Genomic DNA, 142,148 nt, shown 5'->3' with positions numbered 1-142,148 from the left:
GCGCGCGCGCGCGCGCGCACGCGCGCCCGTGGACTGCACCGGCTCGCTTTCCTCTCCTGCTCTCCCTCGCGCTATGTGCTACTGGCGAACGTGCAAAAGATACCCAGGGTCTGCAGCCTGCGCGCGCTCTTGCCCAGAGCTGGGCACGTGGGGCCGTCACTCCACACCTCATGGACACGTGGCCATATGCAGTTTGTTGTGTCGCGTGTGCGACCATGTGGCTCCGTTGGTGTTTTTTTTTCTTTTGGAAAAAAGAAACGGGGCGGCGGGGAGGTTGTGGGCGCGCATGTGCATTATTGTACACACACGTGAGTAAGGGGTGTGCATGTGTAGGTTTTTAAAATTTAGGAAGTGTGTTTTGTTGTGTGTGTGCATGCGTGCATTCGTGTGTAGTATGAGCATTTTGTGTGTGTACATCTCGTGTACATGCGTGCATTTGTGTGTTTTAAGAGTGTGCACTTGTATGTTTGTGTGTTCATAGAGGGCGGTGTGGGCACGTGCAGGTGGGTGTGTTTAAGAGAGTGGTGCTACAATACATATGTAGTTATATATGTACAAGGGGGGTTTAAAATTCTAGCTTATTGTCTGGGTTGGCCTTGGGGTTAGCCTACCACCACTGCTATTATGTTGAGTAGAATTTCTGCCAGCTCATCTATGCTCATATCCTTAACTAGGATCTTGTTGGTGTTTGATTGATCTCTTTTAGCTACAAAAGCTAGATGATGCATCCCATACCTCTTGATTTGGGTGGACAACTTCTACATCTTTATCTTGTAGATTATCTACTAGGTCTATTGCCTTGCGGTAATATCACTCATGAAAGATGTAGTGTCTAGGCATGTAGAGATGATCATGAAGCCTCTTACTCTTGAAACCAATTAGAAACCGCTCAATGTGAGCGATAAATCATCTAGCCTTTCACAGGGACTACATCTTATATGGAGATACTTTGTTGTAGCAATGTGATCCCACATTGTCTCTCCTTTCTCTTATTTGAGGCTGTAGATCTGTGTAATGGGGTTCCATTTGTCTCCACTAGGTGAGAATCTTAAAATGAATATGTCTTAAGACCTCATAGCTTGCCTTTGCAAGTGGGTTGAAAGACCTAAACCACTGGCTTGATTTACCTTCAAGGCAAAGTCTAAATGAGTAGATCTTGGTGGGATCACTTCTTCCCACGGCTTTGCAAACTTGATCAAATGTCTCTAGGTATTAGATGGGATCTCCACTTCTATCAAATTTGGTCATCATCCTTGAGATGTGGATTGTCTTTGTTTTGCCCAATTATAAGCCTCTAGGTGATGTGTGTATCTATTTTGCCGAATTATGAGCCTCTATTTCAGGGTTTGGAAATTCTTATCTGTTCCACTGCCACGTGAACATGCAGAAGACATGTTCACGTGGCAGTGGAACAGATAAATAGTTGCACAAATCCCTCAATTTCAGGGTTTGGAAATTCTTGCCCCATGGGATTGGGTTATGCATTTTTAAATGGTGTTTGTTCTACGTGAGTTTGACTTTGAGGCTACAAGCTTGCTGTGTTGGCTGAGGACACATTATGTGAATGCCCCAACCTTGGGGTTTGAGGTAGTCCCAACCATTGGCTATTTTTACCCTTTTGATGTGTTCCCTAAAATCCTCGTTCAAATGAAAAACTAAAACTTGGTTCCGTGGTGAAGAAGCTTCTATCATTAGAAAGCCTTTGGACATCTTTTGGGTCCTTTGCTAATGATCCTCATCAGCAATGGACCAATGGGAAGAGAGCAATGTGTCTCCTCCAAAAGTAGGGAGCAACTAGGCCTGTCTTTCTCATTAATACAAATGTGGGGTTCAAAAAGTAGGGACTGACCTTTATAAATGGGGGGGGTGGGGAGGTAGGTAACTAAAAGTAGGGGGGCTTCATCATTTTCAGCCCCCATTAATCTCCTGGGTCCAAAAACCCTAAAAATGGGTTTTTTCAAAAAAAATAAAAATTGATTTTCCCTCCCTAAAACCCAAACCAAACCATATTATAAGACCTTTTTTCACCTCCATCTTCTCTCTCTACACTCCATTCTCCCCTCCAACATCACCCTATACTCCATTTCCCCAAAAACCAACAACTCAAATCTCCATAGCTCTCTCTCTCTCTCTCTCTCTCTCTCTCTCTCTCTCTCTCTCTCTACTGTGCGTAGTCCTGTAGCTTATTCATGCCTACAATAATCTCTCTCTCTCTCTCTCTCTCTCTCTCTCTCTCTCTCTCTCTCTCTCTCTCTCTCTCTCTCTCTCTCTCTCTCTCTCTATTGTGCGTAGTCCTCTAGCTTATTCACGTCTATAATAATCTCTCTCTCCCTCCGTCTCCTTGTCTCTCTCCCTCTTTCTCTCTCTACAGTGCTTAGACCTGAATCTTATTCAAGCCTCTCTCTCTCTCTCTCTCTCTCTCTCTCTCTCTCTCATTATCAAGCATAAGCAACCATGGAGGGTAGTGCATCTTCGTCAAGGAGAAGAGACATGTTAGAGTCTATGCTCTTGGTGCACGATGTGAGGGATGAGCATGATGCTTGGCTTGGGATGCAATTTCAAAAGGGAGATTGGGTCTATTTGCAACCCAGTGCCATTGGACCCCATTGAGTTCGACGTCGAGATGTGGTTGAGCACCATTGGAAGGGATGTCTACTAGATTTCAAGGACTCATGGGTTGGTGGCCCTTGTACAACATGTGTACTTAGTTCAACGTTAAGATGTGGTTGAGCACCATTGGAAGGGGCGTCTACTAGGTTTCAAAAGGACTCAAGGCGTGATGGACTGGTGGCCCTTGTACAACATGTGCACTTAGTTCAACGTTAAGATGTGGTTGAGCACCATTGGAAGGGGCATCTACTAGGTTTCAAAAGGACTCAAGGCGTGATGGACTGGTGGCCCTTATACAACATGTGTACTCAGTTCATTGCGGCTCCAATGGCACACTCCTCTTTTTTCTTGTAATAACTGTACGGATTTCTCTCTACTAGGTTTCAAAAGGACTCAAGGCGTGATGGACTGGTGGCCCTTATACAACATGTGTACTCAGTTCATTGCGGCTCCAATGGCACACTCCTCTTTTTTCTTGTAACTGTACGGATTTCTCTCTAGTAGGTTAATTTACATGGGCTCTTGTTTTCAACCTCATTTGATGGGTTTGTTTATTTCCAAATATTTTCCCTTCAAACCTCATTGAGGAGAAGCCCGTACGAAGCCTAACTAGGACATTCTATGTCATTCATGCTCATATTGGGGATGGAATACTCTCCAACATTGCCCCTTCTAACCTTGCTCGTTAGAAAGTTTTCTTCTACACACACAACTATGTAGTGCCCACACATGCCAACAGGTTTGGTAAACTTGAACAAATCCCCTCCCCTCCTCTCTCTAGCATTGAATGGCCAACGCCTGATGTTTGGACTACGATTTCTCTTAAGGCAAAGATGGTTAGTGATATACAAGCCTCTTTGAAGTACACCAAGGCCTCAAGATTAGTGGGTCTTACTTTGGCATGCCCTATGCATGTGTTTGCCCACATGTTTCAGGCCTTTGAGTGTACACAAACGCCCACCATGTACATGTGCAAGGTTGTGGGGGTGTTGAAGAGATGGTCAATTTACTTAGCGAAGGGTGGGACCTTGTGGAGGGGGAGCACAAAGGGGAGAATTTCAAGTGCAATGTAGTACAGTCCAGTGTCTCCTTTCGATTCTTGCGAGCACGTGCCACTTTGGGCATTTGATTTTGTTATGAGCAGTGGATGAGGAAGAAGGGAGCATGGATTCCCTTACAAGCTCAAGAGGAAGTTGTAGAGCCCATGGGAGTAGAGATTGTCTAAGTAAGCAAGCATTGGAGACTATTTAATGTTCGTGATCACCTATGCATCTTGGGACACGAGGGAATCAACAATGCTTGCTTTAAATTGCAAGGCACGAAGGTAAGGGTTGTTTGCTCTTTAAACAAATGTATTTGCTCATAACTATCGTAGCTAACTTACAATGAGGTGTGTTTTGATAGGTTGGAAGGCCGCTAGAAGCAAGCACCAAGGTGTCCTCGGATGATTGGGGATAGGATGATGTCACTTTGGCTCAAGTGACTGAAGCTGGAAGTGTCCATTTTGTAATCTCACTACTTTTTGGGCAGATGTTTTGTAATCTCACTCCATTTTGGAGTTGGTCTGTAATCTCACTCCATTACAGAGTTTTATAAATATATTTGAAAAAAAGTGGCAATCTAGATTTAACCTCATTAGCCTAGGATTAAGGAAAGCATGTGAGATTAGCCTAAAATTAGAATATGAAGAGAAAGAAAAGGCTTGTGTAATCTTGATTATCAAAAGGTATCGGTATCAAAAGTATGGTGTATGAGACCTATATACATGACCCCCATTTTTTTCACACTATCATAAGTGTTTTCCATGGGCCCATTATTCATATGAGACCATTCCACTTTGTTACAAACCATCCCCACACAAAAAGGTTTCATCCTCAAAACCATTGATATGTACAATTAGAATTCCCATGGATGGAGTATATGTCAATGGACTCATGTAAATCTTGAAGCTTATGCTTTCACCATGTATGGGATATCAAAATCATATGTATATGGTTGTAAACTGATCAATAAGCCTTCAAAACAAGCCATAACTTCTTTCCCATAATGGTAAAAGAACCTTGAGTACCTCCCAATCATCATGCATCCAATTCCCAAAGATATAGGGCTGTCCACAATAAATTTACAGTAATTTTCAGCAAGTTAATTCACTGTTCATGACCCTCGTTGGACTTCCAAAATGCATCTAACAACCCTTCTAATCCTTCCAATAATGTAGAGGCGGGTTGCCCCAAGAAGCTTCTTCCTTAGGTAGCCCTCGCCATTTGATCAAGTACTCCACTAATGTACGGTTATGCAGGACTCTTTCTCTTGTACCCAAAATTGCTTCCAGCACATAATCATTCCCTCCTCATCCTCTAGAGGCAATTCATCTTGCACAAATACCTCTGGCCCAAGGTAAGCTTTGAGATGTGATACATGGAACACATCATGAATCTTTTAGGTTAATGGAAGTGCCAATTGATAAGCAACTTCACCAACACGCCTCACCACCTTGTATGGCCCATAGTAGCGATGAGCTAGCTTGGTATTTGTCATGTCCCTTGAGAGAACCATATGTTGGCTTGGGAATCCTTAAGAATACCCAATCACCATCTATGAATTCCAATGGCCTCCCGATGAGCATTAGCATAATGCCTCATCCTTTCTTGAGCTTGCTTCATATTAGCTTTGCATTGTTGTAAGAGTGCATCCAACTTTTCCATCTCTTCTTTTGCATTAGGATTCATCCCTTCTTGCTTTTGAACCATCATTAGCATATTCACTTTGTACCCATAAAGTGTCTCAAAAGGTGACATGCCAATGCTCTCATGATGCGTGCTATTATGAGTAAACTCGGCAAGTGGCAACCACTCATTCCAAACACCTTGCATATCATGGCAATAGTGCCTTAAATAAGTTTCCACCCACTTGTTCACCCTCTTGGTTTGCCCGTCGATTTCTGGGTGATAGGCGGTGCTAGGTGTCAAAACAGTCCCCATGATCTCAAACAATGTCTTCCAAAATGAACTCATAAACTTCACATCTCAATCACTAACAATTTGTTGTGGCACTCTATGCAACTTGAACACATGATCTACAAACTGTTTTGCAACCATAAATGATGTAAATTTGACCTTGGAAGGAATAAAATGCGTCACTTTTGTATTTTTTAAGTTCAAAACTGAAATTTTTGTCCAAAAGGGGTACTTTTATCATCTCAAAATTTATAAAAGGGTGTAAATATAAAAATCAATAGATAATGGTTCATTCATTGACCCTTTAAATGCATGCATGTACTGTATGAATGCATTTAAGGGGTTATTTCAATAATCCCTTGAATGTATGCATATGCTATATGAATGCACATGCTACATGGGGTTTGTACACATCGACCATATCGAATCGAATAAGGTGTCACTTTTGTCATTTTGTGAGTTGCATCATCTATTTCTCTCCTCACTTTATGTCCACTTCTCTCATTAGACAACCAATATACTTTGAAAACAAGTTCAATGCTAATATGTGCATGCAATCATATACCAAATCAAGAGACACGTCAAAGCCATATAGATCATAAAGTCTCCACAAACTTGATCTACCTGAAAGACCTACCTCTTTTAGTATCTCTTCACATTCAGCTTGGGTGCTTGCTCGCTCTGCAAGAATTAAATGTTTGGACATCTCTTTGGTAGATCTTTTCATTGGAGCATATCTGAATTGATACTTGTTTTGATCATACAAGTACCACCCCAAGCCTGCACTGTCCAAAGTGGCTATTGCTTTGTCTCTACGACAAAAAGCTTGACCACCTTCTTTACATGATCCAATCTGGCATTGAGCTGGATGGTCTCCAGTCACCATCATTAGCATAGCACGAGCTTGGAATCTTTGGTTATAAAAGTGGTCATCTGCAAAGATAGATGACACAAGATAATTGAAGTGTAAGTCAATTCCCTGTATGAAGAGACTTTCCAACTCATCCATCAAAGGTTTCATAAAAACATGGAAAAGTTTGCTTGAGCTTCCAACAACTTTCCTGCAAAATTTAATGGAATAAATAACACAGGTATCACTCCAATCAAAGATTTCTTCCCACAATTGAGAACTTTGATCTCAGCCACACCACAATTTTTTTGGGTCGTCTTTGATACTTGGAAACCATCCCAATGTAATAATAAAGCAAAATTACATGGATCTCCCTGTCCATTCAAAAGAAGACACATTAGGGTGTAGTAGTATGTAGTGTAGTAGTATGTGACACATTAAGGTGTAGTAGTATGTAACACATTAAGGTGTAGTAGTATGTAACACACTTTAATACATATAATGCTAGAGAATATACATATAACAGAAGTCTTACCTTACAAAGTCTTTTGAGACCTTGTATTGGAGCTCGACAACCCTTACAAATAAACTTGTACATTTGCTCACTTTCATTCCAACCCTCTAGAAGTGCTTCTGATTTTAGTGAAGAAGGCCATGCTCGATAAGCTTGTTTACAATGGACATTATCACATATCAAGGGCAACTCAAAATATGATTGTGGATCCCAAAACTCTTTAACACTATTACACTTTGTACCATCCCAAAAATCATAAATTCTTTTCGAATCATTAGAGCTATTAGATACCAACCATCTCTCTTTATTTCGCCACATTTCCAACAAGTCATGGCACAAAGATCTACTTTTTGCAAGAAGCTTCAATTGTTCACCAATGGGAACATAATCAAAACATAACATATCCTTTCTAAGCTTGGCACACTTTGAATACTTCTCACTGCATGTTAAGAAATCATGCTTTAGTTTTTTCTTACCTCTTTCATTGTTATTGCATTGACATTCAAGAGTGTCGCCAATGTAGTTGTCTTCTTTACTTGGTGGATAGAGCTCAGCATCATGTATATAATTGTCTAATCCTTGGCATATTCTATATCGATTTGCATGAACCATACCAAGTGTCGAAAACATGGTATTTAACTGCTCCCAACATGTGGGAACACTTATGCCATCTAGATCTCCATCCCATGTTTCTGGCAACTGCACTAATAGTTTACTTAGGCTTGGTGTATTAATTTTATCTTTATCTGTCTATTCCTAGAACCACCCATATCTCCAAATAGAATCCTAAGATGTGAATGCCTGCACTTGTAATTACATTTACATCTCCGTAGACTATTATCTATTGTTGCCATCTAAAATGGAAATGTAGTATTATTATAAAAATACAACATATAACATCTCTCTCTCTCTCCCTCTCTCCCTCTCTCCCTCTCTCTCTCTCTCTCTCTCTCTCTCTCTCTCTCTCTCTCTCTCTCTCTCTCTCTACTTTGTTAAAGAAAGAATCTCACACAATGGTGTAAGCTAATCCCACACAATGATGTATATACATATTATATATATATTTTATACATATATACATGTATATATATATTATTTATATATGTATATATATATATAATTTAATATTATATGTATTAAATTATACATATTAATTATTATTCAAAATCTATTAATTAAAACACTAACTATACATATTATATATACATATATACATGTATATATATACATATATATGTGTGTATATATATATATATATATATATATTATATATATATACATATGTATAATGTATATAATATATATACATATATATATATATATATATATATATATATATATATATATATATATATATATATACATATTATATATATTATAATATTATTTAAATTAAAAAAATAATGAACTGCAGCTTACTTGGCCGGGCGCCGCGTTGCAGATCGAGGGCGGAAGATATGCTTAAAAAACATTTTAATTTAAGCATAAATGTAAAATTTATAAGATTTATCACTAAAATTCATTAGAGAATTCCAATTGCATTAAAGAGCCATTCAGTTGAATGCTTCTCATGCTTGAGAGGTTGAGAAGTGAGAAACATTTTGAGATTTAAAAAAAAGACCATAAACCACACTTTACCTCTTAATTTGCTTGATTCTTTGGTCAATGGAGAGGTCCCCCAACCAATCAATTGGTTTGGTATGTTGATGAAGACTCCAAGGAAGGTTGAAGAGAGAGAGAAGCTCCAATCTATTCAATTTGTAGAGGATTTTTAGAGGATAATAGAAAATAAGCTTATCTTAGAGTAATACCGGCATAGTTTAGTTCATAGATGAGAATACAAAAGAATGAGGGTCTATTTATAGGTGAGGAGGCCACTAACTGAGTCCAACTAAGTTCTAGAATTTTCCAACTTCAGTTTGGCTGAATTTGGACCAGATTTGGACCAGATTTGGACCATTTTGGCTCCCTTTTTTATTTGGTTTGATCTAGGAGAGAGGAGAGATAAAAATATCTTATTATTTTTTAGTTTAAAAATCCTCCACACATGTGAAATAGGCACCTCCTTGAAGGCCCCCCTTTTCTTTACCAAGGTGTCAAAAATGAATGATTACTCCAAAATAACTCATTTTTTTAGTAATATTTCATAATTTTTAACTAATAAATCTTGTACTCACTCAACTCTTCATCTAATGTGGATATTTACTCATTTTTGGGTATTTTCTTTTATTCATTGGATTTATCTCATCCCAACACTTGGATTGATCTTATTGGTCCATAGGAACCTTAATTGGATCATAATCTAAAATTTTTAAAAAATCTTGACCCTTAGGCTAAGGTCTTCTAAATCATTTTTAATTAATTCCAATTGCAGCTTGGAAAATTTATTTTGATTTTTTGTTTCAGGAAAACATATTTTTGATATTTGTAGAATTTATATGTCCAAAAATATCTCAATATTGATTTACCACTCTCTAGAAATTTTTATCTCACTAGGCAAAACAAGGAAAAAATAATACTTTCTTGTATTCAGAAACAGGGAATGATTACAGGGTAATGAAGTAAAGGCTTATTCAATATTCAGGCTGAGGAGGAATCTTACATTTAATGTTAATAATAAAGGCATCTTTCCTTAAATTTCTACACCACAATAATAAAGACATCTTTCCTCAAATTTCTACACCACAATAATAAAGGCATATTTTGTACTTTTTTGGAAAAGAGCATGTATTGGATTTTTTTAATACATGTAATTTTAGATAAGGGGTTGTGCACCCTCTCTCTTCTCTCTCTAGCTTGCCATTCCCCTCTCATTTCCATAATATTTTGAGTCGATGAATGCTCGTTAACGTGAATACCATTCATCAATACGTGAACACGTTCTACAATACCATACCTGCTTGAAAATCCACAACCCATAGAGAGAGGGGGAAGAGGGAGGGAGGGGGGGAGAAAGATATTTCACAATCGAACCCTCTACAATGAAGTTGCTTCTAGAGAGATTACAAAAGTCCCAAAATATTATAGGTCAACTGATAATCCATGCATTCAATTTTTTAAATTAGGGTAGGTTCTCCTACGAGACAAGGCATTGTAAAGCTCAAGGTTTGATAGGATGGGTTGGTGGATGAACATATTCTCATTTTATCTCAAGCCTAGCATATGCAAATAAATGAAGTACAAGCGCATGCAAGATATAACCTCTTCTTAAATTCTCTATCTACAAAATCTAGACACATACAACAAGGTTCGTCTTTCACATGCACATCATATTTTCCCACGTGTGCATCATCTCCATGCGATTTGATCTTGAAAACTTCATGCTTGTGCTCCCAGTCTCTGCACTTCTTCTACCACTGTAGCTTTCATTTTCAAAGCGGGCTTTTTTTGCCACTTCCTTTGATATCAATGTGCGGTACTTGAATCTTATGCCATTTTGCATGCCTAAGTCACCGGCCTATGTGTTAGTAGTGGACCCATATGGTGGTTCTTTGGAAGTTGTAGTTGTAAAGAACCTTGAAGCCCTACCGCTACTCGCGGTGGGGTGGGCATAACAGCTTCTTCTGCATTTTTGCTCTCCACCTAGTATCCACCTTCCCATAATGAATATACCTCCTCGTTTTGTGAGGTTAGTTCCTATAGCAAACTGGCCATATCTTGGGTGGTGGATTTGGCTTTGGGTCTATGTTGGTGTCCCACAATATAGCAATGAAGCACGTGGTCAGGGCAAAACCACATCCATTGTCTTATGAGACCATTAGGGTGCTTGTGAAGCCTTCAAAAGATGGTGTAGGCACACCCTTCATAGATCCTGCTATGTGTCTCCCACACCTCTTACCCCCACGAGGCGTTCTCTTGCATGTTACCTTGCTACTCTACCAATGCATGTCCTTTGGATTGCTTCATTCACCTTACGCTCAAAACATTGCACTTTGTGACTTCCATTGTTCTTTTTGGGGTACTTCTTGTATCATGCTCCTTAAAAATGATCTTCCGTGGCCTCCCATCATACTTGTGGTCTCGTACATGTGTGTTGTACTCTGGTTGATGCATGGCCTCATCATCAATATCAATGACCACAGTAGGGGGCGGCCGATCTCTTGTGGGTGTTCCTTCAGTTGCCTTCCTAAGTAACTGTTTGGACCACTTGGCTGGGCTTGTAGACAACCATTCTTTTAGTTTCTCCAAGCTTGGTCCGCTCCCTATGTGCTTTCCTTGAGAGTAAGAGATTGCCTTAGTGCTTTGCAAAATTACATTTGCCATATTGGTAATACATGGATCGTAAAGGGAAATCTTGCGTCTATATTCTTCCCTTGCAAGCCAACTTCCATGCTTGATTTTTGCTAGTTGATAGGAATTCCTCTTTTAACATTTAAATATTTATCTAAATTTTATCTTTGAATTTAATTAAAATACTCATTAATTTCAATATGCTAGAAATTTCTCTTTTCCCAATGATGGAATTCCAAATGTCATAGGAATTCCTCTTTTAACATTTAAATATTTCTTATAGATAAAATAAATTTATCTAAATTTTATCTTTGAATTTAATTAAAATACTCATTAATTCCAATATGCTAGGAATTTCTCTTTTCCCATCTCAATGATGGAATTCCAAATGTGATAGGAATTCCTCTTTTAACATTAAAAATGAATTACTAGAAATTCCTCTTTTGCTAATTACTATTTATGCATAAACATAAAAATCAAATTTTCCATGATTATAATGAGAATCATTCAATTAATCTAGGATGATTAATCCTAGAATATGGTAGGAAGTCCTCTTTTCATAATATAAATGAAAATGATTTATGTGTTTATTTCTCAGAAATTTCGCCATAGCTCCGCTGCTATTACTGATAATTCTCAATAAATTTGAAAGAATAAAGTTTAGTATTATTCATGTGACTAGAATAACCACTAATTGGATCATTATCCAATTATGGATTGATTCTTAATTTTACCATAAATTAAATAGCATAAAAGTATTAAAAGCCATTATTTTGGCCTTCAATTAGACAAGCAGAGAAATTACTTTTAGATTAGAGAAATGCTTCATGAGAAGCTTCATTTGAATTGAGAATAGGTCATAGGAATGACCATTCTTTGGGGGAGAGAGAGAGAAATGCTTAAAAACCATTATAAATTAAGCATAAATAAAAATTTATGTATTTCTTCATTACAATACATTAAAAAACTTCAATAGTATTCAAAAGCCATTCAAATTAATGCTTCTCAAGCTTGAGAGAGGTTGAGAAGAGAAACATTTGGAGATTTAAGAAAAAGAAGACAATAATCCATAATTTACCTCCTAAATTACTTGATTCTTTGATCACAATAGAGGCCCCTAGCCAATCAATTGGTTTGGTATGTTGTTGGAGTCACCAAGGAAGATTGAAGAGAGAGAGAGAAGCTCCAATCTCTTCAATTTGTAGAGGATTTTTAGAGGATAATAGAAAATATCATTATTTTAGTATAATACTGGCATAGTATAGTTCTCATATTTTTTTCACAAAGGGCTAAGGATCTATTTATAGGTGAGGGAGGCCTCTAACCAAGTCCAATTAGTTTCTAGAATTTTCCAGGTACAATTTGGCTGAATTTGGACAAGATTTGGACCTAGTTTGGCTCCCTTTTGATTTGGTTTGATAGATAAAAATATCACAATATTTTTTAGTTTAAAACTCCACCACACATGTGAAATAGGCACCTCCTTGAAGAGCCCTCCTTCTCCTTACCAAGGTGTCAAAATTGGATCATTATACCCAAAATATCTCATTTTTTTAGTAATACTCATAGTTTTTTACTAATAAACCTTGTCCTTAGTCAACTCTTCATCTTATGTGAGCATTTACTCATTTTTGGGGGGTTTTCTTTTATAACTTGGATTTATCTCCTCCCCACACTTGGATTGATCCAATTGGCCCATAGGAACCTTAATTCGAGCATAATTCAAAAAATTTAGAAAATCTGGACCCTTAGGCTAAGGTCCTTTTTACCTATTTTCAATTAATTCCAATTGCACATTGGAAAGTTCGTTTTGAATTTCTGTTTCAAGGGAAACCATTTTAGACACTAGGAGGATTTTTATATCCAAAAATATCTCAATTTTGGATTATCTCTCTCTAGATATTTTCTCTCTCTAGGTCAACAAGGTAAAACAGAATCTTTCTTTTATTTCAAAGAGGGGAATAATTACAAGATCAGAAGGGGAGGTTCTTACACCTGTACACCTTAAAAGCTGGAGGGAGGAATCTTACATCCTACCCCACTTAAAAAATGCGAGATGTCCTCATCTCGTAGGTGGAGTATGATCTCTTTCATCTTCTTCTTCTTCAATCACTTCCATCGTTACTGCCTCGGAAGTGGATGGCCGATTTGGGAACATCTCTCTTTGACTTCCCCTATTCTGAGGCGGAGGTCTTGCATTACTTTGGATTGAAACTGCGGGTTGGTTATAGGGGCTACCTCTGGGATTTCTTTGATTTTGGCGGAAAGAAACTTGATTATTCTGGAAGGAAGGAGCTGGAGTCTGGAATCTTGGTCCTTGATTATCTCACCCTAAAAACCTTGTTCCAAAAGGAGTTGGGCAATCCATGGGCAATCCATACTGCGATGTCCAAATCCTTGACAGTTATATAGCATTTCACTCCCTTGTTTAAGGGTGGAACTTCTGAAGTTTAATTCCAAGGGATTGAGTTCCGGGAAAAGGACATTTCTTCCATTTTGGAACTTCCCATATCCTGGGCTTGACCCTTATATCTCTTAGACGGTGGAAGGTTGGAATCACCTTCTGGAGCTAAAAATCTTATGAAAGGTGATGGTGCTGGCTTCACCGGGACCAAAGGCCTTGGCGAAATCCTTCGCCATCCACACTGCTTCAGCCATGGAAACTGGCTTGGCATTCTTCACTAGGATATTCAAAGGTTCGTTCAGTCCCCAAATGAACCTGGCCCCATCAACTGCTCCTTATCCAGCGGTGGTGAGTATTTGAGGAGGAGAGCGAACAGTTGGTGATATACTTCAATAGTTCTGCTCCCCTGGGTTAACTCTAAGAATTCGTTCATCTTTGTTTCAAAAAAAAGCCGGGAGGACAGAATCTCTTCCTTAAGTTAATTTTGAGATCATTCCATGTTTGAGTGTTTTGATCCACACGGTTTGTCTCGCAGTGGTTTCTCCATGCTACTCTGGTTGTTTCTACTATCTTCAGCCTTGCAAGAGCCATTTTGCTCTTCTCATTGTACCCGGTGACATCAAAGTACTCTCGATCCACTTCTCCACAGTCTCACCCAAGTTTTCCCCCTTCACCCTAAAAGGTCCAGGCTGCGAAGAGTTTTACGAACATCCAAGTCGAGCTCTTCCTCATCGAGTTGGGGGTTATCATTCCTACGACGACGACCTCGATCCATGATCCTATTAATACAAAAATTCTTGTTAAGTCCTTTTATTTACAATTCAAATCCGACTTTAGATCCAACTGATTCTGGGGTTCTTTAGATTGGTCAGCTCTCCACAGAATCATGGGATAAAGATCCCTTATATAGAACTCATTATCAGATATCAATTCATTCAGAACATATCATTCATATTCTTAACACAATAATGGTCCATCAGGCCAAAAATTCCATCTGAACATTCCTCCATGGAAGTTTCAGTTAAGCAAGTTCTCAATTTGTCATCCATTAACTTGATCCATTAACTTGATCCACCGGGTCAAGTGTTAACAGTAGCAATCCACTAATCTCATAGTGATTTGCTGAAGTCATTATCATCATTCCAGTTATGAACATCATCACAGGGACTCGTCCCATTTATCCTCATTGTGGCTTTGCTCAACTTATCGCTTTTCAACCAAAATTTAGGAATAATCATTTTTCAATCAGAATCCAAATCAACTCATCAGTTCTCAATCAGAGTTTTAAAATCATATCAACCACATTCAAATTCATCATCTGGATAGCATTTTTGCTTATAATTTCAAGGTCTTAGATTTACTCATATATACTGCCAGTAAAGAGCTGCAGTTATACCCTCGGTATATACGGGTAGTCACGGTCCTTGGAATTATAAGGTAAATACCATCATGTCTAGGCCTCAAGCAAGTTAGGGATTCCATACAATTGCGGTACTTCCATCTGAAGACCCACTTTCAATTTTATGAATCTTCATTCTGAATATCAATTTGTATGAATTTTATCACACAATTACAACCTTTTACTGTTACTTCTCAAGTTTTTTTTTCATTTTTGGCTTTTTAGTTGATCCACTTTAGTCAATTTGCTCTGATACCAGCTGAAAGATCCTTGCCCCCTCTGCGCAACGGCGGCCGGGGGTGCTAGCAGCGGAAGTAGCACTTCTTGCACGGTGCAGGGTCCCTCACTTGGGGCCTCGCCCATGGATATCCGGACAAGAGACTAATCCCTCAGTTCTTCCAAAACCGAACCCGAAAAAACTTCCCTCGCCCGGAAAGCACGGGCGATTCCTCCAGGATATTTTTGGCTCTAACGCAGTCAAGGTCATTTTATTGACCGAACTGATCCGACCAAACCTGTAAGTCGCTTGGTCAGATCGAGGAAGAAACTTGCACTTGGATCATAGAGATTAACGCTTTTTTTCCCATCGAGAGGCACAGCCATTGATTCTTTTCCATATAACAATTACTATCCGGGATTTACTTCATCTATCGTACTACAACAAAATTGAGTCTCATTTTACGGATCCATCAGTCCAGCCTAACCCCATCCAGTCCCATGGGTTAGCCAACCGCCCAACCACTGTAGTGATGGGATCCAATTAAGAATTTGGTTAGGTTTTGTCCCGGGTACCAAGGAAAAGAGTTCCTAGGCCCCCTAGCCGGCGGATATTCATGTAAATTTAACGCCAATCACACCACTTACACACCCAATATGAAATTACCTTTTTTTTCACAGATTTAGTTATCTTTAAAACAATCCTTTAATGAAACCATAGTGTCACCGATCATAATCCTCCAAAATATCCGGTTGAATCCTAATTTCCAATCATTCCGGTGTATCTATGGTATGTCATTTGACTTGCCCCAAGAACCTTCTCAACTCCTTCACACTTATCAGGATCGGAGCTTTTCGAATCACCTCCACCTTGGCCGGGTCCACAGGAATGCCTTCCTCAGATACTATGTGGCCAAGGAGCATAGCGCTTTGAACAACAAATGCACATTTTACGGGATTCGGGCTCAGTATGAAACCTCAACATTTTGATAAGCACATCTTCAGGTGCGTTAGGTGTCGGCATGATTTCCTAAAGACATTGAACTCATCAATGAACAACCACATGAAGCTTGTCAAATGCTAGGCAAAAATTTCCTGAATCATCGGTTGAAATGTTGCCAGAGCATTCTTGAGCCCAAAGGTCATTACATTGGATGCAAAGGCACCCTATTCGGTGATGAAGGCCATCTTTTCCCAATCTTTCGGTGCCATTTGGACCTGATTTTAGCCACTAAAGCCATCCAAAAATGAATACATCTCATGGCCGGCTAATGCATCCAGCAAGGAGTCTATGATGGAACGGCAAAGGGAAGGGGTCTGAGATTGTAGCGGCATTAAGCTTCATGTCATCCACACAGACCCTGATCTTTTGATTCTTCTTGGGGACGATCACAATCTAAGACAACTACATCGCCCAATCGGTTGAATATATGAATCCGACGTGCAGCAGTTTGTCCAGTTCCTCCTTGACCCATTATGCACAATTGGGATTCATCCAGTATCTTTATTGCCCAATGGGAACTGCATCCTCCCTCAGATTGATCCATCTGGTAGAATCGAGGATCAATCCCTTTCATCTTGGTGTAGCTCCATGCAAAAACATCCTTGAAGGATGTGAACAATACTCAAATCTCTTCCTGGGATGCAGCATCCAATTTGGCATTGATTTGGACAAACTTGGGATTGGCATCTATACCCAGATTTATGTCGATCAGCTCATCTTCCCTTACCAATTTGGATTGCTTCAAGTCCCTTTCAAAAGGCTTTCCCTTTCAAAGGCTTCAAGTCCCTTTCAAAGGCTTCAAGTCCCTTTCAAAGGCTTTCCCTACCACCATGATTTGTTGAAGACTCAATACACTGCCATCATTGGCTAAGCCTTCATAAAAATCTTCGGCCTTATCAAGAAATTCCCCTTTTCTCAGCGGATCTTGCTGATCCTTGCCAGCTTCATTCTTGTGTGATGACAGGTTGGTTAGTACCTCTTCATGATACCGACCACATTAACCTCTTCATGATACTGACCACATTAACCTCAAATAGGCTGATCAGATTTGCGTTCTACTAGAGATATTTCTCCTCTTCATCCAGGTCCAATCCTTCCAGCATGTTTACTCCATCGGCTACTTTCGACCGAGAAGGGTTCTCCACTTTTCTATGAGACTGAAAGCCTGATTTTCTTCTTTCCTCTCCAGATGGTTATTCTATCCGCATCCCAATCTTGCTTAATCCGTGTTGCCTGCCTAAGCCACGCTCTTTCTAGTAACATCAGGTAGGCACCTTTTATGTCCTCCATGTGCGGAGCACTACTACTGCGATTTGGAAAGTGAATCCAGAGACTTCGAGTGTGAGCCTGCGGATTAATCCGAAAGTGAATCCAGAGACTTTGAGTGTGAGCCTGCGGATTAATCCGAGTAGCTGGGACTTGCCATTGATCCACCATTTTACTGTAAACGCGACTAGATCCTAGTTTCTCAATCTGAGCATTCGGCATGTAATATCTGACAAAATGTTGACTCTTGATCCACCATCCAGAAGTACTTCTACTATGTCCACTGCGACCAGCTTGTCCTGGATCATTGGGATGGCTTCATCATAAATCGGGGGTTCCTTCTAAGGAGTTTCTGTCTTCTCAATGTGCATGGATTCTAGAGCTTGTGAGGGTGCCTCCCTCTCCTCTTGGGGCATCAGAAGGCGGCATACTAGCTGCTCTTTGAAGTTTGGCACCAACATATGGATCGGCTGCTGCTGCTGCTTCAAATCTTCCCACATATCATATGGCAACGTTTCTCCTTTTGTGAGCCTAATTCAGCTTTCCTCCTGCTTTGGTGCCTTGGCACCTTTCTCTGGCCTCGGTGTCTTCGCACCTTTCTGAGGGTTTTCCTCTTGGTCATGGGCGAGGGCACTTCTCCTCCCTAATCTGGGGTTTGTTGGACTGGATTTATCAGCTATATGGTGATTTTTGCTTCATGCTGACTGATCAACCTGGGACTTTTTGGCTCCTTCTTCTGCAACGCCTCTCAGGCCTACTGCTTCTCCACCCAATCGGACACCTCCGCTCACACCTTGTTCTGATCCTACCATGTTACAACCTTTTTCTTCTCTTTCTTATCTGAGTTTGGCTCTTTCCCTGCCTCCAAAGTCTCAGGTTTCATGGATCTGGTCACTGCCATGGCTGATGATTCCACGCCGCTTCTATGGTCAGCATGATTCCTTCTTGCTCTTCCAAAGCTTGGATTTCTACGGCATTCACTACCGTGGGCCTGATATTGAAGCCTGGGCTCCTTCCACCTTCTGCTTATGCTTCCTTGAGATCTCAGAGTCAGATTTTCATGACCTGGGGCATGACAATAGAAGCATGTGAAAGCAGGTCATTGAGCATCTGCCACATCCTTGGGAGGAAAATTCACGTGTGGGCGGAATGGTGGCCTTCGATATGGATCCTGTGGAGCCATCAGTGGGGTGGGTTGAACTGCAACCACCACTAGGGCTTAGATTACAGGTTGTTGAGGTGCTCTCCTCCCATTGTATCTGCAAGCCTCTGTGCTATGTGTGGTTGTTCTGCAAATGGCACACCAGAGCTCATTTAAGATGCATTCTTTGGTTCTATGTCCATGATTCCAACACCTCGAGCACCAAGTGTTTGATCGAACTTTGGGAGAGGATTTCGCTCCTTGACTATTGTCAACTGAGCCATGGCTAATGGCAACTCCTTGGCTATTTTTCCTGCCTTCTTTCTCTTTGACCTTATCTTGTGATCTTTCTCCTCCTCCAACAATTCCTCACTTGAAGTTGAGTGATCAAAATCATCATCCTCCACCTCCGAAGAGTCAAAAGTGGACCTTTTTGATGCAAGGGAGAAGGGAGCTCCAGCTCTTGCAAGCACACACACACACTCACACAAACCCTAGAAGAGAACACACAAGATGAGAGGCTAAAAATTCTTATTCTTCTTCTTCAATAAAAGAGGTCTACAAAAAGGAGATAAAGTGACTAACACACATACTAGAGAATATACAAGCGGTCCATAATGTGAACACACTAAAGTGAAGTGGGTAAGTGTGGACTAGTCAGTGTAGTCCAACTGTATAATCTCTAGTGAAGATATGTTGGTTCCAGCTACCAAACCCACCAATGATGTAAATGTCGAATGGTCACGCATGCGCCTTGTGAGTGTCAAGTCATGTTAGCTTCACATCTCAACACTCCCCCTCAAGCTCAACTCCAAATCGTGAACTCCAAGCATATGCCAAAATCTGCAGAGCTTCTCAGCTCCCAAGGCCTTCGTGAAGATGTTAGCAACTTGATCCTCTGTGCTGACGTAGGCCAAGTCGATGTCACCTACCAAGGCTCTCTCCTTGATAAAGTGTTGTGTACCTCAATGTGTTTCATCCACGCATGGAAAACTGGGTTCCTGGCCAACTGTATACTGCTAATATTGTCACAATATATGACAACCTTTCTCTCCACATGCAACCCCAAATTAGCCAAGTAGCTTGCATAACCAAGCTACCTCACATGTTGCCACTGTAACTCCTCTGTACTTGACAAGGCAACTGTGGGCTGCTTCTTGCTGCTCCATGTCATAGCAGCACTCCCCAATGAAAACATAAATCCACTGGTAGATCTCTTGAGAGATGCTACGTGCCCAATCTGCATCTGTGTACCTATATAGCTCCAATGGTACATCTGCTGCATAAAACATGCAAAATCAACAGTGGCCCTCAAATACTGAAGTTAGAATGTTAGAAACCCAGCTCTAAGGGCTCCAACCAGACTTGCTACTATCCTCTTAGCTCCTGCTAACTCACTTAACCCTTCAAAACCCTCCCTGTGTCGCACACTGTCAAGATGTGGTTTGCATGGAACCTGCATAAACTGGCTCTCTAAGCCAACAGTGTAACTCAAATTTGTCCTACAGATCATGACATAGATCAAACTCCCCAGAATCTTCCTATAAATAGTGGGATCATCCAACACATAACCTGCATTCGTTGAGCTTGCCATTTTGATCTAATGGCACCGAGATTGGCTTACAACCAGCCATCCCATACTTGGACAACATGTCCAATACATACTATCTCTATGACAGCCAAATACCATCTTGTATGCGAATGACCTCAATACTCAAAAAGTAGCACAGATCTCCCAAATCCTTCATGTCAAACTTACTTTTGAGAGGACTTTTCACATGCTCAATCTCTTCCAAGTTGTCACCCCCAACAACAAGATCATCTACATAGATGGTGATGATCACAATACCCTTATCACTCTTGCGCACATACAAAGAGTGATCTGCATCTGCCATATGAAACCAATAGTGACAAGGTACTCGGCAATCTTGTCATGCCATGCTCATGGAGCTTGCTTCTTCAGCCCATAACAAGGCCTTACAAAGCTTACATACATACTTTGGGTGACTTGTATCCTTAAAACCAAGTGGCTGATCCACATACACTTCTTCTTGCGACTCTCCATGCAAAAACGTATTTTTTACATCCATCTGATATAGAATCCAGCCTTTTTTAGCTGCAGCCACCACAATCACAGCTCTCGTAGTTGCCATCTTTGCAACCAGGACAAACGTCTCCTCAAAATCAATCCCATGTGTCTATGCCTATCCTTTGGCTACCAATCTAGCCTTGTACCTACTTATGCTACCATCACTGTTATGTTTCACCTTATACACCCACTTACATCCAATAGCTTTCTTGCCTTCAGGCAATGGCACCAAATCCCAAGTCTCATTTCCATACAATGCATCCATCTCCTCATCCATAGCTTTCTCCCAATACACATTTCCGATAGCCTCATCAAAACATGTGGGCTCTACAACTTGCATAACTTTTTCCATGTAAGCATAGTGATGTGCCACATAATCATTGTCACAAGTCAACCTTTGCATAGGGTTTTTGACTCTTCCAAATCTTCATCACTTTGCATTCATGGCTTCCAAAGTCTTCTTTACACCAGGTGTCCTCATTTGCTAGAAACCCAAGCTCCTCATCAAGGCTCATCTCTGAGCCACTAGAATCTCCATCAACAACAAGAAAATGCCCTACAGAAATATCAGGTATACCAAGGGGCTCAACCACTTTCTCTTTGCCTTTATGTGATATACCAACTACATTTTCAGTAATGGTATTGTGGTGCAGCCTGCCACTCCATGGTCTATCAACAGAACCACTGTATGAGGACTCTCCTGGTCCACTCGATGACTGTGATTGCTGATTTGCATTTTGTGCAGTCACATTTCCACTTACATTATCCCCAACATCATCTTTTTCAGTAGCATACTAGCTACTCATCTCATCAACTACAACATCCATGCTTACCCTCAATTCATGTATAGTAGGATTATAACATATATATCCCTTTTGTTAAGGGAATACCCAATAAACACACATTTATCTGCCTTTGGATCCAGCTTAGTATGCAACCCATCTGGCACATGCACATATGCAATACATCCAAAAACTTTCAAGTGAGACGAATCAGATTTCTTGCCATTGAATTTCTCCTCTCGTGTTACATCATGTATGGCTATAGTAGGAGTACTGCTCATGATATAAACTGTTGTAGAAACAACTTCAGCCCATGATATAAACTGTTGTAGAAACAACTTCAGCCCAATAGCTATGCGGCATATTCTTCTCTGTCACATCAATGCTCATGCTATCTCTACAATGTGCCTATTTTCCGCTCAGCAACTCCATTTTGCTGCGAAGTGTATCTATATGTAAATTATCTTTGAATGCCATTCTTCCACCAAGAAATCAGAGAACTCATTGGAGAAGTACTCTCCCCCTCCATCTGACCTTTGGCATTTCACATGCTTCTCTATCTGCTTGTCAGACATCACTCTGAAATTCTGAAAATGAGTGAAAACTTCACTCTTCTCCTTCATGAAATACACCCACACTTTCCTCATGTGGTCATCAATGAATGTTACATAATACCTGCAACCACCCATGGACGTAGCTTTTGCAAGACCCCATACATCTGAATGCACAACATCTAGTACATTCTTGCTCACATTTCTGTCATGTGGAAATACATGCTTTGTTTGCTTTCCAAATTGACATGCTTCACATACTTTTTGCATACTTTTTGCATACCTTCAACCTTAGACTTAGGCAGCCCTGTCACAATTTTTTGAGTCTGTAGACTTCATTCTTTGCACATTTACATGCCCAATTCTCTTATGCCAAATGTCTGTATCTGCAACAACTCTTGAACCATTTGTAAACATTGCAGCATTCACTTCAAGCATATTTATATTCAATGTAAACATTCTGCCCACTTTGTTACCTTTTGCAACCAACTTGCACTTGTCTTTAAAGTCTTCTACATAATAACCATTAGGGTTAAACCGCACCTATAAACCTTGCTCAATCATCTGGCCAACAGAAACCATATTCTTTGTATTGTTCAAAACATGAAGTACATCTGCAAAAGGTACGTCACCTTACCATCTTGCATAGACAATGGCGTATCTCCATGGGCAACCATGGGCAATCGGATGAGCAGTGTCATCCCCTATTTCAACAAAACCTGGTCTTCAAGACTCTTCATTTCCTTGAACCACTCACCACCATGACTTGCCATGTGGTTTGAAGCACCTGAATCAACATACCATACATCATCCTTACATGTTGCTACATCATTTCTAGACACAACATTAACTACATGTTACAAAACAAACAATCTCTCATTATCCTCATTATTTCTACTAGAAGATGCATAGTTATTTTGCTGCACTTTTTCATTTCGCATGTCATTTTGCTTCTTATAGCAGTCTACCTGCACATGTCCAAGCTTACCACAATAAAAAAAGCCTCATGTATCATTATGCTGCCTTTGCCACAATTACCACACCTGCCTCTAAACTGGCCTCTTCCACCTGTGTGTTGTTGTTGCAAATCTTGGGACTGTTGTTGTTGCTAACCATAATTATGATTACCTATTCGGCCACCACCACCTTGGCCACAGCCTCGGCCTCTACCTCGTCCTCTACTTGTACTTGTGTAGAAGGCCTATTGCTTCGAACTGCCTTTGTTTTGTGAAGACTGGTCTTCACCCAAACTTTTTTCTTCAATGATCAGCATTGACACCAAATCTGTAAAGTTGGGATTATTCTCCCGAGTCTGAATAGACATATTGAATGCCTTATATTATGGCCCAAGACCACGTAGACATACTTCCACCTTATCATCATCATCAACAGAAACACCAATAGATGTACGGGATTCCACAATGCCTTAATCTTCAAGGCATAATCATTCATAGACATATTTTTCTTCTCCATAGTATGAAGCTCATTCTTCAACTGAATATTTCGTGCCTTGGTGTTAGTTTCATACAATTTCACCAAGGTGTCTCATGCCTCCTTGGGTGACTTAGTAATGCCCAATCATAGTGTCATGTATGCTAATAGAAAGCCAATACAAGACTTTCCTTACTCCTTGATTCCAATCCTTGTATTATTTTACATCTGCAAATAGTTGGATTAATCTTCGGTATCTCTGGTGCCTCCTCATGTTCACCTTTAATGTAGTCCCAATAGCCTTTTCCCATCAAGAAATTTGTTAATTTAAACCTCCAAGAATGGAAGTTGTTCTTGTCAAGCTTCTCTGCAACAATCTGGTTAATTTCATTATTTGACATCTTGTCTGCAACACAAACTCTTGTTTGACCTACACAAATTATTATATTCTCTGCAGTGGTATTATACTGCACCCAAACTATCACAACCAGTGACCTCAATTTGCATACATACGCCCAATGGCAATTGTAAGACCTCTTTGAAGTACACACAGTGTCTGCATAACCAATTACCCTTCTTTGCAATTCCAAAAGCAGAAATCTACAAAGAATCAAAACTTACCCATAGTGCATATGCAAACACCTGGAATTGAAAAACGGAGGTCAAGACGCGCCTGAAACGCGTTTTTGGGCCAAGTTTCCCTGCAGCCCCGCTCCCACAAAGAAATATCCTCAATCAGAGTTCGTTTGCCTCCCAAGAGCTCCCGCGAGACAAGGGTGTAGTAGCCAACACAAAGGGGGAAGAGTAGATGAATGTTATATGCACATTATGTGTACATATACTAGGAGGCTAACCCACATTAGGCTTGTGAGCATGGGATCATGGGAACAAGCTCTAGTGGAGCATGGGTTAGGACTAACCTTAAGGGTTAAGGTTAGGGTCAGGCATCCAAGGGTCACACATGGGAGATGGAGATGGGAGATGGAGAGTCAAGAGTCACTTAAGGCTAATAGGGGCATGGGGCACTCTCAAAGGAGGCTTAGGCTATGGTCTCTTGATGTTATCTTGAGGCTAGGTTATGTTATGTTCTCTTGTGTAGAGGATCATAACTACTTACCTACCATTTCACACTATAGCTACATATGCTGATGGATTGGAGTTATACCCCTTGATGGTATGGGACATCAAGGTAAAGGTATGATGTACTTCATTATAATTCATGTGTGCATCCCTTGGGCTTAGGGGTGGTCGGGTGGATGAGTTTATGCCTGATTTATGCATGCTTATGCATAATAATTATCTAGAGAGATCTTAGGGTTTTAACAGTGGTATCAGAGCAATCTCTAGTTAATTGTTGTTATTTTTTCTTTCTTATTATAATTTTTGGTATTTTTTGAAGTAAATTTTAATATTTACTAAATAAAAATATTATTTTGTTGATTTGTGACCTGAAAATTGCTACCCCTTATTGTGGTAGTTCGATGATGTATAAGTATTCATCTTCCCTGGGATAGCGTCTTAATATGTCATCCTTACCACATCTATAAAGATTTATGGAAATAACTTGGCAAGGTGCACTCTCTTTCAGAAACTTTCTTGCTAAATCTTTCCTTAGTTCCTTTCCTTTTGGAAAACCATTAGCTAAAAAGTTAACAATTTTCTCGCTCCATTTTGGAATAGCCTCAACCCCTTGAATAGTGTAGCATCCGGTAACTCATCATCAACTCCGATTGGTGATTCACCATTAGGTATGCGAGATAGATGATCCACCATAACATGTTTCTTGTTAGGCCTCACAACCACTATAAAATCAAACTCAAGAAGAATCAACAACCACCTTGTGATCCTTCCCATGGAGCATGGTTTGTTTACCACATACAACAAGGCTTAATGATCAATATAGAAAATAAATTGTTAGCAAGAAGGTAATGTTGAAATTTCTTTATAGCATAAACCATTGCTAACCCTTCATGCTCAATGGTGGTGTAATTGACTTAAGGTAATGTTGAAATTTCTTTACAGCATAAACTTTTGTGGACACTATATGCCCAATAATAACTCCGTGTTTCACCAAAAATTGGCATTTATAATGGTTCAAGGATATGCAACAAAATTGACACCTCTCAAAAAAAACACCCTTCTGGCACGCTAGGTGCTCTTTCCAAGATGAATAAATGTACAAAGCATCCAAGAAAGCTTTGAGAAACTTTGTTAGGAAATCCTTAAAAGCAATATTCATAAGTCTTTATAATGTGGCTGGTGCATTGGTTAGACCGAATGGCATAACTCTATAAGCATACACACCATCCTCAGTGACAAAAGTTGTTTTGGCTTGGTCCTTAGGTGCAATTGAAATTTGATTATAGCTTGAATATCCATCCAAAAAGCTATAATCCTCCTTGCCCACAACTCCTTCAAGCACATGTTTAGAATAATGAAAGTGGTAGTGATTCTTACACATGGCAACATTCACTTTCTTGAGATCAACACACACTCTAAGTTTTCCATTATTCTTAGGCACAACCACAATGGGTGAGACCCATTCTGAGTGTTTATCTCATGGATAAATCCACACTCAATGAATTTATCAATCTCTTCCTTAACAATGCTTGCATATTTGGGATTAATTGGATAGAATCGCTGTTGGACTGGTTTAGCATCATCGAATACCATGGGAATAGTGTGTTGTACCACCTCTATGGAAACTCCCTTCATATCATAGTATGTCCATGCAAATAAATCCCTATACTTCTTGAGGAGAGCTACCAGTTCAGCCTCCTCATCCTTATTCAAGTCTTGGCTATATGTAGACAGGCTTAGGATCTTCTCTTGGTTCATCAGCCAAGTATACTTCCTCGATCTCTATAGGCCATCATAGACTCCTCCACTCTCACTTGCAGGTTATATTTGGCATTATCAAACACTAACTTGAATTCCCCTATGGTGTATGACTTGTAATGCTCAGGTGGACTCATTTTCCTTTCCTTCATCAACAAGTGCTTTAGCTATAGCCTTAGCCTCTCATTACTTATGTGCCAGTTCACGATTTTGTTTCCCTCTAGGCTAAGCGAATTAATTTTGGTTCATCAAAGACTCCTACCTTAGCTATATTAATGGGGGTGACCTACAATACTTGACCTTTTGTAACTCCTCTCCCCAATCGTCTATAAACTTTCGATGTAAGTCTACTCCACCCATGTACTGGAGGGTAGTAGTTGTTCTTTCTTGCACCCTGCTAAGATGATTTACTGGAGAGGGTTTACGTCTCCACCATCTTCGAAGATGCTCCTTCTGAATAACTTCATCCCTTTCTTCTCGGAGCTACTCCATGTAGTTTTTTTATGTTCTCAGTTGTGTTTTTCTTGTGGTAACTAAGGAGCTTGTGTCACTTTTTATCTCTGTCTAGACTCCTCACACCACTATTGTTGCTTAAGATTGAGTCATCCCATGTGGACTCAAGTTCACTATAACCAATCCCCTCAGCATCATTTGTAGATCATGTATCATTTGTAGGGACACAACCTTAGGAAGCTCCTCACCACCATTAGGTGTAACCCATGTAGATCCTCTAGCTCCCTAGCTAACGATTGTAGCCATCATATGTATCCAATTTAGATCATCTTTAGGCTCAATACCTTGTTTTTAGCATCTTTGTAGGATGGGTCCTTCCCTACATCGGTCTCTTCTCTGCAAGTATAGCAATATTGCAAAGGGGTCAAATGGATGGTAGTATCAGATCTCTAGTCGAATAATCCACCACTACCCATTAGATGTACGTGATAAGTTACGAGGTCTACTCTAAGGACTAAGTCATCAAATTGTAGGTAGACATGGTTTTTGGACCAATCATGGACTAATTTAGCTTCATGTATAAATGGTCTTCCATAAGAATTGGGTTAAATGGAAAAGTCCATCACAATGAACGTATGCCTCACCTAATGTTTCAACACCTTAATCTTAAGGTTGCATAACATTCCCATTAGTTTGGTAACGGTACCATCAGGCATTTTAACCACAATATCTGAGACTTCAAGGCCTTTTTTTTCCTGCACCACCATTAAGGACTCCCATTACTATGATGCCCTTGGCAATGAGATTGGTAGTAATGTGTTGGATTCATCACCTTCAAAGTATCTTTTTTTTCCTGCACCACCATTAAGGACTCCCATTACTGTGATGCCCTTGGCAATGAGATTGGTAGTAATGTGTTGGATTCATCACCTTCAAAGTATTGACCTAATTTATTCAATTAAATTTTGACCATTGATTTGGCACTCATCCTCTACTTGGGTTCTTGGATTTTCTATGGCTTGAGTCAGCAAAATTCCAAAGTAGGGTTAACTCTTGTCGGTTTCTGCAAAATGGTGGTAATCCTATGTTGAGTTCTTCATTTAAAAGAGATTTCAATGCTCTAAAGAGTTTGGGATCTCCGCACAAGCGCGTAGTCATCATGGTCTTTGTTTCAAAAGCCATGAACTCCAACAATTTAGGGATGTTCAAGGGAGTACCCATCGTCACCTCTCTCCCATATGAGGGTGTTGGTGATATTGAAATTTCCACCTCTTGAATAGGTTCAGGGCTATCATACTCAAACATTCTCCTAAAAATTTGAGAATTCGTGCTTGGGATAGGTGAGTTCTCACTGACCTCAAGGATGACACTAGGTATATCCAAGGATTTATGGGTTACTATCCGCTTTAGGTTATTTGGATCCACAGTGTCAGAGATTTTTACTTGTTTTAGTCTTGGTTCTAACTCCTCTTGAGTATGTGTTACCATATCCCTAAGCTCATGAGTTGTTCCAATTCTTTTACACAAGGTTGTTAGGGTATGAACCAAGTTTCTATTTGTTTAGTTTCTTGAGGGAATGCATCCCTTCCTTTTTGGTCTCCTTAGTTTTTGTTTGAGTGTCTCTAGTTTACTCAGAACCTGTGTGTGTGTCCACTGAATCGGAATCCTCATCAATATCATTGATGTAGATTGGTTTGTCAGGTGTTCCCAAGTTTAATTGTTCTGTTTTCTTTGTTTTTTCCCCTTTTATGGATTTTTTTGCTCTATGGCCCCTCTTCTTTTTAGATCTCGCTACTAAAGAAGCCTGGTTTCTAGTTTCTTTTCCACAATAGGTGTGTTTTGAGCCATAAGTCTCGTTATTGCATTCACAGATGGGTTAGGATTTCTCAAAATTGATCTCTGATTTTGACCACCCACTCCAATCATGTTGAAAGGTGTGATGGTAGGACCATTCTATTGATTTACAACCACCACTTTCATTTGGCAATATTTGATCCAATGATCTATGCCACAATGATTAAAAGTTACAAGTGGCATGCTGGAAGATGCAACTTGGGTGATTGGTTGGTTTCTGATGGGACACCCAGAGACTCGGTGTGGTCCCTAACAATCATAGCATTGAAGAGGCATTCTCTTGATAGTAGAGTTGATGTCTTGACCTCTTCCTACTGCGGCTAGTTGGTATACTGGTTTGACTCCACCTCTTGCATTGACTACATAGTAGTCTAGATAAAGGTCAGTGACATGTGGGGCACTGTCTAATTCAACCTCATATTCTTGACACTCAAAAGGTTCCTCGAAACATATTTGATGGTGTGATCCTCGGGGGTGGAAGTTGATGTCCCAAAATGAGTGGAGGTAATTACACACTTTGTGCATTGTAAATCCCCCTTGCAAACAATAGGTTATGGTGCCATTTTCTCAGCATTGGATTGAGGTGTTACAGTAGGCATTATGGCTTGTGGTGGTTGTGTTGGAGCGGGTAAAGCTAATTGTTGAGGTTTGGAAGCATTAGTGAGGGCTTGCAAACATGTGCGGCACTGTGAAGCCTCATGACCATGTTGAGATATGTGGTACCAAAGAGCACAAGGAAGAGGTAGGGAGTGAGTCACATGAACAAGAGAAGAAGCATGCACAATAGAAAAAAAGAATATACTAAGGGTCTAATATCAAAGGTTGATTTGTATGGTCACTTGTAAAAGGTTAAGTCAATGGTCAAAAGGTGACGCATGGAAAGCACAAGATTGCACATGTAGTGTGAGCATTAATAAACACATGGTTGGAACTAGGGTGCACAAAAAGCATGGATTGGAGTCCTTCCCAAGACTATAAATATGGGTGTATGGAACTTGATTATTGCAATGACGTTATGTGATTTTGAGAACTTGCTTTGAGTACTTGTTCCTTGCATCCTTATTAGTAGTTACTCCTTGTTAATTATCTAATCATGGATATGCTTAATTTTGATCCTCCATAGCCTTGGCCTAGATCCACATTTTTTTATTGACCATAACGTCCACAAAAAGCACAATTTTCATTATAGCGTACCCTTAGGACTGGACACTCACTAGTTGAATATCCTTGTCGACGGCATATTGAGCACCATTGAAGCTCTCTCCTTGGGTACATATGTATGTTTTCTGGATCTTTATTGGCCTTCATTCCCTCTTGGAGTGCTTTCATGAAATATGTGAAATTGATCTCCGCTAAAGTGTTACCTTTAGCCAGGGGTTTAACTGTAGAAGTGCTATGTCTTGCAACTCTGGAAGCAAAAAATTTAGAATCTGATGCTTTAGCTCCCTTGACCATCAGATTATCTTCTAGTTGGATGGAATTTGTCGTGACTTCATCCCATGTAGTGATCCCTCTAATGACTAAGCCATTATAGACCTCTTCAAGGTTAAGCCCATGGATGAATCTATCTAATTATTGATTATTTAAATAACGCTCATACAGAAGAACAATCTCCTAAGAGCGATGAAGTTCAAGCATTTCTCAACCCTGAGAGTTCTATACCAATCCCCAGCCTTACCGTCTAATGTTAAACTAAAGGCATTGGTCTTGGAAATCTCATTTCATTCTCCTAGGGCCTCACACACTTGATAATATACCTCCAAATGTCTCCTAGGATCACCATCTCCAGTGAATTTATGAGTTAGCTTAGCTATCTGGGGCAGCCTTTCCATGGCTATGTCGACCACCCATAACAAGCGCTATGCTCTCCAATACCGCTCTTCCTAGGGCGGCTTGTGCAAAAGCAATCGAGTCTATAGGTAGAGGTGGTGCTGGCATAACAGGAGCAATGATAGGAGCAGGTAGATACAACATGTGGCACTGCATAAGGATGTATTGGTCTAAACCCTGGTGAGGGTAAATGTGCTATATAAGGTATGTGTCCTACTACTACTGGTACCCCAATAGGTGCTTTAGTCATGTGGGCATTAAGTGCAGCAGCCAATCTCATAGGCAGGAGTTGGTAGCATACTCACTCTAGGGAAGGGATGTTTCATGGGTGCACTAGAATGAGATGTGACCCCTCTAGGAATGGTAATACTAGATATGATGGGCATAGGGGGTCCATGTGTGAATTGGTGGTGGCTACCATGGTAATCGTGGTGGGCATGTGGCGGCTCAAAGGTAATTCTGCATCAAACATAGGTGCCATAGTTAGTGGTGTGGTGCTTACCCACTAGATGAGGCAGTGTACTAGCACTATCTTGGGTGGGGGCAACTCTAGGATCTAAGAAGGTGAAGCTCATGCTAGTATTCTTTTAAGTTCCTAAATGGCCTTGTGGGTTAGAAGATGTGGGTTGCTATATCGTATAGCTGAGTGATATTACAAAAGTAGGATCCGCTTGGCTCATAGGAGGTGTTACCATTTTGCTCATATTGGGAATTCTTACTTTGGATATCCTGCCTTACGCGCCATAGGTCTTTGGATCCTTTCATGTTTAATGATCCTATATATGCAATTGCAGATACCCTAAAATCGTTCCTCCTCTGTTGTGGCCCCATATATTAATTGGACAATCCCTTCCCAACTAACACCATCAGCTTGGCATGTGGTGAAATCCACTAGAGTCTCTATTGATGCATCATACTCCGAATCATTTGTGAGAAGCCGTTGATCGAAGATTTGCAAGCATAGCTCTTTCCCTAAGGTAGATGTAATGTTATTGCTTGTGTCGAGACTGTCGATCACTAACACTCCTAGATTGGGACTCATTTTGGGCATACTGAGCTGTTTGGGTTGTTAATCATTGTTGTGAAACTTATAAATTATCTTCTTATCTTGCTCTAGCAGCCTCTGCCCTCTACTACCTGCACTTCTTCTAATGTTCTACCGTCAAGCATAAGCACTTGTCCATGGGGTGGCTCGATAGTCATAGTTGCAACAAGTGCAATAGGAGTTGTATGGAGAGGGATATCAACGTGAATGCTCCCTGCTTTTAAACGATGACACTACCCTAGGTGTTGAGTTTACCTCAACTCCTTCATCATGTGGGCTATATATAGTAAGATTTGGTTTACAGGTAGCGTATGAGGATGAACCTCTGAGGTAGCCAGCTACGTGGTCAAAAAGATTTGTAGCTAGCTTGACTAGTCAGGCTTGGTTAGGGTTCTCACTTCTTGGGACTAGGGATCCTTCCATTGACTCGAAATCTGACAATGTATCACTGGCTCCTTGTGTAGGTCCTTGTACAATGCGAAATTGGGTTCCGACCAAAGGTCTTGAGCCTAGTGTAGGCTAGTACACACTTAGCTCAATAGATGCACTATCATCTAAATAGGCCTCTAATACACGCCAAATTGTAGGTGCATGTGAATATGGGGTGTTGGAAGGTCCTATAGATGCCTTGGAAAAGTTTGAGAATTTTTTAAATTTTGGTTTTTTTAAAAGAATTTTTTTGGATTACCCAAAGTTTTTCCAAAACACGTCTTTTGTGTTTCTTAACTTGTCTAGCACCAATAAAAGTATATTATTTTCATGTCAGTCAAGCGCTATAGGTGCTGGCTCCCATAGTTAAGGAAGCTCCTTAACTATGTAAGATACAAATTTTTAGGATGTTACATAAGTTGCGTCAATACGATCACAAGCCTAAAACATGTACTACCCACTCCGGTTAACATTATTTTTCAAGTGTGGCTATGCTTCTTGTAACATTCTTTTTGCAACCGCACAAAGCGCTTAATGATAAAAGAGATATGGGATGACCGAGCTTACGGCTTGTGTAATACTAGTCATAGGAAAGAGATATGGGATGACCGAGCTTACGGCTTGTGTAATACCAGTCATAGGAAAGAGATATGGGATGACCGAGCTTACGGCTTGTGTAATACCAGTCATAGGAAAGAGATGTACGTAGAGCTAGGAAGCTAGTTTTGGGTCCTCAATTGTAAATAGGTGGCCGACCATTGTAAAATGAGAGCTCTTGTATATAAGGCAATTTATGGAATATGAAAAGGGACAATCCCATTAGTCTCATTTGAGTTTGCATCTCTCTCTCTCTCTCTCTCTCTCTCTCTTGCTTGTGGATACATGCTTGTATTGTTGATGCTTGCATGTTTGATTGTGGTTATGTATGCTTGTAGGGATGGTGATGATCTAGCTTCTCCTCTCCTCTCCTCTCCCATCTCTTGTCTCTCTACCAAGGTCCCTCTTACATGCATGTGGGATGATAAAAGAGATATGGGATGACCGAGCTTACGGCTTGTGTAATACTAGTCATAGGAAAGAGATGCACATAGAGCTAGGAAGCTAGTTTTGAGCCCCCAATTGTAAATGGGCGGCCGGCCATTGTGAAATGAGAGCTCTTGTATATAAGACATTTTATTGTCTCTCTACCAAGGTCCCTCTTGCATGCACGTGGCATGGAGTGAAGTTTGAGCTCTCCATAGCTCCCTCCTTCTTGCTCTTCACCTAGCTCTTAAATCTCCACTTGGGTGACACAAGTGGTGGTGGAGTAAGCCCCTAGCGGCCTCATAAAGAGGAGTTAACCCTCATTGCGGTTGGCTAAGTGCACATCTCCGACTCGACCCTTGCATGTTTGTTTATCTTCTTCTCTGCAAGGTTGTATGTTAGGATTAACATCTTTGGCACCACTGCTCGGGGATAGCACTTAGCTTAGGGTCCTCCACTTATGTCATTTGCTAGAGTCCTCATTTGGTCCGATTGAAGGGAAAATCCACAAACTATTTACTTGTATTTGAGTTTGTTGTTTATTTGTTTGATGGTGTTCCATGGAGCTATGGAGGTCAACCGGAGCATTAGAGCATTGAGGTCTTTACCAAGTGTGGGAGACACAAGTGTTCAATATTTGCCCTTGACATTCATACAAATTTTACAATTCATTGTATGCCTTGTCCCATACCTCCTTCGAGCAATGCTGCAGGAGTGTTATGGACTTCAAGGACATTTTCAAGGGAGCACGTTCTCGAGAACTTCATGAGGGTACATCAAAAAGCCTCATTCAAGATCACCAACACAAAATCTGATGAAAAGAGCAAGGACTCCACTTCTAGACAAGTTGAGTAGTTGGTCGTTGCATTAATGCAACAAATGACCCAACATTTTAGAACCACAGCCAAGGCCGGGATCGGGTTGGCCAAACCCATCTCTATCCTAAGAGGGAGCTATGGTACCCGATCTGTCAAGCTAACTATACCAGCACATAGTGTCCACATTTGCGACCTCATCCCACCCTCTATTGCACATATTGCCAAAGATGGGGCAATCACAAAGTCACAAACTATCAGCAAAGGGCTTCTCAAGCCCACGCTCTACCTCGAGCCCTGCCTGCAAACCCATGCCTGCAAACCCAAGGCAACCACTAGCCTTGCCAAGCACCTTCTCTTCTCAATGTACCTCAACCAGGCCAAGAAGTGGCCCAAAGAGAAATTCTGAGGGTACTCGAAATTCCCTTATTGGACCCAGTTCTCCCACCTCAACCCCCATTGCCCCGTGAATCACATCTACTTGTCAGTTAGCCTTGACATAAATATTTGAAGAAGGTGGAGGGTGACCGAATATACCCAATGTACTTAGCAGCCCTAATGCTACGGGGCCGGGACATGAATACAATAGTGAAAAGACCACCCATGTAATGCTATCATTGTGCAGGACCTCACCAAGTGGTTGAGTGTCCAATCAAGAAAGGGATGGAAAGCACCTCTATATGTGCTTCCTCATCAACCCCTTTATGTGTTGGGTGTGGGATAGTCTGCTGAGACCTAGAGCAATAGGGAAGGCTCGTGAAGCTAATCCTAGCACCAAGATTTTGAGTGTAAGAGATGGCTTCATCCACACGGTCCCTCTCAATGCCATAACTAGATTACAAAATAGACAAAGGACTGCAACTCATGCTGCACAGAGACATCAACCTCGCGAGACCAAGGACAAGCAAAGGTATTATCTTCAAAGAATGTCCCTGAACAAGCACGAGCAACTAGATGCTCGAGAAAGAAAACCACAAAAATCGACAAGGGAGATAGCCAAGTAGTTATCAAGAGTGGTTCGAGAGATGGCATGACCACACATACATCAACCTCTTCATCAGAAGAGGAAGATTTGCTATGCTCAGCCACCCGAGCCAAGGAATCGATTGACACTAACGAGCTCCCTAAAAATCTTGTCGAATACCCTAACCTCATAGAGGAAAAGGAAAGACTCTTGGCAGCCCAAGAATTGGTCAGGGACTGCCAAGCTCAGATAGAAGATGAGCCTCCTACTATTACCTTGAGCCATGCCCTTCGGTCTCCAACATGAGACCCACTCAAGAAGCTCAGGTATATACTAGAGAGCCCCAACAAGTAGAGAGCCCCAACAAGTAGCAGCACCCAACAAGTAGCAGCACCCACTACTGACATCTACTCGCTACCAAGGGAACCGGATTCCTTGTCACTCATAGAAAGTCCTCCCCATATTATCCCCAAGCTAATGGCCAAGCCAAAGCACTAACAAAGTTTTTTGTGCCATCGCACCAAAACTGTTGAGGCCAGTCGCGCAACGATTGGGAACAAAAGTTGTTGGCAACACTCTGGGCCTATAGAACCTCCTACAAGGCAGCTACCAATGCCACACCCTTCAGCTTGACCTATGGTACATAAGTGATTATGCCAATAGAGTTCTTGGTCCCAAGCTTACGCATTGATGTACAAGAGAAACTCACGGCAGGGAATGTCTTAGGCTATCGCCTATCACCTTTTAAAGCTTGAAAATCTTGACAAAACACGCCTCCTAGAGCTGTATATAGCATGATTGTCAAAAAGCTAAGGCGTAAACAATGGTTTGACGACCAACTAAAAGACAAGCAAATGAACAAGGGCGACATGGTCTTTCTATTCAACACAAAAACACACAAAAAGAAACTAGCTTAGAGCCTTTCCTAGTCACTAAGATAACCCCACAAGGCACTGTGTGCATAGAGACACTTAACGGTGGTGTCGAAATGGCGGGTTATTTCAACGGTAGAGCAAGTTAAAACGCTACTACGGCCCACTAACCAAAACTACCCTAAAGGCCATTCACGACAAAAAACAAAGAAAAAAGGACCATCAAGAAATGAAAACAAGCCGCCCAACAAGAGGCTAAAGCGCGGCAAGCTATGCTTTAGCAAAAAAATATCATGGTCAACATGGCCCAAGTGGTCGACCTCAGAAGAAGACTGGGAGGTGAAGCCTGCTCGGTTATGATTAGGAATGACCACCCCGACGAGCTTCACCCAAAAATTGGCTTTTGTAAACACAAGGGCTAATTACAATTTGATGTCTCACAAAACATAGCTTTCCCCCTCGGGGAACCCCCACTGAAAGACACTCCCTCCACGGTCACAACAGTGGCATCTCAAGAAGTTCACTATTTAGGCATAGTCACACTTTTGTTTCACATTGGAAATAATCCCTTGGAAGGGAAGTTTTATGTGATTCCTACAGGAACAATGCATGAAGAGATACTCCTCGAAAGGGGTTGGATGGGACACAACAACAGGTGCAACATCGATTGGGATGCAAGGAAGGCTACCCCTAAAGCTGCGGCCAAGTTACTGTCCTCATGACAAACAAAGAACCCGTACCCACTTCTCCCCCATGCCAAGAAGTCACTCCTCTACTCACCACCATCATTCCACCCCCCCCCCATCCACATAAATCAATACCCCTCAAAAAGAGGCCGCTCATCACTTCGAACACACCACTACCTCTCACATCCTCTCCACCACCCCGCTCGGCAACGGCAGCCCACTCCCACATCTCACAAGCCACCCATGCTATTGACCCCCCATAGAAAACTAACCACACTAACCCTCCTAACAGCACTAACAAATGCACATAGGGCATGCCTTCTCAACAATGGGTACCTAAAAGGCTCCTAAAACCACACAAGGGTATTATATGGGCACTTCTACTTTGTGTCGACAATCCAACTCTCATCCTCATGCACCAAGACCCAGAGCTCCTCGTCTCCCTCGCATGCAACCAATTCGACAACCACAAGCCCACAAGGTACAGGATAAATGCCGGCCCAAACGTTTTCCACGGCCCAACTACCTGCAATCACACCCTCAGCCTTGCTGCCCAAAAACAACCTCCCGGTGGATCCCAAAACCTCTACTACATGCTCAACATTTCTATGAGGGAAATCGCCACACTTGGGTCCCCAAATCACCAAGGCACCAACTCCCAACTCTTGTCACTCCGCAATCACCCACCCTTCAATGGAGACCCAAAAAGGCCTCTGCCCCACGACGACTGCATAGGAGAAAGGGAAGCAAAAGATTCACAATGACACTGTGACCCCCCAACCGTAGTCACCAGTCCATACTAAAGATATACCTTGACATCGGTTGCTCCTCCACCCGTCATTGTCAGGATACATCGGAGTACTCCCAATCAACCCTTAACCACTCCCCCCAACAGCAAGGAGGCTACCATCGGCCACCCGCCACCACTGCTCGCCCCATAACATTTGATCTCATGGGCGAGCAGCCAGCAGCCTAGAGGCGCCCATTCTTACTAAAACCCTACATTTAGGAGAACTACTGCAAGGCGCCAGGCCCCCTTTGAATCAACCTTGAGTACCTGCCAAACAGATGAAGGTGGGCCTGGAACCTCTTCCACGAGGAGTAGTAGAAGAACCCCAAGCTGCTATATTCAACTTCCCCTGGTTTGCTCCTCCGACGCCCCAACAGCCCTGCTGCACAGAAGAGAGCATGATCAAGCGCTTCCACGAGTTCATATGAAGATATGATCAAGTCCTCGATCACGCAGGGATTGGCCTTTGACATCAATAAATGGCCAACACTAAAGCAAATATTTGGCTACTACGAGTACGTCATGTGGATGCCAGCCTGGAGCCTCCAAACTTTTGAAGACATGATGGAGACTACATTCCGGAGGACCAGCTACCAAGTCTTTCATCGAGCCCCCTACCTCTCGCACCGCGATTTTGTCAGAACCTATTCAATCTACTACCACTAGATCCGGCCAACTCTGAGGACGGACCTGAATTAGGGAGGGGGGATGTTAACCACTCCAATTAACATTATTTTTCAAGTAGGGCTACACTTCTTTTAACTTTATTTTTGTAACCGCGCAAAGCACTTAATAAAAGAGATATGGGATGACCGAGCTTACCGCTTGTGTAATTCCGTCATAGGAAAGAGATGAACATAGAGCTAGGAAGCTAGTTTTGGGCCCCCAATTATAAATGGGCAGCCTGTCATTGTAAAATGAGAGCTCTTGTATATAAGACATTTTATGGAATATGAAAAGGGACAATCCCATTAGTCTCATTTGAGTTTGCCTCTCTCTCTCTCTCTCTCTCTCTCTCTCTCTCTCTCTCTCTCTCTTGTGGAGACATGCTTGTATTGTTGATGCTTGTATTGTTGATGCTTGCATGTTTGATTGTGGTTGTGTATGCTTGTAGGGATGGTAATGATCTAGCTTCTCCTCTCCTCTCCCCTCTCTTGTCTCTCTACCAAGGTCCCTCTTGCATGCATGTGGCATGGAGTGAAGGTTGAACTATCCATAGCTCCCCTCTCTTGTCTCTCTACCAAGGTCCCTCTTGCATGCATGTGGCATGGAGTGAAGGTTGAGCTCTCCATAGCTCCCTCCTTGCTCTTCACCTAGCTCTTGAATCTCCACTTAGGTGACACAAGTGGTGGTGGAGTGAGCCCCTAGCGGCCTCGCAAAGGGGAGTTAACACTCATTGGGGTTGGCTAAGGGCACATCTCCAACATGACCCTTGCATGTTTGTTTCTCTGCTTCTCTCCCTCTCTTGTGTGTAAGGTTGTATTTTAGGAGAGTAACAATTAGACACACTTGTACACTTTTTGAAAAAAAATCTACATATTTTTTTTTGCTAATGGACCTTTTACCTTTTTCCATTTTGCCTTTTCTTTTTAGATTTTTTTGTTTTTTGTTTTTTAGTATTTAATTTTTTATTTTTTACTTTTCTAGCTTTTACCTTCACAGTTTCAATTTTTTATTTTACCGAAAAAGGGGGTTTCCTAGAATCTTTGACGTGGGCCTGCACGTATTAAATACGTCCAGCCACTTAAAACTTAGCCGAAAATGGGTATTAATAGGCTTTTGGACTTTTTGGACTTGCAACAATTGCAAAGCATGTAGAAATGGCAAAAGTTGAACATAAATTTCTTAAGATTTGAACAACAATGCAAAAAAAATAGATAGATTGGTGTGCCTTTAACTTATTTACAAACCATGAGTGGAAAAAAAGAAACGCGCTAGGAATTGTGTGGTGAGAGACTCCAAGTCTTATCATCTTGGTGCTATTTAGCACTGCGGGTAGGATATCTTCTCCCAAAAGCTCATTTGTCAGTCTTTTAAAATAGGCAGTGCAATGGCGTCCACAATCGCCTCATCCTTCGTTGTGGCTTCTCCCAGCACTGCCCCAGCTGAGGCTCTTTCTTCTAAGAGCTTCTCTGGTCTCAAGGTCAACACTCTTTTTGTGCCCAAGGCCGCCTAGCCCTTGAGCACTGTTTCTAACAAGAGTCACGTGAGCTGCATGTTGGCAACCTTCCCATGGTGTGCCTTTAATATACAAGTGGCAAGCACACACGTAAAATATACAAAACATGGTTTTCAAGTGAATTCCACCCATTCCAATGCCTATGGCGTGCTTGTGGTCCAAAGGTGGTGAAAATGATGTGGTGGCTGGCATCAACCGCTATAGAGGTCTCCGACAAGGATTAACAACATACTAAGTTTTTGTAATAGACGCTATCATGTGGCATGGTTGTATAGGACTAGATTTGAAGGCAAAATTGCCTAAGTTTGGGCCAATGACAAATAGATGGTATTTAAAGGAGAATCAGTTAGTCTATACATTTGTTGCTTTCATTGAGAACCCTTTGGGTAGAAGAGTATGGACTAAAGGCGAGTACATGGAGAAGTAATCCCCAAAAGGCTGCACCTTAGAGGCTATGATTTTTGCTTGTATGCAACTAGGTTATCATCTCTTGGGAGCAATCCTCTTTTGTTTGGGAAGTGAAATGGTGGGAGTTTAGGAAGTGCTTTTGAATCTTGTATATAACTATTGATAAGTTACTAATAAAATATATATTCTCCAAAAAAAAAAGAACCTGCACACACAAGCATGCAACATGAGGTTTGTTATATATATATATATATATATATATATATATATATATATATATATATATATATATATATATATATTCTCCAAAAAAAAGAACCTGCACACACAAGAATGCAACATGAGGTATATATATATATATTGATGTGAGAGTGGGTAGTGAAAGTAGATGCCATTAAGGTAAATTCAAATCCACAACCTCTTCTTTGGGAGGCGTAACCTCCAGGTTGCAGTTGTCGATTTAAATCTGTAAGTTCCCGACCACAAGTGTTGCCCATTTAAATCGCAGGATAACTTATTACAAACAATGAGAGGATAAAAAGAAACGCGCTAGGAATTGTGTGGTGATAGACTCCAAGTCTTATCATCTTGATGCTATTTAGCACTGCGGGCAGGATATCTCCTCCCAAAAGCTCGTTCGGTAGTCTTTTGAAATAGGCAGTGCAATGGCGTCCACAATCACCTCATCGTTGGCTGTGGCTTCTCCCAGCACTGCCCCAATTGAGGCTCTTTCTACTAAGAGCTTCTTTGGTCTCAAAGCCAACACTCTTTTCGCCAAGGACACCCATCCCTTCAGCACTGTTTCTAACGGGAGTCGCATGAGCTGCATGCTGGTAACCTTCAAATGTCGTTTCAATACAACTACCTCAGTGTGTGTATGTGTGTTTTGGGCCGAGAGCTTGCGTGAAGCCTTCATTGAGTGCTCACAAGTGTTAAGCACTGGAAGGACGATCCATGCGAAGTTGTAGCTAATGGGCGATCATTGTACTTAAGTTGTGGGGCTAATGGGGGGTGAGTTGCGTGGCAATGCAGGTGTGGGAGCCATACAACAACAAGAAGTTCAAGACGTTGTCGTACCTACCAGCTCTCACAACCGGAGCAGATCGCAAGACATGTGGACTACATCACCAAGAAAGGTTGGATCCCTTGCCTGGAGTTCGACAACAAGGTGAGTACATCACAGCATGCAGCTAGGGTAGGATCAATCAAGAACAAGGTCCCCAGTATGCCTGCTTGCTTGCATAGGATACATATATACCCAAGGAGATAAAGCTCTCTCCTTGGGTACATATGTATGTTTTCTAGATCTTTATTGGCCTTCATTCTCTCTTGGAGTGCTTTCATGAAATTTGTGAAATTGATCTCCGCTAAAGTGTTACCTTTAGCTAGGGGTTTAATTGTAGAAGTGTTACCTTTAGCCAGGGGTTTAATTGTAGAAGTGTGCTATCTTGTGACTCTGGAAGCAACAGATTTAGAATCTGATGCTTTGGCTCCCTTGACCATCAAATTATCTTCTAGCTGGATGGCAGTTTTTATGAGTTTATTCCATGTAGTGATCCCTCTAATGACTAAGCCATTATAAATCACTTCATGGTTAAGCCCATGGAGGAATCTATCCAATTATTGATTATTTGAATACCGTTCATGTAGAAGGCAACGAGAGTTCAAATGCTTGAGATCGCTAATGAGATCTCTAACCGGCTCCTCTTCTTATGTCTCGACTTTGTTTAGTTGTGAAGTTACACCCCATAAGACTCCTTCACGCACAAATCGCTTCAAGAACAATCTCCTAAGAGTACTGAAGTTCAAGCATTTCTTAACCCTGAGAGTTCTATACCAATCTCCAACCTTGCCAACTACTATTAAACTAAAGGCATTGGTCTTGGAAACCTCATTTCGTTCTCCTAGGGCTTTACACACTTGATCAAATACCTCCAAATGTCTCCTAGGATCACCATCTCCAATGAATTTATGAGTTAGCTTGGATATCTAGGCAGCCTTTCCATGGCTATGTCAACCACCATCTCTTATAACAAGTGTTATGCTCTCCGGTACTGCTCTTCCTAGGGCCTGTGCAAAAGCAATCGAGTCTATGGGTAGAGGTGGTGCTAGCATAACAGGAGCAATGATAGGAGTAGGTGGAGGTACAACATGTGGCACTGCATAAGGATGTATTGGTCTAAACCGCCCTGGTGAGGGTAGATGTGCTATATAAGGTATGTGTCCTACTGGTGCCCCAATAGGTGCTTTTGTCATGTGGGCGTTAAGTGCAGCCGATCTCATAGGCAGGAGTTGGTAGCATACTCACTCTATGGAAGGGATGTTTCATGGGTGCACTAGAATGAGATGTGACCCCTCTAGGAATGGTAATACTAGATATGCTAGGCATAGGAGGTCCATGTGTGAATATGTGGGTTGCTATATCATATAGCTAGGTGATATTACAAAAGTAGGATCCGCTCGGCTCACAGGAGGAGGTGTTACCATTCCGCTCATTGTGGGAATTCTTACTTTGGATATCGTGCCTTACACCATAGGTCTTTGGATCCTTTCATGTTTAATGATCCTATATATGCAATTGCAAATACCCTGAAATCATTCCTCCTCTGTTGTGGCCCCATATATTAATTAAATCATTCCTCCTCTGTTGTGGCCCCATATATTAATTAAATCATTCCTCCTCTGTTGTGGCCCCATATATTAATTAAATAATCCCTTCCCAACTAACACCGTAAGTTTGGCCTATGGTGAAATCCACTAGAGTCCCTGTTGATGCGTCATACTCCCAATCATTTGTGAGCACTGATGAGAAGCCATTGATCGAAGATTTGCAAGCCTAGTTCTTTCCTCGAGGTAGATGTAATGTTATTGCTTGTATCGAGACTATCCGTGGACACTACTTACTTAGATTGGCACTCCTTTTGGGCATATTGAGCTGTTTGGGCTGCTAATCGTTGTTGTGCCACTTCTAAAGTCTCTTCTTTTTCTCTAGTAGCCTGGATTAGGGCCTCTACTCCCTACACTTCTTCTGATGGTCTCCATCAAGTATAAGCACTTATCCAGGGAGTGGTTCGATAGTCATAGTTGCAGCAAGTGCAATAGGAGTTGTATGGACGAGGATATCAACATGAGCGCTCCCTACTTGTAAAACGATGACACTACCCCAGGTGTCTCTTTGGAATTTATGTCAACTCCTTCATCATGTGGTCTATATGTAGTAAGATTTGGTTGAGAGTGGTTGAGAAGGCCGAACCTCAGAGGTAGCTAACTACGCGGTCAAAAAGACTAGTTGTTCCTGACTTGACTAGTGAGGCCTAGTTAGGGTTCTCACTTCTTGGAACTGCGGATCCCTGCATTGACTTGAAATCTAACGATGTATCACTGGCTCCTTCTACAGGTCCTATCGAAGGTCTCTTGAGCCTAGTGTAGGCTAGTACACGCTAAGCTTGATAGATGCGCTATCGTCTAAATAGGCCTCTAATACATGCTAGATCGTGGGTGCATGTGAACATGGGGTGTTGGAAGGTTTTACAGTTGCCCTAGACAAGTTTGAGAATTTTTGAAAAAAAAAGTTGAAATTTTTTGGATTGTCCAAAGTTTTTCCAAAACACATCTTTTGTGTTTCTTAACTTGTTTGGTACCAAAAATCGTGTATTTTTTCGGGCCAATCAAGCGCTACAGGTGTTGGCTCCCTTAGTTAAGGAAGCTCCTTAACTATGTAAAAATGTAATTTTTTGAGATGTTGCATAAGTTGCATCAACACGATCACAAGAAGCTAAAATATATATTAGACAAACTTATGCGTACATTTTTCAAAAAAAATCTATATATATTTTTTACTACCAGATTTACCTTTTTTGCCTTTTCTTTTTTATATTTTATATTTTTAGTTTTTTATTTTCTTTTATTTTCTTTTTTACTTTTCTACTTATTTACAAACCATGAGAGGAAAAAAAGGGACACGCTAGGAATTGTGTGGTGAGAGACTCCAAGTCTTATCATCTTGGTGCTATTTAGCACTGCCGGCACAACACCTCCTTCCAAGCTCGTTCCGCGGTCTTTTGAATCTGGCAGTGCAATGGCGTCCACAATCACCTCATCCTTGGCTGTGGCTGCTCCCAGCACTGCCCCAGCTGAGGCTCTTTCTTCTAAGAGCTTCTCTGGTCTCAAGGCCAACACTCTGTTCGCGCCCAAGAGTGCGAATCCCTTGAGCATCTCCAATGGAAGCCGCGTGAGCTGCATGCTCGTAAGTGCTCTGAGCACCACCCAGTACTTCAAAGATTCTCTTTCTCCTGCTTCGTCTGAGGTGTGATCTTACTGAATGGGGTACCGTGCTCGTGTCTTCATGCAGGTATGGGAGCCATACGGAAACAAGAGGTTCGAGACGCTGTCGTACCTGCCGGCTCTGTCTCCTGAGCAGGTGGCCAAGCAGGTGGACTACATCACCAAGAAGGGGTGGATCCCTTGTTTGGAATTCGACAAGGTGAGGGATCATGATGGCAGCTGCTGCTGGTTTATTAAAGCGCTCGAGCTCTGCGAGAGAGGTCATGTTAACGAAGGGTGTGCATGTGTACGCAGGTTGGGAGCGTCTACCGCGAGCATTTCCATGGAAGCGGCTACTACGATGGGCGCTACTGGACCATGTGGAAGCTGCCCATGTTCGGCTGCACTGACTCTTCCGCCGTCCTGCGCGAGATCAACGAGTGCAAAAAGGCCTACCCGGCCGCTTACATCCGCGTACTGGGCTTCGACGCCAAGCGCCAGGTCCAGGTCAGCGGCTTCCTCGTCCAGAAGCCCACTTAAGCCCGCCAGCCAACACCCAATCGTGGTCTCGTCCATTATTTTAGGAATAATAGTGTACTCTTTTTGGGTAATTTCTTAATGCTTTTCCTTGGTCAATTTTGTACCTTCCGGTGTGTAAGATTTTCAATCCAAAGAAATATTCCTCCAAATCACAAGGCTTGCAAAGCCCTCTTATTATGGGGCGCGCTCGCCCCAGCCCATTATTATTATTTATTGTGGTGGGATGATTTTTCAGCTCATGTAGTGAAGTCGGTGGTCCATGAATGTTGCAATTTCTCTCGACAGCAGGTTATATCTAATATTTAACGTGATCTGTGACGGGCCTTCCTCGAATCCTTGTTTTCGATTGGTGCTTTTGTTTAGTAAGGATCTAAAAGAAACAGCACATTAGACACTTTCTACCCTCTGATTATAACTGTGCTGCCCTTCAGCTCTCTAGTGCGGCTTGATTCCTGATGGCTTGACCTTTTGCTTCTTGCACGATCTGGGGCACTTGTTCTCTGAGCCATGTTTGCTCCTGAAGCATCAACATGTTTGCTCCTCTTAAGCTCCACCTTTTCAATTTTGAGTGGCTTTTTTGGGCCTACTCCTCGCTCATTGACGTGGTTAGTTCCAGGGCCTGTAGCTCTACCCTCTTTCCATGGATCTCTTCAATTCACACCACATTCACAGCTAACTCTTGCGCATTTGAATTATAGTCATCGTGTCTGTATGTCATGTTGATGTTTCAGGAGTACACTGAGCCTTTCTATGACCTTCCAGTCTGTTGTTGTAGAATGTATTTATACGAACTTGCATGTTCTTTTTATTGACTTCAATAGTATCATTTTTGTTACTTCCACCATATATTCCGTTGTCAGTTTATGTGAGTGTTTCGTCTGACAGATGTCACAAGTTGGCAACAACTTGCATTCAGTCCTGCAATGCCCTTCATTGCTGCACTATATAAGCAAATGAATCCCTTCTGATATTCAGACGCAACCAAGGCTTTGGGGGTCTTGGCACTCCCACTGCCTCTAGCTTGGATACTGGCTACTAGTTCCTCCATCTTCTTGAGTAAGGCCTTTGCAGCTGCCACTGTCTTTTCCTTGTCTTTGAGCTTCCCCTTTGTCTCTATGTCTAACTCCTCATTAGAATCTTCTTGCTCTGGCTTCGGTATGTTCAGGTAGGTAGTCTCCTTCGCCAAAAATATTTTATCAAAAGCTCACCTCCTACATGCAATGATCTAATAGCAGTAACTACTATAAATGACCATCGACATTGTCTTGTTGGCTCGTTCGCTGACATCCTTCCTAGACTTCTCTCTACCAATGATACACCTTGCAGCAACAAAGACCATTTGTGGTCATGCTATGAATGTATTCTACTACCAATGGTGAATGCGAATCTCAGTGTCATTGTGAGCTGACATGAGTGAAATCATGTCAGCTCACAATGCCCACTCCAACATGGACATCCAGCAACTATGTCCTCATCAGCCTCTTTGAGAAGGGTGGGAGGCTAAACTAACTCTTAAAACTAGAAAACTTAGATAATGCACTTACAGATCAAAATTGTATATATTCATTTGACTATGTTCTACAACTAAAACATCACATATTGGAGAAGTCCATAGTAGGTACTTCCTGCCACTTGCCTCCATGTATAATATGCCAGGCACATATACAACATCTACCATTGCAAATGTTGCACTAACATGACACTCCCTCCTCAAATTAATACATGTGAATCAGTAGTAGGTAAGGATGCATATGTTGATGTAGATGATACTACGCGACATGAAGGTGATGATCAAAAGCAAGCCAACGATAAAATTATAAATAGTAGTGATGATGTGTCCTTGATGATGAATCTCAAATCCACACATGTTTATGAAATATCTTATTTTTTAGGATGGGATCTTTAAAAAAGTCTTTTAAATAATGTTTTTTGTATTGCATTTTTTTTTGGGGGGGTGTATCTAATATCTCAACCCTTTAAAAATTAAATGTACACATGTAGCACTATCAAGTATCACAACACTCCATGCATTTGTTTGGTGTATGAATAGATTCATGGAGTGTCTTGAAGAGGGGTTTCACACAAGATTCACAAGAAAGACTTGGATACAACGCAAGGGGCTGTTACAGTCTAAACATTAGCCAACATTACTTCTCATCTAGGGAAAATTTCTTGTAAGCAATGTTAATTACTAACAATGTATTTTGCTTTTAATTGAGGTTCAACTTTTAACTAACTTAGATCTGACACCAACCGAATTCAAAGGAGACATGCATGCATCACTACCCAAGTGAGGGATATCAAGGGTGAGTTTTACAGCTCCATGCAAGAAGAGATTATATCCATTACAGAGGTGAAACATACAATTTCTTTACATTTATAATTTATTTTTTGAAAGTTTGTAAATTTTAGAATAATCTTTGCAAAACAAAATGCAAATTCTTGGCACTATAGTGCAACACCTTGATTCAACACTATGGTAAGCAGCACCAACAAAAAAGCTACATTATTGTACCTAGCTATTCCCCTCATAGTGGTTACACCAATGATTATGTCGACACTTAGGCCTCAGCAAATTTTCTAAAATTTCCTCCACAAGCAATGGATGCAATGCAAGCTCTTTGAAGAGCATAGAAGCTACAAGAAGAGGCTAGCCGACAAAGCATTTAACGGTGCAGTGGTGAAGAACCAGCCCAAGTGGCGGCTTCGCGACCTTTGCAATCCAGCAATCCAAACTATTGGGCCAAATATTAAATTGTGTCATGCTAATTAATCAAAGAATGGCTGCGATTAAAATTTAAGGAAGTTAAGGAGGGGAGCGTTGATCTTCCTTTTGTTTGGATCATGCCAAATGACGGAGATTCAAATTCAAGGAAGTGAAGGAGGAGGAGAGGATTGATCTTCCTTTTGATCAACCCTCCCCTCCTTAACTTTCTTAAATTTGAATCTCCACTATTTGGCATGACCCAAATAAAAGAATGGATGAACAGGCTGATAGCACAATTTATTACTTCATATCAAGATGCCACCATCCAAGCCCACCATCAAGTTCCTCAACACCATCTATATTTGCTTACAGGATTTCAAGGAAGACAAAAGCCCCTGTCAATGGCACAAATACAATGAATCACATGTGTAGGGTCTTGCCTTTGTCATCAACCTTGGGCCCACACACTTTGACAAATCTATGTGGGTTGTTCATGTGCATCCAATTTTTGGAAGCATTCAAGATGTGAGCCTTTGAAGAGATGTTCTCATCCAAGATCATCCTTTAGGACTACAACTTTGTGTTTACCTGCTACAATGGGAAGCCACTCCAGTCTCTAAAGGTTGTGCCACACTTTCATATATAATAAGGTCATTGCAAAGATCCTCTCAATTGGCATGCCCATCATTGATAGCTTTCGAGGACAGAAGTAGGTTTAGGCAGAGAGGATAGACAATGGGTACTTACTTAAGTTGGGTAATGGACAATGATGAATCAAAAGCCAACCATAACCCTTGTATAGGTAATAGGCACTCACTCAAGTTGGCAAGAATCACGAAAAAGCCTATTTATATATATATAACTTTTGATAATGTGAAAGGGGGAATTCAATCATTTCTCAAGTAAAAAGCTTTTTTCTTCTCTCGAGCTCTTACATTCTTGCTTACTTAAATGCAAGATGCATGTTGTGTTGAGTGTGCATGTTTACTTGCTTAAGTGAGTGTGATTAAGCATGATTGGAGAAGAAGGTGGTTCAAGATTTGTTACTTAAGCATTACCTTTTGGAAGGATTACTTAGTAAAGGAAGGGATCAAACAAGAGGGATTGACACACCTCTTGGCCTCTTTAGCCTCTCTAATAGTGAATTTAATGATCCAAGATAAGTGGTCTAACCACTAGCACTATGGTTCCTTGCTAGAGAGCAAGAAGGTTCTTGACATGAATAGTGAGAGAGAGGGGTGTAGGTTTTCATGTGTGGGTGTATGTGTGGAGAGAGAGAGAGAGAGAGAGAGAGAGGGAGGGAGAGACGTGTGTGTGTGTGAAAGAGAGAGGGAGATAGAAAGGTAATGTGTTGTGGTTTCAAATGCTAGAAGACATAAAAAGGGACCATGGAGGATCTTGAGGTAGCATTTACCATGGGCTTCTCCTGGGCTCATGTAAAGCATAGCTCAGTTACACAGTTGTATTAATTACAACAACTTGAGCACGGGTCTATGAGAGGTTGTATCAATCGCCTCAAGAACGTAACCAGTAGATGTCCTATTAAGGAAAAACCGAGATAAACCATGCTAATCTCATTGTTCTTAGGGGATTGAGAAGAAAACAATTGCATGATGTATTGGATGCCCAAAGACATGGAACAATAATGGAGTGTTGCCTATATGCAATGGACTTTGACGATAACTTTACAAGCATCCCTTCTATGGAAAGCAGAAGATGAGTACCCAATGTCAAAAGTCAAGACACTAGGAAAAAAGAAGAGCCCAAAAGCACCAAAAACATTACTAAGGCAATGATCAAAGGACTAGAAGAAGTATGGAAAGTTGGGTGTGACAGGCCATAATCATTTAGCTCCAAGACTGGAAATGACTTGGTGTGCTATTTATTACAAAAGCGACTACATAGTGCATGGACGCCCAATCTTAAGAGCCAAGGAGAACCAATGGTGCAGGTATTGCATCAGAAACGTGTTAAAAACAAGAAAAGTGCTAAAGGCCATTGCGAAGGAAAGGCTACACTGCCCCCCTAAAAGTACCCAATCAACCAAGGACCTCCAAAAGTCTTAGTGGTAAGGAGACAAGGGTAGAAACCCAAAGGACCATCTAGGTTATGCTAAATAACCTTGGATGAAGGGAAGGGGCTAAATGGTCCTAATGAACCTATGCTAGTAGAGTGAACCCTAGAACCCTAGAAGAAAGTAGAAAGAGCTTCAGAAGCCCATAGAGAAGAACAAACAACCCTAGGGTTAAAACTAATTAATGATCTGAGTTATGTAGAAATAGAAACGTCCCAGAATTGCTAGTTTAAATCACTCTTGAAAAGAAATGAGGCGAGGAATCAATCATAATGGAGCAAAAAAAACAAGCTTGAAGACGAGGAAAATTGGATGCACTTGCTAGCAAATGATGTATGTATATCCTAGACCTATGGGAACACAAATTTGTGATGAAAATGGTAGAGACATTATTCCAATCACATGACTGTAACCCCAGTGCTTCCAAAAATAGATATATCAGTTCCACCAAGGAAGGAGGAATCAAAAATGAGAGAAAAGTATTCCAAAGAGCCAAGAACTATACCAATCATGTAAGTCTTGCATCAAGCAGCTCCTCTGATATAGTGAAGACAAAGAAGGAGAAGTGTTGCAAGAACACCGGGGCCTTCTCAAAGAATTTCTCGAAAAGAGAGAAGCTCTACTAAAAAGAGCTAAGCAAAAAATTAGGGCTAAAAACCCACCAAGCCTCAAGGGGGAAGAGAAGTACTTGCAATAATGTGAAAACCTTAAAGGAAATCGAGGAATTCTACTCTAGTTGGAAGGATATAATGAAAAGAACCACTGTAAATGTCATCAAAATAGATCCTAAGATCGCTAAGGTGCTAGCCCACCATGACTACTCTTATGATGCAGTTTTGATGGACTCCGAAAGATTTCAAAGTCTAGACCCGAAACAAGGCCATGAAGGAAGGGAGAGTCAAGAAAGAGGTTAGCCTTCAAGACTAACTACCAGCGATGAGAGATCGTTTGCCGATGCCTCCCGTAGGGTGTAGTCGCCAACACAAATAGGGAAGAGTAGATGAAGCTCTTACCCTCGTACTGCTTCCTCTGCTTCTCTTGCTTGCAGCTCAGCCCTTAGCATGAACCAGGCTCTGATACCATGAAAAGATGCAGGGGAGAAGAGAGCTTGAGCTCTTGCAACAAGCACACACACACGCACACAACCCTAAAAGAGAGCACACAAGGTGAGAGGCTGAAAATCTTCTTCTTATTCACACAACACTCAGCACACCATATACAAAGATAAGAGTACACATAATATGAAAAGTACTCAACCAAATACATACTAGGGTTCTCTATAGTGTGAACCCAACTAAATGAGCTGGCGCTATAACTATGCCAGTCTCTAGAATGGCTGTCACACAGCCTGTCATCCCACTGGCCGCATATCACCCATGATCTCACCAACCATGCAAGTGGTGTAAGTGTGGGGCCTATCCCCCAGGCGGGTCATCAGTGTCCACCGCCTCACTAGATGAGCTCGATATCTCAACAAAGAGGACTCTAAACATATCCCTTCTCGATTCAAAGACTATAAAGGGGAAAACCGAAAGGTGTGTGTGCCACCACCAAAAAGGGAAAGCCTCGAGGAACCAGGAGTGTCATATGAGACAGACCAAAAGATGCAAAACAATTGGATGTAGCATTGCCTAGAGAGGAACCCAAATTGTTGTGGATAGCCCAACTTAACCAAGAAGAGAATACATAACTTGTAGCAATTCTCAAGGAATATAGAGATATGTTCGCTTGGAGCTATGCTGAAATTAAAGGTGTCCCTCTAGATGTTTTCCAACACACACAATTCCTTTAGTGGATGGTGCTAGGTCGATCACACAACAACCGTACACATATAATGAGACCTACACCAAGGTAATCAAAGATAAAGTTGATAGACTTATCATTATTGGGTTCATTTATGAGATTCAGCACACAGATTAGGTGTCACCAGTGGTGATTATGCCCAACAAGAACAGTAAGATTCATGTGTGTGTTAACTTAAAAAAACGAAAACATGGACTTTCCCATTAGTCACGCTAGTGGATAACTCAATGACCCTGAGAAGAATTATATAACCACAGAGAGGGAAGTTTTTGCAATTAAGAAGTTTTTCCATTATCTTTTGGCGATGAAAAAATCTATATTATTTTTAGATCATCAAGCTTTACTCTACCTTATGAATAAACCATGGGCCATAGGGGGTGAATTACTTTGGTGAGTTTCCAAGTGTTGAGATGCCAAGCTCAACATGAGCTGACATTTATAACGTGCCTGAGTGTGACCGTTCTACCTTTACAGCATTGGCACATGTTGTAGCTGACACGACAGATCTTCGCCCAGTGATTCTATACCTGGACTACACCTACCTAGTCCAACTGAGTTATGGCATGCTTATCTTGCTAGCTCACCTACTTAATGTGTTCACATTATGTACCACTTATACATAGTACTCTAGTACTTGTGTTCGTTTTTACTTATCTTTTATAGACCTCTGTTGAGAGCAACAAGTAGAAGAAGATTTCAGCCTTCCATATCTGTGTGTGTCTTCTCCATTTTTGTAAGAGTGTGTGTGCTTGCAAGAGCACACACACTCTCCTCCCTCAATCTTTTTATGGTATATCAAAGCATGGTTCAAACTAAGGAGCTAAGTGGCAAGCAAAGAAAGCACGAAGGCAAAGAAAACGGTACATAGGTAAGAGCATCAGCATCTCTTTCATTTCTTATTTTGGTATAACAACCCCTAGGTAGCTCTAAGAGCTACACATCTCCGATTGAGGAGCTGTCTTCATAAGTATGAAAGTTTCTATATTGTGCTCAATACTTTATATTAACGATTTACGACCAAAATTGCATTTTGGGTACATTTCGACCTCCGTTTGGACACAGCAAGATGTTTTTAAGCACTTCTAGGAAGTTCTGATTTGGAACTATCTGTGTGCAAACTCTAGTTTTACAATGCAATAGTCTATTTTGAGTGTCCAAATAGTGATTACACATGTATTGCTGATTATGGATGTATGTACGTGTACTCTAGTCATGTGTTGTGACATATAGATTATGCAAATGTACTACTACAGAAGTTACAGCAGATATTGTTGTGTTATAAGCTGCATACAGAAATTGCCTATTTAGAGATTTCTAGTTGTTGCAAGCAAAGACGTCTAACAACATCAACCAAATTGTCAGTGAGAAGCTTGACAAGAACAACTTCCATGCATTGAAGTTTAGAATGACCAATTTTCTAATAGAAAAATGATTTTGGGACTATGTTGAAGGAGCCTCTGGAATTGCATAAATGGAATGCTACTCCAATAGAGATAAAGGCATTCAAAGAGGCTAGAATAAAGGTGATATTGGCTTTCAACACAATCAGTGTGACAGACACTATGATAGGGCATATATACAGGGTGCCACTCCAGTAGTTGTAAAACTGGTGAAGATGTTCTAGAGAAACATAGAGGCAAGGAAGTTGGAGCTAAAATAGGAGCTACATATAGTGGAGAAGAAGAACATGTCCATCAATGAGTATGCATTGAGATTAAGGATATTGTATTGATGTCTTAGTGGAAGATGATGACTTGGTGAGTGTCTATTTGAATGGGCTTAGTAAAGAATATAAGCCATTCAAGACCTCTATTGATGTAAGAGAGAATGTTCCCAACGTTTTAGATTTGGTGTCTGTGTCAATCATCATAGAAGAGGTCTTTGGGTGAAGACTCTTCCTCCCAAAGCAAGAATACTTTAAAACAGGTCTTCTACTCAAATTTACATAGAGGCAGAGGTAGAGGTCGCAGTCGAGGCCAAGGTGGTGGCCGTTTTGGAAATTGAAATTATGGGACAACATCAATCCAATGATTCATAATAGCAGCAACACACGCAGATGGAAGAGGCAAGTCTCAAGGCACAGGGAGCCAGAGAGGCCGAGGCAATTGGTAAAGATAGTAATCTGGGTCAAATTCAAAGGATTGCTTTTATTGTGGCAAAACTAGGTCACTTTGCATTAGATTGTCACAAGAACTAGAGTGACATAAAAAGTGGCAAGTTGTAGCAAAATAATTATGCAATTTCAAGCAAGCAGGCTGAAGACAGGTGTGAGTATTTGTTTGTTATGTAGGCATATGTTGAATTCAGTGACCAAATGTATCCACAAACGGTGATGATGTATGGTATGTAGATTTGGGAGCCTCTAACCACATGACATATCATGGTGATGAGTGGTTTGGAGATGTAAAAAATCTAGAAAATCCAGGTTATTTAGAAACGGGCAATGACACGGCTTATCCTATTGCTCACATTGGGAATATGTCATTGGCTATGAAGGATGGCAAGATGAGGTACTTGGTTGATGTACTTCATGTGCCTAATATAACAAAGAAGTTAGTTTCTCTTAGGCAGATGATTGAGCAGGGTTTGTAGGTACACTTTAACCCCGAGAAATTTGGTTTCTATTGGTGGGCAAATAATTTGAGCAGGGCTTGCAGGTATACTTAAACCCTGAGGGCTGCCATGTTGAGGACTTCAACAACAAATACAGTTTGGTTACAGAGGTCAAAAGAGTGGGCAGAATGTTTACTTTGGATATAAGGATACATGGGGTGAAAGTTGCTACGTTTGCACAAGGTACATGGGTTATAGCCGATATAAATATCTGGCATAAACGTATTGGTCATGTGAATGAGAGTAGCAATTAAAGTTTATATAGAATTCAAAAATTATTACAAGTTTGCCAAAGTTTAAGGTGGATGGAATGCATAAAGTATGTGAAGCATGTCAGTTTGGAAAAGAAAACATATATTTTCACATGATGGGAATGCAAGTAAGATAGCACTTGATGTTGTGCACTCAGATGTATGGGGGTTGACAAAGATGGCATCAATGGAAGGATGTCATTACTATGTTTCTTTCATTGATGACCACACAAGGAAGGTGTGGGTCTATTTCATGAAAGAGAAAAGTAAAGTATTTACTTACTTTTAGAATGCTAGCTGAAAAGCAAATTGGTTTGCAAGTTAAGTGCCTAAGGTGAGATGGAGGGGAAGAGTACTTCTCTGAGTTCAGTGAGAACTTGAGAAAGCATGGAATTCAGAGGCAATACATGCAGGTACACTCCACAGCAAACATGGTGTTGCTAATGAGAAGAAGAATAGGCACATTACAGAGGTTGCTCATGCATTGATGGTCCCTGAGAAGAGCATGCCTCACCATTATTGAGATGAATCTTGCAAGACTGCAGTTTACAATATAAATAGGACCCACATAGTAGTGCATGGTGTGAATCTCGAGGAGTAGTATACTAGTAGATAACTAGATTTGTCACACTTGAAAGTGTTCGGATGCATTACATGTGTACACATTCTTGATGAGCTACATGGTAAGTTAGATCCAAAGGCTGAAAAATGTGTGTTCATTGGTTACTCTCTTGAGCAAAACGGGTACAGATGTTATAACCCTATCACACGTGAGATGAAGGTGAGCAGGGATGTTGTCTTGAGATAAGAGCAGTTGTTATGCTCATGTATAAGACTCAATTGGGACTGATGCACAAGAGCAGGTGGTTGCACAGAATATAGGTCAGCAAAATCACAATCAATTGAGTGGACTAAGAGAGTCCTCTAGTAGGTCTGTTGACCATGGAGTGGTAGGCTACACAACAAAATAGTCATGCAGGTTCAACAAAAGTGCATCACATAAAGATAAACAGAAGGTTGATTAGTCTCTTGGTATGCCTGACATTTCAGCAGGGCATTCATATGTTAATGGAGAGTCTAGTGAAGAGCCTTGATGGGAAGTTTGGGATTCCGGCTATATCAGAACACATGGTGTAAGGAAGGCTAAGGCAATTGTGCAAGGACACTACGGACAAATCCAAGACCATACAGGTCGGGTAGAGTCATAAAACCCTGTTTAGAGATTTATGTATAATGGTTATGTAGCTCACCATTATGCATACATGATGGTGAAGGTTGTGCAGGAGGCTGAACCCACATGTTTTGAGGATGATGTTGAGCATGTACCTTGGGAGAAAGCCATGGATGAAGAAATGGCTACATTGGATGAAAATAAGACATAGGAATTGGTGCCTTTGGCTGAGGGTAAAAAGGATATTAGATGTAAGAGGGTCTACAAAGTGAAGCACAACTCAGATGGAAGAATTAGCAAGTACAAGGTGAGATTAGTTGTTGTTGCCAAAGATTATGCTCAGACCTATAGCATTGATTATGAGGAAACATTCAACCCCATTGCCAAGATGGCAAATCATGAGAGCTGTTATTACACAGTGGCTTTGCATTAAAAGGTTGGGTTTTGCATTAGATGGATGTAAAGAATGTGTTGTTGCATGGTAGTTGCAAGAAGAAGTATATTTGAACCAGCCAACCTAGTTATGGAGCATTTGAGCCACCGAGATTATGTCTGTAAGAGCTACATAAAGCCTTGTATACCTTGATGCAGGCACGGAGAGCATGGCATGATAAGATTGCGCATTATCTTTTCACCATTGTCTTTCATATGGCAGATGTTGATCATTCACTCTATGTGCAAAGAGTGGTAAGGAGATTGTGGTCACATCACCATCTATGTGGATGACTTGATTGTTGGGGGTGACAATGAAGAGAAAGTTGAGAATGTAAAGGGTCTCCTCAAGAAGAAGTTTAACACGAAGGATTTGGATGAGCTGAGATACTTTCTTTTCATTGAGGTCATCAAGACACCTAAGGTCATATGGCTATCATAAAGACAATATGCATTGGACATGTCCAAATATAGTATGGCTAGCTATAAGCCCATTTCTATACCATTGGATCAGAATGGCAAGTTGAGTGCAAATTCCTAATCACTCTTCACTCAAATCAAATCAAATGAAACGAAATTTAAATTTAGAATGTGATGGAATAAGTAGTTTTAAAGTTCTTTTATTTAAACCAAACGGTTTACACTTAAAGAGAATCCTTAGTGGCTGAACATAATTTACACCAGACCGTGATTAGGATTTGATACAGGTATGTCTTTAAGCTAGAGAGACAAGCGTAAGCGTTCAATTGAGTCATCTATATGCAGGATGTAGCAAGCATAAGAGTTAAGTCCAAATGAGTTCAAGAGAAGCGATGCAGCTAAACCTTTAAATTCACAAAGAAATGCAGACATGAACCTCGCAATCAAAGGCCCATGGACCCCCATTGAGTGTACTTGCACAGCATGTTTCCTACATTCAAATCATACCTAGGGATGTCCACCATAAAGGACATATGCATCTAGGCCATTGGGACCCATGCATTGAGAAGAAGCACTTGGGAAAACCCCCAAAAACCACTTTTTTTTTAAGTCCAATCGTAAATCGAAAGGTCCAATCGGGCGATCCAACTCTCTAATTGGTCAATCTTACTCTTAAATCGCCAATCGCCAAAATGGATTGCATGTCCCCCAATCGTCAGCACAGTCGAATCGTGGATAGCACCAATCATCTCGCGATCGGAGAACACTTCAATCATCAAACCTTCAATTGGCCGATCGTCTTGTCTCCGATCATCTGATCCAATAGAGCAATAGTGCAATCGCTAATCCAGTCGCGAGATCAATCTATAACTTTGATCGCCCGACTACTATATGGTCTAATCGTCCGATCGTCTTCCAATCATCATTGCAAAACCACTTATGCCACATCATCATCATCATCCTAGTAAAAATACCCAAAACCCCAATTACACAATTGTTTCTGCACAATCACTAGCAATTGGAGTGTGTAGAGCATCGAGGTTCCACAATCGATTGTCTCCTCAACCTCCACCTCTGCACGAGCCTCGTAGTCAAACTTGTCAATGGGATAGCAACCAAACCCGTAGGCATCCTACTAGATGCAAATATTAAGACACCATGATCCTTTGCATTCAGCAAGACGCCCAAGGGTTCGGTTGTGTTCTCTTAGACATCCTACTAGATGCCAAGATTAAGACCTTACAACGGAGAAGAGGGTCATACACCATGATCCTTGGAAGGCCTTACATGAGAGACGCAAGGTTTGTTTACAACTGGGAAAACCAATCACATCTATATACGCAAAGGCAACCAGTCCTTAGACTTGAAAACAGGGAAGACTCAACGCATGGATCGAGACATTCTCGCCAATGAGTCTGACACAACCATTGGGACCGGTTCAATAGATATTTGTAGAGCATGAAGCACCTGTATAGCTTGTAAACACAACATGTTGAATGGTGAACATGAGGACCAAGAATATGAGCCCCTCGAGGCTTGACCACTTGTTCAAACCTCATTTGATTACAAACTGATGTCACATGGTTGAATGCACCATAGTTCTATCAAAATAATTTTGTTAGGATAATAAGTAATGGCTTCATGTAGGAGACATGCCCTGCCATCTGGATAGCACGTAGGCTGATTCAAGCATGATCACATCTAGGGAGGACAATGTAGAGGATAGAAGAGCACTCAGCATCCTGGGGTAGGACAAGATCCATAGACGCAACTCTGAAATGTCAAGGTGGAGGAGCACTACCTTTTCATATGTCATGAGATATGAGGAAGGTTCCATTGCCTCTTTAGAGAGGTCTGGTCCATTGAGCCGGGTAATTGACTTTCTGGACTGGCACTACTCGCCTATGTAGAAAGCCCCATACTAGGGCCCCCAAAACTTCACACACACTCATTAGCAAGTTTTTTTTCCAACCCAAGACAGAAAACCTTGCGGCGATTACGAGGGGCCTCAAATTCTCACCATATGGACTAGGCACCACACATTTGATCCACCCACATTGGCAATAACTGATCCACTTCACACTACCCTGCCTCACAGTCATCACATTGGAGAGCTCTCCAATTGCAGTCGGCCAAACACACACAGCCTATTGGGCCAAGGTGATTTTCCACATGGCAACTCTAGATTTGAGAAATCTTCCAAAGACACGACTGCTCCCTCACACGCAATGGATGTAGAGAGCTTGTATGAGGTCAGAGTTGCAGATGCTACAAAATGGCCTCCCTTTTGCCGGACAGATGCTTTGTACAAGCGCAGTTTTAAACAATTCGCATGCGTCAGCCACTACATGGCCACCTGTAACCCTCTCTCATATGGATGTTATGTTTCTTGTCGCTCCTTTACTTCATCTTTTTCCATGATACAGTTACTTCATGGATTCATTGCAACTCTTGTGTCTTTTGTAGAAAATAGTATACATTTCTTTCTCGTTTCTTCTCTATCTCACGACCAGCATGCAGGAGACGGCCAGAAGGCTGCTAATGTGCAAGCCAGGACAATTGCGGTGCACCTCAAATTGTTGCATAATACATGAGATGGTGCTTCTTCATGGATGAGCATCACAATACAAAAACAAATTCTTAAAGACTATGATGGATTGCAATACTAGTTGCTGGCTAACTATTGCTGCTGCGATCCATGGATATACTTTCATAACATTGGAGATCAAAAAATAGCTCTCAATCTGTCAGTCTAAACCTGGTAAGTTTCCCCGTGTTGAGTCAGATTAAGCCTGTGATCCCAAACCACTATTGGACTGATGGAAAAAAGAGCCAACAAAAGAACAATGAGCAAACAAAAGAGCCAGGAGACTCAGATATTTAGGATGTTCAACATATGCTGCAACAGCTAAGCCCATGTGAGCCCTCAAAATGCCATGTGCTTCTAGCAAGGATGAAAGAATTAAACCTGATTTTAAATAGTTAATTGTCACCATAAATCAAGCTCTATCAAACCTGACAAAATTTTTTGAGCCCGAAACTTCAGGGGCATGGGTGGAAGCCTTGTCCTGTGCATCTATCCCAATAGAAACATGTGAGTGCCTGCCAATACGACTCCGTTCCACAACCTTTTTGACCATCCAAGAACCACTCAAAATCCGTTTCCTTTCCTCCTTAGATGCTCTGGTCATGGAGAACATTTTTGACTTTATATGTGATTTCACTCTCGCTCGAAGCCTATCCAGGTGATGATCACACAATAAATAACCTACCTTTGCCCTAAGGGGGCAATGCCAGCCCTTTCCATCAGATCTATTGCAAGGGTTTCCAAGTCCTGTGATGTCCTGCTTCATAGATTTTAATCGCTTCTTATGAGATAGTCCACCAATTCCTTCACATGCCTCTTGATTAGTGGCAGGGTTTAGAAAATAGGAGCCTAGTGAGGGCTTCCTCCGTGTCTTACCTGTTCTTGCTCTACGAATAGCTGCACAGGCAGCCCAATACTGAGCGATGCCATGCTGTTTTGTTGACTTTACATTGTCTAAACATTTATTTCCATTCTCATCATCATTTTGTTCGCCACCCTGCCCATCCTGCTTCCTGCCAACTGAATGATCCTCATCACCTACTAATGCACTGCAGAGAATATACTTTGACTCTTCAAGTGGCATAAAGTAGGGTGAGTTAGAAACTATCTTCAAAACCTCCACTCTAGGTACAACACCACCCTCATGCAAGCCAGGGAGTCCTTGATCCAGAATTCTTGAAACAGCTTCTCGAGCTGTAAGACCAGCTTTCCCAGCCTGCATATAAACTTGATAAATGGAATATACTAGCCCCTCCTTTGGTTGGTTAGCCGGGTGATCAGAAGCAAAGTTACATGTCTTCTCTGAAGGTACATCCTTTGTAATGGTAGCTTCGGGAATCTCTTTCAAAGGTTCATCTGATCAAACATAAACTCTGGAGTGTGAGGTTGCATTTAGACAATGAAACATTCAAGTGTAAACATAAAGCAAAGCAGAATGTAGCCATGATTCATTAGCTTGAGAAAGCTAAAGCGTATAGAAAGACATGCATGATACCCCCTAAAACAAAAGGGGGACAGAAACAGAGAGGAAATGGGGGGGGGGGGGGGGGGGGAGTTGTGTTGGGACTAAAGCCTGGAGTTGAAACCCCACCTAATGCAAAGGCCAGTAATAGGATACAATCTCGCTTTGCTTCCTCCCAAAAACTCTGCTCACCACCCCCCAGTAACCCTCTCCGTAGCATCCAAATTGGAGTCAATAGTGAAGGGCTTATGATTAAACTAGTCACAATCTTCCTGACCTGCACACAGCTCCCGAATATCATCTTAAGGTAAAGCATGAACCATCACGCTAATGTCAACATCCAGTGGTGGCAAAAAATACTGCATTACTCGATCTCCTCTGGTCTACGTCTAGCTAGAGCAAGGTTGCATTTAAAACCTGTTTTTTATTATTTAGTACTTTTTGGACTTCCAAACGTTTCAAACTTAAAAAACGTTTGTGTTTTGGTTTCTTCCCCCGTGTCCTTTTTTCTATTTATTATGTTCAGCGATTGCTTTGTATAGCCCATTTGCGCTCATGACATCAGACAGATCTGACATTGTCATTTGATTTTGATTTATCATTTGTTTCTACTATCTACTTGAATTGTCGAATTCCAATCATGGTGTATTTGGGTATGTCTAGACATTGTTTATGTTGTGAGTGCTAATTTTGAAATTCTTAGATAGGCTGAAATGCTAGAATGTGACATGTGTTAACACATCAAAGGATATTACATAGACTTCGAGCTTTCTTGACCAATCTCTCACACAGACACACACATATATATGATTTTAACACTGTAAAGTACGTAACGTTTTTGACGTACTTTATCGGTAGGCAACGTTCTATACTACATACTAAACTTGTGCCGTTTTGTACATTTGAAACTACCTTGAGCTAGAGGCTAAAGCATGGTGGTACCTATATGCCATGCAGGACTCCTCTGAGATCCAGCTGAATCTGCTGTTAAATTCAGGTACTTGTTGCGGACAGACTGCTCTTGGAGATGCTACAAAAAATCCTTGCTCTCTTACCAGGTCTCAAAAGACGACAAATTTCTCACCATATGCTGTAATGTCTACAAGGACCCTGTCCAACTACCAAGCTAGTGACCCTGCTGTGTAAGACAACTAGCACCAATCAATCACACACAGTAATCCATCAGCCTCACATTCAGCACAACCAGCCTGCTGCAGCAGGCTATCTCCAAAAGTCAGCTCCACCCAGGCATGGGTGAGCACCATATGCAATGCTCACCTTCAAAGTAGCACCTATTACCTAATTGTTTGGAATCGTTAGGAAGGTCATAGTCTTATTGACGTGTAGCTCCTTGCACGGCACCCTTGGGGGTGATGAGCAAGCTACTTATTGCCGGAGTAGGCAATTATAGCCCCCTTACTGGACGGGCCCTTTGAAGTTTGTCCAAAGTGGGACTGATAACAACCTCCTCACTTAGTGTGCCCATCATGAGTATGCTATGATCAACTTCAAAGTAGCACCTAAGCATTTGGAATGGTTAGGGAGGACACAGTTGTTGGTGATGTCCGCCCGGCCACTCCCGACTAGTTCAGGTGTGAACCCAACTTACTCACATGCATTTTTCCCCTGTGGCTGGACACAGGTTTTTTCCCCATGTGAACACACTCTTGTGTTGGGCACTTACCTCTAGGCTTTTAGTACTCTTTTGTACTTTCATGACACATTATTATCAAGTACGTTTTCCATCAACTCTCGCCTCTCACGTTTTCTGTTCTAGTTGTGTGTGTGTGTGTGTCTCTGTGTACAGGCAAGCTGCTTCCATCCCCAACATTGGTATTAGAGCTTGGTGGGATTAGGGTTACGGTTTGCTCCCTGCTGCCCTTCAGCTTTTTGCTTCAGCCTATTGCGCACATTAGACACGCACTCTCTTTGTCTATACAGGGACCTGCACCAACAGAGCGGCAGAGTTGCTGCCCGTCGTAGAGCCAAGCGTCACCACAGCCGCCGTTTAGAGCCAGCGCCACCATCCGATTGTCATTGTTGCCCACCACCGCCAACTTTTCCACCCTCCGCCCGCCACCTCGGGCCCAAACTAGTGGAGAGGGTGCGGCGCGAGTGTAGGGGGTCCGCCCATTTTGGCGGCATCGCTCCCAGTGAGCTGTCTCAGCCACGCCGGCCAGCTTGCTGCTCGTTCAACTGGCTGCACTTCTGGTGACTGCGTGAGGTCGAGTACTTCATCAGCAGCTATGCGTGTGTCTGCACGAGCCATCTGAAGCCTAAGGGGCTGCTGCTTAGAAGTCTACGCTATCTCTCAAGGCAGAGGTGTACGCCTGTTGTCTGCTGGTCAGTCTCGAGACTCTGCAGCCTGCTGGTCAGCCTGGGGGTCTTTCAATCGCCTGCATACAACACATTTGTGACTTCGTGGGGAGCATAAAGAAGAGAAAAGAGGAAGATCGGTACACATTTTACAGAGGTGCAGGTGCCATTGCAGGTCTTCTTTCACAATTTCCCTCTTCCTGAAATTGAGAAATTTGGCCAATTTTGCCTGCTAAAATTTGGGGCTTTTCCACATTCTCCCTAAATTTGCAGATTGTGGCCATTTCTACATTGATTTCAGCAGATTTGAGCATGTATGTATGCAAAAATTGGGGATTTTGAGCAGACATTGACACATTTGCAGGGATTGCAGGTGAAATTAGTCTTCTGCATGTTTCCCCCTTCTCGAAATCGAGAAATTGAGCACATTGTATGTCATTAAAATTTGGGGCTTTTCTTACTTGAGCCCGAATTTGTGACATTACTTCAGTTTCCATTGATTTCAGCAGGTTTGGTGCATACATGTATTGGAAATTTGGGGATTTTTAGCATATTGGATCAGTTTTGTAGCTCTTACAGGGGTTTTTGTGCGACATTTGGGTGTTTTACCGATTTCCCCCAAATTTCATTGCACACTTGGACACTTTAGCAGCTTTACAAATACAGGTTTACAAGTGCAGATACAGTTTTTGCTGCAGTGTTTTTTCACGGCATATGTATACATTTGTGGGTTCCTACAGTGAATGTATGCCATTGTGGACACTTTGACAAGTTTGCATTATAGTGCAACACTTTTGAAGTGTTGGCACATGTATTTATCTCTCTTGTGGTGAAGGAGTTCCCTTCTAGTCCATTGATTTTCCTACTATCTCTCTCCCGCATTCTTACAGTTTTGTTGGGCATTGCCTATTCTTGTGGTGACCTGCGACAAATCCTTTTTTGTTGTGTTGCCATGGCCGGCAATAATAATGATCTTTTTGGTATGTTGCCCCAAGAAGATAAACTCAATGGGGATAACTACCCTATGTGGGCTTATATGATGCGTCATGTATTGGTTGCCAAAATGTATGGCTATATGTGGATGGCATTGAGGAGCGTCCTCTCGCACCTGCTCCAGTGGAAGGTGAAGTGATTCCCGCTCACCCTCCTGCACGTCAACCTTCTCGTCGTCCTCCTACCCAGCAAGAGCGTACTTCGGATGCTAGGGATGCTTAGGCCCATGCGTTGATTGCTCTCTCGTGCCGCAGGCACATCATTCTACACATTCGTTCTTGCACCATTGCAAGGGGTGCTTGGGATACCTTGGCGGAGTTATATTCAGGTCGCAATGAAAACAGGGCACACCATAGAGGAATGCAAGAAGCGTATTGAGAGTGAGAAAAAGAAGAAGCTGGCATCTTCTTCAACAGGTCCACATGAGGCCAATTTGGCTACAAATATGAAAACCTTGACCATTTCATCTTCTTCACCTGCAAAGATGTCTTCTGATGCGCTTGCTTTTGATGACTATGCTCTATAGTGAGTACTTCTTGGTATCCTTTGTCTGGCAGATGCATTTCAGGGGGGGGGATTTTACTTGCCCACATGCAATTGGTGATGCCTCATGGTCACTTATGCTTGTCTATGCTAGACGCTTTCTTTATGTGATGTCTACTGGAGATGCCTTATATGCTGCTTTCCCTAGCAGCGGAATTGTTTCTACAGTGTTGACATTGTCACTTTCTCACATGTGATGTTTGCTGGGAGTGCCTTCTACACACTTGGCAAGAGTTGGCTTGCCCTCATGGTTTTGACATGTCACATGTATATTATTTACTGTGGGATTATGCATCTTTACACTTGCCATACATGCCACTGATCATGGCATCACTGAGGGTTTATCCATCCTCTCATAGCATTGGCTGATGCCCGCCCCGAGCCCCCACTTTTTCCCACAATTTTCAGCTTTCTCCCATTGCTGAATTTTTATTTTTATCAACCCTACCATTGCTGATTTTTCCTCATCGGACCCTCCATTGATGAGTTTATCTCTTGCAACTTACATTGCATGTCTCACAGGCATGACTTCTGGATCCTGTTGCCTTTACACATGCGTATATCTGCTACATCTTCTTATGCTTATCACTGGTGCCGTTAGAGAGCTATGCTTTGCTCTCTTGTCGTCATTAATGTGGATTACATGCAGTTCAGTTTGGCATTTGGATGCTTACCTTGAGGGGGCTATTATATTTACTTTCCTTACTCGAGGATTTTATCACACCTTCTCCTATTGCAACTTATGCGATGCTTCTTGATTTGATGCAGTTGATGTCCACATGATCTTTGACATGCATTTCAAGTGGTGTGTTTATGTACTATTGTGCTCTAGCTTTAGCACTATGACATTGGGGTCTCTCATCTTCCCCGTCATATAGTGCTTGCTGTTAGACATCATCCCCTTCTTCCTGGCTTCCTGTTTGGTGTCCTATTTTAGCCTCTGGGGCTGACCATGTTAGCTAGAGGGGCTGGTCACCCCTCACATATGTTTTCCCATATTATTCCCCATTTTATGGAGTCTTGGGTATTTTTCCCAGTCGTGGAGGACTTTTTCCCTAGTCAGCTGCCTTCATATGGGCATATATATAGCTGGCTTGCCTCCCTCATTCGTCACTGCTTGCTTAGAATTGTTTGCTACAGTCCCTCACATACGAGGTTTTCTCCTCTTGCTCGGGACATGTATTCCTTTGGATGATGATATTGAGAGCAGGTTCTCACCTGTGTTTCCTCTCCATCTCTCTCATGTGTTTCCACTTTCCCTTCTTTCGTTGCACATTCTATCATGGTATCAGAGCGCCGGTCATCTTCAGTGTTGGATGCTCCCTCCTGCATTTTTGTGTTTTCAGCAAGGTGGACAGATCTTGCGTTTTTTTTCTCAGAACTACTGCTGGTCGCCTGCCTCTTCCAAGCCTTTCTTCTCAGCAGCCCGATGTCACCAGCCTGGACATTTCCCAGTCTGAAAGGGGTCTGGTGGACCGTGGACTCCAGGATGTTTAAATATTTGGAAAGTACAAGCTTTGGGAATGGGGGATTATCCTAGAATACAAAGGACCACACTCCTAAAATTTAGGAGAGTTGCTATTTTTGGCCCGACTCCGATGGAAATTCTGTTCGCGTCATTACATCTCGAATTGAGGAGATACCAAGAGTTGGCAAAGTGCCTATGACAAAATGTCTACCAGTTGGGATATTTTAAGAGATAAGTTTATGGAAGGACCCATCTCTTAGATTGGGACATGTGGCAAGAAAGTGGACCAAAGTGAGACAAGTGGCCTGACACTTGTTAGAAAGTGGATCAAAGTGAGACAAGTGGCCTCACACTTGTCACTTTAGCTATTGTGTGGCTCTCCACTTGTCATTGTAGCCTTCTCTTGCCATTTTAGCTCATGGGAGGCCCAAATCTATAAATTGGAGCCCTCTCTCTTCATTAATGGAGGCTCTCTTGCTGCACACTAGCACCGTTACAGGCTGCCCTAATGATGGCTACTCTCTTTCTCTCTCTCTTGAAGGCTGCCCATGAAGAATACCGACTGTTGGGGACTGTTTTGGAGGCTTCCATCGCGAAGAAATACTGAAGGCAAGGGTATTTAATCATTTATTATGATTTCTAGCCATTGTACTTGTTGTACCAGCATTTGTACTTGTTGTACTTGCTATACCAGCCCTTGTACTGGTTGTACTAGCTTCTGTACTTGTTGTACTGTTGGAGGAGAATGACTCAAACACAAGAGCCTTAGCCAAGGAAGTGCAGAGGAGATAGAGAAGAGTGAGAGTGAGAGAGAGAGAGAGAACTCACACAATGCTCAAGAATATCTTGAATGTCTTATTGAGGCTCAAGGGAGACCTCGTATTTATAGTAATACAAGGGTATGGGCGGGCGCCCAACTTATGGGGCGCCCGGCGGACCAAATACAAAGAATGCCGTTACAAGGCCCAAATGGGGGCCAAATGTACAAGTAAATATATGGCCGCGAAGCTCTCGAAAAGAGCTACGCGATGATCAAGGTCCGGAGGCGAAACTGGGACTTTATACCCAACAACCTCCCACTTAAAGGGCCAGTGAAGCTCCTCTAAGCTATGTAACTCCCACCCGCTGTAGACACATATCAAGCTGTGCTTTTGGCAAACTTTTGGTGAGAGCATCTGCAGGGTTCTCATGAGTGCCAATCTTGACCAAACTGACCAAACCATCATCTAGCACCTGTCTGATGAAGTGGTACCGTACATCAATGTGTTTGGTACGAGCATGAAACATGGCATTCTTAGCCAGGTATATGGCACTCTGGCTATCACAACCAAGGACCGGAGCCCTCTCTGGTAATCCAAACTCCGTGACAAGGCGTGCTAACCAAATGGCCTCCTTAGAAGCCTCTGTGACGGAGATGTACTCGGCCTCAGTAGTAGAAAGTGCTACTATCCTCTGGAGTCTAGAGCACCAAGAAACAGCACCACCTGCAAGAGTATAGATGTACCCACTAGTAGACTTGCGGGTATCAGAATCACCTGCCATGTCTGAATCACAATAACCCTGCACCTCAAGTGGACCTTTACCATACATAAGGCATTTCTTCTGTGTCCCCTTCAAGTACCTCAAAATAGACTTTATAGCATCCCAATGTGCTTTGCCAGGGTTGGACATAAAACGACTGACTACTCCCACTGAATGAGCAATGTCTGGCCGTGTAGCAACCATAGCATACATAAGAGATCCACAAGCAGAAGCATAAGGGATCCCACGCATAGTACTGGCTGCATCATCATCTTTTGGGCAATCATCCTTGGATAGTTTAACATAGGGCTGCAATGGAGCACCCAAAGGCTTAGAATCAGCCATGTTAAATCTATCAAGGACTTTCTGGATATACTTCTCCTGTGAGAGGAAAAGCAACTTCTGTGCTCTGTCCCGTCTAATCCGAAGACCCAAAATATGTTCAGCTGAACCCAAGTCCTTCATAGCAAAAGCTGACTTCAGCTGGTCCTTAAGAGCTTCCAAAATGCTCTTATTCTTCCCTGCAAGAAGCATGTCATCAACATACAGCACAAGTATCACTGGGCTGCCATCTGCATCAGTTTTAGTATACAAGCAATGATCTGCATGGCTACGATTAAACTTTTGGTTAAGCATGAAAGCATCAAACTTTTTGTACCACTGCCTCGGGGCTTGTTTCAGCCCATAGAGACTACGCTTCAGCTTACAAACCAGATGTTCTTTGCCAGGAATGACAAAGCCTTCAGGCTGCTTCATATACAGCTCTTCATCTAAATCACCATGTAAGAAAGCTGTCTTTACATCCATCTGATACAGTTCTAAATCCAAAACAGCAGTGAGAGCAAACAAAACACGAAGGGTGGTCATTTTGACCACAGGAGAGAAGACCTCCTGAAAATCAATCCCTTCCTTCTGAGCATAGCCCTTAGCAACAAGGCGGGCTTTATACTTAGGCTGGCCGTCAACTGTCTTGACTTTGTACACCCACTTGTTAGGAATAGCCTTCCTTCCTTTGGGCAACTCAACCAAGTCCCAAGTGTCATTTGCATGTAGAGACTTAATCTCCTCCTGCATAGCATGCTCCCACTTGTTTCGGAGTTCACAAGACTTAGCCTCTTTGAAAGTAAGAGGCTCACCCTCATCTGTAAGCAAAACATGTTGCAAAGAGGGATCAAAACGCTGAGGTTCCCTCCGAAAGCGAGTAGACCTTCGTACCCAATGATCATTGGCTGGTTGGGGGTCAATATCGGGAGGAATCATAATTTCAGCATCAAAAGGCTGCGGATTTTCACGAACAGCCTGATTTTCAGCATATAGGGGTTGCTGCCCTACACCTCCAGGAGCATGAAGCGGCTGTCCAACCTCTTCTGGCTCAAATATCACGGACTCATTATCTTCAGCCCTTTGTGAAGCATCCTGGGGCTCATTTTCAGCATCAATGGGTGGCTGCCCTTGCTGAAATTTGACCTTTTTCTGATCACCATGAGAGGCACAAACATTACGGAGCAGCTTTGCCTCATAAAATACAACATCCCGGCTGCGAACCACTTTGTTGGTTGATGGCAACCACACACGGTAGCCCATCTCACCTTCATCACCGTAGCCAACGAAGGTGCCCTTCTCGGACTTAGCATCAAGCTTGTTCCGGTCTTCCTTGCGGATATGCACATATGCATCACAACCAAAGATGCGTAAGTGGGCATATGAGGACGGTTTGCCAGACCAAACCTCCTCAGGGATTCCACCTTTCAAAGCTGTGTGTGGAGATCGATTGCAAACATGAACTGCAGTTTTCAAGGCTTCTCCCCAAAAATCCTGAGAGAGATTAGCTGTGGACAGCATGCATCGAATTCTTTCACACAGTGTACGATTATACCTTTCAGCCACACCATTTGAAGAGGGACTATAGGGGGGTGTAAGTTCCCTCTTAATGCCATTATCATCACAAAATTTCTGAAATTTAGTACTAACAAACTCACCCCCATTGTCAGTGCGTAAGCATTTAATCTTCACTCCAGTTTGAGTATGAACAAATGCATAAAACTTTTGAAATGCAGCAAAAGCATCATCCTTAGATTTCAACAAAGTGATCCATACTTTTCGTGAGTGATCATCCACAAAAGACACAAAGTACTTTGAACCACCTTTAGATTTAATGGGCATGCTGCATACATCAGAGTGGACCAAGTCCAACTTTTCAGCCTTGCGAGAGGCACGAGAGGAGTAAGAACTCCTATTCTGTTTCCCATACAAGCAATCATTACAAAAATCAAGCTTGCTTCCTTTTGCATCAAATTTGTTCAAAGAGGACAAAATGGAGAGACCCTTTTGGCTCATGTGGCCAAGTCTCTTATGCCAAAGCTCCATGTGGGAGCGTACCTCTGCAAAAGCAATAAACTTACCAGACAAAGCCTGACCATGAAGGCTATATAATGTTCCTTTCTTGCATCCTTTTGAAATCAGCCTTGTGCCTTTGGTCAATTTCCATGTGCCATTTCCAAATATGGCCGTGTATCCCAAGGCATCAAGCTGGCCCACAGACAGGAGACTGGTTTTCAAACCAGGCACATACCTCACATTTGGCAGCACAAACTCACTACCATCCTGCAAAGTCAAATTCACGGTGCCCATACCTTCAATATTGCAAGCATGATCATTCCCCAAGAACACCTTTCCTCGGGAGCCTGCAGTGAAAGTTGCAAAACACTCCTTGATAGGAGTTACATGAAAAGAGGCACCCGTGTCAATAATCCAAGTCTGTGAAAGCACATCAGATTCATACATCAAGGCATGAATAACATCTGGTTCTGTGACATGCAAGTTATGAACATCAAGTGCATTAGCAGAAAAAACACATAGCACATCATCTGAGTCAGACAGTTCCTCTATGACAACACTAGAGGCCACATTGGCCTTGCTCTTGTCCTTTTCGAACTCTTCTGCTTTGCTGGAATTACTCTCTTTTTCCTTCTTTTTGTCATTTGAATGACTGGATTTCTTCTTCCGGTCTTGCTCCATCTTGTAAAACTTGCAATCTGGCTTCTTGTGGCCTTTACGACCACACTGGTAGCATGTAACATCAGATTGCTGGCCCTTGCTCTTGCTTCTACCCTTTGAATTGGTAGTAGTATTTCCCCGCTTGGTCGTCCTCCCTCGTGAGACATTTGCAGAACCGCTAGTCTCTGAGGTCTTCCTCCGGATATCTTCATTGAGAATAGCACCCCTGACTCCATCAAAAGTTAGGTTGGGATTTGTCCCAAGTGACACCACAAGTGTTTCCCAAGAGTCAGGCAAAGTAGTGAGCAAAAAGATAGCTTTCAACTTATCATCAAAAGCAGGCAATCCAGAATCCTGCATCTGATTAAGCACCCCTGTGAAAGTAGTAATATGCTCTACTGCATTCTTAGAATCATCAAGTTGCATATTCATGAGTTTCCTGATGAGATGTACCTGGTTCACTGGCGTGGTGATCTCATAGGTGCTTCTCAGCTTCTCCCAAACGGCATAGGCTGTTGTCAGCCCTTTGAGGTCTACAAGAACCTCATCAGCAACAGCCATCTGGAGATAGGCAACGGCCTTTCTGTTCAGGATTCCCCATTCATCATCTGTCATAGCAGCGGGTTTGAACTGCTCAAGTGCAGTATCACATTCCCGCAGATAGAGGATATTCTGAATCCTCACCTTCCAAAGATCAAACCCAGTGCCTGCAAACTTCTTAATCTCTAGTAGACCCTTAAGATCACTTGTAGACGCCATGACTTATCAAACTGACACTTCAGAAAGTAAGCAATAGCAAGATGTTATGTACCAGATATGGGTTGAATGTAGGATGCTCGTAGATTGATGAAACAACTTCAAGTGAAGGAGACGGCGGAAGAGTATCACCGAATGTCGATGTAAACCCGAGGGGCAGTATGTTGCTGTCTTTTGAGGGTTGCTCGAAGATCCTGGCTGCTGGAGGCGACGACGGCTGCTGCTAGTGGCCGTGGGGCTGCTGGCTGCAGCCCGGACTGCTTGTTGGTGGCCTTGGGGCTGCTGGCTGCAGCGTTGGCTGCTGCTGGTGGTCGTGGGGCTGCTGGCTGCAGCCCTAGCTGCTGCTGGTGGTCGTGGGGCTGCTGGCAGCAGTGTTGGCTGCTGCTGATGGCAGCCGTACAGCAAGGAGAGGACAGAACATCAAACGCAGCAAAGAGGGGCAGCAGAAACGCAGCAACCAGCAAACGCAGCAAAGAGGGGCAGCAGAAACGCAGCAAAGGGGGAAGCAAGGGAGAGGAAAAACGCAGCAGAAGGGCAGCAGGGGTGGAGCAGAAAACGCAGGAGAGGGAAGAGCAAGAAAAAAACAGCAAAAACAGTCTCCTGCGTTAGAAAAAAGAAGAGCAGCACTCTAAAAAAAAACGCACCATCTTGATGATAGAAGGGAGGTGTTAGACGATCCCGTAGTCAAGTGGTGGAAGACACCTCTAACTCCATAGCTTCTGCATACAGCTTCCCTCCATAGCTCTGATACCAGTTGTTGGAGGAGAATGACTCAAACACAAGAGCCTTAGCCAAGGAAGTGCAGAGGAGATAGAGAAGAGTGAGAGTGAGAGAGAGAGAGAGAACTCACACAATGCTCAAGAATATCTTGAATGTCTTATTGAGGCTCAAGGGAGACCTCGTATTTATAGTAATACAAGGGTATGGGCGGGCGCCCAACTTATGGGGCGCCCGGCGGACCAAATACAAAGAATGCCGTTACAAGGCCCAAATGGGGGCCAAATGTACAAGTAAATATATGGCCGCGAAGCTCTCGAAAAGAGCTACGCGATGATCAAGGTCCGGAGGCGAAACTGGGACTTTATACCCAACATGTACCACCCATTGTACCGGCTGTACCAGCTTCTGTACTTGCTGTACCTGCTGTACCAGCCACCGTACGGGCTGTACCAGCCACCATACCTGCTGTACCAACCCTTGTACTGGCTGTACCAGCTTTTGTACTTGCTGTACCACCTATTGTACCGGCTGTACTAGCTTCTGTACTTGTTGTACTTGCTGTACTTGCTGTACCAACCACCGTACCGACTGTACCAACCACTGTACCTACTGTACCGACGGCTGAATGGAGAGTTGTACTTGCTGTACCCTCTCTATTGCATGAAGACCCGTGGTTTTTGGGGAAGAATCAATACCCACACGGAGGTATATGGATTATATTGTTGGCTCAGCATTTCTACAGCCTATGTTCCGGCTTGGTTGCCTCGTGTTGGGCTGTGTTATGGCATTTGTATATGGATAATCCGGCATCTCCCGTGGGGAGAGTAAGGCCCTCAAAGCTTGTACATGATATTATTCTCCTTGGGTAATAAAATACTCCAAGGGGGGGGGGGGGGTCGGCCCATTCCGGCCTCTATGCGGTGTCACGTGTGCAAGCTCCATTTTCAGCATTTGTGGATGTTTTGTCCAGCTTTTATGTTTTATGCAAAGTGATGATGGATATGTGTTAAGGCTGTGGCCATGTTTAAGTGTGTTTTAATATGCATTGATGGTATCAACAAGTGTGTCAAAGGCCCTAGTCCCCCGGGCACCGCCGCCGCGAGTTTCACCGTGGTCTTTCATCAGTTTGACCTCTGAGAACCCCTTTTACACCTGTTTTCTGCACTCTTTTCAGGGCAGCAGCACATAGTTTGCTGCGTTTTTCTATGGGTGGTTGTCATCAACAGATTGCAGCAGTTCTCAGTATTCATACCCCCCCCCCCCTAGTGCTGGCCGCCTGTTTTGTACCGGCCAGCAGCAGTATATTTGCTGCGTTTTTTTTCTTCTACAGGTTTCTGATGTTGTTTGCTAATCTGAGGACTTGATGGTACCATATATCTTCTGCTTTTCCAGATTCAGCCCTATCTACTGCCCCGAATACCTCTTGTTTTTCTGAATAGATCTTGTTGGTAGCTCTACCTTCACTTGGGCTTCATTTGTTGGACCCGAAGGTACCTTCTCTTAAGCGTTTTTCCTCATAGGAGGTGTGGACACTGGTTGGCCTCAATTTTCAGGTTTGTAGCCCTTGTTTGGCTGCGTTTTCTTCTCCAGTGGACATGGATCACTTGCAGAGGGGGTTTCTTGTTTGGATTGTGGCTTTGGAGGCAGTTTGGTACTTGAGGAGGATTCTGAATTTCTGATTTCAGTGAGCGTTTTGCTGATTTTGGAGCATTTATACCTCTGTTTTGTTCTTGGCCTACACGGTTTCCCGGTTTCTTCATGTTCCTTGCCTTCTGTTGACGGTGGAGTGCTGTTTTTTGCTGGACAGCACTATTTTGGCTGCATTTTGCTTCCCAAAGGAGTTTTCTACACTCAGAGGGGGCCCATCTCCGGCTACTTCACTTGAGGATCAGTTTCGGGAGCTGTTTTGTATATGTGGAGACTTTCTTCTGTGACAAGAGTTTCAAGATTTTGGAGGAGAGCAATGATCTTTTCAGAGATCCTGAGCAGAGTTTATTTTGTCCGAGCCTGTGTTCTTGGCAATGTTTGCAGAACAAGGAGGGTGTTTTGTCCTTAAGGTGTGATCCTTTCGCATGGATCATTTATTTGTTGCTGATTCTTGTGATTCTTGGGATCTGATTCTACTTATGGAACAGTCTTCTGCTATCAGTGATGCTTTTGAGGACTTTGTTACCACTGCAATTTATATTCCTGCTTCCCTTCCTCGTTGTGAGAAGTCTACCTCTGCCTCTCTTTGTGATGCTTCTGAGGATGCCCCTCCCCCTGCCAGTTCTGCGGGTTTGTTGTTTTGGAGGATGGTTTTTTGGACCCAGTGGGATGCTTTGGATCTGTGGTTGCTAACCGTGCCTGGGGCACAGTGGTACTTCCAGAGTTTTTTGGATTTGGATCAGAATCAGGTTGGGCTTGTACCAGTCCGACGACATCAGTTTTCAGAGGGAGATGTGGAGTCCTTTTATCTTGCGATGCCCACCTCAGTGGCGTGTACTTATGTACAGCATTGGACAACTCATGGTACGGAGTTTGAGCAAATGGACCCCATCTTTTATACAGAGTCTTTACATCTTGCGATGCCGACCTTTTCAGAGGATGCTTTTGTAAAGCATTTGGCTACTCTTGGTACAAAGTTGGAGTAGATTGACTCTATTTCTTTTGAGGGTTCCAATGAGGAGCAGCTTGCTTCTCCCAAGATTGATTATATACAAGATCTGATCTTGGTTGGTTATGAGGTTTTTCATACCTTCTCCAGGCTGGATACACGACATTCGACTTCAGGCAGTGTTCTTACACTTGGGTTTGGAACCATTATTTGGAGCAGCACGTTCGCAGCCTACATGGTTGTTTTCTTCCAGAGGAGCGGTGTACCTGGCAGCTTGTTCTATTGCTTTTGTAGTTGAGTTGCTGAGGAGATTGCTTGTGGAGCTTTCTTGGTACCTGTTTCTGCAGTCTTTCATCTTTGATCGAGGACGGCGTCTCTGGCCTCTTGGAGTTCACTCAGCATCCGGTGCTGAGAGGGGGTGTTAGACATCATCCCCTTCTTGCTGGCTTCCTGTTTGGTGTCCTCTTTTAGCCTCTAGGGTTGACCATGTTAGCTAGAGGGGCTGGTCACACCTCACATATGTTTTCCCATATTATTCCCTATCTTATGGAGTCTTGGGTATTTTTCCCAGTCGTGGAGGACTTTTTTCCTAGTCACCTGCCTTCATATGGGCATATATATAGCTGGCTTGCCTCCCTCATTCTTCACTGCTTGCTTAGCATTGTTTGTTGCAGTCCCTCACATACGAGGTTTTCTCCCCTCTTGCTCGCGACATGTATTCCTTTGAATGATGATATTGAGAGCAGTTTCTCATCTGTGTTTCCTCTCCATCTCTCTCTCTCTCACTCTCTCCTGTGTTTCCACTTTCCCTTCTTCCGCGGCACATTCTATCACTTGCTTCTTCATTGGCACTGCAGTGCATATATACCACCGTGATCCCTCTTGATCACTCTAACTGTGGAGTATAGTACAGGCAGCATTCACAGCTTTATCAGCTTGCTATCCGTTCACGCCGTTCACTTGAGGGGGGTTTGTTGGTCATGTCCACCTGGCCACTCCCGGCTAGTTCAGGTGTGAACCCAACTTACTCACGGGCATTTTTTCCATGTGGTTGGACACAAGTTATTTCCCTGTGTGAACACACTCGTGTGTTGGACACTTAGCCCTAGGCTTTTAGTACTCTTATCTTTTGTACTTTCATGACACATTATTATCAAGTACGTTTTCCAGCAGCTCTCGCCTCACATTTTCTGTTCTAGCTGTGTGTGTGTGTGTGTGTGTGTGTGTGTGTGTGTGTGTCCCTACGCGCAGGCAAGCTGCTTCCATACCCAACAATAGTCTTATAGACGGGTGACTCCTTGTGTTGCACCCAAGTATGCTGTCGTTCGCAATGACAACCTCCTCACTGGGTAGATCATTTGTCCAAAGAGGGACCAATAACAACCTCCTCACTTAGTAGGCCCATGGTGTGGAGGTGTCATCGAATTCCAATTGTGATTGCAGGTGGCTACACCACCTTCTCAGCACTAAGCCTTCTAACACACTATCAACAGAAGAATCTAGATGAAACAAACTAGTTTTGTAGCTCCATCAGGCATAGTCACTAGAAATGGGAAATGGGAAATGGGAACAGAAACTGCACCCCCTCGGAAACAGAAATGGCAACCATTGGGAAACGGAAACAACTAGGAAACAGCACATATACTTGATAAATTAAATTACAAAACCAAAAACTAGTAATTACAAACTCAACAGCGAGACTTTCTCAAATTTGCATAAAGGACACCTCAAGATCAAGTCAATTTCTTGTTGAATTTAGAATAGAAAGTACAATGCAAATACATCAGCCAAGTTTGGAACTCATGAGTAGACTCAAACTTGCAAGAGATGCACATCGTCTAAGCCCAGATCATCATAATCTAGGAAGTCGGTGGAGCCGCAATCCCCTGCTTCGCCCAAACTAGCTATCAAGCCAGGCAATAAACTAGCCTGCTCCTCTACCACTGAATCTTTCGCATCCTCCTCTGACCAATGCTTCCAAGATTGGGGGTTCTCATTACGCTCAAGAAGACGTAAATTGGGGCTCACAAAAATTAAATCGTTGGTCTTTTGAGTGCCGAGCCAGTTTCGCCTCTTGAAGCGATATGACAAAATGAGTTACATAGTTGCTCCAAAAAAGAGGAACTGACCGCCTGGCTCAAAATCTTGATGGCCAATTGTTGCAACTTTGGAGTGTCTACCCATAGTCCTCCCACCAAACACATGGATCAATGGTGAAGCGATCTGCCAAAGCATTGGCTCTTCCAAACCTCCTCTTGCAAGCCCTGTGATCAGCCAGTTGATCCTTGATAGTTCTCTGCTTTGCAATGTCGGGCTCAAGTCTCTCCAAAATCATGTCACATCCATCTGCCACCTCCGAATCTGTGTATTGATTTCCTATTTGAAATTGGGGATCGACCAACTACATGCATAGGTGAATGGTACATATCCCATCTATCCTGGCATAGCTTCCTTAAAACCTGGTATTTCTGTTCATCTTGCTCAATGTGCTCCAACTTTTCCACCATCTTGTCCATCCCCTCGTAAATCTTTCCAATGCATGGCTGAAGTGAAATTGTCATCCTCAACAAGTGGATAATTGGCGTTCCCAAAGCTATGATACGTCCCAATATTGATGCACATGCCTTCCCCACAACAGTTCCAGACAAAGCATGCCTGTCATACTCATTACCCACCATTAACTACTTTAGGGAACTGGAACACTTGTGAAGGGATCCCAACATGAGGAAGTTGTATCCGAAGCGAGTGTCTCAATACTTACGTAAATCTCTAAATGACTTCTTCCTGAACTCAGCTAGCAAGAAAGTGTGCCTGTAAATGAAGGATACAATCTGAGTGGCTTGCTCTATGATGGGAGCAGTCCAGTTCAACTTCCCAATGTCCTTGAGAAGATTGTTGAGGCAGTGCGCCATGCATACAAAAAATGTGAGATGAGGAAACCTGTCAATCAACAATCTGCCGGCTGCCTTGTTTGCATTCTCTCCATCAACTACAAACTAGATCACCTTCTCTTCACCCACTGCTTGTACGGCTGCTGACCACTCTTGGAAAAGTGCTTCTGCACTCTTCCTTGTCTCGGATGCATCATGCGATGAGATAAATGCCCTCTGGAATAGGCAATGACACCATGAATGGATCTAGACCTAGTGTCGCTCCACCCGTCTGCATGATGCCATTCTTGTCCTAAGAGAACCTAACAATCTGTGTAGCTACAACAATTGTGCCCTTCTCCTCCGCTAGTAAGGTGGTTCTCAATACCTCTGATGATGGAGGAGTGTAGGTGGATCCATACTCTGCAATCTTGCACACCATGTCCTCGAAGTAGAAGCTACAAGCGGCCTGAAAGGCAATGGCATCATGGTAGAAGAAGCGCACAACACTACCATCCACCTCCTCCTCCTTTGGGTCCCATCTACTCTGAAGTGTACTGTCTCAAGTGAACAGTACCCCTCGCGCCCATTGCTGGTGGTCGTGCTCCAAATGGACTTGCAGTGGGTCCAAAAAATGATGGCATTCCACCAAATGAAGACCTAGTGGTTCCAGAGGTTTGTCCTGAAGTGCCCACATATGTGGAAGGATCTACTCCCACCCGTGCTCTCCGAGCTGATGACGATGGCCGTGTCGCTTCGCCTTTCCGACGAAGCTCCTCTCGTGCTTCACTAGTGATGTTACTACAAAACGCAATGTCATGTCCATGCTGATGAGCAGGTGTGCTCAAATACGAGTTGCACTACCTGACTTCATAAGGGGACAATATTTGCATGTCCACTTTTTCCCGGCTCCTGTTTTGTAGGTGCCCTCCTGTGTCTCGGTGAGTGTTGGCCACTTATGAATCCTGATTGACAAGGAAGGGGAAAGGGATATTAAGTAGAACGCACAACAATATAAGTAGGTGCACGCTTGTGATGGGGAATTCCAGTGCACAAAGGCAAAGGCCTATAAGAATGTACACGCTGGGAACAAAAGAGAAATCATCAGCAGTTTGGGCAATGAAAAGTGGTGCAAATGGGCCATATATGTGCCAGAAAAGTGCCTCCCTAGTATATGGTTGAGCCAAGAAGAGCCCTAAAAATGAGTTATGGGGACTTTCAAAAGTGGAAAATAGGGGGAAAAGAGCTAATTGTCCTCTAAATTCTTCATTATCTATGCAACACCTAATTCTCCCCTCATTTATGCCTCATGCCCACTTGGAACTACAGAAGCCAGTAGCAGTCGGCCCTAGAATCAGCAGTGAAGAGGAGTTCTACGGGGCCTGCAAATCAGCAAAGTGTACCTGTGGTTTGGAGGAGAAGACAGTGTTTTACTTTGTTCCTGGCCTAGTAAACACTGAGAGCACCATGAGGAAATTGTTTCAACAAATTTCAGCCGTTTCTTCACTCTCATATCAATATAAATTGAATACTATGCAAGGAGGAGGTGGGGTGGGGGTGGGGTTGGAGGTGGCAAATACTGACCATTAGAATATTATTATCATTTCTTCCACAAGATTCTACTTCTTAAAATAAGACTGACCAAAATAAAAGTTACTGGACTAGCTCATTTAATTTATAACCATTCCCAGAGTCTACTCATGTTATATGATGTATCATTACTGCCGAATTGATGCCCACGTACCTTCAACCATTACATTTTTTCTCCGTTTCCTGCGAGACCTGACAATCCACAAAATTTCATTTCAAAATTTGCCCAAACTGCACAGAATCATAAACTGCTGAGTTAAGACACACACACACACACACAAAAAAAAGCATACCTCACGTGTGTTTGCGGCGCAGTCCCCCATGCTCCAGTGACCATCAGAGATTTCCCAGCATCTTTGTCACTCTGATAAAACCCATGGCAAGGTCATTCAAATTGACCCAGCAAACACTTATAAAGCCCAGAAAGTCATAGCAAAACATGGGCACAATTTAGCGAAACTCTGTCTTTTCGAATCTGAATTTGAAACTGAAATCAAAAACAACTCAGAAACAAGCAAAAAGCATGAACAGTCTCTAGTTAACACCTTTTTCTTCCTTTAAATCTTTCAGAGAAAATATCCTTCTATAAGTTACGATGAAACAGCCATAGGCTACATGTACAAGCTCAAAACCCTCAAATGAGTGGAGAAAATATGGGGGAGGGACCCTGAGGGTAATCCCTCCATGGCTGGCCGCTCTCAGAGGTGAGGATGCCCTCGCTACAACGGGCCCACCATATGTCATGCAACAATGCTACTGATCATCTCCCACCTCTCCCACGTGCTTCAAGAGACCAGGCCTCAGGCAACAGGTTGGACGTGGAAACTGTCAAATCCTGCATGTGAAGTCAGAGAGCCTACCCTCCTACTACCTCCCATAGTGGAGGGCGGGACCTATCGCAGTCACCCAAGCAACAGCTCCCCATGTGATGATCCTTGTTGACATGGCGCAACGCTCTAATCAAGCTGGCTTCAAGGGTCCTTGAAAGAGGAACTCAAACCACACAAACAGGACTCCGTGAAGATCCATTGCACACTGGGGTCCAAGGGCCACCTAGGGGAGTGTGCGCCGAAACCTATGCAAGAAGAAAAGCCTTAAAAGTCTCCCCGCCTAGCTAAAGGCCTCTAACAACCAGCTTGCCCAACAAGACTCTGCTCTAAATAGCTCGATCAATGATGCCAAAACTGCCCTGATGACGAGGCTAGTCGATCACCCTCCAAGCCACCTTGGCCCATGCAAGTCTGCCATCATTGCCTACCCATAGAAAGTTCCTAATCAAAGGTTGCACCTGTCCAAGGTATGCCCGGGAGAATGCCCAACAAGAAGTAATGTACCACATGGTAGCCCGTTGGTCACAATCACACGGCCAGCGAGGAAGAGACAAGTAGTGCTCCACTAAAGGAGCTTCTTCCGAATGCTCATGAGAAGGGGAGCAAGCTGCTGCTCTGGCGAGAGATCAATCCTTACCTAGCATCCCAAATATCTGACCAACGTGCCATTGGGAATCCAATGGAAAGACTCAATTGTGTGCCAAGCCGAGGTGGGTCGGATCCGATCCAAAGACCACACAACTTGTGCTAGTTGATAAGGGCGGGTGCGGTTAGACAAAGGCCTTGACAACTAGTGACCTACACAGACATGAAACTGCTCATCGCCTTAGCTCCTACGAAGAGGAAGAGGAAAGGGGTGAGGGGGCATCCACGACAAACTGATCTAGAGATCGGAGACCTCTCCCCTCTAGCCCCTTGAATGTTGAGACTCCTCTAATCTAGCCAGCAGGGAACCTCTTAATGTGTTCCATCTCAACCTTTGGGTCATCTTCATGCGTCTCCTGATTGCTTTGCGATTGTTGCCCCACATGTGTTTGCTTCTCCACAAAACCTGTATGTGTATGCCTGTTTACTAGGCCCTTGTTCACTTTGTGCATGGCTGTCCATAGTGTAGGAAGGCTGTTCACACGCAGCCCAATGCCCAAATGATCATTTCCCCCTGAGAAGAGGGAAATAACCGTGCTCTGATACTGTTGTAATAACACTAGTTAGGTGTGAATGTCCCTGGGCACCGTCTTGTGAACAAAAAGCTTGTCAACACTTAAATATGAACCAACAACAAGGCAACGGATAACTGAAAGTATACAACACTGCACAAGATAACACTCCAAAGATAGAGCCATTGGGGCTGCGAACGAGACGACCCCCCTCAATACCGTTGTATATTATTGCAGTATTTTATCTATGTACAAAGTTCCAAGGGCTTCCCATCTAGATATTCCATGCAATGGAAATAATGAATACATGTTACACAATCAAAAGTGTGTCGGATTAAATGTCGATGCAGGTTTCGTCAAAAGAGTCAAACTGACCAAACAACCACCACACACAAATAGGCGCTCTCGTACTAGAGCCTGGCTCACTCACTCATAGAGGTTGTGGTCATAGTTGTTTCTCGTACCGGTACGAATGGGTTCGTACGGTACGGTATCGTACGGTACTAGGTTTTTTTTCCAAAAAATTATTTTTCCTTGAAAAATTTTTTCCAAATGCTTTAAAAAAATATAGAAACCCTGCTTTACGAAGATCCCAAATGCTCGCAATACTTCGCAACTTTTGTGTCCACTCAGTATTCCATATGGGGTTGTTGAGAGACCTAAAAAATCTGGCGAGGTAGACTAGTAGTGTACACTTGATTGGTAGGATGAGAGAATCTTGCTACATCACTTGGGGATCCCTGGTATAGGTAGGCTAGACAATTAGATTCTCAAGTTATGTACGAGGGAGAAGATTTGGACATGGCCATTTTGATCTAGAGAGGAGTCCCTAAACTTATCACCCTAGGTGCACTCCTCGTATTTGTGCAAGGACGGTCCCTTAGTCATAAACGCTACACTAGGAGACCTTTGGTATTGCATTACCCATCCAGGTTCTTTTTTGGAGACAATCGGGAGATCCAACCGGGAGAGACACATATCCATGTTTTGGTTCCTCAAGCACTTTAGACTCCTCCCCTCCCAACCTTCCCTCACATTCAAGCTTGAAGCTTCATAGGTTGTAAGTGTAAAAAATAAAAACCGTATTTTATCGTACGGTATCCAAAAATTTCATATCGTACCAAAAATTCCCGTACGGTATCGTATCGTACGGTATCGTATTTTCGTACCGTGACAACCATGGTTGTGGTGTAGATCCTAGTAGCACAAGTACACGAACAGGTACTCATGCTGTGACAAGTACGCGAACATGTACTTGTAGAAGAGCACATACTCAAGCAGGTACCAGGTGCTGCAGGTAGAAGTAAATACACGTACAACAGGTACTGTAGGTACAACAAGTACAGTGGGTACAGCAAGTTCAGTAAGTACTGCAGCAAGTACAGATGTGTACGGCTGCAAGTACACATGCGGCCACAGGTACGCAGTCAGCAGGAGAGCTGTGCAGCAGTTGTTACAGATTCCGGAAGCAAGTACAAGCGGATGTTGCTGGTCTAGGTACAGCTGGGTTCAGCAGGCTGGGTACGGTAGGTACAGCAGCTGGTACAGAAACATGTACAGCAGGTACACAGCAGTGCAGTCATCAGGGGTACTGTTGGTACTGCCGGGAACAACAGATCCTCAGCAGGTACACAGCAGTACACTCGGGTACTTCAGATAATGGTTGGGTTCAACAGGTACACAACATGGTTCAGTACGGCAGCAAGTACACAGCAGTACACTCGGGTACTTCAGATAATGGTTGGGTTCAACAGGTACACAACATGGTTCAGTACGGCAGCAAGGTACAAACAGTTACAATACGGCAGCTTGTGGAGTTTTCTTGTGAATGCCGACTTGCATAGGGGGTGGTTGCCCAAGAGATGTGCCGCTTCAACATGTGAGGAGGAAGGAGAGAGTCATGGGAAAGTTGGTGGGGAGAAGGTGGAGTGGGCTCCAAGCCCCTTATGCCATGTGGCATAGCCCACAAGTGCCCACAAGGTGGATTTAAATGACCAAAAAGGGCACCCAAAGTTTGGGCTGCCCGCACATGGCTCTTGGGCCCTTGGCACAACCGAGTGGGCGGTCCACACTTTAATGAAGTCTGAACGCCCAAAGGTTATAAAACCTTTGCCCAATATTTAAAGGGTTAAACAAAATACTTACCACATGTTCACATGACACAAACGCACGGTTCACGGGTGCACGTCCCCTCCCATGAACTAGAAACATCATAGCAGGTAATCACGAAAACAAGTCACGGTATAGCCAGTATCTCGCACACTTGGCTGGGGAGAGGAATGGGCCTGACCACTTGTATCCTATCTAGGAGAGTCCCAGGGTAGATCTAGGTGTGGGGCTGGAAGAAGTCCTCTACAGGCCTGACATCAAGGACAAGCTCTCGTCAAGTGTCCCATTTGTTTGCACATGAAGCATTGTCCGGGAGGCCTGTATACTAAACCCCCTGCGTAATAGGGTTGCTCTCAAGACTAGGGAGTGCAATGAACTGGGGCAGAGCCTCCGGAGAGATTATGCGTACCCATAGTAACAAACAAACCTGTTTCTAGCTTTCGAAACCTTGAAACTTCGAAATGGTTTTTAAAAACCTCGAAACCTCTCCAATACGGCTGTTTTGCCCAAAATTCAAGCTTTGTTTTTTTTTCCTCCCTGATTTTTTTTTTGGGGATTTTTTTATTTTTGTTTTTTTTCATATCCTTCTCATCACCTTCCTTCCCTCTTCTTCTCTTGCCTCCTCCCTGCTTCCCTTTTCCACCTTTTGCTACTTCTTTCACCTCTACTACTGCTTCTTTCATTCTCTTCTTCCCTACTTTTCTTCTTCCTTTCTCTTCTTCTCCCTTGCTCTTCTCCTTTTCTCTTCTTCTCCTCTCTTCTTTCCCCTTTTTCTTCCTTCAGTGTCTTAAATCTTTCCCAATTTCTACCTTCTCTTCTTCAATTTCTTAAGAGTCCTTGATTGAACCACTTGTGAGTCTGTGACATCTAATCAAGCAAAATTGCCATAATGCCTCACCAAAATAAGGATGGTTCCCCGAGATGTGTGAGAAGAGACCATTTTTTCATCATTACACTATGTTTTTAGATGGCTACTATAAGTTCTATAAGTATTTATACTTTATGAAATTATAGATTTTTCGAAACCTCGTGGTTTCTTAGCCAAGGGACAAAACCTTTCGAAACAAAGCACCACAAACCTTGAAACGAAAAAAACCTCGAAACGTTTCTTATGACTATGTGTGTACCCAAATGGTGGGTATTCATTCCTCCTACTGGCCAAGCTACCACAGAAGCGGTAGTCTAGGGGGTCTCCAAAACATCAATTGGCAAATTGATCAAAGGAGGGAGAGATACTCCTTTCGGAGTCCTAGGAAGGAGACTGTGATGAGGAAGCCAAGTGCCCCTACAAGGGGGTCGGATGTGACAGAGAGGGGTGCAATGGCACAGGGAGCAGGCATGCAACGAGGTGAGCTCCAATTATCACTCTAGTTAACACTCTAGGGGGTGCAATGGCACAAGGAGCAAGCTTGCAACGGGGGGAGATCCAACTTAATTATCACTCTCGTTAACACCTTAACAACTCAGAAACAAGCAAAAAGTACAGTCTCTAGTTAACACCTTATAAATAGTACATTGCCTGGAATCAATAATATGTTCTAAAACTTAGTGCCCCCTAACTTGAATAGGCAAGATAACCTGTAAACATATAGCTTTAACTACTCCAGTCTTCCTATGCTCTTAATCATGTACGCAAATTGCACGAGATTGCAAGATACTCATTATTGTGTCATAAACATTCTTGATTCTAAAAGAGTCTTTATGATGAACATGCAAAATGGTATATAGGGCTGCCCCTCCCTTTCTCCCACTTTTCTTGCTCTCCTCCTTCATCTCCTCGTCTTTCCCTTTCTCTCTCCTTTCCTTTTTCAAATTATTTTTCCTTTCTCTTCCCTTCATCTCCCCCTCTCTTCCTTCCACAATTCTCTTTCCATTTGCCCCCAAGTTAGACAATCCGGATATCTAGCCTCATGTTCACGAAAGTTTTCCAAATTTGAAAAATTTGTAAATCCAACCAAATGAAGCCCAAATATGTCTTTTCTAAGTTCCCCCATATTCAACCAGATCCACCTGCTGGCCCATTGCCTGGTCACATGGCCGCCTACTGTACAATGACCTGCTGCCAGCCGACATGATGCTACTGGCAATCGACAAGCCACCTGTAACTTCCCATCATGATGATGGTGCTGAGGATGAGGATGATGATGCTATTGATGCTAACACTATTTTCCTACATGCTATCTAACTGATGCTACCTGCTGACTAATCAAGGATTAGGACTGTTCATGCACAGGATTAGCCATGGCACGGGCATGCACATGACATTCCCTTCTACTAAACTTGATGATGGGTTGGACACTCTATCATCCTTCCTCCTTGGACTACTACAAACTTTGACTTAATACTACTGACGTCGACTTCTACCTTACTGACTTTGACTTGACAAATCTTTTTGTCTGAACACCTTCACTCTAGATATCCACTTCCAAGTCTTGCTAAAGAACTAAACACCTGTTCAACTGTTATCCCCATGCCTGCTTTCCCTTACTCTTAACACAGCGTCGGGTCACCTGCCGCAACTGATCATGCGAGTTGCTAGGCCTTTGGACTGATCTCAGAGCTTAATGATGTACAGGTTATGCGTACATACCCTCAGGGAATGCTTCCTCTAGCTTGCAGATGACTCCATCTGCTACCCTGTTGCATTCCTGCTGGAAACTATGCACCTTTATTGGAACATTGCTTAGTGGGCTTAGCCTAAATACTATGATACCAATATTGCATGCGCGGAAGCCTTACTTTACTGATCCCTAGCCCTAAACCTGATTAAGAATAAGATATTGATTTAACACCTTAGTCCATGCTCTATATATTAAGAATCTATGTTTATCTAGTCCAAATCCTCAGTCGGACCTTGGTCAAATGGGGTCCCATTATTGAAGATAATCAGCCATAACTTCAAAAGAAATGAAACTAATCAAAGAGAAGCTTTCCATGAGAGTTTCCAATTTGATAACTATATTGCATACGTTTCATGAAGATCAACAAATGTCAACCTACATATCTTAGGAAGTTCTAAAAATATATAGGTTGAGTAGAAACTTTTGAAGAGATTATCTATCTAGACGATTTCAGGGCAAATTTCAAGCTTGTTTGGAGCCCATGAAAAGGATCTGGTCTTCCACTTGTAAAATAACTTTTCTCATGTAATCGATACTCCATTGTTGGTCCCTGTTGGTTGCTATTGGCATCCTTCTCTCTCTTGGCATTATATTGGCATCTCTAGTATCTACATACCAATCCACATTTGGATCACTCTCTCCTTGGTACTTTTTGTCACTATTTGGGCATTCTCTGCACATCAGGCTTATGGACGAGTTCCATAAGATGGACTGTTATGGTCGAGGACTTGTCAACACCAAGAGCCAGTAGGTTGGTTATGTAGGCTGGGGATATTGCTCCGCGCCCATATCCAAAATATGGTACCATGGGTTACTAGCTAAATGAAATGGGAAACTGTTCCATGGTGCATTCTTGCATTGCATCTATGCGTGTAAGGTTTTGAACTTGTTTTCTCATGAACTGTTTTGTTGCATGTGTGAATTGTGCGTGGTGTAGTTCATGAGTTGGGGACGTCCTCTTGTGAACCATGCGAGTGAAACCGTCTTCTAAACTCGCTTGTGGATTGTAGACAGGTGGTAAGTATACTACTTTACTCTATAATGCTCATTTTACGAGCAAATGGTAAATTTTTCTCTTTTACAGATCCACACTTTAATAAGTGTGTTCGCCCAAGTTATAAGTGAGTTTGGGCGTCCACACTTCATTAAAGTTCGGGCGGACAATTCATAAAGAGATTGGACCAGTTTCCACTCACAGTCGGCCAGGCACATATTCAGGCACTTTTTTCTGCATGTTATGAGCTTTGGGCGGCCTCCCACATGTCAAGAGGAGGGATGGTTTGGACGGGTGGCCCAATAGGCACCCTCCACTCATCCTCTACATGTTGGAAAAGCTTATCTTCCCTCTCTCTCCTCTCTCTAGAATTGGGAGCCAACCATATGAAAGCTTCTCTTTTCATTTTTTGGACACACACACTTAATGGAAAAGCTGTTTTTCTTCTTTTTCATGATTCCCATAGCCATGAAAGCTTGAGAAATCTTACCTCTCCATATAATCACCAATTTGTAAAATTCCCCTTCTATTCATGAATATGAAGCCTCCTAAGTATTCTATCGACCCTGAATTTTCTATAATCCCTAATTACAATTTTGTCAGAAACCCTAATTTTCAGACAACCATAGTACATCTATAGCCCTCTGCTTTAGGCATCTTTTGCACCCAAAAGTCCCAATTTTGGAGTCCGAATACCTGCTAAAAACCCTAATTTATAAAAACCTTAATTTCAGGCGAGAGTGGAAATGGATCCCTAGAAGCGTAGACATTAACCGATGGTTGTACTCAAAGGCAAGAAGCAAAATTGCGGTAAGAGCTCGTTTAAGCTCTTTTTCACTTACTCAAGATCAGGATGCCAATGGAGCATAGTTGCATTTGATTAGCTAGGAGGGATCGAGGAGTGAGACTGTGAAATCAAATGGAAGCTATGGGAAGCAATCAACCGCATCAACAACCATGTTTGCAATGCTGTTTCCATTCGCATGAATGCCTATGGACAGTTTGGCATGTGAATGCCCGTGGAGACATGTAAAAAGACAAGAGAGCTCTCTCCTCCCTCCCTCCCTCCCTCCGAGTTATATTAGATAAAACTCTTTGAAGGAGTCTTGAGTACAAGTTCTTAGAGCTGGGGGTTGGCCCAAGGCTATTCGACCCCTAGTGTGGTGTCTTCTCTCTCTACTCTCTCTCTTTTGTTTATTTTTAGATTTTGTTTAGGTTTTACGCATGACATTGTTGTTTTCTTAAAGATAAGCTAAGTACCCGTGCGACAGCCCTTACAAAGGTCTATTTCATAGACTGCCAGATTAGGGAAAAAGTTTTTTAGTAGAAAAGTAGATGTTTTTCACTATAGATATTCGAGGAGATATTCTTTGAAAAAAAGGAAAAAAGCTCCACCTCAAAAAAAAAGCACGAGTTTTTTTTTTAATACAACTAAAAAAGCACATTAGTTTTTTAGAAATAAAAATAAAAGCATGAGGGTCCTTGGACTTTAAGTACAAAAGAGGAGAAGGGGGAGGGGGGGGGGTTGCTCATTAGTTCTCCACATCAAAACTCGGAATCTACTCGATCAAGAGAGCTGAAAAACTCGGCCAGCTTTCAAGAGCGGGATTTGTACTTGTGTTCGTATTTTGCGGTACTTCATCTCTACAGTCAACACGCAACACACGAGATTTTGCAGCACTACATCTCTACACTTGAGATGCGAGATTTTCCTTTAACAGCAGTAGATCAGCTTCGATTTATCATGGCTGATAAAGCACAAAACGATCGTGAGATGGACGAGAATGTTCTTCTCGACGATAACCATTAGGACGATGACGTGACAATCGATGACTTGGTCACCAAAGTAGACTTCGACACAAGAAAGACCTTGCTTGTGCAGTAGATTTTGAATCTTAAGAACATCATTGTTGTTATGCAAGGACAACAGGGGGAGATGGGACAGGTTACACCACAGTATCGGGGGGGGGGGGGGGGGGGGGGGGGGGGGGGGGGGTTGCTCATTAGTTCTCCACATCAAAACTCGGAATCTACTCGGTCAAGAGGGCTGAAAACTCGGCCAGCTTTCAAGAGCGGGATTTGTACGTGTGTTCGTATTTTGCGGTACTTCATCTCTACAGTCAACATGCAACACACGAGATTTTGCAGCACTACATCTCTACACTTGAGATGCGAGATTTTCCTTTAACAGCAGTAGATTAGCTTCAATTTATCATGGCTGATGAAGCACAAAACGATCGTGAGATGGACGAGAATGTTCTTCTCGACGATAACCATCAGGACGATGACGTGACAATCGATGACTTGGTCACCAAAGTAGACTTCGACACAAGAAAGACCTTGCTTGTGCAGTAGATTTTGAATCTTAAGAACATCATTGTTGTTATGCAAGGACAACAGGGGGAGATGGGACAGGTTACACCACAGTATCGAGATCAGCGAGTTTCTCAGTCACCTATAATTATACAAAGCTACTCAGAGCCATTAGATTTCATGATTATGAATTTGGATAGAGTAGATGTTATCATAGGAAAAGAGTGGTTTCATAACCATGATGCCCAGATAGATTGGAAGGGTCATAAGCTATCTTTCTTCATGGATGGTGTGCCTTCACGTCAATCAAAGAAGTTATGGGGTATATCCCTATAAGAGACTCGACTTTCTCCCATGAATTGTCTTCCTTTGAACCATTCTTCAGAGTTCTAAGACTTAATTAGCAACTTCACAACATGCAGAGTTCTTCCACGATAACTTAGAAATGGCTTTGATTCATGTGAAACATATTGCCTTAAGTCCTACTAGATGACTTCATTATCTAAAACCAAACTATCCACACCCTTTTAATCTGCTGACATGAAAGACGGGACGAATCCTCGCCCTTGGTGAAATTCCGACTTATGGGCAGCATCATTACTCACTTCAACAATTTTTAAGTAGCCCATTGTACCTAAGAGAGAGTTTAAAAACTCTTCTAATTTTGATCCCATTAATCACTTCAACAATTTTTAAGTAGCCCATAGTACCTAAGAGAAAGTTTAAAAACTCTTCTAATTTTGAGTACCTCAATATCTTTTAGGACTCAAAAACAAAACATTAGACACTCTCAATAATTGCTTCTTGTTCACATAAACCTGGAAATTGCAACATTTTATTGCTCTTGCATAAAATCATAAGTTGCTTGCATCTTGATGTTTTGCAAACCAACGGTCCACAAAACCCTACGTTTATATCCGTACATAAACATGAGCTAACTTAGCTTGGTTGTTTGTGCATGTTTTGTATTGTTATATGCAAATGCAGCATACGGAAGCTATTCCTTCCAATTAAATTGTCTCCAAGAATGCTTGCCATACCTTCAAGGATCTAATTAACTATCTCTATTAGACCATCAAACTTAAATTGTATTATGATCACCTCTTGCAAGAAGTGACCCATGAATTTGTGTATCATGACCATGAACAAACTAATAATGAAACTTCATAAACTAAACTAAGTGATTTCTCTCAAAATAGCCAAGCTAATTGCGAAACAGTAGTCTTCATAGGAATGAACCTAGCCATCTTCCTTAAGAGATCCACAACCACCCATATAGGATCATGCTCATGGGTAGTTTGTAGTAATCTTACCATATAATCCACCGAGCCAGGGCTAGGGCTTCCTGCACAATCCCATAGGCATGTGTCTAACTCCAGCGTCCCATAGCACTGAAGCCTGCCTATAGGACTTCAACACAACGACCTACGTACTCGCGCTGTGTGTGGCATGAGCATGCCTACTCTCGTGGTCCAAGCCAGACCTTCAGTGGTGCATCCGTACAACCATGTCTCATGATAACCCAAGCTCTCACTTATATAGTGATAACTACGCCATAAATATCTAACTCGCTATAAAAGGCTATTAGGCTTGTTTTATCAATCCGAAAACCCTGGCCAAGTATCCACCTCCTAATCCCTAATCTCGGGGCCTCACCTTGCTGGATTAGATCCCTAATCCATAGGTAGTGTCCAGGTACTTCCTCTCTTCAAATATTTACACTTAAGCAAAATTAGGGAAATGCTTACTCAAGCTGGTTGTTGACTCCCAAGTCGAGTCCTCTACTGTTACATGCGGAAGCTTTGGGGGTCTTCTTTCAGCCCTAAACACTCCTAGAAACAATCTGATGCAAAACACAGACATGAAGAGAGAGTAGAGAGAGAGAGAGATGCTAGAAATTCAGTATATTAATATAGTACAAAAAGGTACTCTTCTACAGCCCTAGGCTACCTCCTTGGAAAAGGTGATCACCACCAAAATCTCTCCCTATCTGGGACCCTAAGGACCCAACTCCTAAGTGAGTTGAATGAATAGAATGAGGAGTCTTTATGCCTATTTATAGGCCTTCAACAAGACTTGGTAAACTGGCCGACTGCTGGTCGGCCAATCAACAGTTCACTAAATGCCAAAAGTACTGCCCGACTGGGCTTCTTCATGTGCCATGATGCGCCTGCAGCCGACGCCCTCCTAAAGTGCAACCGCTGCCTATGATCAGGTACAGCTGACTGTCTTCCTTTGTATCTAACGCAGCTGACAGGACATCCTTCCATCTATCTCCAAGTCCATACTGCCAAAAGTGCTCTGTGCTCCATCATCTGGTTCATATCATTCTTTTTCTCGCTGCCCTCTTATGGATGAGCATCTGAGCATGTCCATGGCATATTCATGCACATGACATCCCCCTCTGCTAAACTTGATCCCTTTTCTCTCTGAAAGTCCGGCCCGATCTCCAAAACCACTCTCTCACATAATAAGATCTATGCATCTGTTCCATCTAGTCCACCAACCATTCCTGCCCTGACTATAAACATTGTCTTGGTCTTCATTCTTGAGAAATGAGTCTGGCACTCTCACATCACCCCTTGGAGGATAAACCTCCCTTGGGACCGTTGCTCGAGAACCTATCTGGCTCACAGGACTGCCATCCCCTCTAGCTTTGTGGAACACCACCAACAAACCTCCTGGGAGCTCTTCTCGATTCTGTGTTCCTTGCCTTGGGCTTCGTATCCATGTACTTTCCTGTATCTTGGACCTGTACACCATCATATGGGACTTAATCAGTGTTTAGCTTTGCTAAGCCTAATGCTCTGATACCAATGTTACATGCAGAAGCTCTGGGGGTCTTCTTTCAGTCCTAAACACTCCTGGAAACAATCTGATGCAAAACGCAGACATGAAGAGAGAGAAAAGAGAGAGAGAGATATGCTGGAAATTCAGTATATTAATATAGTACAAAAAGGTACTCTTCTACAACCCTAGGCTGCCTCCTTGGAAAAGGTGAACATCACCAAAATCTGTCCCTATCTTGGATCCTAAGGACCCAACTCCTAAGTGAGTTGAATGAATAGAACGAGGAGCCTTTATGCCTATTTATAGGCCTTCAACAAGACTTGGTAAACTAGCCGACTGCTGGTCGGCCAGTCAACAGTTCACTAAATGCCAAAAGTACTGCCCGACTGGGCTTCTTCATGTGCCATGATGCGCTGCAGAGCCGACAACCTCCTGAAGTGCACACGCCGCCGCCTCTGATTAGGTACAGCCGACAAACCATCTGCAGCCAACTGTCCTCCTTTGTATCTAACGCAGTTGACATGACATCCTTCCATCTATCTCGAAGTCCATACTACCGAAAGTGCTATGTGCTCCATCATCTGGTTCATATCATTCTTTTTCTGGCTGCCCTCTTCTGGATGAGCATCTGAGAATGTCCATGGCATATTCATGCACATGGCATCTACCCTATCTTTCCACTTAATCTTATATTCAGGGATCAACTTGTTCCTATGTTGTCTTTCCTGAAATCTATAATCCTCTCATGTTCATGTGGAACAAAGGAAACTCAACTCCCAACATCTCTTTCAATCACCTGACATGAAAGACTAAATGAACTTTCACATTCGGAGGCAACTCCAGTCTATAAGCAACCACACCAATCTTTATAAGGTTCATAGTACCTAGGGGATGACTTCCCAACCTTCCCCGTACATAACGTCTCTGAACTCTTGGTCGCTCTCAAATAAACTAGCATTCCCTCGATTAACTCCCTCAGTAAACGCTGCCTATCAGCATGAAAACATGCACGACCTTGTGCACTTCTAATAGCCTCTTGCGCATTGATTAGCATTTCTTGCATATTTGCTAAGAAATCTCTAGCCGCATCAACCTAAATATCCGTAAGTCCACCTGTTACTCTCCTGTTACCAAAGATCTAGGTTGGTATCCATACATCAGCATAAATGGATTGTAGCCCCCGTAGCCACATGCTTAGCACTGTTATAGGCAAACTCAACCATCATGATGTACTTTTCCCAATCTGATGGTCTATTGAAGACATATGCACGAAGCATATCCTCCAAAACTTGATTCACCCTCGTTGTTTGCTCCCATCAGACTGAGGATGATCACAAGAACTCGTACTCAACATAATCTCCAATCTCTAGAAAACTAGCTGTAGAAATGTCCAAAAGAGAGAAAAGAGTTAGTGTGCAATGTTGCAACAAACTTGAAGAGGCTTTTAGTGTTTATTTTTCTTTCCACAAATTTCCGGAAGTCTTCAATTTTGTCTTACTTTTTTCCACTACAATTTCCCTTCTAGGCCATTCACACAATTCACAGGTGGGCGTCCCCTACCCGTGAATTGGACATGTCATAGCACGCACTCACACAAAAACAAGTCACACCACGTCTTGGCCACTACGGGTGACAAGAGGCCTGCCCTCCCGTAGGTGACACGGGTCCTGGACTCAGTACGGGCGACACAAAGCTCCATGGCCTCCCGTATTGTGTATGTTGGCACGAAATAGAGGAAAACCACTTGGGGCCAAATGGTGACAACTTCTCTAGCAAAAATGACTGAAAGAAGAGTGGAGATGCACTGCAGATCTCACTTACTCAAGAATCCCTAGTCTTATGCTTTGATTCCATGTGAGAATGGATTCAGTACAATACAGAGCAGTAGTACTGTACAAATATGCAGCAAATTCAAGCCTATATTTTGACATGGTTTGTGGCATGTGAACAGGTGGTAAGTATTAATCTAAACCTTTGTTTATTATTATAAAGGTTTTTTAACCTAAGTTGTTCCCAAAAGTTGGGCACCGGCCATTGGCCAATGCCCGGGGCCAAAGGGACCCATGTATGGACAGCCCAGCCTTTGGACACCCTTTTGACCATGTAAACACACATTAGTGTGTGGACACTAAAAGGACGTGCCCACCATTAAAGTTGGTGGGCTATGCCACATAGCACAACGTGAATGGACCCCCTTTCCACCTCCTCCACCAACCTCTCCCACAATTGCTACTCTCTCTCACACACATTTCGAAGTTGGCACATCATCTCTCTCTCAAAAAAATCTGCAAGTCGACCATCACTCAGGAGCTCCCATTACTGCTGTACCCGACAGCACCTTCTGTACCTGTTGTTTGTACTGTTCCTGCTGTACCCAACTGCTGAACTGTACTGTATTGGTGATGTACCTGCTGTACTTAGCTGAAAACCCTACTGTACCTGCAGAACAGGTTGAAAACGTTACCTGCTGAAACGCTACAGTGCCTGCAAGTACACCTGCTGGAAACCCAACTGTACCGGCTGGAAACTCTACTGTACCTGCAAGTACACCTGCTGGAAACCCTACTGTTCCTGTAAGTACCAGCTGAACCCCTACTGTACCTGCAAGTACACCTGCTGGAAACTCTACTATACCTGCAAGTACCAGCTAGTCTGGGCGCTCTGCTAGGCGGCAGCCTCTCCAAGCAGCGTTGCAACTCTGATAGAGCAGGATGGCACTCAAGGCAGGTTGCTCTGGGACTGAATCACATGGCACTTAGCTCTACACACGAGGCGCAAGGCAGCAACAACCGGCCCCTACAGAGGTGGCGACTCAGCACTGCAGAGGTATTTTTGCCCAGTTTCAGCTGCTCCACCTTGTGGGCTACACCATCCAGTCTCACTGCCTTCGCTCCAGGCTGAGCACCGACGCAGGAGCACAGGCGGAAAAGCCAGATAGCCAGGCAGGGGTGGAGCTCGCTGCAGTATTGCAGCCGGGGATCTGGGCGGCGGTGGTGCGTTGTCCAACAGGTCCACCCCAAATGGCGTAGAATATGGACGGCAGGTGGACCTGAAGTGATGGCCACAGGCAGCACTCCGCTCCAGGGAGGCAATGACAATGACTCCGGATAGGCTGGGCAGTCAGACACTCTTGGACTTCAGGTTTTGCAGCAGGAGAATTCAGCAGCAGTTGGGCACAGAAACGTGGTGCAAATGAGCCAGCAATATGCTAGACAAGTGCCTCCACCCTAGTACATGGTTGGGCCAAGAGAGAGAGCAACCTAAGGGGATCTTTTCATATGTGAAATCAGGGAAAAAGAACAAAAGCAACTGCAAATAAATTTGTCCTTTAAAAATATTCAGCAGTTATAAATAGCCATGTCTTCCTTCATTCCTCATTCCTTCCTTGGAGTCAGCACACAGCATATCCCTCTCTCATGCGCGTGGGCAGCACTGTACGCCCTCTTTCCTTGGCAGCCAGTGTTTGCATCCAAACACAGGTTCTATGCAACTTGGGTTCCTCAAAGCATAATAGGAAAACAATGGTACTTGTAGGTTATTGGTGTGTGCTTGTGTTTTTGTTGAGTCTTCTGTTGCATAAATCGTTTTGTCTATTAACACCTGCCTTGATCACTAGCCTTACATTTGGTATCGAAGCTTAGGGCTTCTGCAGAAATTTTTTCTTTTCTAGCCTATTCATAAGCGTCAATTGCCTAGTTAGGGTCACCTTAGTTTCGCGAGAGCACTCGAAAGTCTTCTTTTTGCACCTTAGCTCACTCCCAGCAGTCCTTCTATTTCTGTTCAACCATGACCGCAGACAAGCAATTGGTAGCATTTGTTGGGTATAACAGCCCTTACTTATGTTTGTGTTTGTGTGCATGTGAATCACCTCTTATCAGTGGATAAGATAGGTGTGCCACATGTCAGTAGTTTGTGTGTGTGTGATTTGATTGAATCAAAACATAAGGTCCTGCACCTACAAAAGGCATTGTACTTGGTGGAGTTGTATACATTAATCAATTCTATTTTAGTCGTGCAAATTATTGTCTATCGTTTTCGTTCTCTCTCTACACACACACAGCACAGCCATGGATATCTTCGAGCCTCCATAGCACTGCACATAGACTGCAGTAGGACCTCTGATCCATCAATTGGTATCAGAGTCTTCGTGACCTTCACAAAGTGTTGGCCATGCTCTTGCTACCTGCGCAAGGACTCCTACGCTGAACGTTGTTGCTCTCTCGGCCAATGCTTGCAACCTGCGGCAGATTCACTCACATTGCGGACTTGCTCGTTGGCCTTCCAACCCCAGCAAACCCTCATCTGTTGGCATTCCCAGTGTTGCCAACCTCAACGCCCAGTCCAGCCTGACGGGGAGGCATCCAGACCAGTGAAGCTCAGATCTGTGCAGCCTGGTCCTAGGCTCTTGCATTTATCTCAAGCTCGTGGCCTTCTCTCCTCGAGCTCCTGGTCACACACTGTCGCTCTAGCCCCTACAAAACCTCCTTGTGTTTTCCTGGCCTGCACTTGTTCGAGCCACCCACTCCACACAGCCTAGCTACCAGGGGGGCGTCTGCCCATGCGACTGCTGCTGCTGCTCCACCTGCTGCAGGTCCATCACTCCTACGTGCATCTCTGCCGACCTTCCTGCCTGAAGCACACAAACTTCTGCTTGCAGACCACGTAGCTTGCACCCAGCGACCCTTGATCAGTCACACCGCCACGGCCCTAGAGGCCCTCCATCACCCGAGTGGTTCTCGTCTATGAACGGATTTCTGAGTCCACTCTTGCGCGTTGGACTACTACCCGCCGCTAACGCTCCTACTGCCGGCCACAATCGCCGCCATAATCACTGCTGCACGTCTCCCACACAATAATCTTATCTACAAATAAGATTAGATTAGATTAAGGCTCCAATAAAAGTCAAATTTAATAGAATCCTAAGCACCTGTTCACATGGGCAAAGTTATGTTTTTATCAGCAGCGTAATCAGCATCCACATTAATGCACAGATCTTCATTAGCATACTCTCTCCTGTCTTTGGCATCATCATCACCAAAAACCATGCATGCGTTCCAAGCCACACTTGCTTGGAAATGGCGATGTAAAAGGATCTTCACCGGCATCAAGGGGGGATTCTTCCTCAACTTTTGATCTATCTTTTGATTGAGTTGGGTCCTCTGCCTGAGAAGTCCCCCAAAATGAGATGTAATAATCCTATGTGCGTGTGTTTTTTCCTTGTGTGTGTAAAAGGGCCTTGATGATATAAAAGGCTCCTTTCCCATGTTATACCCTGTTTAGAGTAAGGGGGGGATTATTGTGTATGAAACCAATGTTGGTCATGGACCACTAACTCCTAGTGTAACCTTGGTCTTTGAATCTCTGTTGGGGACAAGCTACATGTGTCATGAACCTCTGAACCATGCATGCTAAGCCTCTGAGCCTGTTGAGGCCAAGCTCACCAGCCTCTAAGCCAAGCTTATCAACCTCTGAGCCAAGTTGCATGAGCCTCTAAGCATACAACTAGAACAAGCCAAGTTCTTACCAAAGTTGGAGCATGTGTATTCTTGCCTAGTGAAAGTTCCTCATCACACTTCCATCTTCGCTCCAAAGGGGGGTTTGGAGCTTCATGTGTGCGAAACAGCCCTTATTTATGTGTGTGTGTGAAAATCATCTCTTATCGGTGGATAAGATAGGTGTGCCACGTGTCATTAGTTTGTGTGTGTGTGTGTGTGTGTGTGTGTGTGTGTGTGTGTGTGTTACATGCGGAAGCTGTGAGTCTTCTTTCAACCCTAAACACCATCTAGAACACACTGATGCAAAAACGCAGACAGAAGGGAGAGTAGAGAGAGAGAGAGAGAGAGGGCTGGAAATTCAGTATTTCATATGGTACAGAAAGGTACACAGATTCTTGCAGCCATGGGCTGCCCTAAAAAGGTAGTTAAATACTAACAAACTCCTAGTACTATGACCCAACCAACAAGGGGCTGAATGGTCACAACAATGAGCACCTAAGTCTTATATAGGCTGGAGATTATCTCATGGACGGTCCAACTGCTGGTCGGCCAGCTCCTGGACAACTAAATCACATAAATGCTGCAGCCGACAGGAATATTCCCTGTGTCCCTCCACAAGATACTCCACAATATATGCTCCAAAATCTGGTTCTGTTCTGGTCTTTTCTTCTTTATCTTGTTGCCTCCTTAGGGTTAGCCTCTGAGATAAGCATGTACATGTGTGTGCACATGACAGTGTGTGTGTGATTTGATTGAGTCAAAAGATGAGGTCCTCCACCTACAAAAAGGCATTCTACTTGATGGAGTTTTATATATCAATCAATTCTAATTTTGTCGTGCAAATTATTCTCTCTCTAGCTTATCGTTTTTTCGGTCTCTCTCTACACACACACAGCACAGCACAGCCATGGGTATCGTCGAGCCTCCATAGCACTGCACATAGACTGCAGTAGGACCTCGGATCCATAAGCATTGTCCAGTGCACCCTCTGAACAGCTCAGGAACCAGCTCAATAACTAGATCCCTGCCTTTTGTAAAGAGCTCCAGGCTCAAAACTCAACACAAGACAAGCATTTATTTACAACCAACAGACAACAGGAGTAACTGCCAATTGCCTTATATTATTGATATAACGATCCAGTACATGAACTGACAGCTTTGGCAAAGTATTTTTGCCCAGAAAATCAAACGGAACATGCAAAACAACTGAGCCCACGGCTCCAGCTAGCTTCTGATATATTCAGAGTTTCCTCTCCTAGCATCTCTCTCGTCTTAACAAAGGTACCAGCCATTATAGGCCTCATCAGCAGTGTCAAAAAAGGGAATTGCAATTGATCTCCAGTAAACTTTTATATCTGGCTACGTTGCCACCTGCAACATCAGGAGCGGCAGCCTCTTGTGTCCCTTTCCAAATAACAGGCTTTAATGCGGAGTAGGGGCTGCTGAAACCACCCTTCGTCAAGGCCTTACTAACTCTACATGGCCAAGCTCTCACTGATCAACTAAAGTTGAAAATATATTCAAGCCTTCAGGATTCCCAAGTTTGCAACTGCATAGCTTACTTCCACCATTGACATTAGGGAAAACATTTTCTTGCATTACTGAAGCTAAGGTAACACACACCACAGACAAAGGGCACTCAAACCCTCCCTAGTGCCATTGTCTTTCATGCATCTCTGCTTAGATTCCTTTTCAAATGGACAGAATCACCTTATCAATGCTTATCAACCAATCTCTAAAACGTGCCCGCAAAATTAGGCCTGCACAAACAATACATTAGCCTATATTTATTCCTTGCAATGATCACATACAATACAAGAACATAAGAACCGACTGTGTTGGATCGAGACTAAAGGCTTGATTGGTGGGCTAATTAGCAATCCAAGACAGGAGTGTGAAAGAAAAAATGTTATGGCATGAGTGAAACAATTAGCTTCGAGAGAAATCTATGCTCTTCCTACTTAGAAATTGCACTGCTTGTATGCAAAAGAAAAGTGTTTTTATGTTCAGAGAAGAGAGAGACATGGATGACAAGGAGATTTCAGTCTTTTTGCGAAGCAGTATCAAATGACTACAAGCAGCTCAAGAAGATGCATATTACACATTTGATCAAAGGTGTTGGCATCTGCTTGCCTAATACACATGCATACAACAATTATCATGCTAAAAATTACAACGGCCTTCAAGGAATCAAAAGGGATAAGTAAGGCCACTACTACACCCCCACTTTCTAGACACGAAGCAGAATTTGAATTATAGACTAATGATTTATAAGTGTGGAAATTGCAAAAACAGAGTCTTCTGTCGTACCTTCTCTTTACAGGTGCCTAACTCCCACTGCCTTTGCACCTTGTTAGAATGGGTTTGCTCTCTCTTAGCATTGCTAATGTGTGGGGTTCGTGCCCGTTTCTTTGACACCTTCACAGTACTTTCTGAGTTGCCTTTGCCAGGTGCAGTGGTGCCCTTATCCTTTATCTTCCAACTGCTGCCTCTCCGGATGATAACTTTATCCACCCTCCAGCCCTGCAAACTGGTGTCAATGACAAATATTTCATTCCTTGAGCTTACTTCACTTTCCATGTCATCTTTCCTTTTGTTCGAATCAGCAGACTTCTTCTTCAAGCTTTTCTTTTGCTGAAACAGAGTGTTTTCTGTCACCTCCGTTTCTGGGGAAGAACTCTGAATATCCATTTTCTCCTCAGCAACTACTTCAGACTGCGAGGTTGGGTTCCCTGAGTCAAGTTCGTGAGTGAGGTTAGTATCAAACTCAACCGTCTGAAGCTGCAAGAAAGTTGTGGTAGCAAAAGGAGGCTCCGGATCTGCAAAGGTTGAGCAAATCTTTGGCTTCTCTTGCTTCCGGTGGCGCTTCTTCATGGCACCTACAGATTCCTGAGAGCTCAAGCTGCAGGTGTCCATGCAGAACAAGTCTGCAAACATGTTGAAGTAGAGCTGAGATATTGCCACCCCCGTGGTGGCATCCTGGCAGGGTGAGTCCGTATAAGGTGAGTCCGTACAATTTCCTGGCTTTCTCGAGCCTTCGTCTTCAACCTGGTATGGAGAAGAGGAAAGATTCTGCTCTGCGGTGTTATTTCCTGCTCCCGAGCCCAGCCATGACTGCTTTCCCCATGGTGCTTCTGTAACCGAGCTGTGGCTATGGCCAGAGTCTACTTCTGCAGCACCATTGTTGCAGGAAGTGGCTGGGCAGCACAAAAGTGCGTTTGGGATATCAAAACCGAGAGTTCGACATGAAGAAGTGTCTGCAACCTTACCACGTCTGTCATCGGAGCCTCCATAGCCATCCTGCACCACATCAACCCTAGCCTGCTTAGTGCTAACATTATCCTGTTCAGGACAAGAACCCTCCGTTTCTTCAGATGAAAACCTACGTGATGTCAAGAACTCTTCAATGCTCAGATCGGGATCTACAGGAAAACCCTTGGCAGCTCTCAACCTGTTTAGCCAGTTCGCGGAACCCCTGAATTTTGGAGCGGAGTATATCATGGTGTGGTCTCCATCGCTGTATTGTATGTGTTCAGCGGCAGGATTGGGAGGAGGTGAGGGTTTGGACTCTACTGCTGCAGCAAGAGCGGGTGAGAGCAAGCTTCCATCGCTGCCGTTGTCTGCACGGACCTGGAGGTTATGCTGGGGTTTGCGGATCCTCATTGTAAAGAAGAAAAAGGGGTAAAACGCGCACACAGAGGTGGAAAAACCCTAACCTAAGTTGGAGGGAGAAGAGGGCTATGCAGTGCGCATCGCAGCGACCAAGTGCTAGGAAAAGGAAAAGCAGCAGGAGTTGTAAGCAGAGGAAGAAACTAAACCACATAATCGTGCAAAGCCTCTCCTTGACAGATGAAGCAGAAGAAGGAAAAGAGGAAGAAGAAGACGCTCCATCCCAGTCTGTATGTTTTTCTGTTGCTGAGAATAATCACGAGTGATGATGAAGTAGTCACGGAGGAGGAGCGACGGGGAGGCAGGCTAAGCCCTCCATGCTGATAAACGCAGACGCGGGTAAGAATGCAGATGCAGAAGGCATGATACTAGTGCGAGTCAAGCACGCCAACTCCCTTCTGAAGGGCCTTATAATGTACAATGATTTCACATGGAGAACGAGCGATAGAGGGAGACAGGGGGGGAGCTGAAATTTGCAACCCTGCCACCTTTGCCTTTCAAGTGAAAACCATTAGTCAACAAAATGTACTTGAAGTGTTTTGTGTTTAGCCCCAATTTTAAAGGTGGGTAAGGTTAAATAAGTACCCAAAAAAAATTTGATGGTGGTGTCCTAAAATCTCGTTTCATTTAACCTTAGGAAAAGGAAAGTTTGAAGGTGGGTAAGGTTAAATAAGTACCCAAAAAAATTTTGATGGTGGTGTCCTAAAATCTTGTTTCATTTAACCTTAGGAAAAGGAAAGGTTGAAAGACCTATTTTGGTTAGTGGGAAGTTAATCCATCGGCTCACAACCAACCCCCATCGCATAGTTCACTAGCATCGAACCCAAGCCCCCATAATGGGACCCAACTATTCTACCACTAGACTACGCGCCCATGGGCTTGAAAGACCTATTTTATTTTAGAAACAAATCTTCTCTTAAAATAGTAGAGGCATGCCTCATGTGCCCGTGGGCGTGCATGCTTCTCTCTCTCTCTCTCTCTCTCTCTCTCTCTCTCTCTCTCTCTCTCTCTCTCTCTCTCTCTCTCTCTCTCTCTCTCTCTCTCTCTCGTAAAGCGACTCCGTCTCCGTCTCTCTCTCTCTCCTTAGGCAGTATCGAAGCATGGACAATCATGAGGGACAGAGGGACGGCATAATGTGGAGATTGCCATGGCTAAGAGGGGGCTGAGAACTGGATAAAGTGGCTTGAGTGGATGTAGAGGAGGAGGAGAAGGGGTTCTTAGGTTGGGGGCGGTGCGTGCAAGTGGTTAGGGTCGTGGTCGAGGGTGGTGGGAATTTACACGCTGGAGCTAAGAGGGGCCCTCGAAGAGAAATGAGCCTCAGTTTAGCATTAATTAATGCCACATCAGTGGCTTTAAAATGGCTTTGAAATCATTGCATCCTTCAAATTTTAGTCCTATCTTGGGGTGGGTTTTTTGTGTAAGACTTGGGGGAGTAGGCACACTAAGACTTTTAGACCACATATAATCCATGCAATGGTTTAGAAGTTCAAAGAATGGGACTTGCTCTAAAAATCTCTCAGCTAGGAGCATGATGTATAAAACCACTCCAAAGAGAGACAAATGGACCATGGATGTAGGGTGGCGTAGCCAAAGTGCATTATTAAAGACTTCAATCGCTAACTAGAGAGAGATGCTATTGTAACCACAGTTCATAATTAAAGTTTTAAAAGACTCAAAGCACCAATCAAGTGCAACCAACCAAGGGCTAAAACTTCTATGCATGGTGTGAGGGAGGTGAGTTGTAAAAAAAAGGCCTCTTCGTGCAAACCATAAAATGGCATCAGATTACCCACTCAAAACATTTATGTCCATTTAAGCTAGATAAAGTGGAGGAGATGTCACATTTTGACCCCCCCTTTTAAAGAAGCTCAAAATTAGGTTATGATTAATGTGCAGATTACTTACTAATTGTGAGACAAACCTTGAGCAAATGTCAGGTAACTTTTTGCCCAAGTGGTCACTTCATCACGCATCCGAACTCAGAGGTGGTGAGTTCAAACTCGGACACTTGAGCAAATGCAATCAACTATCACACGTGACTACCCTCAACATAAGGCTATGATGAGCACAATCTTGAAAATCTCTTGGGCCATAAAAGGAATGCTTTTTCCTACATATTATGTGCTAGTTCTTACTTTTTTGAAATACATTTGTCTTCAAATCACTAAGTTTGTGACCTCTTTAGAAGATCCATTGGCTATGTGCTTATGAATAAGAGCTCTATGCAAATTTTACCAATCTACCTAAGGAATCAAGGTGACCTAAAATTGGACAACCCTGTCCTTTGAAAGTGACGTCATGTTTACCTATTTTCACCTCTTTTTATAATATTTTTGACAAAATTTTACATGTTTTTGATGAGTGACATGCCCAAAAGTGGGCATGATGGTTGTCAAAGATCAATCCTAGAAGGAAACACACGCCTTCAATTAATTAGAACCCAACATGACAAGTGGTATGCTTTCTAATTGAAATAATCAAGTCAACTAACACATTGTTTTTACATGCATTCACAAGGTGTTTAAAGCTAGTTGAGTAGAGGATGTAGTGCCCACACTTTACTTCTTTTGCATTATTTCAATGCTATGACAAGTATAACTATCACCCCTCACCCCACCATAATGTCCAATCAACAATGTACTATGGCATGCCAAATCTCGTGGATGTAATAAACTTAATCGCTAACATAGTTTTCTACATAGTAGGTATTTACATTGGTTACCCAGTCAAAGTTCCCTCGAAACATCAGAAAAACAAGAGCTTTATATATAGAAATTGGTAAAATATACACACCTCACTTTTTGAAAATATCACTTTTATGCTTGAAAATATCACTTTTATGCATTGTTAAGTTTCTTAAATAACTAAAATTCTATGCTTTAAAAAATACAAAAATTAAGGTAGTTGACTAGTATGAATTTAAGAATATAAAAATAAAAAAATAAACTACTATATAGTTTTTTGGGATTTAATATTTAAAGTACTATTTCAAAATTGTAGTTTTAAGTGCCATTTACTTTGTATAGTTAAAATTTATAGTAAACTTGAAGCTATACAAATAGTTACCTAACACCCTAAATTTCAAGAGATTATAGTAACATATAAAAATATTTACCTTGTCGAGGATACTTGTGGTTCTCTATAATGAAGGCCACGTGCATTATTTATGATTCCAACTACACGTGCAAAAATTTTACAAACATTTTATTACTCCAACCTTCACTCCTAGCAACTTCTTCCTTTATATCTTCTAGAGAAGCTATAGGCTTACATTGTCCCATTAAACCCCCCCACACACACATACATGTGCGCACATAGACACACGTGTACGAGCACATGCACGCATGTTCACACACAAAAAAAAGCCCCCTTAGTCCCCCCACACACATACATGTGCGCACATAGACACACGTGTACGAGCACATGCACGCATGTTCACACACACACTAAGTCACTCACTTAGGTAAAACTTTCAGAATACTTTACATTGAAATCGTATGTATTGCATCAACTCTAAGTACAACTCTAAGTATACTTTACACCAATATTTGATGCATAACATCAACTTTGAGTATACTTTACACCAAAGTCCAATGTATTGCTTAAAACTCAATGCCCGAAACTTTTAAGTAATGCATTAATCATGAGCATGCTTTACACAAAATGCAATGTTGTATAGAATAAGCTTGCCATGCCTCTCTCTCTCTCTCTCTCTCTCTCTCTCTCTCTCTCTCTCTCTCTCTCTCTCTCTCTCTCTCTAACAACACACACACACACACACACACACACACACACACACATGCACACACACAAGTAGATCTTTGATGGAACTCAATAGAGAAAAGAGAACCTGACAGTGGCTCCTTCTCTAACGAGCTAGCATATATTCTTCCTAAGAGCATTGACATCACCAAGCAAGAACTCATGAGACAAGATGAAGAATTGGTGGTAAGTTATACTCACACTTCATCTTTACAAATTACATTGCACCATCAATAAAATCTTATCTTTAATAACTACGATTTGCAAATAAGAGTGATGCTTTTGGGAGGGACAAGACTTTTAAAAAAATACTTCTAGGTTCTAGGTGATGTTTTTAAACTACCTTTAAAAAATACTCACAAGTATGCTACATGTTTTCCTTTCCATGTCCACTACATTGGCCATGCCAAAGAGAAGTTTCTAGGCGATGCTTTTACACTACCTTTATTAAAAAACACTTACAAGTATGCTACATGTTTTCCTTTCCATGCCAAAGAGAAGTTTCTAGGTGATGCTTTTACACTACCTTTAAAAAATACTTATAACTATGCTATATGTTTTCCTTTCCATGTCCACTACATTGGTCATGCCAAAGAGAAGTTTCTCAAATGCAAATCTTGATGCAAGTATATATGTAGATGATCCATATATATGCCAAAGAGAAGTTTCTCAAATGTAAATCTTGAAGCAAGTATATATGTAGATGATCCATATACTTAGAAACTTAGTCTTGTACAATTTGTGTATTGAGTTTTATTAAAGTCTGTCAACTACCTAGTTTGACTTTTATCAAAGTGTGCATTAGTGACTCATTAGTGATGGCTTCTAAGGCAGATGATGCAAATGCCCTACCTTGTGACACCGTTCAAATACTTAATAAAAAGCAAAAGGTTAAGGATATCTTAGAATTAGAAATTTTTGAAAAAAAAATCCAAAGTGCATTATATATACAAAATTCCATTTCAATTGGTGTAGTAGTACACTTTTTTATTGAAATATAAACATTTTACTTTTACTTTACCTCAGTTTGTGTCCATAACTATGTGCCATTGTAAAAAGGCAAGTTAAATGTTTTTCTTTACACATCCTAAAACCTATAACTTACTTTCAATTCATGCCATCTAGAAATAGAGTGCATAGTTACTAGGATAGAGTGCCCAAATTTTACATCAATACCTAGACATTTCATGTTTTTAAACATTTAAAAAAAATAGGTATTATTATTAGGGTTTGGATTATGAGACATGTAGATAAAAAATATGAATCTTTGATGTTTTTTAAAAATTGGGAAAAAAATGGAGATGCATCACACATCATACAAGCCTAGTGCAAGCTACACACAGTATGAAAACTATGTTAGGTCTAGAAAGAGTCATCTCGATACCTCTTCAAAAAACCCCTACCCCCTACCATGTCTTATGTAGGTTTTATGGGCTTAAAAAAGGCTAAAGAGCCTTGGCCCTCTAGGACTAGTTTGACCTAGGTATCTTAAAAAAGGGCTAAGGAGCCATGGCTCTCTAACCTCCAGGTATTTAAAAAGGGCTAAGGCTACCATAGCATGACCTTCACAATGTGACCACGAGTAGTTTAATCTATCCAAATTGGGATGTTTACACTACTCATAAAGCTTAGTGGAGACATAGTAGGGGTGAGATGGACATATTTAATGGCCCAATTGGGAATTATATATTGTGAGGTTGTGAACTTATCTTATCAAGATGCCCATGTATTGGTCATTCTTAAAATGCTTAGATATGTTTTACGGTGTAAGAGAATGTGATTTTACCATTCTTGACATAAAAAATAGTAACATTTAGAAGGGGCCATGATATTCTCTATTATAATTAGACATCTCACGATATTTTAAAATTAAAAATAATATAGCATCATTTGGAAGGGGCCATGATATTCTACATATAGCTAGACATTTCCAAGAAGGGGCCATGATATTCACCATAATTTTTGTACCAATAGCCTCAATAGAGTCTTATGAAATAGTGATGGCTTCTGAGGTAAATAACCCAAAGGGCATAGCATATACCCTACCTTGGCACATGGTGTTCACATCAAGAGCTTACCTTAGCCTTGCCAAAGCATATGTCATTAGGTCTTGCCTTCAAGCCACAAGTGCAACTTACCAATGTGAGTGTGCTTACTCATCCATCATGTCCTCACTCCGTTATCATACCGAAATGCTCCTTGCCAAAGGGATGAAGGGAGAGCTCTCAATGCCTAGATGGAGGCAAAAAGAGATGGTCCTTTAACAATTATTCTCTCTCACAAAAGGGGGGAAAGAAGAAGATAATAAAAGAGGGAAACCTATAATCACACCTATTCAAACAAGCATCCTCAAGCATGTAAGAACCCAATAGCATATAAGCCAGCAAGAAAAGGGAAGAAAGTATAGCAGACTTACGCATGGTTTTGCCCATAACTGCAATGGAGCTGGGTAGCCCCCATGGCTTGAGGGATTTGGTGTCATTTAGCACTTGGGAGTAGAGGCATTGGGATAGAGGCAACAAGGATCACTAGGTGGTGTGGTCGAGGATGAGGCCATAGAGGGTTCGTTGGGTGATGGGTCGTACCATGGGCAAAGGCTTGCACCCCCGCCATAGTCCCCCTATCCAAAAATCTACATGGATGGCTACCGATGATGAAGCTCAATGCAAGTTTTAGGAAAGAGTAGTGCCTATGTGTCTATTCCAAGTCTATTATATATAAAGCCCATGGATATTATAAGTGATGTGCATGGGCATTGGGCAAGGTGGGCTCATGGATATTGTAGGTGATGTGCAAAAAAGGTGGACCCATGTAGAAGCTTTTTCAGGTGAAAACTCTAACACTCTGCTTTCTTTGACACTTATTTACATGCTTTCTTTGACACTTATTTATCTGCTTTCTTTGACACTTATTTACATGCTTTCTTTGACACTTATTTATTTGCTTTCTTTGACTCTTATACACATGGTTTAAGATAGGAAATTGGCGGTTGATATGGAGGTGGGAACAAGATTGGAATGAGATTGGATTGCCATGAGAATGGAAGAGTTTAGGACACCTATACTGGTAGCAACATTGGCTAGTCGGACATGGCCAAATGGATTCAGGTGCTTTTTGAGCCTCTTTTTGAATTGTTAGTGGTGGTGATTAGATGCGGTTACTTGAAGCACGATGATGTCCGGTGGGAAGAAGGGAAGCATTACAACGCTTTCACATGGTTCGGGTGAAATTCGGATGGATTGCTAGACAATACGCTTGGGCATTCGGCATTGCAAAAGGAGGCAAGTGATGTGCTTGGAGGGAGGTTTAGAGCATGGTGGATTGAATCACTGTTGTTGTGTGGAGATCACCATTTGGGTGGATGGATCCGACGGCTCCATGGACCGCGATTGGGATGCCCATTTAATTGGGGAAGATGGAGGATTCTCCAATTGCATCTTCATAATGCCGAGCATACCATGCATAGGTAAAATGCTAGTAGCCCTTGTGAGTGTATGGACGCCAGAATTGTGCTTCATGAATGGAAAGAGTTTTGGACTAAGTAAGAATGAGACTTAATGAAGAAAACGAGACCAGGTAAGACAATTGGATTGAAGGCAAACATGCAAGGTGTTGGCATGGGTCATAGATGTTGCATGTGCAAGGATGGGATCTAATGTCAGAATGTCTTGATAAGGTGTAGTTGAGACCATTGGGTGAAATCGGTGGAAGGCGTTGGGTGTCGTATAGACCACAAGGCAAGAAGGATTGTTTGGGCCTATGTGCATAAGTGCTGGTGGCAAAAGGATGTGGTGTCATCCATCATGATGCACAAAGGTTCCTTATGCACAACAATGGATTAAATCCTTAAGTTTTTGGTCTGATTGTTATGTGGGCTCTGTATTGGGTATTTATGTCCACCATGTGTACTTGTAAGTATGTGTGTAACCATCTATATATGTTTGTATAGGTGTGAACACCTATTTATGTGTGTAAGTGTGTCTATATGTGTGTGAACACCCTCTTATCTAGATAAGATAAGTTTGTGCTATTTATCATGTGTCATGTTCCCATATGTGAGTTAAAAGATAAGGTTTGCAACCTATAAAATCATGTACTTGGTGTACTTCATAAAATATCACTCTAATCCAATCTACATTGAGTCGTGGAGTTATCTATCTCTAGCGCATTGAGTTTCTCCCCCTAATTCTCTATCTCTCTCTCTCTCTTTATTACCTATACACTTAGTAGCAATGGAGAGGTTGCATCCCCCTTAGGGCTATGTATTGCTAACCCTAACCCTATTATAGGCACATATGTGCTCACAATTCATATTACAGCCCCCTGTGTTTAAATTAAGGTTTTGAGTTCCACACATGTCAACTGAAGCTGCTAGTGCTCGACTATGATTGGTAGCTGCTCTCCATCGCCTGTTGCTCCAGGCTACCTTTTCTTATGCTCATTACCACCACCTAGTTCACCATTTGCTAGTTGCTTGCCCCCACTTCACACAAGCGATGATGCTTCTAATGTATCAAAGCTTTAAGGCTTATCAAAGCCTTACTAAAATAACGCCTTCAAATGCCTTTGCCAACCAATGACTCTTAGCATAAGCGTAACCAGCATCCCATCGTCACCTATCTACTTCTCCTACTCGACCATTGTCCACAATCAATTACAGCTTCATAACCTACAATTAGTGTAACCCGTCAATCACCATTCGTCTCGTATCTACACATCAATAAAAAATTAGGGCTTTCTCAAAAATTAGGTGAAAAAAAAGTCTAATTGAAGCTTCTACACTCACCAGAATTTGGGGTTTTTATAAAATTAAGCATTAATTATCTAATTAAAGCAAAATCAAGAATTAATTTTCTAATTGAAGGCCCCTGATACACCAAAATATGGGGATTTGTAAAACTAGGACAAAATTTGCTAAAGTGAAGCCTCTATAGGTGCAAATTTGGGACTTCTGATTTTTGGGTAAAATCTGTAAATTAAAGCCTACGTATGTGTAAAAACTTGAGGGTTTTGTAAAAAATTAGCTCTCTACATCTAAATTGAAGCCTTTGTGTATGTAAAAATTTGGGGGTTTTTGGATCTTTTAAATTCTACATCAAATCATAGTTGCAAAGTCAAGAAAAGTTCGAGCTTTCACAAAAATTGCCCTCTACATCCAAAATTGAGTAACCCAAAAAAATTGAAGCTTGTGTTAACCCATTCCTAGGGTTAATAAGAGCTACCGCTAAAGGTAGATACACCTAAAGGTCATACATTCAAGATATGAATCAATGGTGTCCAAAGCTACAACTTGGACGAGCGCCCGTATGGTCCGCTGGAATACTTAAGGCGATTTCCGCTTCAAGAGCGTGTGGCGGTAAGTTAGGATGAAGTCCCACAAGTGATGTACTTCATGGATATATTATGAGAGTAGTCATTATAATAGCATTAGGCCTCTTATGAGCCTAAAGTGACCGGCCGGCCCACAGTTTAAGTGAGTGTGAACACTTATGGCCATGTATATAAGTGAATTTCTCTCATAATACAATAGACTCTCATATTATGCAATAGAGTCTTGATCTGGCATTTCCTCTTGCTAATCTCTCTTCCTAATGCATACTAGTGAGTGCGTGTGAATGAAGTGAGGTGAGAGGAGGGACGAGTACATGTAGTGCAACACCTCAAGGGTTACGAGCTTAGCTATTGGAAAGATCCTCATGACAGTTGCGGTTCACCAGGTAATCTCTTGTTGGATGTGTTTCAAGGGGGTTTAGGGTGAGCCATAACATTTTTGGCGCTGCTGAGGAGCCATCCCTTGGCTTTTTCCATTGTTTTTTCTCTAATCTACACATTACCCATTGCCCATTATCTTTATTAATGGTTTCCCATGAAAAAGATGTGGATTTGATGGAGATTTGTGTGTGATTTTGTGAGAAATAACTCTCTTTTTTATTTTGTAAAGAATGCTTTTTTGCTTAATTTTTAGCTTTTTTTTGTTATTATTAATGTGGCTTTTAATATTCTTAGGGCTTGCACATAGTTTGTATTAGGATTAGTTTGCATCCATTGCATCAAACAATGCAATAGAATGCAATTTTTAATGAATGTTAGCTCTCTTTAGTGTTAGAACTAAAATCATTAATTTTAGCTTAATTTGTGTGTTTTTTGTTGAAATTGTTTGTATTAGAGTGTTAGCAAGCATTAGGAGTAGCTTAATCCTTCAAAAAATTTCTTAAAACCATAAAAAAATCCTTGAATTCGACTAATTTCTGTCAATGGACTAGTTTTTGTCATTAAGGGTGATTAATTTTGTTCAAGAGGTAAAAAATTTAGAAAATGCGTTAATTGGGATCCAAATTGATCATGTAAGTAGTTGAAATTAGTGCTTTTGAGTGTTTTGAGAGCATCTACATGCTTCAAAACAGCTAATTACATCAATTTCTAATTAATCTCCTATTTTAGATTAATTTACACATTTGTTGATGCACATAGCTTAGCATTCCCTTGCTATATCCAATGATGTGCTCAATTGTATGAATTAATTAGAGATTAGTGGTTAATTAGAGTCTTTGATTAGTATAAAAGAGGGAAAGATTAGTGAAAGAATTAATATTTGATTAATTTTTAATCACTTTTTTTTACATAACTCATTAAGGCTAATGAGCATTCAATGAGTAGATGCCCATGAGTTGTCAAATTGTCCATTTTGGGGGTCATTTATGAAGGGTGTAAGGGGGTGTCATAAAAAGGTTGACTTTTTTTATTCCTAGTTACCTTTTTGGGAAAATGCTCATATCTCCTTAATTTAAAATTCAAAAAATATCCCCTCCAAACAAGGAAATTCAAATTTCCCACTAGACTAAAAAAAAATCGAAAAAATGGTTCATGTGTGAACCGTTTTTTGCACTCACGTCCTAAGGGTTCATGCCCTCAAAAAAAAAATAAAAAAATGGTTCACGTCGTGTGAACCATTTTCTGCACTCACGCCTTAAGGGTCCACGCCCAAAAAATAATAATTCAAAAATCAGTTCACGTCCTAAGTGGTTCACGACGTGAACCCTTAGGTGTTTCACGGCGTGAAACAATCCCCGTGCAAAAAAAAAAAAAAACATAAATCTATTTTTTCCATGAAGCGGCGGTTCACGGCATGAAACCCTAAGCATTTCACGACGTGAAACCCTAAGTATCTCACTGTGAAATAGTAAAAAAAAATCAAATTTGATAAAATCTGTGAATTTCGCTTCACACCGTGAACTGCACCCTTTTAGTTCACGACGTGAAAAGGGGGTCCATTGGTTTATTAAAAAAAAACTGGAAAACACCCCTGTTTGGAGGCTCGTATCTCCTAAACCGTGAATCTGATGAGGACACTCTAGTGCTCATTAGAAAGTTGACATCGAGCTTCTCAAATTTGTGTTTGATCATCCAAAGTCAAAATCGATCGTTTTGGCCTCCGACTAGCAGCCTCAAGATTCGACTTGGAAATCAAGGCAAAAAACGATCCTTTAAGCACTAAAAATTACAAAAAACAGCATGAAAACAACTGCGGACCATATTTGAGCTACTTTTTTAGGGTCTAAACGACAAAATCACGAACGACTTAGAGAGACAAAGTTGTAGTACTCCAAAAATACTACAACTCTCTCATATAGAGTTTTTCCAAATTCCTTTTCTAAAAAATGTGCTATGAAAGAGAAAAAAAATTCTCGAATTTTTTTTCGTCTTGAGACTGATGGAAAATAGGTTTTAGGACCTCCTCTTCCATTTGGGAAGTTACTAGTATGCACTTTTTCTGGAAAAATATCCCTAAGATTCACGTGCATGTAGAGTCAGCTAATTAAGGAAAACAGACACTCATTTGACCCAATGAAGAGTACACCAGGTTTCTTGAGGCTGTAAGGGCTGTGAGAAAATTTAAAAAAAAAACACATGTGTGCATGCTCATTAAGGAGCAATTAGGTAATCAGACATGGCAACGATAGAGGGACTACGTGGGCCGACACTCTCACTGAACCTAATGGGGCTGACATCTTTGAGCCATTGAGATCTATGCCCCAATTGAAACTCCCAATACCATTTGCCATGCCAACAACAAGAGTGTCATCGGGTTTTGCATCCCTTGTCACTTCAATCCCACCGAGCTTTGGTCCTTTATCTAACATTCCCACAAATCCTATAGGTACCAACCCTTTCCAACCCCTGGATACCCACACCTTGGACATACTGACTAGTCTAGGAAGGGGGGTTGCCTAAGGACTCAGTGAGTCCCTACCAACAAGAGCACTCACATACGGCCATACAAATCTCCAAAATTATGGGCAAATACGATGGAATAATTGATCATATTCAATTCATTCAAATGTTTGAACAGAGATGTGAAGCCTTTGGAAATCCCAACTATCCCACCAAGGTATATGCGTTGAACCTATGCTTAGAGGGAAAAGCTAGTCGATGGTTCATCACATTGATGCCGACAATCAAGACCAACTTCAAAACCTTGAAAACAGCCTTTATCTATGGCTTTTCAAGACAAGGTGATCGGTGGAGTGCAGCGAAAGAAGTCTATTCAATTGAGCGTAAACCAAACGAAACCATTAGAGACTTTATCCTTCAGATAAAACTCTTGGACTCACGATGTGAGTCATGGGAAAAATTAAATGATTCTTAATTGAAGAGATGTTTCATGATGGGCTTAAAGAAAAACAACTTACACAACTTGATCATTGTATCCAATCTAGAAACATTTGATCAATGTTGTAAAGAAGAAATACGTTTAGATGATAACATGATGGGAGATGATCATGTTACGAGATGTTCCTCATCTAAACTAAGTGAAGCAATGGTTAAAGAACGATCGACCTCGGAATTATCATTCCCCGAATTCTATGCAGCTATGCTTAAAAGTTTTCAATCGACATCTCTAAGAGAGGATGAAATCCTTCAAAGCCAAACATCCTTAATGCCTTTACAAGTGAGGAGTGAAATGCCTTGTGTTCAGTGCAATCAATACAACCATCCCAATCCCCATTGTGCATACAAGGCACCTATTTTTCTATATTGCATATATTGTAAATCCTTTGGTCATGATACTACAAAGTGTCCCAATTTATCAACAATTAACTCAAAACCTCCATTTCTTGTGCACCAAAGCAGAAATAGTCGAAAGGGTAGAAATTGCTCAGGAAGAAGTTAAGCAAACACTTTAGTGTTTCTATTGTCGTGGACCTCACAAAGTGGCAGACTGCATAGTTTGGAATACTTCCATGCCCATAGTCACTAACACTTTGCAACCCATGCATGAGCGATGTGGCATTGACGGGCAACTCTGAACATCTTAAGTGTACAAAATGGGAAATTGTACACAATACCCTTGAATGTGCTTATACACTTATAAGTCATGGCATGTGAGAGTGTAAAAAAGAATACAAAAGATAACACTTCAAAATGTGTAGAAGAACATGCCTTAAAGCAGAAACCAAAAGAGAAACAAAACCTTCTAAACCAAAGAAAAACAAAGGACAACAAACGATTGAAACCAAGGTTGAATTGAGAAAAGGAGCCTGTGGAGGACATAAATCCAAAAGAGCCAAAAGCTACACATGATGCAGAAGCAGCATCCACCTCAAAGGCCACCACACAAACCATAATACCCATATGTGTGACATAGAATACAAAAGCCCAAAAGAAAGTTTGTTCTTGTCGTATGGGCAAACATAATGAAAACTTGACGATCCAAAGAAAGTCAAAAGATGAAAGAAGTTCTAGTATGCTATTTAGTGAGGATGAAACAAGTTTTGATTTGGCACTAGAGGTGCACCTTATAGACCAATCAAGAAACTAGAACCCGTCCAACCACCCCAAATTGAAAATCATGATCACATGACAGATGCGGAACGTAAAAAGCAAGCTTAGGAGAGCATGCATGGTTAAGTGTTTTACAGGATCACCGGTTGTGATTGAACCTCATAATGTTAATTCTAAAAAAGCAACCAAAATACATAACCCCGAGGAGTACCGCTTCCCCTTTCATCAAGAGGAAGACATACTCTCTACACAGAAGAGTCATTAGAGACAGATTGCACAAATTATGCGATTGAGAAGCACATGAGGAATTCGATGAATCCCTTACGAAATTAAAGCAGTCTCTCAAAACCTCATTTGGAGAAATTCTCTTTTCTCGTGTGGTGAAGTCAGCATAGCGTCAGCACTTGCACCTTTAAAGGATAAACATGAGTTATACAAAGACATAAAAGAGCTCCATAGAACGAGACTATGAGGATGTTGCCATATATATAGGCAGTGATGTGTGTGAACACACTTAGGACCGTCGGGGCACTTTTTTCCTCTTTAGGAGGTTTTTTCCCTCGGCGCTTGTATATACGCCCATCATTCTAGGGCTAACTTATCTTTGTACATTGACACAATCTAATACATTGTGTGTTGTGTGTATTCTTGCTTCTTCTTCTCCAAGCTTTGTGTGCTTTTCTACAACCCTAATTCCAACAATTGGTATCAGAGCAGGCATCGGCTCCCAGGGCTACGCCGCTAGCACCCTCCGACTCACGTTCTCCGATTGAGAAATTTCGACAGTGTAGTTTTCTGCAAAACAGGCATACGTATTCTATTATGGACCATGCTACATAGCACGAGTTGTTTTCTGTTCAGTCTTTGCTTCATTATAGGTAGCTTTTGCATCAGTTTCAGTCAGTGGCCATGGCTGATAACAACAATGATGTATTTCGCATGTTGTCTGCTCTGCTGATGTGACAAATTGGATGGAGACAACAACTACCCACTTTGGGCATACATGATATAGCATGTTTTGGTTGCAAAAGGAGTGTGGAACATTGTGCAGGGTATGGATGTACGTCCAGGTTCTGTGGATGTAGGATCTGTTGGCGGATGTTGCAGGATCTAGCAGCTCTACTGTTGCTGCTGTTTTACCCACTGCTGAACAAGTTCATTGGGATGGTAAAGATGCGCAGGCTCATCCCTTGATTGCACTTTCTGTCAAACATAACATCACTCCACATATTCGTTCAGCTAAAACAGCAAAACAGGCTTGGGATATTCTAGCTAGTTTATATGCAGGTCGTAACAAGGCAAAAATCTCTTACCTGCGTAAAGAGCTAGAATCGAAGATTATGCAAGAAGATGATGACATGAATGTTTTCTTGCTGAGATTAAAGATCTCAAGGAATAGTTGATTTCTGCAGGTGAGATTATTCCAGATCATTCTCTTGTGCAGACTGTTCTTGATGCTTTACCTGCATATCAGACTTTTGCTTCCACGTGGAGACTTGTTACTGAGAGGACAGACCTGATGTTGTCAAGTATGATACTTTAGTCAACAAGCTCTTGCAAGAAGCACAGTCCAGGAAAAATAGGGCTAGGCAGTGTGCAGTTGATCAGGCATTTGTTGCTGTCCAGCAGAGAAGAAGTGGTAAGGCAGCCCCTTCCACTGTTTCTTCTCCTATTAGTAGGTCTGCAACTTCTTCTCCTTCCATAGGTAGCAACAATAGGTATGAGAAGGCTCTTGATAAAGGCAAGAAAAAGATCAGGTGCAACTATTATAAGGCAACTAATCATGTCATTAAGAATTGCCCTAAGCTAAAGGCTAAAGAGGCAAAGAAGAAAGAGTCAAATGCAGCCACAATAGCGGATGCTTCTACAAATGCAGATTCTGCAAATGTTGTGCAGGATACAGAATGGGCGTTTAGCGTGTATTGCCAGAATGGGCATGTATTACCAGTATGACCCATCTGTACTACATGATGCATGTTTGGCAGTGTTTCTGTTGACTCTGATGTATGGTATTTTGACAGTGGTGCTACAAAGCACATTACCTCGCATCGTGATATGTTCACTTGTCTTGAGGCTGTCTCTAATGGGAATACTGTCACATGTGCCAATAATGCTTCTTACCCAGTGAAGGGCGTTGGTAAAATTATGCTTACTGCTACAAATGGTAGCGTTTTCATACTTTCAGATGCTTTGTATGTGCCAGGGATAAAGAAGAATCTATTGTCTATCTCTGCGCTTGCTAGACTTGGACTTGTAGTCAAATTTGTGGATGACATATGTATTGTTCATGATTTGACTTCTGGTGATATGATTATTGCATCTAGCACATTGTTTTGTGGGCTGTATAGGCTCAATTCTTATGACAAGTGTGTGGAAGATTTAGCAAATGCAGTATCTAATGAAAAGGCAGTTTTAGATGCAAAACTCTGGCATGCTCGTTTTGGTCATCTGAACTTTGCTAGTTTGCTGCGTTTGCAGAAATTTGATATGGTTGCTTCATTGCCCCCTCTTGAGGCACCATTGAAACATGTTTGTGAAGGCTGTATTTTGGGCAAAATGCAACGTTCTGCATTTCCAAAGGATGGTTCTGTGCGGGCCACTCACAAATTGTAACTTGTACATAGTGATGTATGTGGGCCTATGCAAACTCCGTCATTTGGTAAACACTTGTACTTCGTGACTTTCATTGATGATTACTCAAGACATACATGGGTATATCCACTGAAGGCAAAGTCCGAAGTGTTTTTGTGCTTCAAACAGTTTTTGCCTTCCATGCTACTATATGCATCAACAATGTACTGTTGCAAAAGACGACCCCAACGCGTAGAAGGCATGCATTTGTATCTTCCCTAATTTGTAGTCTATAAACATAATATTGTCGTTGAGTTACGGTCTTTGTATCCTCATTTGAGCCTTCTCTATTCCTACCATTGAGTGGAATTCCAACATGCCAACCATCCTCTCCTTAAGGAAATAGAAGAACATATAATAGAGGCATATATGAGCGATGCAAGTTAGATATTTTTTTTATAGCACCTATGCGCGACATTATTTGAATGTCTCTATGCCCCATATGAAAATCATCTCCTTGACCCGGCATGATAGTAGCTACCTCACTTCCTGTAGAGGGACCAAGTATTGTCGTGAGGTTGATTGAGCTTCAGTAATGACCATTCTCAAATCTGCATGTGGACTTGACAGCAACATTTCTCTCATTGAACAAAGTACACGGGCGTATGGATTATGTATATACATCATTGTTTGCAACCTTTCAACAATGTTATGATTTAAAGAGGGCATCCCATGAAGTCTATTCTCTAATTCATGCTCTGTATCATACACATAAAGTTGAGCAAATCGAGGAGCCACATCTCGGGTTTCATCAAGTATGACAAAACCAACACGATGATAGATGGTACCATGGATTCAAAAATTGAATACTCCTCCTTCCCTAGTGAACTGACTATCCAAGTGAGAACCCAAGTGAAACGAATGCCAAGGCATTATTATAAGAGCGTATATTCTTTATGTATTCCTTACTTGCATTATCATTACCACACAATTACTCCAATATCCAATTGTACTGTGGGCACCCTCCGTTTTGATCAAGGGGGGGAGTACATGTCTAAAGAGTTTGATGCATTTTTGGCTAGTCGTGGGATAAAACACCAATGTACAGTGCCGTATACCCCTCAGCAAATGGTGTTGCTGAGAGGAAAAATAGGTCACTTATGGAGATGGCACGATGTATGGTCAAGAGCCAAGCTTTGCCACATGCGTTTTGGCTTGAAGCTGTCATGTGTGCTGCATATGTACTCAACAGGTGTCCCACTAAGGCCTTGCAGTCTATTACTCCATACGAAGCTTGGCATGGCAAGAAGCCTTCTATTGGTCACTTGCGTGTCTTTGGTTGCTTGGCCTATGCTTTAGTGCCTGTGCAACAACGTAGAAAATTGGATGATAAGGCTGTCAAATGCATTTTTGTTGGTTACAGTGCTGAGAGCAAGGGTTAAAGATTGTATCATCCGCAGTCAAAGCGTATCTTGATTAGTCGAGATGTTGTTTTTGTGGAAGATGTTGTGCAGCCTTTGTTATCATGTACCAAAGAGACAGGTGTGAGCTCACGGGATGTATTTGATACGTTGTTGCCGTGAGAATTCAAATGTAAGTCCTAATGAGGCAAATATTCAGCCTATGCAGATTTCAAACGACATCATAGATCAGCCTATTTCTGATGCAGATTTACAAGATGTAATTTATGAGGATAGGGCTGAAAATGAGCAGGCTAGAGGTATGCCTAAATGGCTGGTGCAAACCTTGCGTGATGGTAAAATTGATGCACCTATTTCTAGTCGTACTCGTTCAGGTTTTCAGCATGCCTCTTATGCATCAGATTGTTATGCTTTGGCTGTGTCTAGTATGTGTGAAGAGGAAGAACCTCTTTCATTTGATGAGGCACAAAAATCAAAAAATTGGTTAGCTGCAATGCAAAGTGAATATGATGCTATAATGAAGAATGGTACATGGTCTTTGTGTGATTTGCCTATTGGTAAAAAGGTCATTGGATGTAAGTGGGTTTTTAAGTTGAAACGAAAGCCACATGGCAGTGTTGATCGCTATAAGGCTAGACTTGTTGCAAAGGGTTATGCTCAAGAAAAGGGCATTGATTTTGATGAGACCTTTGCTCCCACTTGTCGTATGACAACCATTCGTAGCATTTGTGCATTGGCAGCTCATAATGGTTGGAATGTACATTAGTTGGACATAAAGACTGCGTTCTTGAATGGAGATTTGCATGAGGAGGTGTATGTATCGTAGCCTCATGGTTTTGTTTAAAGAGGGCAGGAAAACAAAGTGTGCAGGTTGAAAAAGGCTTTATATGGTTTAAAGCAAGCTCCACGAGCTTGGTATGAAAAGATACATGCATATTTGACTGCACACGGTTTTCAGAATAGTCCAACAGAAAGCACTTTGTATATTTAACGTGTGGATGATGTATGTCAGGCGTTTTTCTGAGTGGTATTTCGGGCTCGTGTACATACGAATGCATGGTGTGTGTGAAAGAGCTTTGTTTGGGAATGCATTGCCAGATGCTCTGGGTGGATGCTTTTGAATTTGGCTTGTTGCAGGCTTGTCCGGTGAGAGGTTGTTGGAGATGACATAAGTTACTCGGTTGTCTGGAATTGTGTGCGCGTCCAATATATAACTGGGCAATTAAAGGTGTATTTGGAATGTGTATGGAGGCATGGGCATTAAAGACTGAAGGGGCCGGTGTTGCCTTGAGAAAGAGGTGTGTGGAGCATGGGCAAGCAATTGATGATGTGGCCAATGTGCCTTGACATGGTGTGAAAAGAAGCATAATTGTGTGGCCATCTCTTAGGCATTAGAGGAAATAAAAGAAAATGAATAATAATATAAAAACGTGGCCATAAGTGCAAAGGCCACATGGGAGCTTTAGGTGGCTGCCAATGCATATTCTAGAAGACAGGCGAAGGTGGCGAGTTGACAGCGTGCAGATAAAGTGGAGGAGCGCCGGCTGAGAAAGATGGGGGGCTCTTGGGCGTAGCTGCACACGCTGGTGATGCGCAGCAAAGAGGTAAGCTGCAGGTGACGATATAGTGGAACGCAGCTGAGGAGCGTTGCTGGTTGAAGGGCTGACGGGCAGCAGAGACGGGTGGGGCCTCCCGTGTGAAGAGTAAGTGTGGAGACGCCAACGGGCTGGCGACTGGTTTTGAAGTGTTTGTGAGACAGGTGGCCAGTGGGCTTTGAGGTGGCTGGCGAGGGTGATCGAGGTAGCGTAGAGGTGCTGGAAGCGTGGAGCACAGCTGAAGGCAAGGCTGGTCAGCGCTGTGGATGGCGCAGAGATGAAGGGGAAAGGTGGGGTCTAGGTGACTGTAGCGAGAGCGCAGAGTTGAGCGCCTTTGAGGTGTGCATAAGTTGCATGGGCTGGCGTGAGGAGGCCGCCTATGGGCAAGGTAGGTGCTGAAGGTATGCGTGGAGGGCACGCGCAAGAAGACTTGCAGGGCAGCTGGATGCGTAGAAGCAGAGAGGACGGGCTTGGTGAAGCCGCAGAGCTGGATGAGGGGCTGAGAAACGGCGACTGCAGGGAAGCTGCCATGAAGGGTTCGGTCAGTCAGAGTGGACAGGGTGTGGCTGTGGATATGGTAGAAGGCCGGTGGTGGCTGGTGTGGGCTGCCTAGGAGTCAGGGCTGTGGACAAGTGATCTACGAGGGCTGGTGTGGGCCGCGTAGGTGAAGCCAACAGTGGACAGAGAGCAGGGTGCCGAGTGAAGCACAGAGGGGACAGTGTTGGTGCTTGGTGGTGGGCCGGTATAGCAGGGCAGATAAGCTACAAGAGGAAGTGGGTTTGTTCGAGCTGGCAGAGGATCAGCACATAGACAGAGAGAGAGAGAAAGAGATGATGGTCGAGCTGCTTGCTGACGACACATGCAGAGTGATGGGTCGCAGAGAGTTGAAGGTTAGCTGGTGGGGCGCCTTCTGAAGTGAGTGGCCAGGTTCATTCTGGTGTGATTGGTACAGCAGGCAGGCATGTGGTTCGTGGTGATTGGGGATGTGGTGTATCCTCGGCAGTGACAGGCCTGACTGAGTGTTTTGTTTATGGTTGTGTGAGTAAGGCTTCTGTGTCGGGAGAAGCTTGTATGAAATGTTTTGACTGGAATATAAATGCTGGGTGTTTATCTTGGTCTATGGTGCCCTTCTTTTTTGCTGTCTGTCTGGCGTGGGTTGGGTGGTGAAGTGTGAGAGAGTGTTCCAGCCGGTGGCTAGTGGTGCCCCCGTTCGTGTTTGTGTTTCCAAGTTTGCGAGGTGGAAGAGCTGTACAGGCAGGGTTTTCTTTCTTTTTTTCACCTCACATCCTTCTGGTGCCCCCACTGAGGAGAGCTCAGGGATTGTTACAGTTTGTCATGATGTGGTCTTATCCTGAATTTCATGGTAGGAAGGATGAGGATGTGTGTGACCTTTTGGAGCAGATGGAGTTGGCATGCATTAGCAACCATGTGACAGATGAAGAGCAGGTTCTGAGGTTGATAAAGATTTTTTTGAAGGGAGATGCCCGAAGTTGGCTTAAGGATTTTGAAGCACAGGATGCGGCAGGTGAGCTACATGGTGTTTTGACCTTAGACAGGTTGAAAGAAGGCCTTTTGGAGCGTTTTCAGCAAGTGGAGGATCCTAGTGTGCTTTGGCAGGAGTTGAGCATCTTGAAGCAGGTACATGGGCAATCACTAGACGATTTTGTGAAGGTATTTACATGTTTGTGGAGTAAGTGGTGTGTGACATTGAAGCAGGGAGTTCCTCCTAGATCCTAGTGTGCTTTGGCAGGAGTTGAGCATCTTGAAGCAGGTACATGGGCAATCACTGGACGATTTTGTGAAGGTATTTACATGTTTGTGGAGTAAGTGGTGTGTGACATTGAAGCAGGGAGTTCCTCCTATGTTTTTGAAGAAGAGTTTGTTTATTGATGGTTTGTTACCCCATTTGAAGGTCAGGGTTGAGTTGAAGAATCCCAGGTCATTTGATGATGCAGTTAGGGTTGCTAGGGAAAAGGAAGGAAAGGTTTTGAAGCAGATGGAGATGGGTATTTATCCGTATGAAGGTGTTGTGTCTGCAAGGGATATGCAGGTAAATTTGGTTGAGGTGGGTAAGAGTCCTATGCAAAGTTTGATTGGACGGGAGCCTCAAAGGCCGATACAGGTGCAAAGGGGGATGTTTTATATGCCTTCTGACTTTTTTCCAAAGTCTTCAAAGCATGTGCAGGTGGATGAAAAGCAGGTGAAGGAGCAAAGTGAAGATGAGAAGTTGCCAGTGGATTCTTCTTTGGATTTGGACGTCATAGCAGCTGTTCAGGACAGCGAGTTAAAAGGCTCTATTGGAGATCAATTGCATTTGGATTTGGATGACATCCATGCACAGGGAAGTAAAGGGGATGATGTTTTGGGATTGGCTGATGATAAGGAAGAGGAGCTGGATACAGGATGCTTTGAGGAAGATTGTTTGTCAGATTCTACAAGGGAGGAGGATGGGGTAGAGACTTCTGATGAAGTGAAGATGGTTTGTGATGTGGATGTGGTAAGCGTGGAGGAAGATCCTATTATCTTGGATTTTCTTGGACAGCTTGATGATGGTCTGGTACCTGCAATGAAAGGTATGGATGTTTTTCGATTTGATGCATTATGTGCTGGGGAGTCTTTGGACGATGATACCAGGGGGGTTGGCAACACTCAAGAAGGTATGCATGTGGATTTGGCTGATGAAGAGCGTTGTGAGGAGAGTAGTGTGCCTGCGGATGATATATGGGAAGTTGCTAGCCTTGATGAATAGGAGCCAGAGGTAGACATGGATGCTGATATGGTTGAGAGTGTGACAAAGGCTTCTTTGCGGATTGCTGAGATGCTAAAGGCAAAGTGCATGGAGGACAAGGGTTCTGAGCCAGCTGAGCTGTATGGTTGTGAGGAGATGCCTAAAGTACAAGAGCTGGAAGTGTTTGTGGACACTCCCATTGGAGAGGATGTGGGTTTTGGTGTGCAGAAAGATCAAAATGCTGGAGCCTGGCCTTCATTGGTGATGAACGGGATGCTAGATGCTGTAATGCCACAAATTTTGAAGACGAGGAAGTTTGTTGTGGGTGAAGAGCAAAGGCTTGAAGATGATGCTGTGTGGTCAGAGTCTGTAAATGCTGATCAGATGATGGACGGAAATGATTTTCTGATGCATATGGTTGACATCTGGTATACAGTGATGCAGCCATGGTGTTTCAAAGATGTTGGGAAATGGGATGGTGAGTTGCTGTTTCCTTTTGATCCAAGTGGCTGAGTTTTTTGACAGCGATTTGGAGTTTTGTACATAAGGTTGTACATATTGTACGATGAGTGTAGATGCTTTTTGCTGCTGAGCATAAATGCTCTAGCAGATGGGGGGGGGTTGGCAAAGTATGTCAGGCGTTTTTCTGAGTGGTATTTCGGGCTCATGTACATACGAATGCATGGTGTGTGTGAAGAGCTTTGTTTGGGAATGCATTGCCAGATGCTCTGGGTGGATGCTTTTGAATTTGGCTTGTTGCAGGCTTGTCCGGTGAGAGGTTGCTGGAGATGACATAAGTTACTCGGTTGTCTGGAATTGTGTGTGCGTCCAATATATAACTGGGCAATTAAAGGTGTATTTGGAATGTGTATGGAGGCATGGGCATTAAAGACTGAAGGGGCCGGTGTTGCCTTGAGAAAGAGGTGTGTGGAGCATGGGCAAGCAATTGATGATGTGGCCAATGTGCCTTGACATGGTGTGAAAAGAAGCATAATTGTGTGGCCATCTCTTAGGCATTAGTAGAGGAAATAAAAGAAAATGAATAATAATATAAAAACGTGGCCATAAGTGCAAAGGCCACATGGGAGCTTTAGGTGGCTGCCAACGCATATTCCAGAAGACAGGCGAAGGTGGCGAGTCGGCAGCATGCAGATAAAGTGGAGGAGCGCCGGCGCTGAGAAAGATGGGGGGCTCTTGGGCGTAGCTGCACACGCTGGTGATGCGCAGCAAAGAGGTAACCTGCAGGTGACGATATAGTGGAACGTAGCTGAGGAGCGTTGCTGGTCGAAGGGCTGACGTGCAGCAGAGACGGGTGGGGCCTCCCGTGTGAAGAGTAAGTGTGGAGACGCCAACGGGCTGGTGACTGGTTTTGAAGTGTTTGTGAGACAGGTGGCCAGTGGGCTTTGAGGTGGCTGGCGAGGGTGATCGAGGCAGCGTAGAGGTGCTGGAAGCGTAGAGCACAGCTGAAGGCAAGGTTGGTCAGCGCTGTGGATGGCACAGAGATGAAGGGGAAAGGTGGGGTCTAGGTGACTGTAGCGAGAGCGCAGAGTTGAGCGCCTTTGAGGTGTGCATAAGTTGCATGGGCTGGCGTGAGGAGGCCGCCTATGGGCAAGGTAGGTGCTGAAGGTATGCGTGGAGGGCACGCGCAAGAAGACTTGCAGGGCAGCTGGATGCGCAGAAGCAGAGAGGACGGGCTTGGTGAAGCCGCAGCTGGATGAGGGGCTGAGAAACGGCGACTGCAGGGAAGCTGCCGTGAAGGATTCGGTCAGTCAGAGTGGACAGCGTGTGGCTGTGGATATGGTAGAAGACCGGTGGCTGGTGTGGGCTGTCTAGGAGTCAGGGCTGTGGACAAGTGATCTACGAGGGCTGGTGTGGGCTCGTGTAGGTGAAGCCGACAGTGGACAGAGAGCAGGGTGCCGAGTGAAGCACAGAGGGGATAGTGTTGCTGCTTGGTGGTGGGCCGGTAGTAGCAGGGCAGATAAGCTGCAAGAGGAAGTGGGTTTGTTGCGAGCTGGCAGAGGATCAGCACATAGACAGAGAGAGAGAGAAAGAGATGATGGTCGAGCTGCTTGCTGACGACACATGCAGAGTGATGGGTCGCAAAGAGTTGAAGGTTAGCTGGTGGGGCGCCTTCTGAAGTGAGTGGCCGGGTTCATTCTGGTGTGATTGGTACAGCAGGCAGGCGTGTGGTTCGTGGTGATTGGGGATGTGGTGTATCCTCGGCAGACAGGCCTGACTGAGTGTTTTGTTTATGGTTGTGTGAGTAAGGCTTCTGTGTCGGGAGAAGCTTGTATGAAATGTTTTGACTGGAATATAAATGCTGGGTGTTTATCTTGGTCTATGGTGCCCTTCTTTTTTGCTGTCTGTCTAGCGTGGGTTGGGTGGTGAAGTGTGAGAGAGTGTTCCAGCCGGTGGCTGGTGGTGCCCCCATTCGTGTTTGTGTTTCCAAGTTTGCGAGGTGGAAGAGCTGTAGAGGCAGGGTTTTCTTTCTTTTTTTCACCTCACAATGTACATCTAATCATTGCTCTCTAAGTCGATAACATGCTGCTCAGAGGATCAAATGATAGTCATATTGCTGATTTTAAGGCTAGTTTGAATGCCTCTTTTGAGATGTCAGATTTGGGGCATTTGCATCATTATTTGGGGATACAATTTAAGCAGTGTGATGGAGGTATTGCTTTGTGTCAGACAAAGTATATTGAGACATTGTTGTGGAGATTTGGCCTTGAAGACTGCAAGCCTATTGCTACTCCAATGGAGACAGGTTTGAAGTTGAGTCTTCATGATGCTGGAGATCACTTTGATGTCACACTCTATCAGACAGTTGTTGGTTGCCTCATTTATGTATGCACTGCATAGCCCAGGGTCTCATCATTGGAAGGCAGTTAAACACATCTTTCGCTACTTGAGTGGCACCATACATCTTGGGTTGTTTTATCCCAAGGGGGGATCGTTGCCGCCAGATTTACATGCTTTTTTGGACTCAGATTGGGCTGGTTGCTATGACACAAGAGTGTCCACAAGTGGTTTTTGTTTCATGCTCGGTAGCTTATGCATATCTTGGTTGAGCAAGAAACAACCTACTGTGGCCACTTCTAGTTGTGAAGCTGAGTACAGGGTAGCTTTCACAGCTACGGTTGAGTGTGTGTGGCTCAGATGGCTTATGTGGCTGACTTGGGTGTTGGACAGGAGTCTGCCACCTCTATCTACACTGACAGTCAGAGTGCATTGGCAGTTTTGCGAGAAACCCAGTTTTTCATGCTCGCACAAAGCACATTGAGGTGCATTATCACTATGTCAGGGAGAGACTCTCAGCAGGAGAGATCAGCTTGGCATATGTGTCAACACAGGACAACCTCGCCGATCTTTTCACAAAGGCGCTTCCTCGTGAGAAGTTTGAAGCTTTCCCCAAAGCTTTGGGCTTGCTCCCCTTTGTGGACTGATCTACTTTGGCCATGGCACTTCCCTATACATGAGTGCCAGCTCTCGTTCACACCATCACTTCCAGGGGGGATTTGTTGCCATATATATAGGCAGTGATGTATGTGAACACACTTAGGACCGTCGGGGCACTTTTTCCCTCTTTAGGAGGTTTTTTCCCTCGGCTTGTATATACGCCCATCATTCTAGGACTAACTTATCTTTGTACATTGACACAATCTAATACATTGTGTGTTGTGTGCATTCTTGCTTCTTCTTCTCCAAGCTTTGTGTGCTTTTCTGCAACCCTAATTCCAACAGAGGATTCACAAGTTTTTGAATAGAACTCAGTTAGAATTATCAGAGGACCAAGTGTGCCACTATACACATTGGGTACTCTTGAAAAAGATGAGAGCCAAAAAGAGAACAAAAGTGAATGGGAATATGAAACAGAAACGAGATTTGAAGCTAAAACACAAACTGAAACATCCATGGTTCCTCTTGAAGATTCTGTCATAGTATGGTTAGATTTCCTTACAAGCAATGATGTTAAGCACAAACGCGCATTGATTAGCCCTCGAGCTAGTCATAACATCACGACAATAGACACTTGGGATGTTATTGGGACAACCTAAACTCATCCCTATAGATAATGGTCTTGCGAGAGGAGCCAATGGACTAAACATTGAAGTTCCTAGTTACTTCAGCTATGCTACTCAAACAATCGGTGGAGATGTGGAATTTACATTCCATGTTACCCTAGATTTCCTTGAGTATATGATGTCATACTTGGTGGAACTTAGATACGTGACTTGTAATATTCAATTGATGAATCCATGTAAACAATCACCTTGAACACTCCTGCAGGCATTATACAATTGCTATTTTACGGAAGGAAGAAACCTTGGAGGAGCTGGAACTTCCAACATATCTTACTCAAGAGATCCCTAAAGGATTCTGGTTTGATTGGAACTTTCCATTAAAATCACCATAGCTCAAGCACAGCTTTATCCAACACAAGAATATAATCTCATGACCCTCAAGTTATGGGATTTGTTAGGTCAACCAACACTCATGGTTCATCTTGAAAGAATTTCCTTTACACAAGACTTGAACATGCCATGTTTGGGGTACTTTGAATATAAAATGTATATTGAAACTAACCCCCTTACTTGTAAGTTTTTTTGTGGTTGAGTATGCGTTAGAAGTAGATTTGATCTTGGAGCGTAAATGGACTATTTCTACCCAAGCACCACTGTGCTTTGCCAGCGATAGGGTCATCATGATGGTCAACGCCACAAAGTTGACAATACCATACTACACGGAAGAGGATCCAACCTTAATGGATTTTTATGATGCTGAACACAAAAAGTTACAAGCCTCTTCCACGAAAACCCCTCTACACAATGACCTACCATTTGCGTCAACGACCGACTCTGATAAAGCATCTACTCCTTCAACCCCATCCTCACCAATGACCTACCATTTGGGTCAACGACCGACTCTGATAAAGCGTCTACTCCTTCAACCCCATCCTCACCAATGAAGTTTGATGCCAAAACCTCACAATCAATAGCTATTTATGAAGAAGTCCCCCCTGTGCCAAAGGAAAAGCCCCCGGAGCCTCTTCATCGACAAACCTCACCAAAGGAGACAACCGCATGCTCGAAAGCCTCATCATCGAATGCCACTCTACAAGAGACTTAAACCTCATTGTCAACAAGGAACTCAAAAAGGAAAAGCCCCCGGAGCCTATTTATGAAGAAGCCCCCCCTGAAGGCTATTTATGAAGAAGTCCCCCGCGCGCAACCATCTATCTCTAACAAGGAACTCAAAGGAAAAGCCCCGGAGCCTATGCCTCTTCATCGACAAACCTCACCAAAGGAGACAACCGCATGCTCAAAAGCCTCATCATCGAATGCCACTCTACAAGAGACTTAAACCTCATTGTCAACAACAATGCCCATGAGTCTCAAACTTGTAGCCTAAGCGCCAACTAATGTGGAGGAGGGCTCATAACCTTCCACTTCAACCAAAAAGAAAAATCCACCAAGACAACAAAAATCAAGGTATCTTAATGGTATCAAAATGTGGGTGGAGAAGTAGCTACTTGTTTCTTAAGGCTACTACGAAGGTGCCAATCAAATTTGGGTGCCTCGAAAGTCAAAGCCTCTTCCTCAACGCAGCACTCAGGGGCCAAGGAAAAAGAAAAGTACTCCACAACACCGTTCACAAAAGCCTATGCAAGTTCCTCAGCGAACTCTAATATCTTAACAAGTGTGGGTACCCAAAAGATTACTGCAAGCACAAGGATACTAGTAAGGAAATACCAACACTTGGATTTCCAAGCGCATCACAAAGTCCCCTAAGCTTACACAAAGAAGGAAACCTTAGCACCAAGATGGATGACTGTGCACGTGCTTCAACAACAAGGATATTGAAGGCAATACCATCATATAGTTGCCAAAATTAAACAACGTGAAGAAAGCCTCACCACCGACTTCAACCCCAATAACTTCTCCTAAAGTTTGACAAGAATGGCAACCCAAGCAACATACCAAGCAAGTCACTCAACCACTCTCGTGCATTCAGCATCTACACAAGAGTTTGTGTGTTCAAGCGACCCCGATATGGTAACCAACCAGCAGACCTACCGCCTCGACAATATTTGAGCCAAAAATTCAAGAATCAATTCCCATGTTTGTAGTGCATCAAAGACAAACTCACAATGCTCTTTTCACCCCTCTGGATGTGAAGCATAAGTGTAGAAGCTACGTGGCAGACATAAGAATATATTCTCTCAAAAAGGAGAGTAGCCACAAGAACTTATTGCTCGTAAGGTGGTAGTAAAAAAAAAACACAAAACAAGGGAGTCACACATATGGCCTACCTAGAAGTGGTAGAATATCACAAGCAACTCCCAAGGATCTTCAATAGCCATTATATTTGGTTAAGCTTATAGCTTACTGTTCTTTTGGCTATGTTAATGTAGCAGCTACTCCATGAGTACATATCCATACTCATGCATTGGATAGTTGCACCAAAGCCTCACCATTGACAACTTCTGAGTACATCTCTAAATGAGGGGGCCATGGTCGGCGAAAGCCTAGTTAATGTTATAAACCATCGCATGGAATTTTCCTTCAAATTACAAACCTCTTCAAACAACGCTACCATCTTCACAAATCAATGATCTTCAATCCTTAATGAAAATATCTATATTAGCCCTGCAAGTCAACGCAATTATTTCAATCCTTGCCACAAGTGGCTACTTCAACACAGGGCAGTTCAATAAGAGTCTATAGGACTCACTTCTTGTACTTCGTGTATATCTATTTCATAAGAGCAATTAAATATATATAAAAACATAAAAAGCATATAGGAAGAAGCATGCAGGAACATGTCCTACTCAACAAGATTTCACAAGAATCTTGCCACACAAAGGGACATCATCCAAGGCCAAACTCTTCAAGTGATGAATGTCGCTTCAGTGAATGAAATGAGGAATTGAGAATCACCATCTCGTTCTGATGATTATGTCTGTGTTCCTCCGGATCCCTCCCTCTCTTCTCTCCCATTATTAACAACTCTTAGTGTCTCCACTAACACAAAACACATGTAACCTTGCTTGTGATTGCCAAAAATAAAATGAGCAAAAAACCTCAAAAAAAAACATGCTCACGTAAATATAAAAATGCAATCATTCGCAAAAAATCCCTCCCCCCACCCCGTTAGGAATTCCCAAAAAACCCCTAACATTTTCATTCACTAACTAGCTTTTCTTATTCCTTCTGGAGGAACAACGACCATTGAATGTCACTCAACCTCAAAGCCATCTACTACAAGCTAAACAATTCTCCCTACACACAAAGGTCTTCAACGCGATCACGAGGATGTGATCGATGTCAGGAAGAAGGAGGGAATGTTAAACCATTCCTAGGGTTAACAAGAGCTACCACCATTATCTTACATCAAGGAGTCAAGGTAGATACACCAAAAGGTTATCCATTCAAGATATGAAGCAATGGTGTCCAAAGCTACAGTTTGAACGGGTGCCTGTAATGGTCCGATGGAATACTTAAGACGATTCCCGTTTCAAGAGCATGTGGTAGCAAGTTAGGATAAAGTCCCAAGTGATGTACTTCATGGATATATTATGAGAGTAGTCATTGTAATAGCATTAGGCCTCTTATAAGCCTAAAGTGCCTGGCCGACCACAATTTAAGTGTGTGAACACTTATGGCCATGTATATAAGTGAATTTCTCTCATAATACAACAAACTCTCCCATTGTAAAATAGAGTCTTGCTCTTGCTAATGTCTCTCCCTAATGCAGGTTAGTGAGTGAAGTGAGTGAAGTGAGTGAAGTGAGGTGAGAGGTGGGACGAGTACACGTAGTGCAATGTGGCAGTGTGAGAATGCTTGTGGGAGGTGCGGTGGAATTGCTTCTCAAGGAGTTGTAGAGCTTAGAGACCTCATAGGTTACAAGCTCGGGCATTGGAAAGATCCTCACGATAGTTGTGGTTCACTAGGTTATTCTCTTGTTGGATGTGTTTCAAGGGGAGTTAGGGTGAGCCATAATGCCTGTAGTAGTAGCAGCCCAAAAAAATTAAGGATTTTGCTCAAATTGACCTCCTAAGCTAGGTTATGGGCCCACCATGTTTCTGCTACGCCAAATTTTTTTGGGCCTTTCCCACAAAATTTGGCTTTCTATGCAAAAATTAGTGCTTCCTACATTAATTATCTTCACCCCCATGGGTACCAAGGGGTGGCGAAATTGCCCTGCGTTATCTCACCAACATCAAGATATGACATCGACACTACTTAGCTCCACGAAAGCAGTTCTGGCCTTACCAATTCTTCCCTACATGCGGCTCCACCGACACCAACTTCCTCTACGGGTTTACCATACTTAAGGATCTTTCTCCCTCTCTGAGAGAGATTTATTTTTCTAAAATATTTCCTATTGTGTTTAAGTTAGGGTTCTTTGCTCGATACATGTCCCCCAAAATCTGAAAAATAATCTTGTATATGTTTTCCTATTGAGACCGGGGGGGGGGGGGGGTTAATTGTGGAGCCTGAAGAATCTTATGTGTGGGAAATCTCTATTTGCAAGATTGGCTATGATCAGTGTTGAGAAAGGTGGTGCTAAAGAGCACAAGGAAAATATGGAGCGAGTGTGAGAAGCCACATCACCAAGTGAGAATTATCCCACATGCAAGAGAAAGGCCATGTTGTACTCTCCTCATATAAAAGGAGGACATTTCAAACAATGGAATACAAGCACAACATCTCAAGTCTTTTTATGAGTACATGTTTCCATCATGTAACCTAATTGGACTTGAGTCTAAACTTAATTAGCACACACTCATTACAATGAGTCTTGTTCATTTTTATCTACCTTAGATTAGTGTTATCATTAGTGTAGGATTAGTGTATGATTAGGTAGATGTTTTGTGAGTAGGAGAGCTTGATCCATGATTTCAACATGGTATCAAAGCTTGGTTTTGCTCTCCTAGCTTAGTTGAGCATTTATGCACATTATTAGCACCAATCCTTGTCATCATTAGGATTTATTAGGGTGAGTAGGGTTTTTCAATTTCCTCATTATTTACAATAGGGTTTCTCGAGTAGAGGCGAGCACTTAAGAAATTAGTTGCAAAGCAAACTGTAGCATAGTCAACAGAGAAGAAGTTTTGCCATACATAGAGAGAGAGAGAAGGTCGTACATATGCTGCAAACACGCTTCAAACGTAGAGAAGAAAGGCAGCTGCAGCATTAGGCAAAATCATGCATAAAGGAATAAACAAAAGTAGTGCATCTCTAGCGCTGATAAAGTGTGAGCAATTCTATTCTACTCTGTCGGTACAAGCCAAGGCATGGCCCTTGCCTTCATTTGTTTTGCGATCCCTGCCTGCACCCATTCTTCCGTCAGTGTAACCGCTTATAAAAGGATGCCTTCATCTCCTTTGTTGCGGGGCTTGTAATAGGTATGGGAGCTCTTTGTGGCTACGAGATCAATGCCCTTGGTATGTTCAACTTCACATCGCCAGTAGTTGTTGCAGAAGAAGCTGCAGCCCGTGTTCTTGGCAAGGCACACCAAGCCAAAGGGCTACAGCCTCCAAGTACCAAACAAGGCCATAACACTCTAATAGAGAGAGGTGGCTTCTTCAAATCTCATGGCGACCCTGACGGTGATCTATAGTGAACCACTTGCTTTATTTGTGGTTGAAAATCCTAGACAATGTTGTTGAAACCTAATTATAAAAATAAAATAAATAATAATTAAAAAATCTCATATTTTTAAGCTTTCTTAGGGCTTGTTCACAAGAAGCACACATAAAACAATCATTCTTGCATTCCCCAGACTTGTAAGTGACTAGACACTACCGTGTAGCTGAGGAGCTCGAACGGTAAAGACCTTTGCAATGGCAACAATTATGAGTATAAGTAAATTGCACATGGAGGACTCTCACATGGGGAAAGGTTATGCGCACATTGAAACACTTTGGGCAAACATCAAAGCATAAGCAAAAGCATTAAAGACACATAAGGAGATCAAGTACAAAAATATATATATATATGCATCAACAAAGTTTTCCATGAACAAGTTGGAAAAAGTTTCTAAGAGCGGCCAAACGAGCACGGTAGTGTGTGTGAAAAAGGAAAATTACAATCTTTGTAAAAATGCCACAACCACATGAGTATGTGAGCATATGTGTGAAAACCATAAATGGGAAATTGCCTCTAGTCCACATCACAGAAGCTACCCACCTCACTACCAAATTGCCTCTAGTCCACATCACGGAAGCTACCCACCTCACTACCAAATTGTTTTTTGAAAAAATCCTACTTCCTATAAAAAATGCTTGTAACTAGCCTTTGGGACCGATGATGTACCACCCAAGCTAGAAATTCATCCCTCACCTAAGAGCCAAAGGGGGGGGGGGGGGGGGGGGGGGAAGTGCCAAAGTAGCACATGGGCCAAAGTTGCTCATAGTAGCAAATAGGGGAATGTAGAAAGGAAAAATTCAAAGAACAATCTAACTACCTTGAGTAGCCCAAAAATTTGGCACCAAGGGGGGGTGTTGAGAAAGGTGGTGCTAAAGAACACAAGGAAAATATGGAGTGAGTGTGAGAAGCCACATTACCAAGTGAGAATTATCCCACATGCAAGAGAAAGGCCATGTTGTACTCTCCTCATATAAAAGGAGGACATTTCAAACAATGGAATACAAGCACAACATCTCAAGTCTTTTTATGAGTACATGTTTTCATCATGTAACCTAACTGAACTTGAGTCTAAACTTAATTAGCACACACTCATTACAATGAGTCTTGTTCATTTTTATCTACCTTAGATTAGTGTTATCATTAGTGTAGGATTAGTGTATGATTAGGTAGATGTTTTGTGAGTAGGAGAGCTTGATCCATTATTTCAACAATCAGATCTGTTGTATCATGCCAAGTATGGCTATTGTGATGTTTTGCATCATGTGATGCTAGTGAGCCCAAAGCATGATAAGTATGAAGGCTATTCCTCATAACTCCACTCTCACTTTGAAGGGGGTTTGTTGGGTATTTTCAGATTCTCTTGTGTCCTATATGTTCACCACATATACCTATCAGCATGTGTGTAACCATCTATATGTGTTTGTTTATATTGGTGTAAACATCTCATGTATGTTTAATTGTGCTTATGTATGTGAACACCCTGTTATCTTGATAAGATAAGTGTGTAATATGCGTCATATTCCCATATGTGAGTGTGATTTATGCGAGTCAAAAGATAAGCTTTACAACCTATAAAAGCATGTACTTGGTGTACTTCACAAAAGATCAATCTAATCTAATCTACATTGAGTTATACTATCATTTCTCTCTATAGCATTGAGTTTATCTCTCTCTCTCTCTCTCTCTCTCTCTCTCTCTCTCTCTCTCTCTCTCTCTCTCTCTCTCTCTCTCTCTCTCTCTCTTACTCCTTGTACACTCTTAGTAGTAATGGAGAGGTTGCATCCCCCTTCAGGTTGTGTACTGCTAACCCTAGCCCTAGCATAGGCCTGTGCTCACATAGTGCAATGTGTGGCTAGAAAGGGTTTGGATTGTCCAAGAAGAGGCTTTTAGACTTTTCGAGAGGGTATGTAAACAAACCTATTTGAACAAGCTTTACCCTATCCACTTAGCGGGGAGCCAAAATAAGCAGTAAAAGGAGGATGGAGTGGTTACCTACACTTACTAGTTTGTCGAGAAGACGTGGATGTCAACGTTGCATTAATCGGATACTGCGCGAAAAGCTAGTAGCAGCCGGATAAGGTCATCTTCTCACCGATTGCTTCTGGCTGACGGTGGTTTTACCTTGCTCGACATCGGTTTAGGTGGACCGAGTTGCTTGCGATCATGTAGGCAACAAGATTGGTGTGTTATCGATGCTTTGAAGTTATTGACGATGGTGGTGTTGAAGAGGCCGGTGACTTTTGGTGTGGAAGTGGGGAAACCTTGCTTGCTTTGAAGTTACTGATGATGGTGGTGTTGAAGAGGCGGTGACTTTTGGTGTGGGAGTGGGGAGACCTTGCTTGCTCTATTCTCTGTCCCTCACACCCACCCATAAACTCTCTAACACACTCTTGCTCTGTAAAAGACACTTGTGCTTGGTCTCCAAAGAGGTAATCCGAAATTGAGATATCTTTGGATATAAAAATCCTCCTAGTGTCTAAAATGGTTTCCCATGAAACAGAATTTTAAAATGAACTTTCCAATGTGCATTATAAGGGACCTTAGCCTAAGGGTCTAGATTTTTAGAAATTTCTAGATTATGGTCCAATTAAGATTCCTATGGGCCAATAGGATTAATCCAAGTGTTGGGATGAGATAAATCCAAAGAATAAAAGAAAATACCCAAAAATGAGTAAATGCTCACATAAGATGAAGAGTTGACTGAGTACAAGGTTTATTAGTTAAAAATTAAGAGATATCACTAAAAAAGTGAGATATTTTGGAGAAATGATGAGTTTTTGACACCTTGGTAAGGAGGAGGAGACCTTTGAGGTAGGCACCTATTTCACACATGTGAATGAGTTTTTAATTCAAAAAATTGTGATATTTTTATCTCCCTCTCTCTTGGATCAAACTAAATAAAAAGGGGAGCCAAAAAACTGATCCAAATCTTGTCCAAATTGAGCCAAATCGAACCTGGAAAATTCTAGAACCTAGTTGGACTTGGTTAGTGGCCTCCCTCACCTATAAATATATCCTTAGTCTTTTGTAAAAAAAATCTGTGTAATATACCATGCCAGTATTACATTAAAATAATGAAATTTTCTATTATCCCTTAAAAATCCTCTACTTTTGGAGAGCTTGGAGCTTCTCTCTCTCTTCAACAATCCTTGGAGCTTTCTTCTCAACATACTAAACCAATTGATTGGTTGGGGGTTTCATTCTAAGATAAAGAAGCAAGACAAACCTAAGGGTAAGAAGAAATTCATGGTTTTTGATTATATTCTCAATGATTTCACTTCTCAACCCCTCTCAAGCTTGAGAAGTTTCTATTTAGTTGTTTTTAATTCAAATCAAGCTTTCTCTAGGAGTTTTAGTGATTAATCACAAAAAAGTTAGTTTTTATGCTTAATTAGGATGCTTTTTATGTATATGTCTCTCTCCCCAAAAGAATAGTCATTCCTATGACTAATTCTTTAGTAAATGAATGCTTCTCATTGATAAATTCTTAATTCAAAATCAATCTCTAAGCTTGTTAAGTTAGAGGTTAAAGAAAATGGCTTTTTATGCTTTTATGCTAATAAAATTATGGTAAACTTATGATTTAATTCCATAAATTGGATTTAAGTCTAAGGATAGTTATTCTATCATAATTGAATTACAAAGTCTTATTATTTCTAGAAATATTGAAAATTATCAGAAATAGCAGAGCAGCAAAGCTATGGCAAAATTTTTAGAAATTAATACATAACCCATTTTTATGCATAATGTGAAAAGAGGACTTCCTACCATATTCTGGGATTAGACATCCTATGCTAAAAGAATGATTTTCATCAAATTCATGGGAAACTAATTTTTAGTATTTATGCATAAATAATTAAATTAAGAAAAGAGAAATTTTTGGTATTTTTATTTTTATGCAAAAAGAGGAATTCCCATAATAATGGAGATCCATGTAATTAAATGAAAAAAGAGAAATTTTGGTATATTAAAATAATGAATATTTTTATTTAAAGAGAAATTTTATATAAATTTATTTTATGCATGAGAAAATTTAAATGATAAAAGAGGAATTCCCATGACAATTGGAATTCAATCATTTAAATGGTAAAAGTGGAATTCTTGGCATATTTGAAATAATGGATATTTTTATTAAAGAAAAGAGGAATTTTAGATAAATTTATTTTATGATAAAAGAGGAATTCCCATGATATTTGGAATCATTTAAATGCAAAAAGAGGAATTCCCATTATATTTGAGATCCAAGAAATTCAATGGAAAAAGAGAAATTTTTAGCATAATTCAAATTATGAGTATTTATCAAAAGTGGAATTTTGAGCATTATTGGGAAATATGGGTAGAATTGATTTTTGTAAATCCCATGAATCTTTTACTCAAAAGAAGAATATTGAATATAATTCACTTGAGAAATTTGAGAAAGAATATGAAAATATCCATCAAGAAAAAGTACCTTTAACTAGGCCAAGCAATTGGCAGAAATTTAGAAAAAGTCCTATCGGTATCGAAAGTAGAAAATGTTACTAAATGTGAATAGATGTGAATAAGATGAGAATACGATGTGATAAGATGTGGTGTGATGTAAATGAATGTGGATGGGATGCGAGATGATGTAAATGGATGTGGATGTGGATGTGAATGAAGAGATGAGAATGAGATGTGAGGATATGTGAAAGGATGTGATGTGATGTAAATGGATGTGGATGTGGATGTGATGTGATGTAAATGGATGTGGATGTGAATGGGATAAGATGTGATGTGGATGTGGATGGGATAAGATGTGATGTGATGTGATGTAAATGGATGTGGATGTGGATGGGATAAGATGTGATGTGATGTAAATAGATATGGATGTGGATGTGGATGAGATGTGATGAGATGTAAAGGGATGTGGATGTGAATGTGATGAGATGTGGATGAAATGTAAATATATGTGGATGTGAATGTGAATGAGATGTGATGATATGTGAATGGGTGTGACGTGATGTAATGTGGATAGAATTAATGAGATATGATGTGGATAGATGTGGATGTGATGTAATGTGGATGTGGATAGATGTGGACGTGATGTAATGTGGATGGAATGTATGTGATAGGATGGGGATGCAATGAATGTGATGGATGTGAATGGATGCGATGAGATGTGAATGGATGTGAATGTGACGTGATGTAAATAGATGTGAATGGATGAGATGTGATGTGAATGGATGTGAATGTGATGTGATGTAAATAGATGTGAATGGATGTGATGGATGTGATGTGATGTAAATAGATGTAAATAGATGTGAATGGATGTGATGTGATGTGAATGGATGTGAATGGATGCGATGAGATGTGAATGGATGTGAATGTGATGTGATGTAAATAGATGTGAATGGATGAGATGTGATGTGAATGGATGTGATGTGATGTGAATGGATGTGATGTGATGTGGATCGGGGTAGATGTGAATGGATGTGATGTGATGTGGATCGGGGTAGATGTGAATGGATGTGATGTGAATCGGGATAGATGTGAATGGATGAGATGTGATGTGAATGGATGTGATGTGAATCGGGATAGATGTGATGTGAATGGATGTGATGTGAATCAAGATAGATGTGAATGGATGAGATATGATGTGAATGGATGTGATGTGATGTGGATCGGGGTAGATGTGAATGGATGTGATGTGAATCGGGATAGATGTGAATGGATGAGATGAGATGTGAATGGATGTGATGTGAATTAGGATAGATGTGAATGGATGAGATGTGAATGGATGAGATGTGATGTGAATGGATGTGATGTGAATCGGGATATATGTGAATGGATGAGATGTGATGAGAATGGATATGATGTGATGTGATGTGGATCGGGATAGATGTGAATGGATGAGGTGTGATGTGGATCGGGATAGATGTGAATGGATGAGGTGTGATGTGAATGGATGAGATGTGGATCGGGATAGATGTGAATGGATGAGGTGTGATGTGAATGGATGAGATGTGAATCGGGATAGATGTGAATGGATGAGATGTGATGAGAATGGATGTCATGAACCATAGAGCTTGATTTCCACATGTACATAGGGGCCCATGGGCAAAAGGAGAAAGTGACTATAAATAGGGCTTGGGGTACATTGGTAGGATCTTCTTTTGACACTTCTACTAATTTTGGTCATCTTGTACCTTTGGGCTCCATCAATGGAGATTTGGCCTTCCATGGTCAAGTTCATGGCTAGCTTGAAAGCCATCCTCTTGGTGAGAGGTTAAACACACTTAGGCTATTTGTGCATCTTCTCTTGCTACATGCACTTATAGATTCTCTCTCTTTTGCATATTCATGTGATGAGCCATTTGATAACTAATCTCATGATTAATGGATGCTAGATTCTTGCTTTGATGTGTTTGATTCAATATTTTACTCTAGATCCATTTCATTTGGTATCAGAGCCTTGATTTTGATCCATTATCAAGGTTTTGGGCATGAGATTAGTTATTCTCTTGATAATTTTCTGAATTTTCTCTTGATTTCTTGGAGTTTTGGCTTAATCTTACTTAATTTCTACTTAATCTTTGGAGATTAGTGGAAGGGAGGCATCATTTCATGTGATTTCATGGAGATTTAGCTCAATTGGACCTAATTTGAGCACCTTGGACCAAATATTTGGGGTGGGGTACAAAAATTAGAAAAAATTTGAATTAATCACCTGTTAATCTCTCTATTAATCACATTTATCTTTTGTGCTTCTTTTCCAAGCTTTCCATAGCCATTACTTCTCATCTTTCCCCCGTTTTGCTCCCATTTGCTAGGGCTTTTGTTGATCTTGAGGAGAGGAACACATAGAGTACTAATTTACATGCATTTTTCTGAAAATTTTTGAAAATTTCTTTCCCTTTGCTCCAAACCCTAATCTCTCTCACATAGCTCACCATTGTCCATCTCCACTCACTCTAAATGGCTACAAATGCATTCTATTGCTAAAGAGGGCCAAACTTGGAGATGATTTTTGTTCTTCTTGGCTCATGAAGCTAGGCGTTGAGCGCCGTTTTTCCATGCAGCCTCACGGTCCTTATTCACAAGAAATAGATCCATTTCAAGCCCTTCCATACCATGTGGTTGTTAGCTAAGATGTTTGGCATCTTTCTTGTGGATTTTGGGGAGTTCTTCATTGCTATTGGAGAGGGAGAAGAGGAGGTTTGAGCAGCCCTTAGAAATTGCAAAAATCTTCAAGATTTGTACCTATTGGAGACTCTATCAAGCAACAATCCAACCATTGAAGCTTTTGGAATACCATTGGTGAGTTGCTATGGCCATTTTCTCAAGCATTGGTGATTAATCCTCATGCTATGGACAAATTGGGGTTATTCATGAATGGAAACCCTAATTTACAGAATTTTAACATTCCTACATAACTCATGATCCATTGGAAAGTGATTACATGCTCTTATTGCTCACATCTTTCTTTAATCACACCCATTTGGATGTCATGTGGCCATTTGTGAGACAAATGCAAGATTCTTTGATGAATCCATGCATAAATGGATGAAGGAATGCATATGCTTAGATGCATTGATTGAGCCACATGCATGGAGTGGATGTTGGGTAATAATGAGAAGGTTTTTGCTATGGACATGATGCTTTTATGCATTGGTATGATGCTATTGAGCATTGGAAGAGCTTGATGTGTGATTGGAATCAATTGGTAATGCTACATTCAAATGCAAGTTGATGCCCTTGAATGCCATTTGATGCCAATTACTCATAAGCAATGCTTTTGGGAGTGATACCAATTGGATATTGATATCATTGGATATGGTATTACCTCACTTGTGCTTATTGATTGATGTTGGATCTTTGGATGAATGGTGGACATTTGGAGCTATGTGGATAAGCATGAGTTCATGCATAATGGTTTATGAGTATATTGTAATGGGCATGAGTCATGCCACATCCTTGTAAGTGATCCACCTCATTTTCATATTCAAGCTATATGCACCTCACAATTGTTTGCACTCACTTCAATTTCCAAAAACTAGATATGTTGGTGAGGGTACCCCGGGTGTTGGCGGAGAGGCCCGGGGGAGGAGCATGGCTTGAATCCACCGTGCCGCGAGTGCCGTGGTAAGGCGGTACGGTGGATGATTAGGTGTGGAGGTGAAGACTTGGCCTCAACCCGTGCCTTGGTTCGAACTGGGTACGGGGGTGAGAAGAGCTTGGCCGGGAGATCGGCAAGCTTCAACGCGCTACATCGACGATCCTCTTGGTTTATGTACATGGCAATGGCGCCTTAATATGGACACCTCATGGGAATTGATCTTGCATTATGCCATGGGAAACGTATGGTGAATGCTTGGAATTGCAAGGAATTTGTATGCCTTTTGGTGATGCAAGTTGAGGCACATGCTATGTAATGGATGGGAATTGATAAGAGGATTATGGATTTTGCATTGTTACTTGAGAAAAATTGAGATTTAGCTCCTAAAACAAAGGAGACTATGTCAAAATTTTCTCAAATTTCTGGTCATACATGGACAATTGAAGCTTGTGGAGCATTATTTGAAGACCTTGGGATGCCAATGAAGTGCGTGAGGTGTTGACATTGGTTTGGGAGCAAACAAAGATCAATTAGGCACAAAAAGGGTCACTTTGGTAAGAATCTGCAGATTCACAAAAACCCTAATTCAGTCCCAACCCTTTTGGACTGAATTAAAAGGGACCATATGAGCTCTTAGTGCTTTCTTAGAGCTACCTAACGAGCCCTTAACCTCCGCATTTCGATATCTCTTTAGGGTAGAATTTAGGGTTTTTGTAGAAACAATAAACCCTAATTTAGTCACACATGGGTTTGAAGGTCTTCTAGATCCAGTTACATAGGCTTGTAGTACTCATTGAAGGCTTCGATTTGAGCTAAAAAGTTTTGCATTTGGATATCTCTAGCTCAAGTTATACCCAAAATACCGTTTCAGCCTATAACCCTGTAAACCCTAAAACAGAGAATAGTAGCACACCTCATCTCTTACGGGTCTTTGCATAGTGGTCTAGTACACTTCATTAGCTCTCCGACAAGCTTTAGATCACTTTAATAAGACATCCCTACCTCAATTTAGAGCCAAATTTTTGAAACCGAAGGTTTCCATGGGACCGAAGCCAAAAGGGCGACCGAGGTGCAACACTTTGGCTTTTGACGAGGTAGAGGGTGAAGAGGCAATGATGGAACAAGGAATTTTGGATGCTCTGAAGGATACTCTTGGACACACTTCAAGAGAAGGGGATACTTTTGGGCATACTTCAAGAGAAGGGAATGAGGAGTTGAATGTCGGAAGTGCCCATAAGCACACCCCACAATCTTCGCATGCCATCCCCATTGATTCGATCATGCAAATGCTGATGGAAATGAATGCTAAGATGGACACGATGGCTACAAGAGTGGAAGTCAATGGTAGGCTTGACACTATGGCTACAAGGATGGAAGTTTTGGAAGAGAGGGTCGCTCGGCCAATGAGCCAACCTTCCTATGATAGTGGTCATGGTGCTTTACATGAAGGCAAGCAATTTGGGACAGCTTTTGAAGGCCGTAGGGAAGGCAAGCTACCCATGGTACAAGAGGCTTCTCCCAAGGTAACACATGAGCATTCCACCAAGAATGTCACTTTCGGCGGATGCTAGGAGGCCTTCTATGCGGGAGATGAAGCCTACTACATTCCAAGCGGGTTCTTCTCAATTGGATGGAAAGCAACATGCACCTACATTCAGACATGAGGAGTCAAATTTTGGGGATCCGAGGAGAGTACCTTTGCATCCCAAAGCAAATCAGTTCTCCATGCATGAAGAGGAGGTGTATGATATGGATGATGTGGTTGAGCTTGATTGGGAACATATGCCATTCATTGAGAGACAAAGAGAAGCTCATGATAGGTGGATGGAAATGCCAAATTTCCTCAAGAAGGAGCACAAGGATTTTGCACAATTCCTTGGATCTTTTGTGCAAATGAAAAAGCACAAGCCCCCGCACCATCATGAGAATGCATCGTCAACCGTGTCAAAGGATGTAAAGGACAAGATTTCACTCTCTAAGTTCAAGGGTGATGGTTCAGCCCCACATGAGTTGGAAGAATGGATGAATAAGTTGGATACATACTTTCAGCTCTATCCTAAGAGTGAAAGGGACAAAGTGCATTTTGCATCCTTGCATTTGGAAGACTATGCACATCAATGGTGGAGACATATGCTCAAGGAAGGAGTTATGCCACATACTTGGGAAGAACTCAAGCATGAAATGAATATGACATTTGTGTCGCCTTTGGTTCTTGACCGATACCATGAAGAATGGTATGAACTCACACAAAAGGGCAT

General features: G+C 42.3%; 2 protein-coding genes across 3 annotated transcripts; one reads left to right on the top strand and one right to left on the bottom strand.

Moving 5' to 3' along the window:
- The first annotated feature begins 43,620 nt into the window (after nucleotides 1-43,620).
- On the top strand, nucleotides 43,621-44,581 carry LOC147612792 (ribulose bisphosphate carboxylase small subunit, chloroplastic-like). Its single transcript, XM_086783403.1, has 3 exons — nucleotides 43,621-43,875; nucleotides 43,981-44,112; nucleotides 44,208-44,581. Exons 1-3 carry the CDS (start codon nucleotides 43,708-43,710, stop codon nucleotides 44,430-44,432), a joined length of 525 nt encoding a protein of 174 aa, XP_086639529.1. The 5' UTR covers nucleotides 43,621-43,707; the 3' UTR covers nucleotides 44,433-44,581.
- A 14,172-nt stretch (nucleotides 44,582-58,753) lies between these two features.
- Nucleotides 58,754-100,741, bottom strand: LOC147612791 (uncharacterized). Of its 2 annotated transcripts, XR_015263531.1 has the most exons (5): nucleotides 98,942-100,741; nucleotides 78,616-78,686; nucleotides 78,477-78,514; nucleotides 60,082-60,229; nucleotides 58,754-59,846 (listed from the first exon to the last, which is right to left on the bottom strand). XR_015263531.1 is itself a non-coding variant. In XM_086783402.1 (4 exons), exons 1-4 carry the CDS (start codon nucleotides 100,292-100,294, stop codon nucleotides 58,903-58,905), a joined length of 2,406 nt encoding a protein of 801 aa, XP_086639528.1. In that variant the 5' UTR covers nucleotides 100,295-100,736; the 3' UTR covers nucleotides 58,754-58,902. The 2 variants fall into 2 exon arrangements, 1 of the variants encoding a protein (XP_086639528.1); XM_086783402.1 differs by lacking the exon at nucleotides 60,082-60,229 and having other exon boundaries at nucleotides 98,942-100,736.
- Between the last annotated feature and the right edge of the window lie 41,407 nt (nucleotides 100,742-142,148).

Source organism: Cibotium barometz, chromosome 45 (genome assembly GCF_041138505.1).
Source record: "Cibotium barometz isolate CiBa-2024 chromosome 45, ASM4113850v1, whole genome shotgun sequence".
NCBI classification, from domain to species: Eukaryota; Viridiplantae; Streptophyta; class Polypodiopsida; order Cyatheales; family Cibotiaceae; genus Cibotium; species Cibotium barometz.
The sequence above is the reverse complement of the archived record's forward strand: the minus strand, read 5'-3'. Positions and strand labels throughout refer to the sequence as shown.

Coding starts and splice junctions, on each gene's coding strand:
- LOC147612792 (XM_086783403.1), top strand. CDS start 43,708: ATGGCGTCCACAATCACCTCATCCTTGGCTGTGGCTGCTCCCAGCACT. Junction 43,876..43,980: donor GCCGCGTGAGCTGCATGCTC/GTAAGTGCTCTG, acceptor GTCTTCATGCAG/GTATGGGAGCCATACGGAAA. Junction 44,113..44,207: donor CTTGTTTGGAATTCGACAAG/GTGAGGGATCAT, acceptor ATGTGTACGCAG/GTTGGGAGCGTCTACCGCGA.
- LOC147612791 (XM_086783402.1), bottom strand. CDS start 100,294: ATGAGGATCCGCAAACCCCAGCATAACCTCCAGGTCCGTGCAGACAAC. Junction 78,515..78,615: donor GCGCCGCAAACACACGTGAG/GTATGCTTTTTT, acceptor GTGGATTGTCAG/GTCTCGCAGGAAACGGAGAA. Junction 59,847..78,476: donor AAAAAATGTAATGGTTGAAG/GTACGTGGGCAT, acceptor ATGTTTGATCAG/ATGAACCTTTGAAAGAGATT.